Genomic DNA, 144,179 nt, shown 5'->3' on the forward strand with positions numbered 1-144,179 from the left:
CTACTTAAAAGTAACAGCTGAACAGGAAAAATACGTTATCATTAATATTTTTAAATATATTTAGACACATTAAAAAATGTGGGTTTGCATATATATATATCCTCTTTATATACATATATATGTATATATATAAAATGCTGGGCTATACTGAGAATAAAATGAAGCCATGCGTGTCTTCTGATGTTTTTGCAGAAATTGTTGTTTTCTCCAATAGTTAACTTTAATATATACAAAGAAAATATAGCAAGACATTAATTGACTGTTACTTGCCATTTTGTTTAAAAAAACTGGAATGATGATCTAACAATCACCCCACCCCACCCCCCGAGAGACCCCAAATGTTTCAAACAAAGGAAAAATAGCATTGAAAATGAGTATTTGGAAGAAAAATCTACTAATGGGTAACAGTGTTTAGGGCTAGGCTACCGCACTGTTGTTACAGATATATCAGTCAGCACTTACTGAGACAGAGTATCAGGCCAGACAATTAATCTTCTAAACTCCTGCTGTATTGAAACCCAGACCATTATCAAGGTGGTTCTTCACACTGGAACAGTACAACAACACTCCAGACACAGCCCATGGACCGAGGGCCCAGTGTGGCTGCTACTGCTTGGCAGTGCACTGAGCAGTAACCAGACACACTTTGTTCCTTTCTATGAAATAGCTACTGCAAAGTAAAGGTCAATAATGTGTGAGGGGCCGACAGCTCAAGGGTGCATCTCACAGTCTGGTGACAGGCTCCTGCACATGCGCTTATTCTTTAAATGCATGAGGTTAAAATCGATGTCCTGCACTACAGTACTACATACACCACCCCACCAAGCAAACACCAAGATCACCAAACTGCAAGGAGGGAAAAAAATACTGAAGAAACAAACTAAAAAAATCCAAAGTTTACTAAAACAATGCAGGTTAACTGTGAAAAGAGAACAGCTGTAAGTGATTGAATAAAAATGTAAGGGAACTTTTCACTACACTTCTCTTATTCCAGGATTTTACAATCTTTCCTCTTCCTCATCCTCCAAAAAATTACTAAATAAAAAAATTCCATATAGGTATTAACTTAAACCAACTGGACTAGTAATTTAATAGCTGAAGAGGATTCTTCAGTGCACAGAAGATCTGGAGATGTTGGCATCTCAGGAGAAAGCTGTATCACCATTCTAAGCTAACCTGCATGATTTCTGGGTAATCTTTTCTCTATTTCTAAAAGGTTAATTCCAAAATTTGCAAGTTCAGCTTCCTCCAAGAAAACTCATTAACAATCTTTTTGATTGTTTGTTTGCTTCTCCTCAATGTTTTAAACAACTGCACTTTCTGTCACATTGTATCCACAGGATGGCGTGATTTACATTTATTCTTGGTTTCTTTTCATTTTGTCATTGATTTTATACTGTTGTGTTGCTGGATTTTAGCATCTGCACCATCCCAGTCCTTGGAATGATGCTATTAAGAAAACACCAGCACACTTGCTTATATATATACATGTATATATACTATTATGACACATTTGGGCTACAGAGACATACAATATTGACAAAGAACGTGAAGAAGTCTACCTGTGTTCATCTCACGTGACAAGTGGAACGCAGACTCTTTCCTTCTTTCCACGTAGAATAAGAACTGCTAGGCACTTGTAGCACCTACCTAAATGAAAAGCATAGGGTAGGCCTGAAAACTGCAGAATTACACAAAACTTACTTCAGTTTTACAGGTTAAAACCAGATATGCATATTGGAAAATATTAATATGATATTTGATAAGAGACTTTAAATATCAGAGTTCTAGTCAGATTCAGCCTTGCTACATTATTGCCTGTTTAAATGTAAATTCAAATAGTGGGTTGGTTTATTTTTTTTCATAGACATGCTTTTCATGGAACTTGGAAAACAAAGGTTTTATATGTAGGAACCATCTTTCATGAGAGATGAAACCACTATATAGGTTATGCTTACATGAAATCAAACATGAGGCTTCATGTATAAACTCCATGCAAATAAGGTAATAATACATCTGAAAACACTAGGAATGATCAGGCTTATTTTTAAGAAAGCGGACATTTGGAGCACTGAAGATTGGCATTTGGAGAGTTTGAACTCTTAGTCCTCCAGGGAAGGCTTGCCACTCTCAGAATAGAACTGCCCATCTTTTTAGAAGGTGTTGTGTCAAACTGTACAGTACACAGATCCTAACATCTCCAGCTTAAATCTATAAGCAGTTGAATTTGTCAAGAGTAACCATTAAGCTGTGAATAGTCTCATTTTTATGAGTGTAACATATTTAACTTTTGTGGTCTTTAATTAATCCTAGATATAAAAAGCTTCTTAAGTACCTCTTATTTACCATGATGTATCTCACATCTGTTTACTAAGTGAAAAACACTATAAAAATACAAATTCTGCATAAAATGGTTTGTAGTTGAGAAAGTGCATGGCAATAAACTAGTTTGAGAAGCCAAATATATGCAGGTTTAAAACAATTCCTTTTGTATACTGAGAAATACAGGAGAGCTTTCTGTCCAAGTTGCTAATGGAGACAATTTTAAATAGACCTTTCTTGCGGTAACAGCAGTTAAAACTACTTAGCTCTTTTCAATTCCCACGGGATGAATATTGACTGAGTAATTACAGCTATAATCTTTTTCAGTCTCTTTACAAAAGTTTTCTGCAGAATTATGTCATTAAGACAGAGCTTACTGTATGTAACGTGGCTATAATTCAATTGTGCTTAATGGCTCCAACCTACTTAATTTTACCCATTTTCCTTTGTATTTGGAATTTCATGAATGTTTTGTCACAGAAGTTTATGAAATAGATGACAAATAGAACATCAAATTTTCATTTATACATATGAGGATACTGACTTAATGGTAAAACTACGGGAAACATCTAGATGCCTATGAAGAATCAAAAATCTTTTAGAGAAAACCCCCTATTTTTTAATTTAAATTCCACGTCTTAAGCACTGTGACAATGTATATTTTTGAAATCTGTGTAAGTCTGAAGTACGCTTGCCTCTCACTCTGCTCTCCTTCCAAATAAAAGAGACAGTTTTATACATATCTACAGTATTTAATAAAGGTGTCCAAACCAGCAAAAGTTTTTACATAAATGTTTCAGCACTTAAAGAGGAACATTTAATTTGCTCTCAGCTCAGACAGCAAAATTAAATGGAAACATAACAGCCTTCTGCAGAGAGAATGCATTAAGCTATTTCTCTCTGTGGGGAAAGGCAATATCTTAATATGATGATTTAACAAAAACAAATTTAATTCAAGCAGTTACTAATTCTATCCTTATTTAAATACTTAAATGTTTGCCACCTGACTGAAAAATAATCAGCTTCTTTTGGAGTCTGCATTAGTATTTTTTAACAAATCATTGAAAGTTATTCAATAGAGTTTTCTACAAATTGATTGGCTACATACATTAAGGAAGTTAAATACACATGAAAGCTACCAGCTACAAGTACCTCAAAAATAGTACACATTTACAGATTATACAGGGACCAGAGTGCAAATGTCAAGAGAGAATTGTTTTCAAGGACTAAGTTACTTACAACACCCATTTTTACATCCTAAACAGAAGGCTGTAGGCAAAAAAAAATTTGATTCTTGTATTTAGAAATCTCTTTGAAGAGCTTCTTGACCACCTAAAAACATGAACTGTTGCTTCATGTATTAATGTTATCACTTTTAATTATGGCATATAACTTGCAGTGTCTGCCTCCTCTTTTTTTCTTTTGAAGAATATAGAAGTTCAGAAACTGCTCATATAAAGAACAGAAATACTAGTTGTATTCCCATATGGAATTATAATGATTTTAGATTCTTTTATGTCTTTTGAAGATATTTCTGTAAGCAAAATATGAAAGCAGAAATCCATGTCAGTCTTCAGAAAAAGCTTTGGGTTATAGTAATTTTGTGAAAATGCTTAATTTTCTTCTTGCAGCATTTCTTCTATTTCTTTATCCCAGTTTTCATCACGCTTTTCCGATTCTGTCACCACCTCATACTCTTGAAGCTCTTGTTGTAATTCCTTTTCCCAATCAGCAGTTTCTTCTACAAGAGATAAATAATGTGTAAGAATTTAATTGATAACGTATAATGTTGCTTATTATTATAAAAGCAGATGAATTTGCAGTGCACCTCTCTTGTATTTCCTAAACTTTATTGACAATTCTCCTTAAAAACTAAAGAAACTTCAAGATCAGAAATTTCACCTTCTTATTGATCACAAGTAGGAATTAAGTAATATATAAGTCTATATTCCTATGTGCATACTATAATAAAGATCTAAAAAGCAAATACATAGCTAAGTTGTTATAAGCATCCCTTTGCAACATCATTTCCTACAGTCTTTCAGTCTGCTATCAACTGAATCAAGTTTACACTTTTAAATCTCCATAAAATATGAAGTTCATAAATGTGTTTATATGCTGTTATGGAAAAAAATAAGATCAAATGCTGTGCCTAATTTAAAACAAAGAAGCAGGTATTCTCCTCACTGGCATTTGTAGCTAGGCAAGCTCATTTAATCAGGGTTAAAGGTAATCATATTTCATACTTCAGGGCAAAAAATGAGTCAGAAGGCATTACAGTGTTATTAATCTCTGTTTTAATTAGCTCTACCTATCATAGGCAAGAGTGTGGGGGAGGAGATGGGTGTTTGATGTTGGTTAGTACTTCAGCCTAGATACAAAGGTACGCAATTCCATAGTCCAAGTCAGTAAGGTCAGCTGAGATTTCTCTGAACAAATAACAAATTAATAACTTACTGAAACACTTTCATCAAAGAAATAGATGCAAGAATCTGATTTTACTCATAAGAATTCCTCAAACTTGGCTACATATTGGAAAAAAAGAATTCAGAAAACAATGATGCAGAAACATCCAAAGCACATTGTAAAATGAATTCTGAAAATTGTGGTGAATTACCTCTTAAGCATCTACATATACAAGCATCTTCATAGTAAATTGTTCATTGTGTATGGCCAGAGTTCGATCATCACAGACTGTTTTTTATGCTCTTTACACTAATATTAGTTCTTCTGAATTATTTTAAGTATAAGCTCCACCTAATTTCTTCTTATCATTCTCAGAACTATTTGTTAAATTTTAAGTGTTCCAAATGCCTCTAAACCTTTTAGAGCAGAGGCCTCTGCAAGCTCATAGTCTGGTGCAAATACTGCCTTTTTAGCTGGTGCCACAAGAAGAAAACAGAGCCTGACTACCAAATACTGTACTGTACCTACAAGGATGTCAATTCAAAGGAAACAAAAAACTGTACACATAAGAACCAATGAAAGAGAAGGCAGGGAAAGGAGGAGATACACAGGAAAAAATGCCCCATACTCACTTTCATGGAAGAGTGACCTAAAATTTCTTAGGTGCTTTGGATTTAAATCCCTCATAGCTAACATTCTGTGTAAGACGTGGTTTGATTGTGGTGAAAATTATAATTAATTTCTGCAATCCCTCATTGTATACACTTTGAAAAATTTGCTAAATTCTCATTTCATATACTTTGAAAAAACTGTCACAAATCTACTTCTCTAAATTGAATTACAATTTTTTTTTTAAAATCAGCCTTTCTTAGAATTGCTCTACTTAAGACACAGAGGTAATAATAGCTTTACCTTCTACTACTGAAGTCTCTTCTTTCTTTTTGTCGAGCACTAGTTGTTCCATTTCTTTTCTTAGGTCTTCCTGATTCAGATTACAGGTATCAAAAGCATCACTCACAAATTCTGATACTCCTGGACTTGTGGAAATCTCTTCCTCATCCTGCAGCAAGACAGTTTAGTATAAACTTATCCAGACAGGGGAAGAAATGTCACCAACACATATTTCCGTTCATGTGACTGCTTTTAAATAGAGTCAGCAAAAAACAAACCAAATGCGTTTTTCTGACAACTATTTTTCTTTATGGGATACTTTTCTTTAAGAGTATTTTTGTACAGACAAAAACATTAGATAGTTGTACTGAAAATGATCTGCTTTGCATCCTAGGCTGCCTTTTTGTGTTCACTTAACAACTTTAATTCTGTTTTTGTAATCTTCAGAAACAATAATAAATTCATAAGCAGTTTACAACAGGACCTAAGATTAACATTAAAAATTTGACCACAATTCAGTAACAGTTTTCTACACAGGAATAAGATTAAGAGAGGACTGTTCTTTGAAATCTTTGTAGCTTAATTTAGTCCCCTGCATACTATTGGCAAGTGAATGCACAGCTCTGCTTCTGCCAAGAGTGTTCTCTGGCACAGATTTTACAATCCAGAAATGAACAAGGGTCATTACATGCCTGTGGTACAGGTTTCTGCAGTATCAAGTAAAAGTGCAATAAAACAATGTTGCTATTGCAATGCATCATTTAGATTTCCTATACTCCAGCCTGACCACTGCTGAAGAGTTGGAGAGAACATGGCACATAAGTACATTTTTATGAAGGTACTCCTCATGTCTAAATACAATGCTAACCTTCTACTCCAAACATTTTGGAAATGTCACTCTTGGGAGGAAAAACATTATAACGTGCAAGATACTAATGAAAGCATTCTTCAGATAAATTACTGTTTCTTCTAATGAAAATCAGTTTCAAGATTATACGCTAAAAATTATCATCACAGCAAAAGAGCAGCAGGTTAGGACTGTCAGATACTATATTATTATGGTTTCACAGCAAAACTTACTCAAAAGGATGCATAATTACCTACTAAGGAACAGCTTCACATATTAAATACCAGATAAAATATACCAGCATTTTTACCTCTTGAGATTTTATTTGAGGCTTTATTGTAACAGGTGGTGTTTTCGGTCGTACTGTTTCTATCAAGGGGGAGAGAAAAAAGGTAGATTACATTTAAATATGTAAAAATATCATTTAATCTGTATGTCTATTAAATATACAGGGAAATATTCCATTTTAAGATTTGAGGAATCCTGGTGGTTAAAGGCTGAATTCAACCATAGGTGAAGCATTTCAAACACCAAAATGGAAGAGAAGCAATTTACTATTCTTAATTAAGGCAAATTTAGCAAACCATTTCCTCAATATGACTCCAAAGTTAAAAGACAGGAACACCTCTGACACTCAAAAGGATCCAAAAAATCATGCAGATAGGAGCAGTTGGGAATCTGAGAGAATGTCTTCTATAAAACACTTACAGATGGCACCACATGCCACAAGATCTTTCAAATTACAAATAAGTAGACTTGGTCATGAAATTCAGTTAATGTCTACCACAGAAGTTCCCAAACTCACCTGGCTGGGTACTACTACTACTGACATGGCAAAGGAAGTAATTGAAAAACATAAACCATAGAAGCTGGTTCAAATTTCCTAAGAAAATTTGCTGTGCATTCTGTATTTAGTAGCATAGTGCTAGAAGACAACGACTGTTTACAAGCAAGGATACATCTTCTTCCTGGCAGGTAAAGGAACACCCCAACTTTCTTCCTTGTGCAACTATCAGGGTAGAGTTACAAAACAGAGCCAGGTGGCTGCAAGAACAATTAACATACAGGGCAAGTTATGGTAGCAATGGGCTGCTTGCTTAGCAGTTCTGCTTGTTTAAATATGCAAAGCAGCTCTGAGCTCACAGCTCTGCTTCCTGCTGTGTGCCCAGGTGGACCCCTCCTGCTAACTCAGCAATTTCAGAACAGGGAATTTCTTTATGTTTAGTTTTTAAGATTAAGATCAGTTTTAATTAAAATAATTTCCCAATTGGTAGCTATCACTGCTTTTACAGCTCATCTACCCAATGCCCACTGCTCTGTCCCATCCTCTCTCTTACACTACAATGTGGAACATCTTCCATTTGTTTCTTTTTTTTCCTTTCACATCAACCACGCCAATTTAACTTTCTGAAAAGAGCAGCCAAGGAGGAGACAGAGAGACATAAAAATGGAAGGCTAACAATTCTATTTTATAGACAGTCAGCTTTAAGAAGAAACACTGAACATTACGAAGAATTACCAACAGGCAATTACTTCCAGTTTTAGCCTCTGATTAGGGAAACCAACCTTCAAAAAGGTTACTTAAGCCAAAAATAACATGGATGATTCAGAGCTTCCCAAATCTATGCAATTTCTGAATGAAACAAAACATGTATTTACTGCAGACTAGTATATGTATCTTTTCCATTACAGAATGTAGTCATTATGACAGTAAATCTATTTGCATGTCCTACACTGTATGGTGGTCTAAACTGTATGAGAGCCACAACAGGCCAAAAGACAGTGGTTTGGGTTATTTTAAACTGAAGATACGTTTTGGTTTAGTCACAATGGAAATTTTACTAGAATCTAGCAACTTTCACTTTGACTGGCAATTTCTAAGGGTTTGGATGACTCAAACATTACATTTTTGTTGTTCAACAGGGTCAGATGCCATCTCTCCTGTAGAGTTGAGACACTTCAATTAAAACACCCATAGTTTTGGACAGCAGACCACTGTCCTGAATAAAAGAAGTGGGAATTGGTGCCTCTTGGTTTGCAGTAGATGCTGGAATAGCCTGTCTTGTCAGTGCTCTTGGATATTAACTCAGAGAAAACTACTTTTTTCACTCTAGATGGGGACCTTGCCTAGGCTGACACAGGCACACTCCAAACAGAACCTATGAGAAACAGATGAGAAAAACTGACAACAAAGGTGCACACACACACACACAAAAGCTTGAGGAAGCTACTACAGTCCTTTTCAAAAAGGTATCTTCCATGCAATATACAAGACCAGCTCTGAAATTCCATTTGTAACCTCCCCTTCATCCCAAGGTGCAGCTGCCAGTGTCCAAGAAGCCAAGGCCCAGCTGACTAATCCTAGCTCAAACAATGCAGAAAATTAGTAAGCTGTGCAAAAGACCTGTGAGAAAGCCTGTAAAAAAAATAAGGAAGGAGACATTAGAAACTGAGGTAGGAGCAGAAAGATGGGACCATTGGCAGTGCAAGGACTCAAGAGGAAAAATACTACGAAAGCTATTGTATTTGAAAGGGGCAAAAAAGAAGTCAACTTGGCAGTGATCAGCTGGCTGTCAGTCAGGCCAGCATGTCCACATGACAGGACATGAGTATTAATGGATTTCATGGATGACAACAATTTATTCATACTGGGGATATGAGAATCTGTTCCAAGGTGCAGCAAAAGCTTTCTCCTGCCCAATTTCTGCCCAGCCTGCCAAGAATCTTCAAGTGTCTTACCAGAGCTGGTGAGCCCACCTTAACTTAAGCTAAGATTTAATGAACTACTGGTTATCTTTTGCATCTTTGCCACTAACTGCTTTCTACTCTTTAAGCTGCTTATATTCCTGCTCGCAGAACTTGTTTGCATGCAGATAAAGAGGCACAGTGGTTCATAAGAGGGTCAGTAAGAATCATCAGTATAAAATGAGCAATTTAACTAAAGACATCTATGTTGAAGTGGCTTTTTCATCTCAAGACTGAATCCCAGGTAACCTCCTGGTCCCTGTTTTTTCCCATTTCTGTAATACATTGTGGGCCTTTCCACACCCTGCATGTCTCTGCCTCCACCACCACCGAAATTCTACCTCTGTATCGCTCGCTAATTTGTTTGGTCTGAGGGATAAGCAAAAGCCAAGAGCAAACTATATGCCAGCTGGCTGGGTTGGCTAGTTGTCTGACCAAGTGAATCAAGTCAAAAAAAGCACACCTGAGACCACTAGTGGTCATGAGCTGTTATAAGCCAAGTACAGCGTTTCTCCTCTTGAGATTTCCATTCCTCTGACATAGTTAGCTGAAGCTGGAAAACAGCTTGAAAGCACTAGGAGCTTCTTCTTCCCCATGCTACACAAACACACCAAGTACTGTGAGAGAAGCCCTGATTTAATAGGAAATCCAGGATAAAAATTTGATGGCATCTGATGTATTCAGTGAGCATGCATGACAGTAAGTTAATGAGCTTGCTAAAACAAATGTTTCCAGTACCTTTTAGTTCACTATCCTCTTCTCTGCCTTTGCTCTCTTCTTTTCCTACTGCTTGCTGTTGAGCTGCAAGTGCAGTGAGTTGTGCAGACTGTTTAATTAAGGACACCCTGTAGAAATAATTTCTCCAAAACACCTCCTCCTTTACGCTAGAGAGAAGAAATAGATTTTGATTACTGCACTTGGAAATATGGTTCCTTTTACCATCTAGCAATGAAATAAAACAAAATATGCAGAGAGAAGGAGTAGACATAGCTGCTATTTAAGTAAAAACTTAAAAAGGGAATTTGTGATATTAACACATTTTAAGAAATCCATCATTGTAGAATTTCTTGATCCCTTACAAGGCAGTTGCAATGGACTTGAACATATAATAATAATGTTACGACTTTAGAAAAAACTTAACAGCATGCAGCAACACATAGTATGGAAAAATGTTGTGCTATTCCATCTCTCTTGACAAATTATGTAAACTAACCCAACAAGCCAAACAACCCTGTTCTCTTTATTTCCTCTCTAAACTCAACATTCTGTTGTTGTCAAACTATATTCATCTACATCTTCCCTAGACATCAGGTGGAACACCTTTGATAGCAGAACTATTTCACTTAGTTTACGTCTTTCAGTAACCTTTAGTAACTAGAAACTGACATCCCAGAAATGACCAGCTTTGAAAAGTGGGAAACTATCCCATATTTCAGGTAATATTTCCCTCTGAAATCCCTCCAGGAAGAAAGAAAAGATGCAGCTTTAACCCAGAGGCAAGAAAAGGCAGAAATGGTATGACCTGTGGGGAGGAAAGTATGTAGGTTAAGAGAGAAAGAGAGAGAGAAAGAGAGAGAGAAAGAGAGAGAGAAAGAGAGAGAGAAAGAGAGAGAGAAAGAGAGAGAGAAGAAAGGAGGAGAGAGAGAAAGATGAGAGAAGAAGAACCTCGAGAGAAGAAGAGAGAGAAAGAGAGAGAGAAAGAGAGAGAGAAAGAGAGAGAGAAAGAGAGAGAGAAAGAGAGAGAGAAAGAGAGAGAGAAAGAGAGAGAGAAAGAGAGAGAAATGACCACTGAGACTAAGAACAGGGGGAAAAAAACTATTAAACAATGTGGTAGAACAGGCAAGGACAGCATGACCAGAGGCTGGAGACAGAGCATCAGACACAGATCTGATGAACATCTAGAATATGGGCAGATCTTCAGGACTGAAAGCAGGGAAAAAGTAAATAGAAGGCGGAGCTAGGGTGGTTTATAAAAGGTGGAAATTTAAAACAGAAAAGGTCACAAAGAAAGATGTTTTCTGTTTTCATCTGTAGACAAGGAGACTAGTGTTGAGAACTCCCACTTCAAAATAATGTTGACTTTTGAAACGAGCTTTAGGAGCAGAGTCTGGGACTGGACAAGGAAGAATAGTTAGGGAATAAAGCTGTGACCAAGAAGGCCGTAACTGCTCGGACAAAGACCTTTGGATCTTTTAGTTAGGTCCACTAGAAGGAAGGCAGTTCAACGCAGAGCTTTTCCCATTGCCTGTTCGAACCCAGCTTTTCTTGCTTGCACTGCTGCCACTTTGTGACATATTCTTTTACCATTTCTCCAGTGGGGTCTCTGACTATCTGTAACCACCTTTTTGGGGTGTCAATTACACCAACAGATCTGAACATTTTTGTTGTTGCATTTACCTTTGTTTGGGGGAAAAAAATAATTTTAATTTAGCACATCGGACATGGAAAAATTGAAGGCCTTTCCCATACTTAAGTTAACAGGTCCTTACTGGTTCTGAAGGTGTAATAGATGTACTTCTGTTCTTTCCTCCAACTGCTAAACTTCCATGAACATGCAGTATTCCACACATTTGACATTAGCAGATAAAAAACATACATCGGAAGAACACAAAGAATTGCAGGAAGTGAAAAGAACAAAGAGTAATTTACGGGTATTTATGGAAACATTAAAAGTATGATGATACATAGTTACCAGCAGAAATTACTTACTGTTTGGGAACGAGATCAAACCTCATCCTATTGAGAAGTTCATCTTCTTGTAACATCACCAGTGCAACAGGGTACATTTGATCAAAGTCAAAATTAAACTGCACACCTGCTGGGGGATCCCGCAGAAAGTTCCGTTTGTCCTTTGAAGAACATATTTATGGTCATTAACTGATATTGGACAAAGGACACTGTATTTCACATGCAAGATCAGACAAGCAGTGAAACCTTTACAAAAATAAAAATTATACCGAGGATCTGCTGTGGCTCAAGTCGAAACTGATAGAACTATTTACTATTGCACATGATCAGCACAGTCACACACATATATTAGAAGTATATTGAAAATACATAATTTAATGCCAACCAAACTCACTTAAAAAAAAAAAAGAGAAGCTTTAATCTCTCAAAGAGAAGATTTCAAATCTTACAGGAAATTAAATACTTACTGCTGATAAGGCCAATATTTGTTGTTGAATTGTTTCTTCTTCATTGCTGTCTACCCAGGGAGGCACTGCAGCTTCTGTTATTGAGAGGAGGAAGATAATTCCATGAGTATTACTTGAAAAAAAAACCCCAAACAACAAAACAGACCTTACATAAAGTAACATATAGTGTCACAAAAATAAGCAGAGTTATACCATTAGTCCTATTCATAGTTCCTTTTTCTTAAATTAAGTTTATAGCATGAGAGAGAAGCTGTAGAAATGGATCCTTACTTATCAGAGGTAAAAAATAATAATTAAATAGTTGCTGATTTCCGTTGTTGTAAAAATAAAACTGTGGGGATTTCTTTGCACCAGTCAGAACTTGGTGCCTCTTAGTTTAGTTACTGAAGTAGTGCTGTATGACCGGCTAAGCTGTCTGCAAATAGCATTTCTTGATTCACTCTGAATGTGTAAACTTTGTCTAAATTAAGTTTGCAAAATAATTTACACCCAGAAGACACCAATTCTTTAACAATGGAGAAAAAGATTATAAATTTGTTATAGATTACATCATGTTATACACTGAATAAGCCCACTCGAGTTCAGCTGATTTACATATTTAGGTAGATACTTCCAAAATAGTTCTGTATAGGCTGTATAGAGAGGAAAGTAAACTATTGTAGATGTATAGATATTTATTCATCTTTTCACTGTCAATGCAAATTCAGCCTACAGAGACAACAGGATGCACCTGTAACAGTTAACTTATTACTCTTGTGCCCTTAAACTAACAATGTTTCTTTGCCTGTGCACCTGATATCAGCAAGATCTTTCACCCACATGGATTCCCTTCTGATGCTAATGCTTCTTGCAGACAGGTCATCTGTTACTCCTCCTTTGGCCAATCTAACTACCTATTTTCATAAAGCTTGTAGAAATACATTAAGAGATGCCAAAGTTTACTAACAGAGACAAAAAGAATTACAGACAACAAGATCACATAAGCAATCTTGCAAGAAGAAACCAGACTAACATACTAACTATAAACACCAGAAAAAATTTTATCACAATCCATGTAAAACAGCTCATTTTAAAGATTAACAATAGAGTCACTAATTACTGAAACTGTCAGAAATTACCGCAATCAGGTAAGACATTAAAATAGATAAAAGTCAATGATGAAACTCGATGTGAAAAAACAAGTGTGCTTATTTTAAAGGCTTGAATAGATCCACTGATGTTAATAGTATATGGGTGGATAACTTAAAGAATTTAGATCACAGATAATTACAAAGCAAATGATTTATGGGAAAGCAAAAGAGCAATTATGTCTTTAATGTAAGCAGAGTAACTCCTAAAGCAAAACTAATTAAATACTATAGTGCAAACCCTAACCTATGTTTTTAATTTCATTATGAAAATGTGACATTATTGCTAAAGCTCAGAAGAAATCAGCATGCCAGTTTTCAATAAATACACAGGTTTAAGACTCAAAACAGCAGCAACAGATCAGCTCTGCATTAGCACAGTGATCTTTGAGGTAATTTCATAAAGCTGAATTTGGTTAAAAAAGCAAGATAATGTAATACTAACCTCACTTAAAAATATCATCTTCCTATTGCACAATATGCATTAAGTTGTGCCATAACGTGTTTCATTAAACAGAGCTTTGATAGATTAGTTTTAGATGTACCTCAACTACACAGCTTCCACCAGGTTTTCACTTATGTGATGTTAGGCACTAAGAAAAAAAGCATACATTACCTGATTTTTTGGTTTGCTGCTCTTGGACAAATTTTTTCTGTTCCTTCTGAAAATCTCCAATAATTGTCTAAAAAAAAATTAGGGAACCACAATAAAAAAAAATTCACTCCCCTTGTTTCACGTTCACTCAGCAAGTGCTTTCAAATACAGTGCAGAACCATATTCTTATATTTGTGGTAGCCCTTTTTGTAAGGTGAAGGTGTTTCATGTCAGTCATACATTTCCCTTTACCGAAACATTTGATTTTGCATTTAAGAAGTTATAACTATTGTGTATGCTTTCAAAATTATAGTTTTATCAAATTAGGAGGACAAGGAAAAAAGACTAGCTGATAATTTGAACACTGGCATACTATGCATATCCACTTACTACCTTATCATATCAAATATGGACAACACAGACTGCTTAGACTTATTTAAGCATGTTTTAAAGCACTAAACACCTAAAGATACCCTTGGCCTTACAGTAAGTTTCAAGAGTTGCCTAAGAAATACATCCATTGCAGTAAACTGGACTTGCAAAATTGTAAAGCAGAATTTTCAGAATGTCTTCTTAGCTGAAATAACTTCTCCATTTATGTTGTTGACGAATTTTCATTAAAAAAATTACATTCAGAAATATCCTATATTGAATTTAGAATTAAAAATTGGAGAATGGTCTCAGAATATGGCATGCCATAATCTAGAAGTAACAATACAAATGTGCTGTAGTTGAAAGCAGAGGCAAAAAACCATAAAGCTAGAAACGAATATTTAAACCACTCGCAAAATACAAATTTTATGCAGTGAGATCTATGGCTTAAAAAGCTCCCCAAAAGCACACAAGTCTTCAAGCTAAATCCTGATAAATTCCTATAATTCTTTTTCCTTCAGCAACTCAGTATTAAATTAACAGATAACCTTCTTACTTGATTTTTTCTTTATTATGTGGATCAAAAGTACATTAGACTCTAATATACTGTAGACTGTGGTCAACGAAATCTGAAAACAAAATGTGATCATAATGGAAATTCAGAAGTGTCATTTAATGATTTATTTGGAAGACAACATGAACACTAATTACATCAAGAAATTGAATTTCATCGTATTAAAAAAATTAAAAAAAAGGCAACATTGTAATTCCCCTGAAGGGCTGTCAGAGACAGGAGAAGGAAGAGGGATCTGGATGCATCTCCCCTCAGACACTCGTGGAGGCACAGTCCTACTGCAGCTGCATTGGTTTTGGCCAGTTCCCTTTCCCTTCCCCTTTCCAAGCTACCCTCAGTAACAAACACAGAACACTACATAGCACTTATTGCCTTTTTTTTCCCCTTTTGCCAAGTTTGTGACTTAAAGCACTGGAAGAACACTCGCTGGCAGAAGTTAACTGGAGCTGGCAGCCAGGAACACAGAGGGCAAGAGATAAGTGGCAGGGTCAGGGTGGGTAAAAGAACAGGACAACAGCAAGGTGTTTCATGAGCTCACTGGCTCTTCTGAAACTGTACCTGTATAGCTCTCGGGTTTTAGGATTTAATAGCCACTGAGCTAATTCTGACTCTTGCTTCAGAGATGCACTTAAGATGCAAGCTACAGCATTTCTTCTTCCAACTAAATAAACTGGGGGGGGAAAAACTCAGCCCACACATCTCTAGACAGACATTCCCCCAACTGCTTGTCTCAAATTCTTCCAGCCCTTCCTCCTAACGTGTCATGTAGGAATATGCACAGTCAGCATTTCCCATATTTTCTTTTGGTGTGTCTCCAGCGTATGAACATCCTGAAGGAATGGAACACAGGTGCAGTACTGAGTAAAGCAGGGTGACCATTTTTTGGCAGGTCTACCATGACTAAACATTTCAATCACATCATTCATCATGACAGGAGATGCACAGTATCTTTTGAAATACATAATGTCTTAAGACAGCTTAAAGAAAGGTTATCACATGCCAGATTTGCCACATGTTATAACAACAGTAAGCAAACAGATTTTTCAGAAAGGTACCTAGAAATAAAATACCTTATCAATGATACTGTCAATTTTTCCTTCTTCTACAGACTTCTTTATTGTCTGTGCTGTTTCAGCAACGGATTCGGATATCTTTTTTGTAGCAGCAGTGGCAAAATTGAAGAGGTAACCTTTCACAGAGAAAAAAAAGACCTCAGAAAAGATCTCTTTACATCCAGTTCTTTTACTAGATTTATTTTTCCTTCTCTTTAGACATTTGCACACCTACTTAAAAGTTTCTTTCAAAATAACTTAACCCAGCTTCTGGCCTACAAAGAACTCTTAAAATTCTATTTATCCTTTTCTAGTATATATTCTTTAATGATGATGATCAAACTCTATGCTCGATCACAACATTTTGTAAATCAAACTTTCATACGTGAACCTTGTTTACTAAATCAAACATTCCTACTGGTCCTTTAAATACTGTTTTCCAATGAATTTTTTGAAGCAATGGGTCTTTCCCGATTTCATATAAGCATTTCAGAGACATGAAGCAATAAATTAACTTAGCCACAGTATTAAAACAGCACATATTATTGTATATAATAATAATTTTATAATATATAATTTTATATTAATAATTATATATATATTTTAAAAAGAAAACCAAAATGCACAATAAAATCTCATAAAGTGAAGCAGAAAGTCCTTGAAAAATTTCATGCAAGTAACACTTGATATTCCTTCAGAAATCCTAACATACAAGCTTGCTCTTGATGCTTGCTCTTGATGTTTGCCCTTACCTATTTTGCATTGTTTTCCTCTCTTTATCTCTATGGAAAGCACCATGGCCCTATTCACTTATTTTTCTGAATATATTCAGTGTCAAAACAGCAGTGACAAATATTCCCAAAGACTCATATTTTTTGTATTAGCTGAAGTGAAGAGAGGTGGCAGGGAAAGAACTATGTAGTGTGGGCATCTGCACTGTATTATTGGTTTTTAATTAAGGAGAACAAACTTGCAAGCAGCAAGATGTATTTCATAAACCTTCAGAAACAGAAGAACCTTCCTTCTCAAGACCTCTCAAAACATCCAGTTTCCTTATGGGTTAGAAATGTAAGAAATAGTCTTACCATGCAAAAAAAAAAAGTGAGTTCCTTTAACACATGGTTGTTAGTCGCTGGTAGAATGAGTTACTTTGGAACACTGATGTCACCTTTTGGAAAGCTGACTGGTTTTGTGGTGTATAAAATATTGTCTTTGCTATGATATCACCAAATCAATACTGAAATATGCAGAGGTCTAGCCAGCCTTTAAGCAAGCCAGGTTTTTATATGTTACTTCTGTTTATAGGCCACAGAATGGTGGCAACCAAACATCCTTGAAGTACTTGCCAGCATCTTTCATATCTGTTATATGGCTTTACAACTCATCACATGCTTCACATACAAAAAGATGCTTAAGTTCTACACTTTAAATATAAATACATATACTATTCCCCTTACAAGAGTAGAGGAAGCAGCAGCCTACTGGATTGCTTACTCCGTACCAGCTTTTATTGGTTGTTTCATGTATCCCTGGAAACTTTCCCATATAAAATTGTGTTAGGTGCAAAAGGTGCATTTGCTTTCTGGTGACATTCTGATGTTGTTGGACAAAGTAGTTCTGGCCAGTCCTGGAACTGGGCTGAAGAGCAAAATACTTTTTATTTTCATTAAGGGTAAAGATATTTTTGAAGTAAGGTACTTCTAAAACCTCACTATGAGGTGGCACTTAGCCTTAGAAAAATAGAATTCGTGGTGGAAAACAACACTTCCACTTTCAAATGACCAAAAAAGTTACCCTCCATCTTATAAATCTATGCCTGTATTAAGAACATGTATGTAGCAATAATGCTATCATTAGTTCACGCTGGCAAAACTTTCATAACTTTTATAATGGCATGATAATGAGCAAAAAATAACATCTGTAAGGCTTTGGTTTTACCAGTAAAATGCTTTATGTGCCAGGGAAATTCTTTATGTCCCATCTTTTCTACATAGCTACCCTGTTTGTTAGCCGTGCAGATGCTTCTAGAGTCTTAAAACAGCAATGTCCAGATCTTTATAAAAAAGCTTTTCTACCACAACCTACCCTGGTGTCACGGACAAGGAACCCATGGATCACTAAACCAAATTTTCACTTCCAGAGCAAATTATGGGATGGACTTTAATATTGGTAACAGTCAACACTTATTCTTCCCCTGAAATTCAAAGTACTTTTTTCTTCCTGAACAACCAGAGCAATTAGCAGATTCGAATCAATTTACCACAATGAGACAGGACTAGTATTTGATCAATCTCCCCAGGCAAAACTGCTGCAGTTCAGATTGCCCAAGACAAAGCACAGTCAAGAACCATCTCAGATTGACCTCTCAGATTATACTGATCCAGCATTTCAGAGCATCCATTTAAAAAAACCCTTCGGTAACGAGTATAGATTGGTACTTTGGATTAATTTTATCTATGAATCTATAGTAAAGCAGGGATCTTATAGCAAATTACAGCTTTGCCCCATCCCTGGCAGTGTTCAGGGCCAGTCTGGACAGGGCTTTGAGCAACCTGATGTAGTGGATGGGTATCCTTGCCTATGGCAAGGGGCGTGGAATGAGATGATCTTTAAGGTCCCTTCCAACCCAAATCATTCTATGATTCTATGACAGACGAGTTCAACAAAATCATCAAACCTCATTATTTTCTTATGAAAAAAACCCACAACTCCCCACACCAATTCATGAAGTGCATTGATTCTATACAGACAGACTTATTTCTATCTATACAGAGCCCGCTTCCCACAGTGCCAACAGAACAGATACTTAAGGAAACGCAGCTGCCTTAATAACAACTCTGAAAGAAATGGCAACCGAAAGGCACGTTCGCAGCCGTTCACTCTGTTCACATGCCAGAGCAGCACCGGACACTCACTGCCGAGCCCCTTGGCCTGGCTGAGCAGCGCCTCCGAGTCCTCCTGCAGCTCCCGCCTGCTCACTTGCTCCTGCGCGTCCGGGACCGGCATCCTCCTCCTCGTCCTCAGGGACTGCTCCTCTTTCCCGGCGGGCAAGCAGCTGCTGTCCTCCCCGGCCCGCTGCCCCTGCCAGCGGCCCAGGCCGGCGCAAACATCTGCTGGGCTGCGTGGGCGGGGCCGCCGGCTCGGGGTCCCGGCGCTACTCTGCGGAACCGGGCAGGCCGCTCCGCGCTCGCTTCCGCGTTGCGCCACTCCGCCGGGAGCGCAGGCGGCGCAGTGTCAGCGATAGGAAAGCGGGAAAGGGCGGGTAGGCGGCGGGGCGGAGCGGAGCGGCGCGGGCGGGAGCGCGCCGCCACCTGTTCGCGCGTGTCGCGGCTGTTCGCGCGGGGAGCCCCGCGGGAAGGCCCGCGGCTGAAGCGCTGGGACGCTGGCCCGTCCCGCCCCGGCGGCGCTCCGAGGCGCTTCCCTGCGCCTCCCCCGCGGTTCGCCTGCGGTCCGGGGCCCGCGGCGGTTTCCTCAGTCGGTCGGCCCCCGGGGGCCCCGGTCGGAAGCACCCCGCCGTGGCACCCACGTAAGTCGGAGGCTTTCTTCCACCGCTCGGGGCCGCGGAAGCCCGACGCGCTCAGCGCGGGGGGCGGCTCCGTCCGGGATGGCCAGCGCCCCGCCAATCCCGGGCTGGGAGGGGCGGCTCCCGGGGATAAGGCTGGACGGAGTAACTCATGTGCCAGTTCCCGGCGAAATGATCTCTTCCTGTGTACGCTTTCAGCTCGCCCTCCCCTACTTCCCACTCCTTTTACAAGTGACTTCCGAAACCACGCGTAGTTCTCTGTTTCTATTGCGAGTAAACATCGCGTTTCCTGAGGCTGCTGGGAAATCGCGGGTTTTTTTCCTAAAATCACAGCGAGCTTTTAATTTTGGTTCCTGTAAGCAAGGTTTTAGAGTTCTGAGTTGGCACGTACTCAAGATTTATACTTATTATTAAAATTATCCCCACTCTTCCTGAAAAGAGCTTTGAAAATGGCTTAGATGTTCATGAAATGTGACAAGGGCATTAGCTGAGTTGTGAAGGAGTAGTCTAAAAGAAGTAATAGGCTCCAAATCGTAAAATCTGTGCTATTAGAAAAATTACAAATTAAAATTAAATGGCAGGGGAAAGTTAATTCCTGATCATCCTTTTCTCCTGAGTTAAATCCTTTTAATGGTTGTGGTCTTCCTTTTGTCCATATTGAAAAGCAAATAGTAGTTTATTTATTCCTATTACCATAAACGAAAGAGGATTGATAACAAACATTGATACATTTTTGAACTCTGTCTCCTGAAGATCCAGGCCTTATTTATGCTATTTCAGTATGGTAAAAGGAAGAAATACAGTGTTTATTCACTGACTTCTTCTTACTACCATCTGATGAAGAACTGTACTGCTTTGATTTATACTGAGTGCCATTAGGTCCCATGCAGTTTTGTGCTGTTTTGGATGAACTGGGTCCTTAAGTAAGGAAAGATTTTCCTGACCCTAGAGTTTTTGCTCTGTGGTGAGCCATGCTGTCATTGCTCAAAAATTGTTCCAGTGATTAACCTCCACAGCTGCCTGAATGGAATATGAATTCAATTGTGGAAGAGATACACACACCATCCTGTTTCAGGTGGGGTAGAGAAATGTAACTTGCAGACAATGAACATTAGTGTTTTCGTTTGCTAAAAAGTATAAATCGTGAATTGGTAATGGTCTTGTTGGCTTTGAGGATTTGCCACTCAGCACCCCTTTCTGCACAGATCTGGAAATAAATAAAATACAGTGACTCTGCATGTGGATCAACCTCTTGTGCACTGGGTGAAAGAACCTGTTTTGGGACAACATAGATGCTTAGCTTATGTATTGGTGTATAGGCTGGGAGAGGTGAATCCTGCTCCCAGATTCCAAAATGGTCATAGGTCATTTCAACTTTGATTCTTTGTAGACTGAGTCTGTGTTCTTCCCTGACATGAAATTGCATTAATCATAGGTACATCTTTGTTTTAGGTTTCCAGGTCAAAGTGTTTGTGTGTGTGTGCTGATTTTCCGATGAAGTACATCCTGGTGACTGGTGGTGTCATCTCAGGCATTGGCAAAGGGATCATTGCAAGCAGCATTGGCACCATTCTGAAATCATGTGGTCTACGTGTCACTGCAATCAAAATTGATCCTTACATAAACATAGATGCTGGAACCTTTTCGCCATACGAACATGGTATGAAGACTGGTGCTGCTCCCTTTTGCATGAATATATGTATTCACAGTAATGTGTTTTGGTTTTGTTTTTTAAAAGCCAGTAGTATGTAACTTATTAGTCATTTTAGAATTGTTTTGCAAGTTTATTGCTTACTGTATGTTCTGAAGCTCATTGTCTGCTCTAAGTAAAGAGGCAGAAGCCTGTTTGTTGAAGGTACTATTATGAGCAGATGCTTCCTTTCTATAAAATACCACCTTAATGGGAAAATCCTAGCTGAAAGCCTTGTTCAGTTAATGCTATGTTCAGCTCAACTTGATTAAAAAAAAATTAAATAGTGCTATAAAACTTATTTGAAACTTAAGTCCTCAACAGTTAGTTGTGAATTCTGTTCTCTGGATGTCAGTGGCTTCTAGTGTAAGTGCCTTCATAAGAATTAGCCTAAGTTCTCATTTTAGTCAGAGAGGATCTAGTCAAAAACATCAGTGAAGCTTAGAGAGCCAGGTAATGATAGAATTTTCAAGTAGATGCTTAGTTTGGTTGGTTAGCTGTTTAAGCCACCTTGGTTGTATTGACTGTGTTGCTGATGAGCTACAAGACAGTCTGACATGCATTTAAAATGTTGAATGTTCCTTCAGCTGTGTGGCTTTTTACTTGTACATTTATTAAAAGCAATGGTTTTCGAAGTACCTTCAGCCAATAGACATTTCTAATTACTGTTATTTTTGAACTTTATTTGCTTACTTTTAGTCCAGACCAAAATTTTTAAAACTGAAGATAAATGTGTATATCTCCTGAAATGAAAAAAGACCACTTTGCTTTTTAAGTGGAGGAAAAGCACAGCTTGTCAGACCTCTCTCAAAAAGCAAAATTTAACTAATGCAGTAGTTCTGCACTTTCAGGAGCACATCTGGTGTTACTTAGGCAGTTGAGCAGGTGTTAAAACTCCTGCAATGACTTGAGATTGTGAGGATGTATGTATTCCTTCCTTGGATCAGGTACAGAGGAGAGGGGACACTACGGCATATAATTCCTTTCTTCACTTAAGAGTTTCTTACTGCTCATGAAGAAAAACTGGCTTGCTGGGTAGTACATGGAAATTCACACACACCAGAATGGGGATCCTCTTCTGTTAACATTTTGACAGAAATATGATTGAGTCAAAGAACTTCAATTTAGCGATTTCCAGTTATTTAAAGAGTTTTTTTAACAATGTATTTTTTTTATTCTTCCAAGACCTGCATAAGAGAAATGTTGGTTCTGCTCTATATCTGTTGGCTCAAACCACTTGTTGGCTGAAATGATGACTTAATATGGAGGAGATACTAAGTGCCTCACAGAATCAGGCATAAATCTTCCACTCTGTTGTACACATTGGGATGATTTGTTAGGCTGTTCATTGAAGTTTAGTGTTGTACCTTGGTGGAATATATATTTCTGTAGTCCACATTATACCTTCATGGGAACTGAGGGGTTTTGTTGTTGTTTTGGTTTATTTTGGATGGGTGGTTGGTTAGTTGGGGTTTTTTGGGGGGGGCGTGTGTGTGTGCATTAGTCCTGTAACTTCCTTGGCCATTGCTTCATTGGGCAAAATATTTTACAGTTTTTCTGAAGACCTTTCCAGCCTTACCTCAAGATCTAGCACCTTTACTTCCTTCAGAAGTTGACTAGATTTAGAATTTAGAGACTCTTTAGAGGCCTAAGGAAAGTCTGAACCATAAAGATACTTTAGTTTTTTCAGTGTCAGAAATAACTCTCACTGTGGACACAGTGAACCAAATACACAGGATGGAACAACTGAATAAGAAACAGTGATCATGTTTGAAGAAACATATTCATCATAACTTTACTCCTGATCCATGCCTTAATCACTAGAATAGATCCAAAAAACAAGAATTTATGGTGAAACACTTTGAACATGTATAATTCTTGCTTATAAAAACACAGGTTTTGTCTCCTACAAGTAAATTGATATTTTGTTGCTGATTTATGATTCTTGGAGATTGTTTCCTTCTGATGATGGTTTGTAGTGCTATTGAAATGCTGGTTAAATATTTATAAGTCACTTAAATATTTTGACAATACAACTTTTATTTATTTGCAAAACTGTACTTGTCTGAGGGACAGACATTGGATGTAAAACTGATGACTTGGATATTAAGTCACACAGAATGGCAATATAGATTGGGTTGCAGTATGTGCTTTATTGATGTGTTGTTCTGTCATTTAAAAGAAAAATTCTTCTATTTCAAGACATTAGTGGTATTCCTGCTGAGTGTTTAATAATTTCTGATTTTTTTATTGTTTTTCTGTATGTTTTCACTTTCTTTTTTCAGGTGAGGTTTTTGTATTGAATGATGGTGGAGAAGTTGACTTGGATTTGGGAAATTATGAGAGATTTTTGGACATCAATCTCTATAAAGATAACAATATCACCACTGGAAAGATATATCAGCATGTCATTAATAAAGAAAGACATGGTGATTACCTGGGGAAAACCGTTCAAGGTAATATTTTTAATTTTGTTGGATACTAGTGCATTCAATCTTCACAAAAGAAGTGATCAGCTAGAACAGGCTGCTCCTTGCTGCACCACCTTACTTTCTCCCTTCCAAGAGAAATGGGCGTATTCCTGTAACGTTTGGGTTCTGGGGTCAAGGAAGGGAGGAATAGAGAAAGGACCTAGCAGTTTCCTCTTGACTTGCTGTTAATTTTTCCCCCTTTGCATGCAAAAATTAAAGTAACCTACAGTAAGCTAGGCTTACCTTCTTTGATTTTGTCTTGTAGTTGTTCCACACATCACTGATGCAGTTCAGGAATGGGTAATGAATCAGGCAAAAGTTCCGGTGGATGATGACAGACAGGAGCCACAAATTTGTGTAATTGAGGCAAGTATGGAACTTTTTAGGTTATATATCTGCAGTGAACATAAAATACTAGCTTGCTTTCTCTTTGCTCCATATGCTGTAAAGGTCAGACTGAAGTTTTATGGAGAGCAGCAATGTAAAGACACATTTTATATTCTTTGGTTCTGAAAGTGATAGGTGTGGTCTTATCCCTACAACTTTCATTTGGCTAAATCCATTTTAGAATACTGCTGAAACTGAGCTGCTTAAGAGTTTATTAACTTATGGAATTAAAGCAGACAGGTACTGTAATGTGAAGTGCCTATTCCAAGATCCAGGCATTTGACTGAAGCTTTATACTGCTCACAGTATTGAGAAAACTTGTGTATTACTTGAAATCTCCCGTGGTCAATAGGAGTAACATTCTAGCTTTCCGTAAGAATTCACATGTCCATCTTGTTACTTGTGGTCATGTTTAAAGGCATAGATTTAAATAATATGTAAATTGGTTTTCCACTTTCTGGTATTATCTTTAAGACCTTTGGCAGCAACCTTTTTAATCACTTAACCTGCTGATGTTCTGCACAATGGAAACAACAAATTTCCCCCACCCATATTAGGGCATTGAGAGGAGGAAAGACACTAATTGCTAGTATTACTCCTATAGCAGACAATACCAGAAAAGATTATACTTGAGAATTTGACAGAAGAATATGTCATACATTTAATACCAGAAGTGACCACCATAATCAATAATGCAATAAACTTTATGACCTGGGGAGCAGAATTGCTCAGTATTTCTTAGGCAGAAGAATCTGTCTGGATTCAAATATACTCACCAGTATAACTATAGATCTTTTTTATGATGTGCACAGTGAGAGTCAAACATTTAATTTAAAACAAATATGAAAAAGGTAAATACAGAAGTTGCACAAGAACAGAAATGAGTGATGGTCTTATCAACCCTTTAACTTCAGTCTTAATTTTCTGTTTTCTCCATATAAGAGGTTTATTTTTTTTTCTTGTTATACACTTGTACCTCCAGTCTGATAAAAGTATTTTTTGTCAGTACTCTAAGAATAATTTTTCCATGGCAAAATCCTGAAGGAGTTAGACTGAACATGTGTACCATGTACAAATGTAATTATCACAAGTTTTTCTGATACTGGATAAACACAAATGTGCAATTCTGCCAAAAGCCACTTGGTGGCACAGAAAGATCATTCTGAAACACAACTGTTTTGTCAGACTTTTGTGTTAAACTGCGTTATTCAGCGCTTAGTCTGCTATAGCTCTGTCTGTCCTTGAGAGACATCTAATTTCTGTCTTTATAAATAAGTTTTAGCATGGACTTAGTCTTGCATTTTGGTTTGGTAATAAATATTTGGTAAAAAACATTTATTGATGTTGGAAAGCCATGGTGATGGTGGGAAATGTGTGTATCTTGTTGATTACAACTGCTTCTTAATCTGACAGGAAAATAAAGATCTTCTGCACAAAAACCTTCACATGAGCTTAACTGTTGATTAGTGGTTCACCCCTTTCATGGCAGTGTGAAAGCATGTATTATTCAGTAGCACCGAACATCTTCCCATGGGAAGATGATGTATTTGGTGTAAAATGATTATAACAAAACTGGAAAGTTGTTTAATGTTTTCCACAAGAAACAAAATGCGCAGAGTAGATGAGGGTTCTTTTCAGAGTGTGCCTGCAAATTTCAATTGTCAGGTTTTTTTAAGACAAAAATTTCAGAAAACATGTTGAAGTATATGAGAGACTTTTTTTTCTTTTGTTTTTTCTTTCTACCGCTGACATATCTAAGCTTTACTTTTCAGCTGGGTGGAACCATTGGAGATATTGAAGGAATGCCATTTGTTGAAGCATTTAGACAGTTTCAGTTCAAAGCAAAAAGAGAAAACTTTTGTAACATCCATGTTAGCCTAGTACCACAGGTAAGTTATGAGAATTAATAAAATAAATTTCACTCTGTACTGGGCTTTGTATTTGTTTATTTGTCTCATTAACCCTTTTATGCTGGAGCCAAGTCAAGACCACTACAACTCTTTGTACAGGGCTAAAAGTACTTTTTCATTTGAACTCTAAATTTTACTTCACGAGATATAAGTATTCATTGAGGAGATTTTTGTAAACAAAGGTTGGTAATGATGATGTGATTTCACTTGTACAGATAAAAAGGTTCTTATTATTAACTACAGCTATGGATTGATCAGCAGTTGGTAGGATTAATTCTGTGTATTTGAAAACAGAATTATTTGCTACATATGAATATTTTCAAAGACAGTCACTGGAGGTTTTGTGCTGTGTTTGACACTCTCCATTTATTAGCAAAATCCAATTTTTTGAACATTATTATTCTTCTACCCGAGTCAATTATATTGAAACTTTTCTCTGAAAATAGAAAAAGACAAAATAAACCTGACCTGAATTAGGGTCTTCAGAGTATTTGTTAGAAGTGTCACCACTGTTAATATGTTTCTGGCATATTGTGGCTCTGTTTGGATATGTTTATGTCCTGAAAATATTACTTGCAATGCATTTTCTCTTTTAATCTGTAACTGTTTTCTTAGTAGAGGTTGGTTGCTTATTCAAGCTTTCAAAATGTGCCTTTCCAGCCTAACGCCACTGGTGAACAGAAGACAAAACCAACACAGAACAGTGTTCGAGCACTGAGGGGTCTAGGCTTGTCTCCAGATTTGGTGAGTCAGTAAATACAGATTTTTTTTATTGATGGTTCATCTAAAAATGTCCTTGCATAACCTGCGTTCAAAGAATAAGCCTTAGTCTCTGAGGAGAAACAAGAAGTGCAAAATATGTGCTGTATTGCTTCACTAAAGCCACAGGAAATCAAATTACTCAAGTTGACTCAAAGTTAACTTAATTGAACTAACTCCTTGCAATATCTTGGGACTGTAGCTATGTTCTTTTAAAGACATCTTTTTGCAAAAATAATTCTTCACTGCTAAAAATAATCTGAAATCTCAGTTTGCTTTGTGGGAAGAACTAAAATGTTTCTGGCTCCTAACATTCTCACAAATTTCTTTTTATGTGTGATTAAGAAGAAGCAATGTGTATGTCTTCAAAAAGGAAAAATGATTCTTAAAAATATAGTCACACAAATTCTGTGTTGTGCTTCTCTCTGATTTTTGGAGCTCTTGCATTTTACACTTATGAATGACTGTTTTTATAACTACAAAACCAATGGATTTATAAACGGGATATACGACAGATGTGTTTAACTTCCAATTGTTGTGACTTGGTGATTGTAGTTGTCTTGTGGAGGGAAGGACTTTTATTAATGCAATGCAGTATTTGAAGCTTCAGAGCCTAAACTTCAAGATCCCTCTTGAGGTGCTAATTGCATAGGGAAAGTTGCATGTCATTTTTGAAGGCCATTAAGATAATTGCCAGTGCCTGACTTCTCCCTCCCCCTCCCCACCCAGAAAATAAAAATTTTTAAAAAGCCTTTTAAGTGGGTGTGTGTAATAAAAAGAAAAGAGACAAATGTAGTCACTTTCTCACATCTTGAGTTCTTGCCTGGGGCAGTTCTGGCACTGCCAGAAGCACAGTATCTTTTTTTTTTATTTTTTGTGACTGCTGCTATTGACTGCTAAAGCAGCAAGAGATTACAGTCAGAGTGTAGCCTCCTGGTGCCCTTATAAAGTTCCTTGGGTGCTGCTTCAAGACAATGTTTAAATGGTAACTCTCTTGGGCAGAGGCCCAAGGCCGAGACAGCGCACGGGGAAGCTCCTCCAGCAGCAGTCAGGAGGGCTTCCTCCATGAGCTATGCTGCCAGGCTGCCTAATCTGAACTTGGCTGTCCTGTTCTGAATGCCTGCTGCCTCTCTGCCTGCTCCCAGGCTTCTTGAGGTGGCATGCTGGGATGGTCTCAGCTGTGTGTGCAAGAGCCTTTCTGTTCTCTGTGGGGTGTCCGAAGTGCCTAATGAACACGCTACAGCTGCAGGTATCATGTACTCTGCTACAGCACTTTGAAAACTTGAGTATATGCTTGTTCAATTGAATTGTTCTCATCTTCTGTGTGTTATGTTTCTTTGAGATGCATCTCTGCCACTGTTATTATTGTAGTTTCTTTATTTTCATGCTGATTCTGATGTTTTTGATTTCTCTCTCTGCATTAACTTTAAATTTGCCTCAGCAAAATGGTTTATAGTTTTCAAAATTAATTTAGTCATGTGCTCTTACTATCAAGGTTTATGAATTATACCTTCACCTTCAAACTGTACCAAATTTTTAAGTATGAGTTGTGCTTACTTGAATAGAATGTGCAGATTGTTTCCTGGTGCTTTTTTTACTTGAATATGCACTAAGTAGGGGAAGTTAATTAGACTTCATCAATATCAGTGTAGTTAAACTGCATTAGCAAGGTGATCAAAGGTCAGCTACAAGTTTCTGAACAAAGGGGCTTAATGCATTAAGTGGATACATCTGCTAGAAAGATGGGGAAAACAATGAATTAATCTTGTAACAGGATCATTTTACTTTCTGTTACACTTTCAGGTTTCAAAATAACTTAAGGTAGTAGACAAAGTAATCAACAGACACATTGATAGAGCAGTTCTGCATTTTGAGCTAGTTGCCTGGAGTTACATAATGCAAAACCAAGACCCCTTTCAACAAACACCAAACATATAGTAATTTTCTTCATTGTTTAAAAATTATCAATATTTCCTAAAATTACTGAGTTTTGAATGTATCAGCAAAATACTAGCAGAATAATTGCAGCAGTAAAAAACCCCACACAATTTTGAAATAGTTTTCTCATCTTTGGCCTTGTTCTTTTTGTCATGATGTGCAAATTAAAAATTACAAGAAGATGCTAAACTACTGAAATACTAGAAATATGCATGTAAGCTAAGTATTAATGCTCTAAATTTAAATCTGATCTTACTGATAAGATTACAGTATTCCTTTTGATTCATCATATTATTCATCCTTACAGAGCTGCTAGACTTTAGACAGACTATTACAGTAGTAGCTGCAAGAAAGGAGAACATGAGAAAGCAGTATTGCAGAGTGTCAATGAAAGATAAATAAAAATTTGTCACTGTGGGTAGGTGACTGGATTACTTCTGCCTTGCTAGTAGATTATTTGTGAGTTATGATATATTGTAGAACTCTAAAAGAGGGGGAAGAGTATAAAAGGCACATTTGTTTGTGCTCTGCTTCCAAAGGAGATGAATTTTTCTATGAAGTATTGAGGCTCTTCTATTGGTTTGCCTAGTAAATACTTGAAATTTTTCCTTCTGTTATGACAGATAGTCTGCAGAAGTGCAAAACCTATAGAAATGGCGGTGAAGGAAAAGATTTCCATGTTTTGTCATGTGGAGCCTGAGCAGGTCAGTACCTTAATATTTTATTTGTCATTATTTAAACATGTAGGAAAGCATACAAATATTTCTACGTGTTTCTGTTTTCAACTTCAGACTGCTTCATTAACATGTAATTGTTTTTATAATTTTTATCTTGCTGTCCTGTACACTATAGCATTTTAAAAATACTGGAAGTTGGTATGTTAGGTTTTATGTCAAACGGTCCTTAATAATTTAAATGCATGTTATGTAAAAGCTAATCAAAGGAATAGATTTTGAGTGCATGGTTAGTTGCTGTACTGTACTGTGCTGTGCTGTACTGCACAGTTTTCACAACTCTGATTGGTTATTGCCCATAAATGATCTCAGGTGATTGTAGTAATGGATGAACAAAGTGTGGTTAAAGTCAGGTGATTTGCTTATGTCCATAGATGATTGCAACTACATGAACACTTTTACTGTGATCATATGTAATAGGCTATTTATGCTCTTTCAACATGTTTAGAACATGTACTGTGTAGTCATATATCCTTTTATAATTCATGTGTGATTTTTGCCTAATAGTTTGTGATTAATTGATATTCAGATATTAATTTTGAGAAATCAAATGCTCTTTAATATTTTTTACTATAGTAAAAATGCAAAATAGATGCAAATAGTTATGTGGTATTTCAAATATGTGTCAGTGTTGACTTCTATCTCTGCAAATGTGTAAGAAAAAGCTTTTGATAGCAAGATTCCGGATGAGGACTTAGAGAACAGTGAAGCCATTGCTTCATACCCCCACCTCTCATTCCTTCCATCTTACTATCTGTGGAAGACAACACCCTTGATCAAGCTAGCTTCCAGAAAATCCTTCAGTTATGCTTTGTGATTCCTCTTCAGCCAGAGAGAGACAACTGAAAATTCAGTCAGAGAGAAATGGTGTGTGCTCTTCTGGCAGTATCAGGCTGTGTGTAAGCACATACATGCTCAGATCCCAACTGCAGTTATTATGCCAGTCCAAGTGGACCAAGAGCAATGTGCATAACTGAACTTCCCTAAGAGCTCCATGGCAGGGAGAGAGCTGTCTTCATGGCACTGTTCCTTTTTTTCCGAATTTCTACCTTTTAGGGTAGTACCTGAATGGTTGTACCAGTCACAACTTTCATGAGGGCAGAGTGCTGCATTCTTACACTGTTCTGGCTAGCTCAAATGTCATTCCTCAGCACTGAATTGTGTAATATATGTTTGTCTGGTGGTTAGACCCACCCTAACTGAACTGTTAGGTACCACACTGTGTTGCAGCCTTTTTTTTCCCCTCTTTCTTTTGTTCTTTTTTCTTTTCATAACTATATTCATCACAATTCTGCAAAACCATTCTTAAGTCCACTGTGTGTCTTAAAATTAATGAACCACTTTTGGAATTCAGAAGACACTTATGTGCATGTCTTATTTTCCCTAGAATGATCCTGGATTTTTTCTGAAATCAATATGTCTGTGTCTCTCTTGTACTGGGAAGCTCAGAGCTGGACTCAGTACTGCAGGTGTGGCCTCACCAGTGCTGGGTAGAGGGGAAGGATCATATCCCTTGACCTGCTGGCAACACTCCTCCTAGTGCAGCCTAGGGTACCAGGGGTTGGCTAATGTTCAGCTCCACTAGGTTGTTTCTTGTTAAGCTTCTTCCCAGCTGGGTGGTGTCATGTAATGGTGCCTGGGGTTGTTTCTGCCCACATGCAGGGCTTTGCACTTACCCTTGTTGAACTTCATGAGGCCCCTGTCAGCCCATTTCTTCTGCCTCTTGGCAGAGTGGCAGCACAGCCCTCTGCCCTGTCAACCACTTATACCACTTTGGTGTCATCTGAAAACTGGCTGAAGGTGTGCTCTGCCCCATCATACGGAATCAGTAATATAATATAGTATAATATAATACATATTACATAATATATAATTATATAATAATAATATTAATGAGGATGTTAAACAGGACTGGATCCAGTACTGGCCCCTGGGGTACTCTGATAATTACTGGCTTTCAACTAGACTTTGTGCTGCTGATCATCACCCTCTGGGCCCAGCCATTCTGAGTTTCCTCACTGTCTGCTCATCCATACATGAACAGGTTGTCTATGAGGATCTTAGAGGAGATAGTGCTAAAAGCCTTCCTGAAGTCCAGGTAGATGATATCCACTGCCCTCCTCTTATCTGCCAGACCAGTCACTTAATCATGAAAGTTTATCAGATTGGTCAAGTATGACCTTCCTTTGGTGAATCTATGCTGACTACTCCTGATTATTTTCTTGTGTTTTGTGTGCCCGGAACTGGCTTCCAGGACAGTCATAACTAGTCCATGAAGACCATGTGCTGTTTTGTCCACAGTCTTCCTCCAAGTGGATTTTTATTTTATTTATTTCAAGTGAGTCCTCCCTCCTTTCTTGACTCTATGTACTGTCAAGACAAAAGCAGTGTCTTTAACTTGTTTCAGGATTATAACAGTCTCCATAGTCAGCACAGCTGTAACTTAGAGCAGTTAGTGATTCTTTCTTAATGTTATATCCTTAGGATGGTAGCTGCCAAGCTGTCCTGCTCATTCAAAAGAAAAGTATTTAAAAATTAGAATGTATATAGAAAGAAAAAGTACTTGTAGTATCCAAAAAATAGAATGTATGTTTCCTATGAAGAATTTTAGGTAAGTCTTTTTATGTTATGCTTTCTTTTGCTAGGTGATATTTATTCATGATGTTTCTTCTACTTACCGAGTACCAATCCTGTTGGAGGAGCAAGGCATCATTAAATATTTTAAACAGAGGTTAAATTTACCTATTGATGACCAGCCAAGTGATCTTCTAATGAAATGGAAGAAAATGGCTTGCAGGTATTCTACATCCTGCTGCTTTTTTAAGAAGTGTTTTAATTCAAGTTAGGTTTTTAGCTACTGTGAAGTCACCAGACTGGACTGGAGTCCAGGTGCTGATCAACACCTGTGAATGGTCTAAGTTTAAAAACATGGTCAGTTAGGAAATTTTAGAAGCTATTTTGTGGAGTTAAAGAAAAAGCAAACACTTAAAATGTTTTCTTTGTGAAATCTGATGTAGTAACTGAAAAACTTTTTTTTTGTCAGATATGAAAGGTTGCTGAAGGTGTGTTCCATAGCTCTTGTTGGCAAGTACACCAAGCTAAGTGACTGCTATGCATCTGTTTTCAAAGCTCTGGAACACTCTGCGCTGGCAATTAATTACAAACTGGATTTAATGGTGAGGATATTTCTGGCTTTTGCTTTCAGGAATACTTTGAATCTACTGTTGTATAATTCTGTGATACCCTACTAGTTCCCATCATGTGAGGCAGTTTTAATTCATGTGAAAATCAGAAAATGAATCATGCAGATAAATACAGACAGGCCAAGCATCTAATTTTTTAAAAGAAATGTTTACAGATTTAATTTTTTTTTTTTTTTGGAACTAAAGTTATCTGAAGGGAACACTGAAGTTACCCAAAACTGGAGCTGATGAAAAAACAGACTTTACCTGCAAATTTGTATTTACTATCAAAGTTAAATTTCACTTGTTCTCATGAGAAGTGGTTTCATGGTGGACTTGGCAGTGCTAGGTTAGTGGATGGATTAAGGATCCTTTCTAACCTTAGTGTATCTATGATTCTATGACTAGAAAAGGGCAAATGTTGTATCCATGTTAAAAAAAAAAAAGAAAAAGGCAAAAATGGCAGGTGGTCAGCCTCTCTTTGTTCCTTGGGAAGATTATGAGCAAATACTACAAAAGGTTTTTGTGTACATGAAAAACAAGAAAGTGGGAACAGCTAGAATTGATCCCTGGAGATTTTTAGATCCTGGCTTTTGATGATCCTTAGCAACTTGCTCCAGTTTGAATTGGTTTGAGTAGAGGGTTGGGCTGGAGACCTCACAAGGTCCTTTCTGACTTATGTGATTCTGTCACTATAGTGTTACTGGCAGCTGCATGGTGGGAAATTTTTTTGATATGTAAAATAGCTTTGCTTTTAGCAAAAAAGTGAAAGATGCCCTGTCTGCAAACACACAGCTTTGTGTGCAGCTGGTCTTAACTTTGGTGGGGCTTTTGCATTAACAAGCATGAGACTTGATGGTTGCTAAGCTCCAGTGCAGTGCTGAAAGGTTAACAAACAAGGGCTCCTGCTGTACTTACCTGCATGTCCTAACCTCCTTTTAGTGTTTTTGCCCAAAGGCTCTTGATAGAATGCCATGCTCTGAAGGAACTGCTTCATCTGAATGATGAAATGTTGATGCTGCTTGAAGTGATAAATGTGCCTGCTCAATATCTTTGGCAAGGAAAACACAATTAACTTAAACTGTAATTAGTTTCTCTTTCCAATCTCCAAGCATGATAAAATGTCCTTTTAGTAGATCCTGTAGTATTCTAGTATAGAATAACAACATTCAGAAGTAGTTCTAGGAGGCAATCCTGTCTGTCTGGCAAACTGTCAGCAAGCTTCTTGTCAGATTCGTTTCTCTGCACATGGGTGAATTCTGTCAATTTGGATGATCTCATTTTTGTGGAGGAGGGACTCTAGAGCAGGATGTGATTAATTATGTTATTCTGAGGAGAAGACTGACAAAACCCAGAATCCAACTCTGATCTTTTGTGTCCCCAGTGCAGTACATAGCCATCTCACTTCACTCTAGTGGTACCTCAGGAGCTGTGCTGCTTAATAGCACTAGAGACTCTAATGCAGGATTTCTAATAGGGCATAGGTAATGTGTCTCCCTTTCTACACAACACTCCCCAGAAATGCCTTTTTCACAGACAATGCAGGTTTATCCAATCTTATAATAAGATTAGATAAACTGTGGCACCCAAAAGGCAGGGAAGTGAACATCCCGGCTATCAGGATAAGTCAGCACCACTCCTCGGCTGGTTCCTGATTGCCATAGGGAGATAACCTGGGTACACAGTTATGTGAAGCATTCTAGCAAGTCTGATTGCCTGGAGGAAACCAAACAGGACTGTTGGCAGGCAGAACTTCTGAGCTATGTGCAAAAAAAGGGCATGGATTGCTGCAACTGGAGCAAACACTGTGTCCACAAAACAAGTACTGGGTCTTCAGTGAAGTTGTTACAGGTTTATTCGGAAATTCACTTGAAATGCTTAATAATTTTTCTTAATGCTTGATTAGTCTTTCTGTGGAAGAAAAGACCATTTCATTGCCTATTTTTCTTTATTAGTACATAGATTCAACAGAACTTGAACGTTCTACAGAAGCGGAGAACTCAGTGAAATATCACCAGGCATGGCACAAACTGTGCAAAGCAGAGTAAGTGATGTTGGGTATTCTGTGTCCAAAATGCAGACCATGATATTGATTTCATATGCTGAAAAATGTTTCAATAAATCAGATAATTTCTCAATGCATCCAAACTTCTGTTATTTATGTAAAGGGATATAAGCTTCAGACATAGGAAATGAAGTATCAGCCTATAACCTCAAACTCTGCTTTATTCTCTTTAGACAAGTTGCAATTGTTTAGTTGTTGGGTTAGGGTTATTCTTGTTTTGGTTTTTTGGATAGCTGGACTTTCTTTACAGTGTAGGTCAGTGAAAGGTGCTTGTAAATGCTGTTGACACTTTGCAAATGTCTCTGTTAAGAATCATTGCCAGGATTTCAATTTGTATTTGTAAAGGGATATTGTTTGTTGTCAAAATGCATTTAGTTTCTACATTATTGCTTAGAAGATGTAAAGTTTTGGTGTTGGGATCCTAGAGTAGTGAATATGAAGATAGTTTATTTGAGCAATATGTGTTTAAGCAGTTGGAATTTCACTGTGAAGCATGAGGCTGGTCAGAAGAGAATTGGGGTGGGTAGATGAAACAAATCTCCAAATTTAGAGTTAAATTCTTTGTATTTGGAATGTTCATACAAAACATGCCTTTCATGCATTGTGCTTGCTTAGTTGCCTCAAAAGTCTTCAGTTTGTATGGATTTCCTCTACTGGCTTGATTCTACATGTTAATTCTTTTATATATGGCTGTCATTACAGTGGCATTCTGGTCCCAGGAGGGTTTGGAATTAGGGGAACCGAAGGCAAACTCCAAGCTATCTCCTGGGCAAGATCAAAAAAAAAACCTTTTCTTGGTAAGATCATTAGAGTCAGAAATTATTGTGTTTTGCAGACGTATAGCAAGCTAAGTGATTTGATTAAAAAAAATAAAATTAACCCCACACTAGGGAAGGATTCTGTCTTAGGGAAGTCTATATGATGTTGTGGATACTTGCCATGTAAATGATGCCCAGGGTCATAGTTGTGTACTACATCTGTATAAGGAAGGAAATGAAGACTATCCCTATTCCCAAGGTTTTATTGCTATGTTCACATTTTGAGTAGAGTCTTTGCTTCTCATTGTAATTAAATCACTATAATTATATATGTTAAATAGTGTGCAGAAAACATAGGTGTCTTTGTTGGACACATTTGTTGTATTAGATTATTTTTGTTGATTTACTGATATATTTTATTGTGGTAAAGTCATCTGGCCTATAAGCTGAGTGCTGTTTGTGTAAATACCTCTCAAAATTTCATTCCTACTCCGCATTTCTTACGATTTTTTTAAGTTTCTGAGTAGCTGCCAAAGCAAACTTTGAATCTGGATATACCCAGGCTTTCAGGTTCTGTTTGTCTTTGCAGTAATTATTGGTAAAATAGACAGGAGGAAAAAAAATCTTTGAAAGGGCTTAAAGCACGTAGTTCTGTCACAGGTATTTACAGTGTGCCAAGTTTGAAGTGTGAACTTTACATTGAGCGGCAACTTTTGATTTAGCTTTTTGTAAGTCTGTGCATATACACTGAGTACTAAGATTTCAAAGTAGTCAAGTCTGAGACAGAAGAGCAAGTACTTAGTCAGTCCTGCTTTGTCCTGTTAAATTCTGTTGGTTTTTTTTTTTTTTCCCCTAGGAGTTTGCCTGGGAATGCAGTTAGCAGTTGTGGAATTTGCAAGAAACTGTTTGAATTGGAAAGGTGAGCTCAGTATGCTAGTGTGAATATGATTTGCTTAGAAGAAATTTTATTCTCTGTGTGAAATGTGTGTCTATTACTAGAACTATATACAGATCCTGTGATTGTTAGATACTTAGCTCTTGCAGCAAGATCATTTTCAGCTATATATGCTGTGCAACCTCTCTGCAAGGGAGTAGGAATTCTTTATTATGCAGATTGCTTGAAACCTGTTTCTTGATCTATAGCGTAGGAGAAAGTATGCTTACAGTTCACCTCTAGTCTCTTTCTGGAGTGTGCAGGTGGTGAGAAGTAAAAGTGGTTTTCTCATTTGCCTTCCTTAGCCAGAGTAGAGAAACCACAACCACTGCAGTAGTAGTATGAAGAGATTTAGCTCATCAACGAATTTCTACTACTATAAGCTGAGAGGAAAGAGTTTTGGAAAGTAGGAAAGGGAATGTGTGTGTCTGAGGTCATATACCTCCTGTGCTTGCTTCAGACGTGGTGCAGTATGTGTTTCAACATATGATTGTAGCTTAAATGCAGACAAGCCCTGAAATGCTACAGAACTGTTACAGGTTTGTAGTGCATGTAGAACAAATGTACTGTGTTTACTTTGAATTTCTGTTTCAGATGCAAATTCTACAGAATTTGACCCAGACACAAAAAACCCTGTTGTGAGTACAGTTTTTCCTGCATATGTTTTGTGAACATACATTTTTGTTAAAATGTGTTAGTTAAGATCTATATATATTTTTACATGGTAGGACATGAGGTGTTTTCTGCTGTCCCTATTTAATATTGTTTAAAAAGCTATTTTCTTTTGATAGTGTCTTACCATTACCTGCTCACTTTTGTGAATTATCTTAGCTTTACTTTTTTAATCTTTCTAATATTTTCCTGTAAACTGGCTGTAAACTGATCCTAGGAGTAGACAATAATGATTAGTTTGGCTTTAGTAGGGAATAAAATATAAAAGGGAGCTGAAAAGTGTAGCGCAAAGCTTTTATCAAAATATAAATTTATATAGAAAAGATAAGGATTAAATGTAAAGGGTTTGAAAAATTCTTGTGTTTCCTTTATATAAAATGCATAAATAATCACTACACCCCTCCTGCTGACTCATATTACAGTCTTCCTTTTGACAAAAATTTCAGTGCTGCAGATAGAGCAGAGCTTTCTGCAATATGCTGATGGTAGAATTTGAGTGAAGTTCATCCCATCGTCACTGTAGTAAAACTTAAAAATGATCAGTGAACAAGGGGTTTAAAGACAATGAAAAAGAACAGAAAAATGTGAGAAATAAAGCAATATCTTGGTGTAAGATGTAAACATCTGTTCTAGTGACAAATTAAGTGGGTTGCTCATAGTGACCTACTGTTTCTATATGAACTTCCTTCAAAAGTGTTTTGTTGGGATTTGCAAGTGAAACTTCTTTTTTTCATGTCTGCTTAGTCTGAAATGTGCCAGTAGGAGGGTTTTGAAGCATTTGACCTTTTTGACAAGGTTGTTTATTTCCATAGGAAAGATAACCTAGTCTGAATTTTTGAAGGTAAATTAAAGACCTAAAAGTTTTAGTGTAAGACTTGCTGCTAAAACTTCGTGGTGTTTGGAGATGTCCTCAGGTGAGCAAAGGTAAACTTTTGTGGCCTTGCCATCATGTAAGAGATCTCTTCCTTCCTCTTTCTTGAATTTGTGCAAAGACATACTGTTTCACTGGAGAGTTCAATTTCATGATGGCAATATGTTGTAAAATGTGGAAGATGTTGAACACTTACTGTAAATTCTTTTGGTATCAAGAAGGGAGAGTACAGAAGACTGATTCTGGGCTATCTTTGTTTTTAGAGCTTTTGGAGTGCCAGTTTTATGTAATTGTAATTAACTGGGTGATTTGCAGTTTGCATTCAAGGACAAGTAAGGTAGATATGTTAAAGAGAAAGTTATGTGGTCATAAAGTTAAGGAAATATTAGAATGACTGTATGTGTCATAGAAGATTAATACATTGTTTACAAGGGAAGCAGTATGCTTGCAGTATGTATAATGGATATTCTTTTGTTCTGAGCAGCATTAAGGTTTTGAAGTTGGTTATTACCAGTCATATTTCAGCATCTTAATCTAATCTTTGACATTTCAGTTTTGGACAAGAAACAGATATAAATCATTCCAAGGGGGAAATTTGCACTACCAATAATTATAACTGCTAAATAATCTGCCTTAGCAGAGTCCATCTTGTGCTAAAAACTGTTTAGATATTTTATATAATCAATAAAAATGAATGGAAGAGAAGCACATTAGTGAAGCTTTTGAAATATCTGACTGATGTAGATGTTTCATTGTGCAAGAAAGTTAATTGGAATGTATCAGCACCGATAATATCTTGTGATGCCACTGTATGCTAAGGACCAAAGCAGTGTTCTTTTCTTTTGGTTCCTGCTCCTTTGGAAACTGATGGGGGTGAAGAAAGGTACTGGAGAGGCAGTAGTTCCTTTTATTTTTAAGAAAAAGACAAAAGTTGGAATATGTAGCTTGGTGTGAACCCAGGGCCACCATAAAATGTGCAGCTACTTACATCCCTTCTTAATTTGCCAAGCATTCAGGTACTCAGAACTGTACTTAGCAAAGCCAATAGTTTCTTCTAAAATACCTAGAAAATATCTTGGTCTTCTTTGCTTCCCTTTATCTGCATCTATGGAATTTTGAAACTTTTTATTAGAAATAAAAACTGAGATTATCAAGTAATCGTGTACCTCAGAATTATGGAGAATCACAGAACCATTGAGGTTGGAAAAGACTGCCCAGATCATTGAGTCCAACCTTTGACCAGTCACCACCTTGTCAACTAGACCATGGCACTAAGTGCCACGTCCAGTCATTTCTTGAACACCTCCCGGGATGGTGACTCTGCCACCTTCCTGGACAGTCCATTCCAATGCCTGACAAACCTTTCAATGAAGAAATTCTTTCTGTCGTCCAACCTTAACCTCCCTTGGTGCAGCTTGAGGCTGTTTCCTCTTGTCCTGTCACTAGTTGCATGGGAGAAGAGGCCAGTCCCCACCTGACTACAACCTCCTTTCAAGTAGTTGTAGAGAGCAATAACGTCACCCCTGAGCCTCCTTTTCTGCAGGCTAAACAACCCCAGCTCCCTCAGCCACTCCTCACAGGACTTGAGCTCCAGACCCTTCACCAGCTCTGTTTTCCTTCTCTGGGCATGCTCCAGCATCTCAATGTTTTTCTTGTAGTGAGGGCCCAAAACTGGGCACAGAACTCAAGGCACGGCGTCACCAGTGCTGAGTACACGGGGACAATCACTGCCCTGGTCCTGCTGGCCACACTATTGCTGATGGAGGCCAGGATGCCACTGGCCTTCTTGGCCACCTGGGCACACTGCTGGCTTGTGTTCAGCCATTGTCAGCCAACACCACCACGTCACCTGGGCAGCTTTCCAGCCACTCTTCCCCAAGTCTGGAGCAATGCCAGGCATTGTTCAGTAGGGAAGGTGAGGGAGGTATATGAGCTCTGAGCACAGCCCCTCAAGTTCTTGATCTCACCTTGGTTGATTATTTGCAGGTGATGTTCCCATTACGTATTCTTAAGCTTTCTACTTTACTTTATAGCCTTTTTGGAAAATAATGATGAATTGTTAGTGTTCTTTGTAGGAAAGTGGCTGTTCAGAAAAGTAATGCATTTGCTTGAGCGTAGTGCTTGGTATGAATTTTCTCATACCAGTGATAATTTGGTAATTTGGTAAATGCTAATTTCAAAAATAACTTCTTTAAAGGGAAACTGTGTAGTTTGTGAACTGCTAATGAACTGGATTCACTGGATGGACAAAGAGTCATTTGTTTGTTCCATTTCCCTTATCTTCCTCTATTATTAAATTTTTTTTAATGAGCCTTTAAATTATTTTCTTTGTCAGTTTTATTTCAACTGCATCTAATACTTCTATAGAGGAAAAAAAAAAAGACTCTTTCGAGAAATAATTGCAATGCTTTTTTCTTTTTTTTTTCCTTTGAATTAAAAAAGCTAATTTTAATTGTGACTGTTGTTCTTCGTGACCTATTTATTGCACCTTGTATAGGATCATGAAACTGAATTTATTGCAGAGGATAAAATTGCGTTTTCTGTATACTCAAGAAATGCAGAAATACATTTTACCAGTAGGTGACACTCTTAAAACATGTTTGTTTCTTGGTGCCCATGTTTCCTATTCAGGATCTCAGTAACCTTATTGAATTCCAAAATTTCTGAGGTCATCTAAGAGATATAAAGGAACATGTCTCACTCACACAAAAGCACCTCCTAAAGTTCTGCGATGTACTTAGGTGTGTAAAGTAGCTACCACAGCTTAGTAAGCTAATAGGCAGGTGGTGTATTTAGTTTTGAAATCGAAGCATGCTCTTAATTGAGAATTTTTTTTCATAAACCAGAAAAAAGTAATAAATATTATGATTTTCTTCCAAGAAACAATATATTTCAACAACTAAAGGGTTTTTGTAAAAGAATGGCCTTGAGTGCCTGTTAGAACATTCATATCATGTCTACACATAATATTTTTTGAGGCTTCTATTCATACATCACTGGTGTGTAGTACTTTACTCCTCATTTCATGGAGGGAAAATTCAGGGATAGGAACCACAGTCATATGGGGTCTTGAATGCACTTGACAGACTTTGCAATTAATCTGAGTCTTTAAGTCCTTAAGTAACTCTGAGATCTAATTAATTTATCAAGATAATGGAGGGTGCTGGTGCTAAAATTCAGTCCAAAGTTCCAAGTTATCTAGCAGGATTAGCGCCTAATCTACTGATTACTTGCCTTCAAAATTTTCATTCTTCTCATTTCTCTTCTTTGACTAATTTCTTCTTAAGGTAAATAATAATGCCCATAAATTACTTGTGGGAAAACACATCTGTCACAGGAATCATACAATGAAAAGGTTAAATCTTCACCAGAGAAAGGTAATGAATGTTTTAGTTGCAAAAGCAATCCCTCAGTTTATATACATAATTACCTATTACAGGAGTAATAACAAAAAAAAAATAACGTACTTACATAAATAAAATTTAATGTTGCAGTTATCATACTTGGCATTGTTACATTGTTACTGAAAATAAGTACTTCATGTTCTAAAAAACTGAACTGTTTGCCCTATGGCAGTGTTGTCTTATGTAATGATGAAACTGAACTGGGAGGAGTATTGGATGGTATCCACTAGGGAACACTCCTCAAATGGAATGCTACATCTTTCTTTTTGTGTGTTATAGGAACCGTGTGATTTGAATTGCTCTAGAGGTCCAAATAGTAGCTCAGGTAAAGCAGGGTTTGGTAAATGACACCTCAGATGTAGCGTGAAAGAGAAACAGATAGTTCTGAACTAATTGCAAGGCATTTCAGCTGGAAAGTGGGGCTGGTGAGTATGCAGGAAACACAATACAGACACACTTCGTTATCTGTTAAATCTTTATTCCATATGTTTTAAAATAATAACAAATCTGTGGGTTTAGATGTATGAATAACATAAACAAATGCCAGGCTCTTCTTCAGTGCAGTGATATTTGTTCTTGCAGATGCCTTACTGTCCTCTATTAGTTATCCTTTTTATAAGCATCACAAACTCATCAAAGCTGACACTTCCATCATTATTTTTGTCCAACGATTTAATTATGTTATCAAGTGAGAATTGATCCTGTTTTTATAGGACAAGAATTAAGGAAAAAAAAAAGAATGAAATAAGTAGATTGCCATGACTATTTCCCTATTAAGAATGTTGCCAAGAAGTGACACAGTCAGTAATAATCAGTGCTATTTGAAGTAACACTAGTAGTGTTGTATTTACTAGTTTGACTGGTTAAACTAGAAGTACAGCTTGCTATTGTCTGCCAAAAATGTTAACAAAGAGGCAATGACCGTTTGGGAAATACCAAGTATTACTCAGTCTTGTTGGGGTAAATTTGGAATGTATGAAACAGCAGGTGGTATAGCTGCATCATGTACACAGTCACCAATGAAAAATTAACATGCATACCACCTACTCCTTTATTAGATACTAATTTGGACCCTGCATGAACTGTTTGAAAAGGTGTTGCTACTTTCTTTACTCTTTGGGCCAGGATCTGAGAGTCTCGTTCCTTCCCCTTTTCCCCTCTTCGTTAGGGATACTGTATTCACTGTTGAAAAAATTTTGATAGTGTATTAAATCTAGTTTAGATTATTAGCTTCTTTTATATGTTGTGTCTGGTAAGAGTGCATGTAACATCCTGATGCAGTGAGTATTCTGATAACAACCCTGATCAGACTAATTAAATAATATAAACCAAATTTGAAGTTATAATTTAAATTCTTGAAATGTTTTCTTTTTTAATACCTTATATCTATGTGTGCTTTGTAATGGCCTGTTATGTTTTTATGTTGATTTATTATGGTGCCATAATTTTTTTCAAATAGACCAGTTGCTTGAAAATGTCTGATGTTCAGATAGAAAACATCAGTATTGCTTTTTCTGAACAATTCTGTATCTGCATATCTGGCAAAATGGGTATTCTGCTAAATGATCTCTAGCTAATATAAAATGCATTATATTTCTGAATTTACTATCACATTTCTATTAATTTTTGGCAATTAATTTCTAACATGTTTTTTAAGGGGAAAAAAACCATACCAACCTTTGTGTTTTGTTAATAAGCCATTTCATGTTAATTGAAATGACTAAATTGGATTACTGTAATTCTCAAAATACTGGATTTTTCTGTTGGGATGCCACTTATTTCAGACCTTTAGCAAAAATGGGTTCTGTCAGCTATCCAAAACACAGTATTTAGGGGTTTGTTTGTCTAGCAAAAGAATCTAAATTGAGTCCTAATGCAGTTCAGGAAAGGTTTGACAGAGAATATATATGAAATCAGAATCTAGATTTTTTTCCAGCTACAGGAAATGGGTGTTTCTCTAGACTAATGGAATTTCTTTTCTTTATTTGATATCTTTCCAGAATGGCAAACCTTCTTTTATTTTGTGATAGTGGGAACTTAATCTAGATAGAAATTGGCTGAGATCTCTTGCTTCTAAATGTGTCCTACTGTTTCACTTGGTTTATAAATTTTTCTTCTCTGTATTTTCTAGATTCAAGATTAGTTATTTAGACTGAAACAACAAATATTTTATAAGACTCAGATGCAATATTTTAAGTGAAATTTGGCTTACATTAAAAAAAAAAACAAAAACCAAACCAAACCATAAAAAACCCTCCCCAAAACAGCTTCTTAGGGTTTTTGCATTTTGTTTCATAAGTCTTTGTTATATGTTCAGGTATCTTTTTGGAACTACTGTTCGTTAAATGAAGTTTTATAAGGCAAGCCTTATTAAAGAATTATTTATAGAGTCAGTGAAACCGTTTGGGCACAATAATCTGTCTTGAACATCATTGCTTGTATTTCCTTTCTCCTATCCATTTGATAGGAAGCACAGTAAATAAATAAGAGTGTAACTTACCTTCAGGTACTGTGCAAATTGATTCTGAAGTAGGTTTTTCAGCCCCCCAATGGACAGTGCACTGGTGCTGCCCTCCATTAAAGCATACTGGGTAAAATACTTCAGAAGGTTTTCATTGAGTAAATGTTCCATGTTTCTCAGATGTTGTCTTGAAGAATAACTGTAAACAAAGCAGATAATAGTAATCCTCAGAATTCAAAATACATCTGACACGCTCTTCATTGTTTTACTAATCATGTGAAATGATTAATACTTAACCTAGATGAAAGAGCTGAGCTTTTTTCTGTAAAATTAGATCAACTCTGCCAAGAAAAGAAATTATCCAAGTTAGATCCAAGGATTTGAAACACCCAGTATGTGTTTAGGTTATACTTACCTCACTCAGAATCTGGAGCTTTCAAATGTATTCGGCAGAAGTGAGAGTTTCAGATTGGGGTAACCTTTATAGTTGCTTGTGTGCTCCACCCTAATTATGAAACTGGCATTTGTCATTGAGTCAGTGCACTAGTTACTGTGTTTTCAATAGACAAAGGAATAGGATACTTTAGCTGCAGAAATGACTAATTTTTTTTATCTTTGAAATGTCATCATCCTCCACTGCACTTGATGTAGGTTTACTTGGTCTTTGTAGGTGATCCTGTAGAGGTTTTCTCACTTGAATTTTTGTGTTTTACACTTCAAGATGAACCACACTCAAAGAAACCTGAAACAAACTCCTATGGCGATATATATAGCATTTGTTATTATAGTGGCCTTTTTGAAAATGGTAAATATAAATTTGTTTTAAAAAGATCCAGATGAATAACATATTAAGAAGCTACTTGCTCTCTGTGTGAGTAGATAATCACCAATTGCAAGGACACTTCTCCAAATTTTGTGCTGTTTCTTAGCACAGGAAAGTGGTGAATTTCCTCTGGTTGCTACTATTCAGAATCAAAACACTCCATCATGTGAATGACAAAAGACTGAAACATTCTAAATGAGAAAGTTGAATTTAAGGTTCTGAAAAAACTTCTTGGGAACAGTTTCATAACTGAGTATTGTGTTCTACAGGTTCTGAATATTCCATTCTGAATGTTCCAATTTATCATGTTCCACTGATGGTCTGTGGGACATTTTGATATTCAACCTGTGGTTGATGCTTCATGACCCAACACTGCTGATTTTGCAACTGCTGAGTTATTGGCTCTGGCTGTGGTTTCTACGTGTGGTTTCTAATCTGCTTGCTGTCTGTTATGTTTGTTTTTTTGGTGCTTAGTCCCAGGCCCACTAACTAGATTTTTTACCCTATCCATCACTTCTTGAGAATCACTCATCAATGTATCACTTATAAGTGAGCCAAGAGCTTTGTGGGTAGGAGATGGATGGGTTCAGAGGGACGGTTTTGGAACTGCAGGTGTATGGGTGTAGGATTCCATGACAGGTAAGCAGGAGGGAAAACCAGAGAAGACCAGGCAAACTTAGCTAGATAAATCATGTAGATATGCACCTTGCATTTAGCATCCTGTTTGAATTTGCTTGTACTCACTTCCCAAAATGTTAGGGAGAAGAGAAGGTCCTCCAGAGATCACATAATTCATTCTTCCCTTTGCCCTGGAGTGGGATCACCAGTGTTTACGTTGGATATATGCTGAATGTATTCTTAAATGCTTTAAATAGTGGGGACTCCACAACCTTCTTGTCTGGTCTATTCTTTGTGGTTCCTTATCTTACTATTAGACTGTATTACTGTATGTCCACAAGCCTTGTTGCATTGAAGCCCTTTGCTTCTCCTGTCTCCATAGATAGGGAGAAGAGACCTATCATCTTCCTTCTTAAAATGGCCTTTAACATCAGCCAAATGCCCTGTCCTCTTTTTTTTTTTGATACAGAAATCCTTGTTAGTTTAGTATTCCTTTGTGAGTCCTACTTCTTGGATCTGCTCATCTTTTCTTGACTTTCTTCAGTTGGTTCCCATCTTGAGGTGCCATCTCCAAAGTTGTACCACTTGTTGACTGCTCTGGGTGCTCATGGTTTTTCAGATTTAAATAGTTCCTGAGGCATCAGGAACTGCTTTATCCCTTTTGGAAGTGGTGCTGGGAAGCTGGTGTGCCTAATCTATATTGTTGACATTGCAAAATTTAAGTGTTCAAATTACTTGTCTTTGTACCTAAGGCATCTCCCTGAGTTGAAAATGTAGTAGTAAGATACTTAGTAGTATGGAAAAATTGTGTTTCGAGGGATTACAACTTAAGAAATTCAGCACATTAACCTTGTTAATTCGTTAAGGGTTCATTAAAGAACACTATCTAATTGCAAAATAGCATAACTAGTTCTACTGAAACAGCTTCCTGTGAAAGTGAGAGACTGATGTCTGGAAATTTGGGTGATCTGCTGAAGAGTTGTGTGCCAAATCAGGGGAGGAATCCATTCTCCTTAGGTCAGCTTTATTCACAAGGCACTGTAATCTAGAGGCTATCTGAATGTGAGACTGGTGGAGCTGGGATTTGTAGTTTGATCTCCCATCTCTTTGTTCTCTTCACTCTCATTTAAACTGCACTGCCCTGCTCCAATAGTTTGTGTGGCATCTCTGAATTCTGTATTGGAATCAGCCCCAGAACTCAGTTTGACAGGTCCCAGTACGTTGTCTTTGCCAGAAGACCCCTTTGTAGGACATCAGTTCTATCCTGAAATAGGTCCAGCTTATTCAGCACAGCCCAGTAGTGGTAGAACTACAGATGTAATTAATTCTGGTCACTGATTAAGAATTTGAACAAAAGTAGGGGAACATAAGTTACTGTTGCTGCTGTTAGATGATGTGTGACTAGCAGACATCAGCATTTATCTGTGCTATAGAACACCACTTGAAGCTTTCAAGTCTGTGCAAGCTGACTCCCAGTGTAGAAGCTGGAGTCTAGCTTTGGTTACAGTGTTTTGCTGCTCTTTCTTGAATATATGAAAATATATCATTCCTGCAGTTTATGACATAATTGAATTGGGTTTACCCTGAGCTAGAGAAATCATGTTAGTAAGCATAATAGCCTTTTGGAATTGACATTTTTATTGTAGCTTAGGTACAAAGCCATTAGCAAAAAGAGAACTAAGTTGGTGATGTCTTGTAGGACTGTTTAGGGATGCATGTCACGTGTCTCTGTGATGGTTGTGGGTCATTTTCTTTCAGTGATGGTGTGTGCGGATTCAGTATTGACTCAAAATCACCTGTTGGTGAGTATTGCCCCAATAAACTGGTTTGCTGGCATATTTGGAGCAAGCAATTCCAATCATATTGGAGAGTAAGAGAATACAACATGCAGGGATGATTGAAGTTTGGACACCGCTGCTAGTGGTAGGAGGGGTGAAATTTATGGCATCATGGTCATGTGCATTTAATGATGGATGAAGTGGGGTGGTAACTCAACTGCTGTCTCTTTTGCCCTTGTCGCATCCTTCCTGCCAACCATTGATGGTATGGGAATCTGTGCTCCTTGTTTACCTTAACATGCTGGACTATAAATTGGGTTGGTCTACAAGTGGATTTCTGTGCCATTCACTGACACTGTTGGAAGGGACAGGGCACCTTCCACAGGGGTGGGGCTGTCACCCTGAGGGCAGCAACTATCTCAATCATCCTGTTTAATCCTCCAGTGATGGGTTAACACCCTAACCCTCCAGTACTTTTCCAGCTGCTTTGGTGTGTTTTATTGTAGCAACACCACTGTTACTTGTATGTGAGCCCAACTACTTTAAAGGTAGTTGAGGAATCTCTGTGAGGTTTATGTTGCAGCCTGGCTGCAGTATTGATGTCTGCTGTCAAGGTGAAGTTTGCTGCAATTGAGAACATATATTGTGGATGTTGTGCCTTTGAAAAGAAAGAGCAAAAGGTGGCTTTGTCCTTAGCATTCACTTATTTCTGCTTGTATACTGCTTGTACATCATCTCTAGCTTCCATACATCTGTTACTAGCTCAAAGCCCTTTGTTAACTTTGCATACTTTCTGAGGTGGAAGTGGAGAAAGATGATGGGACAATTGAAGTAAATTGGGCTGCATTAGGGACTCTGTGGAATGTACTGTTCCTTATCTGATTTACAAAGAAATCTTGCACAGGTGTCAAATAAGTTTGATTTCTTATTGAGTAAAGAAGTAGAGCAGAACCTGTATAGAAGTAATACTAATACAAAGAATGTGCATATGTCTATGCCTATTTTAAAGTACCAATCCCTATGCTGCATCTGAAGTTAAATGTTGGATACAATGCAAAAATGGTAGTAATATTTCTTTTTAAATAGTTGTACTGTAAATAATTGCAACTGAAGCCGTGGAGATGCAGGTGTCTGCTGCTGCCATGGTGTGTGTTCATTTCAGCTGTAAGAGCTTTGGTGAGTTCTGCAGAGAATCAGTGCTGCAACTGTAGTCAGTCATCTTCGGACATTCTTGACCTGTTTGAAAAAAGGAAAAGGATTTAAAGTTGAGATATTGAGAGTCTAATACATAGGACTTTTTTCAAGTTGTACATTGGCAGATGTTGGGAACTAGCTCTGTAGTGCAAATTGGGGAGTTGTGATAGAACTTTTCAGTGCTGCCAGTTGGGTTCTTACTGTTAGGGTAGGAGGACACAAAGGACTGACGGAGAGAACAGGAACATCCAGTGAATAAACTTTCTGAAAAAAATCAAATAGTTATGGGTGAGAAGTTCAGCAAACTAAACTACAGCAAATGTAGAGAACCTGGCATTGCTTTGAGGGATGGAACTGTTAGATGGAAGTTGGGGATGAGTTGTAAAATCCTTTATGTGTCACAGTTGACGCATTCTTTATATTAAAATTGCCATTGTTTGTAAAACCTCTAGTGGTGACGTGTAAAAGGGTTGTCTCATCTCACAAATTACACTTGAACTATATGGGTTATCCTGACAAGAGTCTCTTGCAGGCCCTCCCTTGTGACATATACCTAATGAGATGTTGAAGGTGTCTCCCTAAACAGGACTGGGTGCGACTGCTGCAGGGATGAATGATTTAATAAGATGCATTGTTTGTAGTCAGCTTTAAATTGGTGATGTGTTATTCATTGTAGCTATATGTGTCAGCTGTTGCTGCCATACGGGCACATCTGGCAGCCAAACTATTATTTTGCTGAAACTCTCTGTGATGTAGATATTCCTTATTGCACAAGATAGTTTTGAGGGAGAATGTGTCTCGATAGAAGGTTTTATCGTTCCGCTTTGTGAACCTTGACTCGTGCAGCAGTGCAATACAGTTGTTACTGCTGTGGCTGAAATTTGCAGCTAAAATCCTAAAACCTTTTGTTCCATACTAAACTTGGATTTGTTTTTTGAAATGCTTAAAGTGATCAAAAATGTGTAAATCTCCATTCTGGAAAAGCATGTATGGATTTATGGAGGAGGGATTTTTGTTGAGTTTCAGGTAGGGCAAAGGAAGTATTAGTAAGGTACACTAGCAAGTTTGTTTTGTCTGTGTTGATATTAAGTCTTCTCTCAGCTGTCCTTTGACCCTGGAGATGCCTGGGCTCTCTAGATGTCACAGCTGTATCTAAGACCCTTTCTTCATCCTATAAACAAAATCTATGAGGAGAGATAGTATCGAGTGTGTAGTTCATTTTCAGAGCATTTTTTCTGCTCTCAATGATGCAACCCGATGGACTGTTCAAAAGAGATCTAGAGGTGCACCTAATAAACCACATGGGTACATGATTCAGGAATTACATGGCACTGAGATGCCTAAATCTCACAGTGTGAATATACCAATAAGAAACTCCTTTATTCAGCTTTTTTTCTTGCCTAGAAATAGCTATAGTCTCTTTTCATGCAAGTTCAGGACTACTGTCTGTCAATGTAATAATTCTAGTAATGAGTCAGGAATGACATACCTCGTTGTCTTGATCTGGAAGGATCTAATCCATTATGTATTCTTATAGTTTACTTAATATGATTTAATGGACAGGGGGCTGATACAGTATGAGTTAGTGATGCTTTCTTTTAAGGGCAGCCTACAGCTTGAGATGGTATGGTGACATGATAGGATAGTCCTGATTCTCTTTGTGAGCATGTGGGAAAGGTAGAGAATCCCGGGTTCTGGCTTCTCTCTCTGAAACAATTTTGCTTTTTAGATTAAACAGCAGGAGCTGATAGAATGAATATTCTGATGTCAGTTAACAATGCTCAAGCCTCTACAAATCAGGCACCGAGGTCTTTTATCAGAGTTGTGCTGCAGTGACCCTTTAGGTTGCTCTGAACCTGCTGCAGCTGTGCTGACCTTGCTGCTGAAGTGGAAGGGAATTATTGAGACAGTGCCAGAATACTGAACTAAAGGTTCTTGTGTTAGATAATGACCACCTGCATTCCTCCAGGAACAGATAAGTTTGGGGAAAACAGCACCAACCATGAGAGGTGCTCTTAGGAAGAAGGAAATGGAGGTCATTTTGCCAGGCTTCTTTGGTAGAAGCCTCTGAATCTCTCTGTTCAATTTTTTTACCGTCAGCATTGTGTAGATGGGTCAAGCCTTGCTGGCCTGGTCAGACTCAGCAGCACAAAATGGGGAGGCAGAGAAATAAATCACGTCGTGGTAAGAACCTTGGAGCTCTCTCTTTGATTCAGAAAAAGATGTGCTTATGTGCATCATTTGAGCTCCAGAAGTCTGAAACTGAGCCATGCCATGTAAAGTCAGATTATTAGTAGTATTCATTATCAGTGTGAAATATAAAAAAAATGATGCTACAGGGTAATGGCTTTACCTTTGGCATAGAAATCACTCATCTGTTAGCATTCTGATGTATCATTATCTAAATATAATAGATGTTTGCTAAATTATTTCCAAAGGAACACTGTCAAAATGACCATGAATAACTTTCAGTTCTCTCTGATATGAGAATTTGGGACAATGGAAGCAAAAGGCTGCTAGAGAAGTCTCCCGTCTTCTCTTTTGACCAAGTCAAGAGTTAATGTGGAACATGAGGGAAAACCAAAGATGAAATCAGAGGGAACTAATGAGGCTTATGAGAGAAGTAGCTGTTGTCTATCTAACAGTATAGAGCAATCTATTTTATAAGTGACTATGGCCTATTGAAAGAAATAAACCTGTTGTTACTTAACAAAAATTGTAGTCCAGAAAGGATATTGCTTGTATACATAGCTTAATTTTAGATTTTCTCATTACCTATTTTGATTACTAAATCAAAACCAAACTATAATAAGTTCAATAAGTAACAGCAGTAGTAGTTTGGAAGTTCTCAGTTTACACAAATGCATCAAATGAGCAATTTATAAACATCTGTAAACCAGAACTTCGAAGAAGTAAATTTGCATTTTGTTGTAAACTGAAATTAACAAATTATCCATGTCAGTCATAACTCACTTCTCAATTGTGCTAGTGAGGAAACCAACTATCAATTAAGTTGAATTCACCTTGGAGCCAGCTTCATCTATTTTAGGTTAGAGACTAGTTTCCCTTCAAAACAAAAAGACTTAGCTTTTTTGTTTTGGTTTTTTTTTTTCCCCTGTAATAGACAGGAGTTCACAGCTAAGTTGTAACAAATTGGACCTTCAGAATCAAGAGTGGAGAGAATTTTATATGAAGGTTGTAAGTATCTCTAGCTTGTCAGGATGTGCACCAAATGCTATGTGAAGCTCAGCCTTAAGGCTAGTATCAGCTTAGAGCAGACCTGTGTAACCCCAAGATACCTGTGTGTGCTGTGCGGCCTTTGGGTGTTAGAACTGTCAGAACATTAAAAGGAGAAACAAGGGTTTTCCTCTGAGACATTACTAAAGTTGATTTTTCTCATCCACTCTGCACAGTCACCTTCTGTTGTCCATCAGATCCTAGTTTTAAAAAGTCTTAATATCTAGCTATGAAGAATCTGGAATTATACATTTGAAAATAATGAAAATATGTGTATGAAAACACTTGGTGATTATTGCATTGCAGATAAAAGATAATTTAGATGTAATTAGTGATGGCTTCCTTTGAGACTATCATTTGACCTTGCTAATTAGAGAGAGCCTGTGCAGGAATCAGAGATATAACTTGCCATGAAACTGTTAACACTGGTCTTCATTGATAAGAAGGAAGCCCAACAGTTGCCCAAGTCTGGGAAAAGTACCAAAGCCTCAGTATTGCTCAATTTGTAAACTGAAAAATTAGTTTTGACAAATCACAGCAGATATGCTGTGTCTGCAAATAACACAGATCAGTGACCAGTGCTTTCTTGCACAGCTTGACTTGGTACAAAACTTTTTTGTCTTGTGGCAAAAAAATATTCTAATCTTTCTCAGAATAATCCATTTTAAGTAGAGATAATCAGAGTACTTGCAAGGTTTGTGTTGTCTTGCTGTTTCTCTTGCTGTGAATGGAGAATTATGAGTGATACTACAGAGAAATTATATGAATTCTCTAATACCAAATAAATTACCATTTTTGAAACTCAGTATCATTAGCACCATTATGTGGTGAATATATTTATATTATCACCTTCTCACCCAAATTAACTCATTTTTACCTGTATTTTCTGAGCTGAAACTTAAGTAAGGAGACATTTAATTGTCTCTGTCTTCTTGGAGAGCATTAGAGCGCCAGTACTTAAGCAAACAACTGGAAAAGTTTCTAATAATTCTTTTGTCAGTGAATTTATTTTCTTCATTCCACCACATCCTTGCAAACTCAACAAAACCTGAAGTTCAAGTGACAAGTAGCACTGATTAACTTTACAATGATAGATTTTTCTCTTTAAATGAAAATGAATGAAAATAATTGTCTCAGTTATTGATGCCTTTTACAAGTTACTTCTCAAATATTTGGGGAGTGGGGGATAACGACTTGATATTTATATATTTAACTTAAAAATATTTGTGTTTCTTTATCTTCAGTTGAACATAGATTTAGTTTTTATGAAGGGTGCCTTCTTGCTGTTAATAACCTGCTACTTTTTTTCTCTCTTAAGGTTTTCTTAGTAAAGAAGGATTTTTCTAAATAGAGTTACATGTTACATTTTCAAAAAGATTTTGACCTTTCCAGTACTTGCATAAGGAATTATGTGTAATTTAATTGTAAATCAAATAAGGATATTTATGCTATGTACAAAACATTTTTCTGGATGAAGTGGATGTTGGTGAGTATCTGTCCATGTCTGGTTTAACAAGCAGAGAACATTTATTTAATAGAGGACTCTATGCCCAAGTCTGCCTTTGTAATACTGCAATATATTTGAATAGTGTGTTACTTCAGAGTGAACTAGGGATGGTCTGGGGTGGTATATGTAGTGTTGGCAAAGAATGGGTGTGAAAGGGATATTAAAAAAACTGTTTTTGTGCAAGCAAAACAACACTTTGTGCAAGAGAACAGCACTCTTATCTCATGGCTTAGATGAACATTTCAAGCTGCCACATGTTTTGGTGTGATTCTCCAGCTGGAATGTATTTGCCTCTGTATGTACTCTTGTCCCTACAGAGAGGAACACTCAACTGATTCCCTTAAATTACCTATCTGAAATTTACCCAGCTGAAGTTATGTGGGGTGATTCCCACACACAGGGACTAATTTGGAAGCACTGTGGTTAACTAGTTCCTCACCATTGTCCTGTTTAGGAAGTTAAAACTGTAATTCTGATTAATGAAACAAAATAAATTTGGAAGGGGGTTGTCCAGATCCCTCAATGCTGTGATTATATCACTGAATATTAGCACCTCCAGAACACCTTCTCCCACCCACCAGCCTCAAAAAAGCACCCACACAAATAAGCTTGCAGAAATTTTGTATTAAAAAAAAGTAATTAAAAATTAGAGCACATAAAATAGATTGCCTGTTCACATATTTCTGCACAATTCTGATTCAACAGATTACTGCAGTTCATATATTGAAAACTACATGAAATCACTTCCAATATTATGAAAGTCGTTTCCATAGAAGTTTCTCCTACCTCTGTAAATGACCCACTTGCATTAAAGCACTGGCCATGTTAGGAGCTCACCAGGGGAATGCATGGTTTCTATATCATTAACTACCTTGTTTCTAAAGTGTAGGAACAAGATTAGATGTCACAAAGTCCTGGTTCTGCTTGGTTAAACAAATTGTATAATCTACCTTATTTTTCTCATATCAAATAGAGGTAATGAAACGTGTTTGTAAAGTGGCTTGATACCTGCAAAGAAGGGTCTGTGCAGAAGCTAAGGACTTCCACCCGTTTCATAACAGCTTTATAGAGACCCAGAAGTGAGCACTGGAATTGAATATGCTCCTAAAAGTGCGTGGGCAAGAAAAAAATGGGGAATTCAAATCAGTTGCATAGTTGTATTGGAGGCTGAGATATATGAGATGTGAGTGGCCTGTTCATTATGTTGTGAAGCATTAATTTTTATTAAAAATAAAGGAAAAACTACTAGCTAAAGTTTTATTTTTAATAAATACTCTGCCCCTCATCAAATTAATGTAATGGAAAAAAATAATGTGAAGAAGAAAAATACAGACCATTCCCCAGCTTTTTTATTGATGAGATTTTCTGTTAAATCTGTATTAATTTGCCTCCCATCCTTGACTTGTATGTGATAATAAGATGTTCCATACTGGGGAGTTAGGCACTGAACAGAGAACTGCATTTACTGTGGATTTGACCATGATTCCCTGTAGACATGTGCTTTTTAGCTAAAAATTATTTCTCGTGCTCTCTGACTTTTCGTTCTGCCATTGCAGACAAACAGTTAGAGGTACAGGTGAGGGATAAAAATGCATTTTGTATAGTCACCACTGATTACTTTTCCTCTGCGAGGTTGTAGCTGCTGTGTGTTGCTCTGTACAAGATGTAGCAGCTGTGCCAGTTGTGTGTTGTGTGCCACTGTGCCGGGTGGTGACACAGCCTAGAATTTTGCTGTGTGGCAATATCTTTTCATTGCTTGGTAAACATTTGTAGCATTTGAGTGGATCACTGCATTATCTGTTGAATTAATCTGTACCCGGCCACCCACACTTTTCACAGCGGGTGTCTCAAATTTTGCTGGGTGTGTCCAGCTGGTGTCATGCTAATTAAATGACTACTTGATCTGTGGTAGTGTAAAGTTGATGATTCTTTAGATGTTACTTTCTTAGAAACGATACTGGTAAAATATTTCCTGTAGGCTTTCACCATTTCTCCTCCATTTCTCCTCTTCTCTGACCTTTTTGCTAATGGTTCTCTGTATGCACACACACATCCTCTCTGCTTCTTTCTTCCTACTTCCTCATGTGTAGCTCTTCCTATTGGTTTATCTTTTAAAAGTGTGTACCGTGTTCATCCCTGAAAATGAGTATGTAGGTTTGCAGCTCTGGTTTTATGATCAGTTAGCAAACAACTGCACAAGTATGTCTGTATTGTCGTGCTAACTCTGGACCTCATACATGAATCCAGGCGTCCTAGTGCTGCTCACTGGTGCCTTGTGGAGGGAGGAAGCGATCAGCATGTGAGCTCTGCTGATGTCGGTAGAATGGGGACAACTGGGCAAGCCAGTTGTCTTTTTAAACGCTGTCTGAACTTGACCCCTGATACCTTATAAAAATAATTAAGGAAAGAAAATTCCAAAGAATTCTTGTAATTTGATGTTGAAGGGGATAGAGTTAATTTGCTGGCGGGGGGGGGTATCTCAAGAAGCGCAGAATTAAATTATGATCTGGACATAATAATGTTTTTGGAGGAGGCAGAACAGACAAAGTGAAACAGAAAGTATCCTGCTCAGAAGTAAAGACAATGTGGTTTCTCTGTGAAATAAAAAAAAAAAAAATTAAAAAAAATTGGATTGTAGGTCATAAGTCTTTTACCAGAATTAAGGTTCTTCCAGGCAAGATGGTCTTTGCCCAACTGAAGCTTCTCTGAGTGGAAGCAGGAAACTATTAATTGTAATGTAGGGCATGTGACTCAAAGTATCCCTGAAATGGCTGGCAGAGGTAATCAAGGTAATTAATCTCTTCTGCAATAATAATATAAATCATTTTGGGTTTCTGAAGCTGATGTGTACTGGATTGGATAGATAGTAATGAAGATGCCAACCTAGTTTTTTGCAAGATAATCTAAGTGGTCAAAGTTGTATGTATCATTGTAATTATCATCCTGTGCTCTCTTTTGTTGTTGTTGTTTGTTCTGATATAGTTTACAATAGAAAACCATAAGATTTAGGAAATCTTAGAATTAGAAATCAGTGCCTCGATTACCCTTATATGATATCTGGCACTTGCTTTAGTTCTTCTAGTTCTCCAGCTGGAATGAGAAATGTTATGATGTATGTGTAGGGAAGGGAGGAGAATACTTCCGTGAGTCATTCTCCACTGCTGCTATTGAATTCATGGGGGAAAGAAAATCCCATTGCTTTTTGCTGGAGAGCTTTCTAGGTGTCCATTCTGTATGCCTATTGAGATATCCAGCATTCAGATTGTTCTTTGTAATTTAGGAAAAGTTGCAGGCATGAAAGATCAGATAGGCCAGGGTACTTTTATTGTCTTAGGCATGCCATGGAAGACAAGAGTAGTAATTAACATTACAGTGATTGTGCCAGAGGCTTTCTGCCTAGAAATTCTCTGTTATAGTATGTCTGTTCTCTTAGTCCATAAGATTAGCATTACTAGAATGTTTCAAATTAGTAAATGAAATGGGGGAACTACTAAGTAATGCAGTGGTCGACTTAATTTCATTTGATAGCCTTGTTAAGGGGAATAAGTAGTAAAGGTGAGGGAACTGGCATGACATTTAATCAGGAGTTTAACCAAACCAAAAGCTTTCAAAGAGGAAGAGAGAAGGAGGACAATACAAAGGTGCATATGAAATATTTCAAGATATCTACATGGTGGATATGAATCTCTATTTAAACAGTAAAGGTGATCCTTGCTTGCCTTCCAAAACCAGGCAAAAATGAGAACAAAGAAAAGAATGAGGTGGAAGTAGGAAGAAGCATGACTATACTGTAAATTAGTATGAAAATTACTCTAGCCTTCATTATCTACCTTTCTTTATTATCCACATCTATTTTCATTTTTACTAAGTTACAGCTTAAATGTAAAAGAAGAGTTGAAAAGAAAATAGACTTGTGCATCAGAACAGATTGCTTCAGTTAAAGGTTACAGTGGTTGGCGTGAGCTGGTTGCTTTTGTGTAGTTTTGCAGAGTGGATTCAGCTGCTTGTTAAAAGAATCAAATTGGCACAAGATTTTGGCACTAGCTATAGAGAAACATTTACTTTCACAACTGCATGCAGTTGTCTACAACTTTAGTGGGATTTTTTTTCAAAGATACACAACCTGCAAAATACCTTGTAGCCATTTAACATGCTTGCTTAGCAGTGTCTTTAAAACATTTAAAGATATTTTCTCACTACTTTGTCTTTCCTTGGGATCTTGGATTGTATTATGTGTTTTTGTTCTTTGAAGTTAAGACTTAAACATTAGGGAATTTTTTTTTAAGTGTATCATTTTTCCTTCTATTCAGCTGCTTTTCATAAAATGTTCACCTATCAGAGATACCAGTGTAGCCCAGCTAATAGAAAATTCTCTTTTTAATGTAGAAATGTCAGATTTTAAATTCTTGTGTTCACTTCAAAAAGTGATCAATCAACCATTAAAGTTTATGGTCTGCCCCTGATCTTTGGGCATAATAGGAAGCATGATATCCTAATTGGATTGACTGGTACTGGGCTGCTTCTTACATATCTGTAGCAGAGAAATCCTTATGGAGATAGAATCCTTTATTTCTGTTTCATTTGTTTACTCCAGATTCTAAACAAGGCATTTTCTTGTGTCAGTATCAACCAATGTGATTGTATAGTTTTGTCCTTAAGTTTAAAACCTCAATTTAATGAAATCTTAATCAGATGTACAGTAACTAAATCTAAAACTAGTTGGTGAAATCATCTCAACTGCTAGAAGTTATTAATCTCAGTCAAGCACGTGTTGTCCGATAATGTTAAAATTATTTATCAGGGTAAATCGAAAAGAGAATAAAGTAATTTCTCTGAAGACAGAGGTTAAACCACAAAAAATATAGATATATTTAGATTTGTATTCTTAAAACTGACATGGATTTCAAGCTCTAGATAGCATTTTCACTTCTTTCTTTCTTCTGTGAATGGAACTCTTACTTGAAAACTTTGTCTCTTTTTCAACTTCAAAGTACCTTACTTTTTTTTCTATTCAAATAGCTATTCTTTTGATGGGATGCCTTTCCATATTCAATAAATAAAATAATTAGTCCATAGTTGTATTTTATTTCCATTGCTGCAACTTTTATGTTTTAGCATGTGTACACACAATTTCAGTAAATTTATGGCAAAAGTGCCTCTACCCCTCTCTTGACAGGTCTGAAAAAGGAGGAGAACTTGCAAAAAATAATTAGAAACCAATGGCTGTGGTTTGCTGATTAGCATGTGAGAGAGGTTACTTAAAAGAAGTCTTTCAGCTGACCTAGGACTTGTCCAGGGATTCCTTCTCAGCTCTGCAGTTAGCTGGAAAGTTTTGCGCTACAACAAAAGTACCTTCTAACTAGAATAAAAATTAAAATAGAGCAATCTATAATTTTCTATTTGCTACCTGCTTTCTTGCTTTCTAAAAGAAATGACTCAGTTTCTGCATCCGTGTTTATCAAGTACCAGATCATCACTGGGCAGATCTGGAAGGTGAACAGAACGTCAGGATGATTGGTGACACCATTCTGTGAGACAGATCTGTGGTTGTAATCCAGGCAGTCTTTCTTACTCACAAGCCTGGTGGTGGTCTGATTACTTTAGGGAAATGGGATGAAAAACTAATTCTCCTCATCCTCCTTTTGAGGATACTGATTTTTATGGCAGATGAACGGATGTTTTGTTGTAGAATAGTGCAGATCATGGTACTGAGCATTGTCAGAAAGCTGATACCAGTAATTCTCAGTGAAGGTCTGGAGTAGTGACCCCTTGAAGTAAGCAGTTTTCCTGCTTACTTTCCTTGAAGGAAACAATTTTCCTTCCGCCTTGCTTGCTGAAGGCGGAGATAACTGATAACAAAGTGATTCGAACTAGCACTGCCACGTTAATGAATGAGAAACGACTGCAACATATGCTTGCTCATGCATAACTCAGGGCAGAGCAAGTACAGAACACTAGAGCATTTTGAGGATGAAACATCTGCGGTGCTTTATCTCTGCTAAGGACAATCTCATGCCTCCTTGGCTACTTTGCAATGCTTATCTAATGGGGCTTGGATGTAATAGTTCTCTGAGTCAGAGACCATCAAGCATACTACTGTTTAAACAGTCTCAGGCCATAAGTGTTTGATTATCCCTGTCCCACCTTTGTGGCTGGGATGTTTGATGAAGTGAGCACCAGGCTCTTTCTCATTCTTTTAGTTCTTCCCTCTGCTTTAGGATGCTCAGAGACACGGACTTGCTTCATGCCTTCCTACTTCTGGAATACCTGATGTGGATTTAAGTGCGTTTGGTAAGGGCAGAATTTCACCTACTAACAATTTCAGTTGGAGATTTCCCCTTCAAAGGTGGTGACAGAGTTCTGATTTTTTAAAAGATCTATGTGGTAGAAAGAAGGATTTCTCCTAGCTACAGATGTGCTGATCTTTCTGAAATTCAGTTACGGTCATTAATTATAATGTGAGCTGGAGCAATCCAAAGCCTGAGAACAGTCTTCCACTTTCTTTTTAGTTAGTCAAGAGTGTGGCAAATCCTGCCCTCCGGGATTATGCCTCCATGGCATAGCATGACTGGCACTCCAGTGTATTTCTGTAGCCAGCACTGTCTTACCCTGTTCCTTTTGCTAACACTGAAACTTTCTACTTGATTAACTCTTCAAGTTGATTCTGGGTCATGTGTTTGGAATAACTAGAATAAGTTCTTAAAATGGTGTTAAGTAATATCTATATGGAGTTTGTGTATCAACATCTCCTTTAACTTCCTCAGTTCACTGCACTGTCATGGCCAGTCTTCACGAACGAAGGTTAGGGAAAGGTCTTTACCCACATTTGTTACAAGCACGCTGGTGATACAGGGCTTTGCAAATGTGGGTAAGGCCTTCGAGCCTGCGCAGTGGATTTTTTAGGTGAGACACAGTGTGTGCTGAACTGAGCCCACCCTTTAATCCTAAGGTTCATCTGCCGGGGCCGAGCGAGCTCGGACGGTGGCAGTGAGGTCCTCAGGACGTAGGTTTGTTTAGAGTGACCTTCTCTTAGATGGATGGCCTTACAGGGCTGACGAGCTCCATCTGCCCGGGTTTAGAGTTGTCCTTCTCTTCTGTGTGTTCCGGGGCTCCCCTCTCAACTCCCACAATGGTACTGTCCACACAGGCGAAGCTCCTATTCTCTCGCTCCTTTCCACGCCCGGGGCCAGGCCCCAGTGCCCGGGGCCGGGCCGTGCCAACGCGACGCACGTGTCCCAGGGCCGGGCCGGGCCCGTGCCCACTGCACTATACTTGTGAGTGAACAAGCACTGTTAGAAAAGGATGTCACACCCTTTATGACTTTTTCTGGAGAAAATGCTGCAAAACATTCTGTACCAGAAATTCTACTTATTCAGGCAAAATCCTTCTTAGAGAACTTTCAGACTTGAATGAAATAAATGCTGTAGGGAAGTTACTTAATTCTAAAATAGGAAACAACAAATCTCTGGAAAAGAGAGTTACCCAAATTGGAAAGTAGTTGACAATGGGATTTTAAGAGTTTAAGAAATTTCAGCTACTGTTTGCTGGAATGTTTATATACTGTGCTATAGTTTAGTGAAGATAGTAGAGGACAGAACTTTTCAAGCTAGTTACTCATATCAGTATATAACTGCATGAATCAGCTACTGATGGTTTCTTTGATCTTATACATGATGGTGGACATCTTTTTAAAAACAAACATTACTTCAGTCAGAGTAATGGAGCTCTGAGTAGTCTGAAATCTGTAAGTGGTTTTGTGACAACTGATTCAGTCCTAGAGGGCTTGAATGCTTTAAGTAGCTGGGCATTGATGGGGTTTGCTTGGTACTAGGATATCTCTGGGGGAAAGGGGAGCAAGGGATTCAGACAGATGTAATCCTTGTACCCTCTTTCAGTAATTGAAAATGTTAAAACCTGTTTTATTAATGAAAAGGGAAAGTGTATCTTTTTGGTTTACTTGCCAAGTTGGAAGTTCTCAGTACAGCTCTTAGTGTTGCATCTGTCAACTTTTTCTTTAAAATATTTGTACTATTGTTTCTAAAATCTTAGTATAAACATCCTATTTGTAAGTGTCTGGGTCTGTTTACTGATAAACTTGTGATTGATTGATCAGATCAAATATAACAAGTACTGACTAATCCTGCAGAGAAATGATGGAAGAGCCCATAACAGGATAAGTTCCTTAAGTTTGGGTCGAGTCCTTGACAGTTTATGTTGCTGGATTTTTTTTTTTCATAGTCATGTTCAGCAGGGGTTGGTATTCATCATTACTTGTCACCGTATTCCCGCTCGCACTGTCAGCTTTCCCTGTGCACATCTCTTATGCGCCAAGTGTCTTAGAGTCTCTTTTCAGTGTTCAGTTAATCTTTAGGGTCTCGGCATCTCCTGATGCTTTGATCAGAACTTACATGTGTAGCAATTTATTTCAGCAGTCACAAATCTTTTGCTCACCAGTCAAGGGCAGAGTAAAAAGACAAAAGAAAAAACCCTCGTAAAACCATGTTTTCAAAGCTGTCTTACCAATGAGTTGTTCAAACCAACTAATGCTCCCCTCCTTCCCCCACTCCCAAAAAAAGAAGCCTGCAAAGAAAACCCAACCAGACACCCCTCACTCTCCACCTTCCTTCTGCCAAAGGGTAGATGTATTTCTCAAAATGGCATTGCAGGACATGAGGCAAAACAAAGATAAAATGTAATGGTCCTGGGATGATTGCTAAAATGATAGGTGTGGGGCTTTCAGGGCCTTGGTTGCTCTATGTTCAATGTCAGGGCTTGAACGGTTTTCTAATTAGCTTTTATATGTTTTCTAACAACAATGAAACAATCCAAGCAGTAGATTTTTGAAAGAAGATCGCTGTTCATGGGTAGTTGAAGTCACTATTAATCAGTAACATGATTTAATACTGATCAGACTGTTTTATTTTTAGAACGTGCTTTGTGTTATGTTACAGTAATTCATTATTTATTTCATGTTGGCTGTCTGGTGTAAGACATGGTCTCTGTAAAGTCCCTGCAGTGTTGGCAGTTTTCAAAGAATAGTAAGAATAATGCATAGTAAGAGCAGATTTATTCTGTGTCAGGAAGCATAAGCTCTTTGAAAAATCTACTCAGTTTCATAGTTGTTCAAGATAACCACAACTTGAAAGTTTATGTTTTTCTGATCAAATAAGTTCTGTAAAATATGTCAAAAAATCTCATTGATATGAGTTGCCTTTCTGATTCTCCTACTGTTCTTGGGCTGTAGAGCAGCAGTGCCACTTTGGTGTCAAAACTTCTTGCGCAGACTTTGTTGCAGTGAAATTTGTGTGATATACAAACACTGAGGGATGTGCTGTAATAGTTGCTGAAGTTCATCGAAGCCACAGAGTGTATCAAAAAGGAAGATCCAGAGTCACAGTAGGTCTGAGGTATTATTTCATAAGTAGCTCCTTTCCTCACCTGACAAATACAAAAATTATTGTTTCAAGCCTTGTCTATTTCTTACTATTGTAAATCTAACAATTTGGGGGAAGATGAAAAGATGAAAACACACACAGTTAGTTGATGTTGAAACTCATCTGAATCTTCCCTGAAAGGCCATTTCTCCAGTGGAATTTTTATAGGGCTTGCAACCTCATGTCAGGTTCTGATCTGAAGGGCGACAAAAGCCCTCAGCAGAGCAGATGCAACTGTGTTTTCATTCCAGACCGTTATCTAGGGCTTTAGTGAGGCTCACATGAATTCAGTCTTTGTTTTTTTGCCCACTAAAAGAAGGAAGAGCTGAGAGTATGGCCATAACCTGTTTAAACTGATATGCTCTACTTAATGAACCATATATATGTTAATTGATGTTTCTGAATGCATTTAAGTGCAGTAAACTGGTGAAATCTGCTAAGGACTGCATAGACAGGTCTACTTCATTTGGAGCCAGTGTTTTGACTGAGGAGTTTAAAGAGCTGAGCAATGTCCTTCAAGAAGTTATTGTCCCATTCACTTTATCGTATCACCATGTTTCCTTCTGTTTATGGCATTACACTTTGAAGTGTTTTGATAGAATATCTTAGTACAGCAAATACTGAAAGGTGAAAATAGTGACTTTCTTTTTCTTTTTTTTTTTTCCTGAGCAAGAGAAGGGGTGAACCCCAGACAGCTGGGTATTACCATTATGCAGTTAGCAAAATTAGACCAAAACATCATGCCTCAAATTTTTAGGAATTAAAATCTAAAACTGATGGTGGAGGACAGCATTCAGCTGTACGAACTTCCTTGGAATGCTTGCATTCCCAGGGAGTGAAGAAATGTCTAATCTTGACATTAGCTTCCAAACTTAAGAAAACTCAAACTAACAAACAAAGAAACCCACCTCACTGCTTTTCTTGTCAACTGCAAATATACATTAAACAGCCCTTAAAGTGAAAATTTTGTAATTGGAAGAGAAGCATATACTTGAAATACTCAATAACTGCTTTTACCACTTCATCTTCTTTTAACAAGAGCTAGTAGCACATCTTTGAGGTTATCTGTAGTATGGGTGTAGGTAAGTAAATAACACCTCAAGGAAAACTTGTGTTTGATTTCAGAGGGTCGGAGTGTTTGACATAGACACACAGTCTGATGTACACATTCTTTTGCGACCACTGCTTCAGGAAAAAAGCAAAAATAAAGGGAAGGAAATAAAATCAGTTGATTAATATTTTTTTAAAGTAAGAAGAACTGAATGAATGCTTTTTTTATTTTTTGAATTCATGGGGTTTTTTTTTTTAGCTGAATGTGCTTCATAGTACTCACCTTTGTGATCTGAGAGGTAATTAGAAGATTTGTAATATCCCACTGGTTTGATCACAACTCATGCTCATTACATTTTATAATGAGTATATAGCTTATAAATAACATTTTGAAGGTATAAGGTTATACAGAGATAATTACACAGCTGAAATGCATTGGCACAAGGCCAAAGGCTAAGCACTTTCTACCATCTCTCCTAAATTGAATAACTTCACTTTGTGAAGTGTATCATCAGAAATTGTTTTCATTAGTCCCAGAGGGCAAATTAAGGTTAATAAAAATCCAATTCCAGATTACCCATATATGTGAATATTTGTATTTGTAGAACCTTTCTTTGTCAATTACATTCCTCCCTGACTGTGTATATGTGAATACAAATACGTAGGTCAAAGCTTCAGCTCACATTTCTGCAATTTTGAACTGTTTTACTGTTCTCTGAGACAGACCTCCTCTAAACTTGATTGTGAGACCCTGCAAGATTTTTCAAACTGAGCAAAACTAAGCGCACTCCTTCTGCTAAGCTGTGGTTTCTCAAATGCCCTGAGTCCCACTGTCCTGAGTTTCACTTGACCCGCACAGCATTCATTCAACCCATCTGCTTTGGTCCTCAAACCCAGTATTTGTATATTCTCTTCTTTAAATGTTGTGTTAAATAGCATATTCTTACTTCATACAAAGTATTTTGTGAATTCTTTAGCAATCTGAGAAACCCTTTAGTAGAGGTGAATTGGGGGGTAGGCTTTTCCATTTCCCTGTGATAAATCAGATACATATGTAATCTGAATTAGCACATACATATTGGAGTCACCTCTTTTCATACTCTGCTTTTACTAAATTATAGTCTTGTTACAAGTGTCTTCACTCTGCTATTGCATGCCCTCCACTTCTTTCCACTTTCCAAAAAAGAGGTCACCTTCTCACTTGATAAGACAACTGTTTTTGGCTCTTAGCATAGGAAAGAACATTGCATATGAAGACTAATACATAAGAAATGGCTGAGTGTACAGAAATATTTACCAACTATAATCTTTCAGCCTCTAACACTGTGTGTTTGAGGGACTTCATTTTTCAGAGATGGTGTCTTTATCACTTGGTGGATATTTTTGGTCTATGAATTTATATAATCCCATAGCACAAAGAATAGCTTTGGGCAGAATTATCCTATTGGTAACATTTTGGTATATTTTTTAAAAGAAAGGTGTTTTTTCCACCTCAAAATTAAATTAAGAGATTAGTAAATTGCTTTTGTTGATCTTAACATTAAATGAAAAAGTCTTTCACCAATTAGTTAATATACTCACTCTATTACAGTGCCATTATTGAAGAACAAAGCATTACGAAAAACAAAGAGAATTAATAATTGGGAATGCTTGGTGGAAAACTATATAAAGTTGCCTTTTACAAATCTATGCAACCTGTTAGGCAATTGTTGTTTGGGGGTTTTTTTATCTGGTGGATGAAACTATGTCTGAACAACTTTTTTCTACAGGTTATTGACATGCCAGAACACAATCCTGGAGATATGGGGGGAACGATGAGACTGGGGAAGAGGAGGACTGTTTTCAAAACAGAAAATTCTGTTTTAAGTAAGTAATTTTTCTGCTGTTATGACTTGCCCTTTGAATTGGAGCTCTGTAACATGGAAAGCAAAAGTGTCAAAGCACATTTTTTTAAAGGACTATAAGCTCAAGCAAGCTGTTGGGTGACAACTTCCCTGAGCTCATTCATTCTGATCCTGTTCCCATATACATTTACTGAGGACTGGAATGTAAAAAAGAAATGGGAGACATCTGTAATTCCCAGTGAAGCTGTCAGTTAGAGTCCGGTGCTTTAAATAAACAATGAGGACAATGTTGAGATAACTGAAATACATTTCATGGTAGTGTAATTCATTATTTTTTTGGGAAAATCAGAGTGCTTTCTTCCTATTTTCTTTATGAGCTGATAAGATGTGTGAGCTGGGGCTTCTTATCCTACCCCTGAAGCTTTTTGGTAGAACTAACCCAAACTCTTGCCCCTTACCCTCTTCCCAGACCTAAATGTCACTTCCCTAGAGTTGCCAGTGCACCTCAGCCTTAAATGTCTTATGGCCTTGCTGCCTTAGTCCTTACCTTGTCTTGACAACGTTCTCTAGTAGCCAGGCCCTCCTTAACACCAGTCTCTGACCCAGCACTGCCCTAGGCCTAGCCCAGCCCTGGAAACAGTCTAATTTTGGAAAATTGAAGTAATACTTGTCTCATATTAATCAACCCATTATACAGGACTAATATAAATGATACTGTAAATGTGAAAAAAGTAGTTTCTTGTTCATTGATTACGTTATGACCATATTTCTTATATTGCCCTGCGCCTGACATTGATCTGAGCTATTACTATATTTAGTTATGTTGAACTTATGGAATGCATCCTTCTGAACTTTTTTAAAATGACACCTACTTCAGCAGGAGACCAAAGTGTAATACATGTGTGCATTTTATGAAAAATCTGCCTTTCTAGAGAATGCTCATGCTGGTGTTCTCGCTGACTTGGGTGATACTTTGCCTAGGTGTGATATAGATATGCAGAAGTTGTTCTACGGCCCAAACACTTAGAAAAGTTAATAAAAATTAACAAATGTTGTAACTCTTGACCAGTATTATGAACTGTTTAGATGACAATATTTATCAAAGAACCATAAAAAACTCTGGTATTTTACTCAGGAAACCTGATTTGACTTTCTAATGCTTTACAACTTGAATGAAAGTAATGGTTTTTAAGAGATGGTTCTTTAAAATTAATGTATGCACCACTTCTTATAAAATTACAATACTATCATTCTACAGTTTTTGGAAATGTTCTTGGCAGTCTAGTTCTTGTACCAACCCCTCAGCAAGGTAGTAATTCTGATGACCTTGGGGTAAATTGAGAGCAAAGTCTCAGCCTTGATTGTAAGTGAGAGATATGATTATAATCTGGTTTACTGCATACTTCTAACTTATTCCTTATTGCTGTGAAATCTGGAGTGTTCCAGATTACACAGAGGACTGCAAGAGTCATTTGGGTAATGAGATCAGGAAAACAGAAAAAAGCAATATTCTCTGTTTGTTCTTTGGAGGTATTACGCCAGCTGCCATGCATAATCTATTAAAATGGAACAGATGCTACTAAAAGCTTTCCTTCCCTGCACGTTTTCTGTACCACTGTTGTAAAACCCTGAGGGGATTTTATATTGCTTTTTCGCTCAAACATTTTTTAATTTTATTTTGAGCTTTACAATTTAAATTAGTTTAAGTGTGTCCTTTAGTCTCTAGTCTGCCTAAGGTATTTCTGGTCAATAGAAATAGGAATCCTGAATAAACTCAGGTAATGCTAAATTAAAAGAATCTAGTCATCACTCAGCAAAGACAGAAAGCTGGAGTGAGATGAATAGTTTCTTGTTATGTTTTACATATGACTTTTTTGAGGTTTAAATTACAAGAAATAGTTGTAACAACTATTAAAGCAACACATTAGCATAAATTTATTTTTTGTTGTATATTCAGGGAAGCTTTATGGTGATGAAGCATTTGTAGAGGAGCGACACAGGCATCGATATGAGGTAAGCACTGCTAATGTACTTTATGCTCAAAAGTTAAAACTTGAGCAAACTGTGTTTCTCTTGGTAGGCAGAAAAAAGCTGATGGGAGTTTTCTTACATAAGCATAAGCCAAAATTTAGTAGTGGTCAGATGGTATAATTTAGATTGGAAGGATCCTTTCGAAGTCTTTTGGTCCAGCTCCCTGTTGGAGTTGAGCCAACTTTAAAATTAGATCATGCCACTCAGGATTTTGTTCCATCTTATTTTGAATCTCTTTCACGAGAGAGTTTCTGCAACATCTTTTGACAATTTGTTCCAACGCCCTTGTATCTAACAGGAGAATTCCTTGAGCAGTTTGTCTTTTTAGTCTCAGTTATGTGCTGTGCATCTCTGAGCAGAGTCTGTCCCATTAGATAGTTGAAGTCAGCCATGAGATCCACTCTTGGCTTTCTCTTTCCTAGGCTGAAATCCAGCTCGTCCAGTCTCTCCTCCCATGTTGCACATGGCCCAGCCTCTAACCATTCTGACTGGACTTCCTATGAGCTCTCAATATTTTTTCAATCTCTTTCTTGTATTGAGGAGCCTGAGTGTAGACACAGTATTGCAGAGGTGTTCTTGGAAGTGTTCAACAGAGGGGAATAATGTCAGGTACTGTTTCTGGGTGTGAGAAGATGCAGTGTCTAGCAAAATGGTTTTGGAGAGCTGTATCAGAGATCACCTGGCTTGGTTTCTTGTGAAACACTTGGAAGGTAAAGGCTTGTAATCCTTAAATGCACTAGCCAGTTTGGCTAAAGGCTTAGATTATGTTTAGGTAGTGCGTATTCTTTCATGGTCTAAATGTAGGCAGACTTCAGACATCTACAACTCAGAGGCCAATTCACATCACTTGCTTCCTACCATCCAGTTGTGTATGTCCCTTGTTATGTGTCCGCTCCTCTGTTTGTGAACATGTGGGAAAAGGTGTCCAAATACTTTCAAAATACTGTCATGAGGACACGGAGTGGACTCCTAGAGTTATTTCTGAGGTAGTTCAGAAGGGGCCTCACTCCATCAGTGTCTCAAGAAGGGCCTGAAGTATGGGATGTGTGCATGCTGTAGCTGATTCAGACAATGTTGTTTCCTTAAAACATGGGGGGAGAATGTAATGGTGGTAAATGTGCTCAAAGTTGGAATGTTAACTGAGTGGTTAGAGCATCATCGAGGGCATGAGACAGCTCACTGCAGAGCTCCTCAGTTTGAAGGAGGAGCTGAACCACAGCTTGTGTCATAACCACTGAAATGCAGTGTTCAAAGGGGAGGTTAGTCTCTACACCTAGTCTAGTGGGCCACTGGAAAAAGGAGGAATGCAAGCTGCTCAGAATCAGGAGGACAGCAAGCAGAAGGTACTCTGGCTTTAGTCTTTTGAATGTTGCATAGTAACTTACTGATTAATCTCTTTATTTAATAAGCATGCACACTTTTACAAATTTATACTGGAGAGTTGTTAAAACAAGAAAGCAAGAGTTCCCAGTCCTTTCCCAATTCTTTTCATTCTTGTATGCATGCTAAATTACTATTAACTACTACTGTTTGTTAAATCCAAGAATAACAATTATTATTATTTTCAATATTTCAGGTGAACCCAGAATTGACTCACTGCTTTGAAGAGAAAGGTTTGAAATTTGTTGGCCATGATACGGAGGGGAACAGAATGGAAATTATTGAACTGGAGAGTGAGTGTCTTGTTTGTAGTACTTTTTGCATGTTAAAACTGTATAAACTATAGGTTGTTAAATGACATGTAGACACGGTATTAAGCTGTCATAACAGCCAAGATCATGTTGGGGGATACTGCTGACTCCATCTCTGTATTACAATGGGTGAAAATTAAGAGTGTGTTAGGAAAAGTCTTAACACTTTGTAAGGGTTGTGCATGTATTTGATTACCAGGGACAATCATGCTCCTTTTCCAAAAGGTCATAATTCTAGCTCAGGGGGATTTGGCTGTGTAGAATCATTCAGTGATTTAGGAGGTCAGCTCTCCAACCCTGTGCTTCCTTCCACACAGGGCTACATTCAAATATAGGTCAGGTTGTCAAGAGTTTTATCAGTCAAGTTTGGGGTATCTCCAAGTATACTACTACTCTTTGAATGCAGCAGTCTGGCCATTTTGTGGTCTACCCATAGTCACAACTTCCAACTTGGATGCTAGGAAACCATATCAAAAGCCTTGTTGAAGTCTGAATTAAGGAAGGCTACTGCTTTCCCTGCATCCAAAGACAGACTGTTCTCTTTAGCTTGTGCTAAACTCTCTTCCTGTCCTTCGTGTGTCTGGAAATGCCTTGGAAGAAGATTTGTTTCATAATCTTGACATAAACTGAGGTTAGACTAACTGTTCTGTGGTTCCTTGGATCCTTCTTTTTATCTTGGAGAAGGGCATGGTAACTGCCTTTTTCTAGTCATCAGGGACCTCTTATGATTGCCTTGGCTTTGTAAAGATAAAAACTAACTTCACAATGACATTGCCCTGCTCCCTAAGGACCCTCAAATATTCTTAGTCAGGTCCCAATAACTAATATGTGTTCAGTTTGTTTGAGTATGTGAAATGTGTATACATACAATATAACCAAAGTATAAACCATTACTAGAGTATGTTACCTAGAGAGGCTGTGAAATCTTCATCCTTGCAATTGAGACCTTCAGAGCTTGACTAGACAAACTGTCAGCAACCTGATTTCCCTTTGAACTTGTCCCTGCTTTGATCAGAAGGTAGGAATAGAGGCCTCCCAAGGTGCCTTCCAGTTACTTTGTGTCTCTTCCAGTTACCCGCTGGTTAGAATCATTGAAAAACAGTGTGAAAATTAACTACAAAGCAAGCTCCTTTCTTACATGGAAGTGATTCAGAGAGATGAGTGACACTTTGGAAGTTTAGTAGATTTGGACTACTTTGTTAATTAAGACGATGTCTTTTCTAAAAGATTCTGAAATAAAAAGGACCTACACTGCATATATTTTTTCACTGGTACACAGAGTAGTTTTTCAAAACCATCCTTTTGATTTTGCATGTATATTTGGTTAACTCCTTGCTCTTAAGTCACTGTTGGCTAGATAAGTATCAGGCACCTGAAGATGCAGGCTACTCTACAAGATTTTTTTTCCTTTTCTGTTCTTATGTGACCCCTAATTGCCATTGGTCAAGATAAACTCCATATATAGAAACAAAAATTCATCATAAGAATACGTTATTAGCCTATGGAGTGCTGTTTGTTGCATGATACACCTGAGAATTCATTTTATATACTCCATGGTATGTTGTAATTTTGAACCAGGTTTGATATATAGACACCTACTTGGAATGTCAAGCAGCTGCACCATAGAGAGTAATCTGAGAGCAAAGGATACATGTGAATTCTTAAACTACTAATAGTCATTGGTGTTCTTGGGTTAGTTTGTTCCTGACAGATTGCCTCTCTTACACATGCTGGTGTTGGGAGGCTACTTTGCCCTGCATCAAACAACTTCTACAGAGAACATCATGAAATAAATCAGGCAGAATCTTTAAATTGCGTGTTACTGTGAAAAGAAGAAAAGCAGCAGTAAAACCTGGAATTATTTCATAATGGGCTGCAAGGAGACTCTGTTTACTAAAGAAAAACAGTCATCATAAGGAATAGGGTAGGTTGGAGCAGAAGCACAGAAATAACAGTATACCAGATAGCTTAAGGCAAAGCTTTTAGGTTTTGGAACTATTTAGTGCTTTGTCATTGAAGTTATGATATAAATCTAGGGTCCATTTGCTCTTTAAGATACAACAGCAGAGAGAAGAACAGTATGCTAGACTATATAGTTTTATCTTCCTAGAAGAAAATCCCTGATTTCTTGTTACCACCTACTCTGTGCTGCAGAGAAATTCCTTGAATGTTTGGGATTATTTTGGAAAATGTAGAACCAGAGGAAGTCTGTAACTAGTTTTGTCCAATGTCCTGGCACTAGAAGTGGTTAAAACAATATTCAGAGAAGGAACAGATGCTCAGCATGGAAGATTACAAAAACATTCTTTTTTACAATTTTGAAGAAGAAAGAAGGGAAGCAAAGGCACTAGTAAAAGGGTGCTCCGAGTGAGAAACCAAGAGTTGAAGATTTAAGAGAAGATGAAGCAGCACATTGTTCTGAATATATATGCATAAATATATATTGGAAACCAAACTATGATGAAAATAACATGGTGATTGTAACTTTGTGACTGTTCCTTTGTGTGCCTCGCCCCCTCCCCCCCACACCCTGTTGGTACAGGTTTATTATTCAGCTTTTTTAAATCACAGGATTTTTCCTTAATTTGCCTTACTAACTTTCTGCCTCTGTTGTCAATAGCTTTTTGTGGAAAAAAAGTTAAGTTTCCTACTGCCTTACCCTTAAATTCACATGTAGTGATCTGGCTTCTGAACACCTGTCTGAAATCCTCAATATACTTTTTTTTCTTGAACTTCTTCTGGTATCTTCTTCCTATATAGTGTAATTTTCTTTGACATCTATCTTGTAGATCACCCATATTTTGTGGGGGTTCAGTTCCACCCAGAATTTTCCTCAAGACCTATGAAACCTTCACCTCCATACCTTGGACTGTTGCTAGCAGCAACTGGGACACTCAATGCATACCTTCAGCGTGGATGTAAATTGTCTCCAAGGTAATCTTTCTTTGTTACTTGCCTGCAGTTTGACAGTCACATTTTTGGAGGGACTATCCCATCTTTCAATTCAGAAGTCCGGAAGAGGAAGAAGAGTTCTTCATGTGTTGATTTACTTGTTTCTGTACATGCCTGTCATAAATTCTGGTCTAAAATAACCTGTAGCAGAAAACACAGCTCCTGACTTTCTCCTTTTCAGGAGCTATTAGGGATGAAGCCATAACCCCACATTATAATCAGAAAGAAGTAAAAAACCTTCAGTAAATTCATGTGAAGCTGGTGGCCTCCTGTGCTAACTTCCATTGACAGTAGATTCCTAGGGAAAGAGGTTTGCTAGAGAATCAAGCAATGAAGTGAAATTCTTACCTAGTTGTAGTTGAATGATGATAGCAACAACAAAGAAAACACTAATTTTATTTTGAAGTAGCCAAATAATAAATACTATCTTGCAGAGACAGGCCTGAAACAAAACAGTTGGGGTATCTTTAGACTTATGGAAGAGTTTGAATCTAGATCAAAACTGGATGGTTCAGCTAAACTAAAACTCTTTGTCCTGATTCTCTTGGACACAAAGGTTTTGGTTTATTGAATGTAGCAGTATTTTTTAGCCAGTGTTAACTAATTCTTGTTTATGTCAGTGATATTAATAACAGTTACAATTTCATTGTAATAGGAATAATAAAGCAGTCAGAAGGAAACTTAGGGCACAATAACAAAAATGAAAACAAATCATAAAATGACTGAATAGTAATGCTGAACTGATGCAACTCTGGCATATTGACTTTTCTTCTAAACATGGCACCAAACTTATTAGTTTTGTGAGTTGGGCTGCTTCCCCCTCCCCCAAGTGTTGTGTTCTATTAAAATGAAGTCATTTTATTGAGAAAGAGAAATTTTATTCAGGTTTGAGTAGTAATGGAAAATAGCCAAGCCAGACCAGACCAATCTGGTTTGGTAGCCTACTCCTTTATGGGTATATCAGTTGACTTTATAAATGCATTTCATCTTTGTTCATCCTGCCCAGTTGTGCAATAATGTACATACAAAGAGAATTATTATTTCTGATCTGCAAAGTACAGCTTGACTGAAATATTCGTATTACCTTAGCCTGTCATTGTAATTAGTGGTCATAATGTTAGCTACCTTTTAAAATCTGTGCTGATGCAATACATAGGTCAGATTTTTGTGATGCTTGGCAAGGGGCAGTCTTTGAGCACAGTGATATTCTGTCTTTCCCTCTTTTTGAGTTCTCTGCCTCACTCTTGATCTTGTTTCCAAGGTCCCAATATCTTTTCTTACACTGCTTCATCCCATAAGTAAAACTATTTATCTCTGAGATAAAGAAAAACTACTTTTTTTTTTGTTGAGTGATCTGTACATGTCCTGCTAATTCAAATCCCTTAGCATTATAGCAACTATGCTATCTAAACTTGACTTTAATTTTTGGCAATTACGGAATATGCCACACTTAGACTTGTTTGAATTAATCATTAAAAAATTATACACAGCTCTTTTTCTTCACGTTCATACAATAAACTCCAACCAAACCTTAAACATTTAGCAAAGACATTCATACCCCAACACTTATATATAAAGTTACAGATTTTACCATTTACAGCAATCAAGCAAAACCCCTGTGTCTTGAGAAAGAGCACTGGAATAGAAAAACATTTAGAGGCTAAAAGAGGAGCATTTTGTAGGGAAGAATGTTCAGAAGGGAATTTCAGTGCTAATTACAGCACACCCACTCATATTAAGATGTCCACCTGCTGAGTGGAAAGGATTTCCAAAGTAAACCTTTAAACCCCAGAATGCTGGTGATTTCACTGAGCTGTAAAGCTAAGGCAGGTCATAGCAAGACTGAAACAAATCTGAGGAGAGGCTGTTCTGCACAACTCATCTAGCACTGTCTGCATGGGCTGTAGTCATGCTGTGGACTAGAGCAAAGATGTAACCTGAAAGAGAATTTGTGGAGATTAGCAAGTTGAACAGATTGCCTAAACCAGGCTATTATAAACACTAAAAGGAGAGGTAATGATGAAGTCCTGAGACAAAAGGAAATATGTATTTCAGCATGAGAGTCTTCACAGGAAACCATTACCCCAAAACATTTAACAGCCCCATAATTAGGGTGCAGTTTTAGAACATCTGACACCTGGACAGAAGCCCTAGCTTCTAAGCAAAGCTAGTAGTAAATTTAAAGATGCATTACAACTCCCAGGAGAGTGCCCTAAATAAATAAAAGTGAATAAACCTTCTCTTAAAATTTTGTGAGGCCTAGTCTGGTAGAGACATAGGCACACATGGGCATGACCATACCTAGTTTGAGACTGGAATGTATCCTCAGGGGTTTTAAACTTAGTTCCCAGAAGCTTTGGTATGTATAGAGACAGTCAAGAACTGAGCAAAGGATCAGAGTAACTCAGTGATGAGCTATTACTTAGTTACCTGAAGTGGTAGTTGGGCACCCAAGTTGCCTTTGTGGTTTCAGCCTCTCATGCTTTATGCCATGAGTGCCCAGTCATCAAACAAAGCCATGCACTTCATTTCCTTGTGAATGGTTTTAAATCATGACCTTTTCCACATCTTTCCATGGAAATACTGAAAGCACCATTTCATATAGAAGTGAGGCACGTGGGAGGCTTCCAGTTTACATGTTTCATTTTCAAGGATAGAGAAAACTAGATCCACATGAGACTCTCAAAGCATACAATACCCACAAATAGACTGCTTTGTAAGAGAAAACAGAAGGGTTTAATAGAAAACCAGTGGATGAAGAGGGGAACTTCACATGTAATGTTGTTGGCTTTTACTGAGTCTTACATAGTTTCATTTGGAAAAAATAATAAAAACTGGCTTATCTTTAGGAACAGCGTAATATGGGTTGCAGAATCACTGATGTACAATAAAGCCATGTTGCTGGTTTGTTTTGGTTTGTTGTTTTTGGGGTTTTTTTCCCCATAGCAAGTTTAGCATCAGCAGGCTTTATTTCTTTGTCCTCAACCTACACCTTTATTAATGGCCTGCAAGAATAAGCCAGAGTGCATTAATTATGTTTGCAAATAATGTCATTTAAATAAGAGCTGAAAGCACTGCTCAGAACAAAGAAATAACATAAAAGTATGTAGGGAATTTAGAAATCTGTGCTGAATATAGTGACATCTTTGGAGGAAGAGGATAAAGAGCTAAAGATAAATAATTTAAACACAAATGTTCCATAGATGGGAGAAAATGTAGGAAGTGAGAGATGTTCCTAGGTGAGAAAGTGTGGGCAGCTATGACTACTGCCAAAAGAAATTTTTGCTGATCATTAGTGAATATACTAATGTGAGGCACCAATCCAGTGCCATCACGGAGTACTCTCTTCATTTTCAGGCAGGTTATTAATAAAAGATGACTTATGAGTTGTGTTCAGAGACAAGGAACAAAAGTGGCCAGAGAAAAGGAGTGGTGCATTAAGAAAACCGCCAGAAACCTCAGAAAATTTGCCCATGTGGAGCTTACTGCAGTAGCATGGTCCAGCTGTCTCCCAGGTCAGCTATGGAGGAAAGTTTGGGTGAGCACCTGTGAACAGAAAAGAACCTGTGTGACATGTTCTGGTGTATGAAAGACAAAAGCAGTATGGGCAGGGCTATCTCTGATGTCCCCTGTACATTGTCCCCAATCAAGAATGCATCTGGCATAGCATCTGCCATTGGCCAAATCCAGGCATATCAGATTAAAGTGAAAGAAATTATGTGATTTGAAGACTGTCAAGAGAGCAGCAAGAGAGGGGCTGCTCCACAAAAGATGACAATCCAGGAGCCGGGGTGGCAGCTGTCCTGGTAGGGAGAGGACTGGCAGGAGTCAGTACTGCAGTCTCCAAAGAAGGCAAGGGGTCTGGCTCCAGTGACAGTCACCAATGGGGAAGGCCCCAGGTGAGGATGGTCCAGGCAGCAAAGACCTCTTGTTACCCTCAGTGCTCTTACAGAAAACTATGGAAGAGTTTTAAAGGAAATCTTCTCTTAACCATAGTGGCACTTACTAATGGTTAGTTAAGTCAGTTACTTTGTCATTTAAGTGTTAGGTGTTTACAGTGAAGACCCTTCTGAGCTAGTCACCTCAAGTCTTTTTCTGTAGTCATTAAATGAAAATGCACTTCAAGGAGCCAAATAGCTCATTATTATTGTTATGTGGGTCACATACACATTATGTGCTGCAAGTGCCTATTTCTCTCCAGTGATTGTTAAGAAGCTGGTGGTAAGTATCTCAGATGAAGATGTTATCCTAGGTCCAGTTATGTGAGTGCAGGTGTCTGGCAGATTGGGACTGGGGACTCAGGTATGTCCTGAGGGATTCCTTAATGAAATGATGTTTTGTTGAAGCATAGGATTGTATAATGATGATCATAATAATAAATGTTATATAATTTTTTTGACCATATAATGATCATAGAAATGTGCACTGCATATGGGTGACTGCAGTTATAACCATTGCACAGTCAAATATGCATTTATTCTAAGTAATGTTTTAATGACTATAATATCTTTAATAATTCAGCTTTTTGGGGAGGAAATAAATGATAATAATTAACAGATTTCCTTTTGCTGTGTTCTTGAAAGCTAAACAATTGTTTGTTTTAAACAACCACAGCCTGTACTAAATCTAATTACATTTATCTTTAATTTGCACTGAGAAAGAAATGCATTTAGCTTGGCTCCTGCCTTTGCAGGGCATAACATTACTGTAACAATTGTTTAAATTGCTTACCTTTCTGGAAAATGAATTTTTTGTCAATTTTACATTAAAAAAAAGAAAAAAAAGATCCTCTGAAACTGTCAAATACTTTGTTTCTAAAGAATGTGGATTTTCCAAGGGAAACAAGTAGAATGTTTGAGGAGTCCCCATTTTACAGTTGCCTGTGTTTCTTAATAAGAACACTGAAAGCAGGCAGTGTGGTGCTTTTGAGCAGCTGTTTGGAACATACAGGTTTAAAATTGATCTTGAGTCTTAATTCAAGTGATTTGGCAGCTGAGGTAATGCATTCCAGCTACATGTCATATGGCCCCAGCAGTCAGCTGCCTTCTATACCATACCAATAGGGAATCTTCTCATCTTGCTTCCTTCCATGCTTTAGACTGATGAATAGCAGGGAGATGATGATACTTCTCTCAGTAGAAAAGCAAGATCTGCAAGGGGAATTAATTTGATAATAATGCACAAGCAGGGGAAAGCTCTTTTTATTGTTTACGTCTTGAGAAGACAGAGATCTGAGGATGAGTGAACTTCAAAACAAAACCCTGTAAGGTAATTTCTCAACAAAGGATGTTTTCTTTGCTCAGGTCCGGAAATACGTTGCAGTTCACTGCAAAGTGAAATGCCAGCTAGGTTCTAAGAAGTGTTCTGTGTTAACTTAAGGAGTTTCACATTAGTTAACAGCAAAGGGAAATACCAGCTAGGTACTGGTTAATATTTCACTGTGCAGTGAATGTATTTCCATTAACTACAGCTAGATTAGATTAGATGTAAGAATCAAAGTGACCAAAATTTTTCATCTTAAAGACTAAAGTGACTGACTGACTAGGTGCAGTGACACTACACACTCTTTGAGTTTTGTTTTTTTTTTTTCCTTGGCCACTTCTTTATACTGCAAATCTCACAAAAAAAAAAAGGAATACAGCTGCTGGGGTTAGATCTTATATCTAGTGGTCTTAGATCTTCTCAGTAGCTGCTTTTTGTTGGACTCCACTGTTATAAGAATTGTTACAAACAAGATGAAGGGGGTGTCAGGTTACTGCCCAAGGTAATTACTAATTAGTTCTGCAAACTGGGAGCAGGCTTGAGAAGTTGGGGAAATGATGGAAGCATCTGGTGCTGTGTGACTGCTTCTATGGGCATATGCCTCTAAAACCTGTGACCTTGGGTGGCAGAGGACCTAGGAGGAGAGTGCTGGCTGGGAATCAGCACCTACCTGCCTTCAAGTGATGAAGCTGGGCAGTTCTCCACTCACTTCACTCACTCCCTGAGCATTTTTCCTTAAGCATCTGACTCCTATACTGTGTTGTATACAGAGCTCTGGCATGTTTTAGAGCTGTGACTGTCACTGGGCAGCAGAGCTGATTTAAAAAAAATTCTCTGAAGACTTCAGTCTTAAATCAGGGCAATCATAAGATTACACAACTCTCTACAATCACAGTTTTACTCTGTTCTGTGGATGGTATTTGCTGTTTTGCTGTGATGTGAAAATACGGAACTGTTTAATAATACTGAATTTTTGTTCCATGTTTCCATGGGTACTTTCAGAAAAAAGTAAGTACAGCGTCGGTGATGTTGTGTTTGTCTGTGTGCATCTGGCATGCTTGATCATACTGTTAACAACACTTTCCTCACTTGAACTGTGTAATTGATTGCCAGCTGGTGAAATGATCAAATTGAGCATTTCATGCTAGGCTGATATGACACGCTCTTTGTAAGAACCACATCAGCAGCATGTGTGTCATGCAAAGAAAGGGCAAAATGCTGTAGGCAAAATCTTAATGTTAGGACAGCCAAAATAGATATGCTGTCTTATACAAAACTTGGTACAGTGACTTGCTGTAACTGTGGGAGGCTTTCTTAACAGTCAGAGATAGAAATTAAATGAGATGATTGCTGGTGCCGCTCTGCCTGTCCCACGCTATTAAAAGGCTGATCTTTTACTTGTTCTTTCTTGGTTTTTCTTTTCACTCAAAGAAGAGACAATGAAATTCAGGCAACAAAGCAGTGCTCAATAACAAGCACTAGTATAGCTGAGTGCAGTTTGTTCACTGTTCCCACATTGCAGTCTTAATCAAAGATCTCTAGCTATGAAGCTACATAGTTCCCCTTGAAACATTACCCAGCAGGCAGTCACTGGAGATCCATGGATAAGGCTGTGTCTAGGTGAGTCATGGGCTGCTTACCTTCTTGGTGTCTCAGAAGGAGATCTGCCCCTTGGTGGGGAGCATGACCTGACTGAGGTCCTGTTGGCTGGAGGATGAAGGTGTATGTGGTAAAAACGAGATGTGACAAGACAGGTGTGCAGAGGCTGGCGTAGAGTTGGTACCCAAAGCTGTGTGAGGTCTGAGATCCCCACCTGTACTGTATTAACCATAACCTATGCTCTGAATTGTCATGGGACTGACCAGAATTACTGTTGCTCAAATGTACTTTTGAGTTCCCTGGGCTCCCTTTGCTGGCTTCTGATCTTGGGGAATTCAAATATATGGAAAGCAGAATGCAGAAATGAAGTATGGTAGGGGTAAGTGCACTTCAAGTTAAGATAAACCTGGAGACCCAACAGACTTCACAGCTGACTGAAAATGTGGTTGGTGGGCACTTATTTCTCTCAGTTGCTGTGATGATTCCTGTTCTTCACTGTTTCCCTGTTCTGGCCACTTATAAAATAATCACTTGCATGGCTGTTTGTTCTGTGAAAACCAATCTGCTTCTCTCAGGAGACAGCAGAAGGGGATAAAACCCTAGGAAAAACTGTCAGGATATTGATTGGTGCAATGAAAATTATTTATGTTCTGACTGGCAGAACAAAAACTGTAATTTAAGTGTTAGTTGAAGAATTCTGAGTAGATAAAGTTATCTTAACTTTTTCTTGGGTCAAAACATTGATTATCGTAAAGGAGAAATTCCTTTTATGCTTACTCTGAATACCTGTTATTCTCCATGTTGTTAATCATGATTGTAGCCACACAGCACTAGCAAACTGTAGAATGAATGTACAGGAGCCAAGCAAAAAGAAATTGAGCATACTGTTTATTAGGTAGAATATTTTTTCTTGTCAGGTCTTAAACTCCAAACTTAAGCCCATTCCTTTAGAGAAAGATGTTCTTAAGTTTTCTGGAAATGGGTTGCATTTGAGGAAAGTGTTGATCATATGCATCATGGGTTGGAGGGTTTGAAATAAAATATTTGGTTTAGATCCTTCTGAATGCTTATTGCTTCTAACAGCGACAGCTACAGTGACCTAAGCGATGACAGTTCTCCAGAAAAAGAGTTTCCTAATCCTGGCACAAGCTGAAACGACTGTATGAGATTACAGAAATGGATGATGCTATTGAGGTAAACTGAATCATTTTGATACTACTTTATGGTACTTATTTCTTCTAGACTTAAAACAGGAGACAAAGTTAACTTAATTCTCCCTTTTGTTTCAAATCCCGTCTGAGAGCTTATGTCTTCTTTCTTGCCTGTAGCACTTGTTTTTCTCTTCTGCTGCTTAACTCTGTAATTGTGATATTAAAGTCTGCTAAGTGTTTTGAGTACATCTTATATGTAGGATGCTATACAAAATCAAGTTGTGTTACCGTTTGAAGATATATTGAAAATACATTTTTAAATTATGTCTTATTTTTTTGTTACTTCAGTTTTCAAGTTGGAATCACTTAAATTATGTCTTATTTTTTTTGTTACTTCAATTTGCAAGTTGGAATCACTTTGAGTATACTACATAGACATGGCTTTTTATTTTGCATTAATATTCACCTTTATTTGCATTTGATGCATTGATACCACAAAGACATCCCAACATAAGTACTTGGATTTAATCTGCAGAGTGATAGAGATACAAACAAATTTTATAAAATCATAGCTTTGTTTGCCATAGGCTTTGCCAGACTGGTGTTGGATCATTTATTTATTAACCTGTAAACATGGTAGTCATAAATTTAATTTCAGTATGACACACCTGATCTCTGCAGGATCTGGGTTTGAAACTTAGCCTTACTCTATTTTCACTGTGCAGATTCATGAGAGTTGTGGCTGGTATGGCACTCTGATTCGTGTTTTTCTGAGCACTTCTGTAAGCACGACACAACTTTCCCCTCTGATTTTATTCCTCTCACGTGGTGTAGTCATTAAACAGCTGTGCCAAACAGACAATTAAGGCTACACATGAATGATGCATTTCTGCCTGATGATCTCCTGATTGAAGTACAGGCATGAGATGCTAGAAATTGGAGTTCAGTCCTTGGCTGCAGCCTGAGTTTCTTCTGGGATTTTCAGTTTATTTCTTTTTCCATCTCATGTACCACATGTTAAAAATAATAATCCATCCCAAAATCATGAGAACAGAGAACAGAATGTTAAATGATTTCATGACCTGGTACATATCGATACAGTACTGATGCATGTTGTAAAATGACCAAAAAATAAGTAAGCAAAATGTTCCTTTTCACTCTTGCCTGGATCCTTCCCACCTCCAAACGTCACAATGGTTATGTTTCTTGAGACCAGCACAAAGTATGGGACAGCCCCTTTAGCTTTGTCCTTACTTTGCTTTATGAATGGTAGTTCTCTGTTTACTGTTGCAGCTCTGGCTTGTTCAGTGTGTGGATGAATGTACTTTTGTGATGCTTTTAAGGGGTTATCAGTAGTCAGGTTGATTTTGTTTGAACGTGTCACTGGTGGATACCAGTTGTATTCAACAAAATTACTCTAGAAAGTACTAAAAAACTAAATCTGGATATAAAAGAAGGATGGAAGCATTGGTTCATTTATTTTTATCTTGTAGTTAATTCTACCCATTAATCAGAGCTGGGTACACATGTAGACTATATTTAGCTTTGTGGGTTTGTTTTGTGCTGTTTGAAGCAGATGAAATGAATCTACTTTAGTATTTACCATAGGACTACTTTGGAGTCAGTCAGCAGATTTGAGTGAAAATTACATAAGCATGAAATAAACTGAGTTAGAGAGAAAATGTTTTTAATCATTGATTTTTTTACATTTATTTTTTCTTCCCCTCCATCTTTTTATGTTACAGAAACTTGGGAACAAAACAATATTGAAGAAAGTAGAAGACTAAGCTGCTTTCAGTTCTCATACTGTCTCCTCCTCTATGGCTTTCAGTAATTCTCATTACAGGTGACAGTTTAACTGTCCTGTAGCAAAAACAGTTCTGTGTAAATGCTGTTTCTCTTTAAAAGTTACAAAACAGGTGTGCACCTTAGCTGTTAATCATTATTGATCTTGTTCTCTATTTCAGAGTGATCTTAGGTGAATATGTATTAATTCACTAGTTCACAGCTGTTCTTGATTTGAAGAAAGATTTGACTGGTTTCAATTTGCCTTACAACAGGAAGACAAAACGCATTAGTTCTTGGGAGTGAGAGGGAATGCAGTAAAACATTTAAGGGAAAATTGTCTTATTCTTGAGCAGTAGAAAACTGTTTCAGATTTGTTTCCCTGTTAAGCTTGTATATATTTTTTTTTTAACTTTTTTTGCTGTTCAATATGTACAAATGAAAAATTGTTGCTATATTTCAGTTCTTTGTGATTGTAATAATTAATGTTGGATACACATTTTTTCACTTTGCTCTTATAAGTGATTTGATTCCACATAAGTTCATTTGCTCTATTTCTCCTGGAAGTCTGGTAATACTGACCTACAAAATTACAGAAGTGATATTAGAAGCTGGTTTTGTATTTATATTTTGTAAGAGAGAAAGTAAATGCAATCATATTGAACACTTGTGTGAAAGTTGTAGAAGAACCAGTCACAAACCTGGAGTGTTTTCTAGGATGTTTTTCTGCATCCAGTGACCACTCCATTGTCACAGCACTTAATCCCCAGTAGAATACAATGATGTGTTTCAATTTAAAAATCACAAGTTCTTCCACTGCATGCAAGCAACTGCAAGCAGCCCTCCAAAGCCAGGACTGGAGCCTGAATCACTGAGACAGGAGAGGAAGGTGAGAGGTGCTGTACTGGATGTAAGGCTGGATCCCATTAGCAGTGGGGCATCATCAAACCTGTCACAGAAGCTGGACCTGAGCTATGTAACTGATGGGCTCCAGATGCCTGAAACACACTTTCCTATAAAGAAAAATTCGGAATTCTGAGTGTCGTGTTTCATTTTGGTTTTGGGCAAAATGACTTTTTAAAAATTCATCAAAAATTAAATATCTGCACAAAATTAAAAGGCACCATGTCCCTTATTACAGCTTTGTAAAACATCAAGTTTGAAGCTTTGCATTGCTCTAGGAAATCTCAGGTTACACAGCCAGTTTATCTGTTTAGTAAAAGAAGCTTTAATGATAGTGAAATATAAAATGTATTCCTATGGCATTACTTTTCTAAAGCAGTTTGCAAATGTGTGCCTTAGAAATAGTTATTGACAGAATTGATGTCACTGTGTGTCTTCCCCACTGAGAGGCACTGGCCACTGGTTTGTGAAAAGTGAAGAATTTCCTAAGATTGTCTATAATGTGCAAATGTATTTTCAAAATATTTTCAATAAATGGTATTATTCAGAAGTGTTTGGATACCTAGTAAAGAATCATTGTGCCAGTTGTGAACTGCGGTGTCAAGGAGGGAATTGTTCATTTAGTTATGTCCCAGTTGTATCGTCTGTGAGAAACTGTCTTTTATCAGAAAAAAAGAGTATCTCCTTTGAGCCTGTAGATTTTACTAGCCTAAAGATAGCTAGTACTAGCTAAACTACTCCCTTTGGGAAAACCTCACTGTAGATCAGTTGGGTGTGTTGGAGGATGACATTTAAAATCTGTGCCTGCCTTACCCAGAAAGTGGTCCTGTGCTGATTCACCAGCTACATTCATATTTTCCCTCACAGCAAGTTTGGTAGCTTGGTTGAGTTGGACCAGAAGCTCTGCTTGTTTTTAAACAAGGGGAGCAGTATCTGAGTTTGGATGTGACTGCGCAGTAGGTATTGCACTAACTGATATTGTGGAGAGCCATATCTTACTGAGTATTTCTGGTAAAGTACTGCATCTCAGCAGCACAGGTACCTGTTTCACTGTAAGCTTTACAAGTGAGGTCCTTCAGCACCTGCCTTAACATATTTTAACATGTACTCGAAACCTCGAAGCTGAGGTTTCTTTTGCTTATTTAGCAGTTCAGAGAGATAACCTTCATGTGCTAGTGTAATGCCTGCAGAAGTTGAATCTAATGGATCTAACTGATACATATATCCAAGTTTTCCTGAGACACTGAGGAGGATTTGCTCAGCCAAACAGACTATTCCTCATGAGGGAGTACTTGTGGAAGGGTGGGCCAGATCCTGCATTAGCTTACTGTTTTTCTGAAGCCACTAAAGTGTTGTCATATTAATATCCCACAAAAATGGGACTTTGTTGATTTAGAATGGTACAGAAGAGGGCTTACTGCCACCTAGGATTCATGGGACTCAGGCATACTTCTGAATTCCTCTGCAGACATCTAAGCCCTAGTTTGCCAGGAGAAAACTAGAAGTTTTGAGCAATAGCTTAAAAGTAGAGGTTGAGTTCTCTGCAAGATTCTGTGTAAGCAGGAATTGTAGCCCCAAGCTAAAGGAAGTTTTCAGGAAAGAAAAGGCAGATTGACAACAATCACAAGGGCAGGGGCTTGCTGCCCAGAAGGATATGGAGGAGGTTAAGGGAGGGTCAAGTATAAGAGTGTGATTTTCTGGTCTGAGCTAACCTCCTCACCGGAGCTATGTTACTGCTACCACAGCAAGTGAAAGGTTCTCCCTAAACTCTGTGTGTATCAGTGACAGTAGGAAGTGTGATTACAGCATACAGGACTTCTGAGCCAGGTTGGCTACAGCTAGCAGCAAAGCCAGATCGGCATGGAAGTGAACAGGAGCTGTGGAAACCTATGTGGGACTGGCCGAAGCTCATTTCCTGCAGCTTCACTGCTTGTGTATGTGACATGACTAAATCTGCTGAGAAAGGGATTAGGGTGGAGCAAGGAGGTGATCAGACTAATGTTTCTCTTGGGAGAGCACGTGGCCTCCTCCAGCATCCTGCGGAAACTCACGCACTGCAACATGACAGGGGAAGTAAACATGTTATAATTGTTTCTGTACCTAGGACTAAATAACACCTCATCCTTGCATGCAAGAAAGAGAAGGCTTCTTCACTGGGAAATGGACGTGAAAGTTGTGGTATATTTCTGTGCTTCAGCATTTTAGCCCACATGGTGCTTAGCTTTTCCCTGCTAGCATAGTGAATCAGTGACTGTTAGCTCTGTGATAACTTCCAGGCAAACTCTTCCCCTTACCACTTCACCCTGTCCCCACTGTTGACATGGTCAGCACTTCGTTCAAGCATATCACACATTTTCCCAGTTAGCAGCCTTTATATTTTTGATGGTTATGAACTTAGTATCTCGGATATTTCTCAATTAGTCAGGTTCGCAGTACTGTCTACGTTTTTCAGGTGTTCAGCTGTACCTGAATTGGTAACTACCATGTGATAACAGGATGAAATGAAGTAAGGACTCATCTAAAATAATAATATGAAAAGGATCTACATATGTTCTACTGTATAGGAAGTTCATATTTGTGTAATTCCCCTAAAATGACTCACAATATTTACATAAGCATCTATTATATGTCCAAAGAAAATGTCTGTGTTGCCTCAACTGGAAATTCACTCTGAGTAGCAATTCCAGAAATGTTGATTTTGCAATCTTTGGCTGATTCTCTTGATTTTATCTGTAAGCTTTTTTTTTAACACTTTTTTTATAAAATGTGAATTAACTTTTCATGGATCACAGAAGTAGACTGGTTCTGTTGGTCTTTATTCCTATACAAGTGAGTCATCTTCAGTTCTATCTGATTCCTTTCTCCTTAAAATATACCTCATGGATTGTAGGATTTAACATCCTGCTCTGACCTAGCTGACCTGCTGCTAGAGTAATGTCTATTAAACTGTCTTTCATCTTGTAAAAACTGTGTACTTTAATCTTTACGCTTTGATGGTTTGTTTGTACATGGAATATTTTCTCTGCTTGTAGCATCCTACTTCATGTGAGGAAATTGGTTGTCTTACTGGACTTCTGGTAACATGCTCTCACAGATTTGGATCAGAGCCTAGAAAACCAGCTTTGCCTGAAGTGTGGACATTCTGTGTTTCAGAAATGCTCTTGGGAAGGCAAATCTGTCTTTTCTACCTCTGTGGGCTCTCTGTTAATAATTTAAGAGACTTAAAAGTTGGAAGCTGCTAGTGAAGTTAACAGTAGCCTAGTTTGGATAGCCTAAGAATTGACCCAAGTCTTTGAATAAAGCATAGTCCAAAACTCCATATATTTAAAGGAATATTTAGGACAGTCTGCTCTAAGCTTCCACATGACATAAGCTCACCCAGTAACAGCTTCAATAACCCATGATTTCACAGAGTCAATCTGAGAAATAAAAATATTACCTCAGTTGTCTTTTAGCTTGAATATTGCTTTTGCTATATTTAGAACATGCTCCTCATTGTCTTAATAATAGACAACGTAGTTTTGGAGCAAACTCTCTCCATTCACTATGTGTGATTGGTTTCCCACAGCAGCTGTTGTGCACCAGACCTCAGATCCTTTTGGAGGAAATAAAACTGAAGATCCATTCCAAAAGCTGGTGTGATTCAGTTCTGAAACCACCTGGAGAAGCACACTGCTATGGATGCCTCCAACATTGTGTGTTTGCCAGTAGAAAGCTGTCAAACCATCAAGTGTTCTGTGACACCCAAAACCAGTTCCTATTCTGTATGGATATTGTATTCACTGTCCTATCAGCAGTTTTTGTTTTTTTTTATACCGAATGCTTCCTCAAGCTTCAACACAAGACACCATGCTCTGAGTTGCTGGGAACATATTTCCATGTAAGACCAGAAACCAGGCAGCACAGTCCTCGAGTCACCTTGGATGGGCCTGATCTGGGTCCTCTTTGAGCTTGTTAAGTGCTCTACTTGAGTGGTGGGACATTATGCAAAACGCAGCATCACAGATAATCCTTGTTTTAAAACAGGTGGACCATGCTTATATAATCACCTGCGTAGTATCACCTGAGTTAAACACTGATGCCTATATGTGAGCGACTCACCGCAGGCTCCTTTTGTACTCAGCAGAAGGACCAGGTGCTTTTCAATCATCCTTAGTAGATCAGATGAATAATGCTTCTTTCTTGACACGAACCTGAAAGAAGAGCCTGGCCCAAACAGCTCAGATACCAGTGTTTGGTCAGATGATTCTGTTCATCATGTGTAGGTGCTGAAGTGGGGATTAGTCATTACCATCAGCTCATCATTACTAATCAGCTAGATGTAGCTGGCTCCATGTTTTGGGAGGGCTCTGATAAGCAGGCTCACCCCTGGACAGCTGAAGTTTCCCCAGAGTACAACATTCACAGTTCCCTAGGGCCTCAAACCCATCTTCGTGTTAGTTGAAGCCTTAAATTTAGCAAGCTTTTCTTGCCAAAGCCCAGAAGGACCCTGTCCCAGTGTCTCCCCAGCACCTCTGACTGCTGTTAACTGGGACCAGTTCCATGCAGCAGCAGCAGCAGTAGAATCTGCTGTCATGTGGTATCATGGAGTGTGCCTCACTCCCTCTCCTGTGGAATAGTAGTCTGTTTCCCAGAGCACTCCCCCAGGATGTAGGATACATGACCAATTTCCTCCTGAGTTTCAGAGGCAGCCGGGCCCCCTCTCCATCAGGGGCTGCCCACTCTGCAAGGGTAAAGCCAGTTCTCAGTGCCAGTGTTCCTTGCTGTCATAACATTAGGAAAATCTGCAAAAACACCCACTAGTTCTATGTTGGAGAAACAGCAAGGATATGATTCTGTAGGTGAGGCAACAGGAGGTTCCTTGGGAGGGAGGAAGGGAGAGCACTTGAGCCCATGTCTTTAGACTGTATATGAATTTAAGAATAAAAGACAGAAACAGTCATTGCCAAAGAAGCCAGAGCACAGGACTCCCATTTGTTAAGCCAGTGCCATGGCAAATAGGCTTTCTCTTTTTGGCCAAATAAGTCTTGAACCCTCTTCTCTGGGGTGGCACAGACTGAACAGGAAAGAGTGACAGCACCTCACCTCTTTTTTCTCTCCTATGGCTGGAACTTGCTGCATCATTGCTTTGTCCATCCGCTTATTGTCCCTGCTGGCCCATAAGAGCCTGTGCCAGCTTTTTCTTATGCCAGCCTCAGGCAATAGCTTATTATGTTTTCCTGTGCTGGATGTGCTACTCATTCATCTGTCCTACCCAGGATTTTAATTGAGTTTATTCCAAAAAGGGATAGAAAGAAGCTTGTACACATAAAAGAAAAACTGTTCTGAGCATAGTTCCAATGCCTGGAAGATCTTGAACTCTTGTTAACATACCTGCCTAATAATATGCCTTGGTTGAGTCTCAAGGTTTGAGAAGTTGAAAAGGCATACAGAATTTTGAACAGTGAAAACATTAACTTCTAAGGCTTGTGGCTGGCTAATGTACTTTCCCTGTGTTTAGTCTTGGGATCATAATGTGGCATCATTTACAATGCTTGGTCAGTACTAGTTTATAGTACGGAGCAGGTTCCTAATTTAGAGTTGTATCTGTGTATTCTATTTTACTGCTAACATCATTATTATTGCCAGACTTGTGTATACAGACTTACAGGGGTACCACTCTTGGGAGCATCTCCTTTCGGTTTTACACAGACTTTAAGAAAGAAAGGTTTTGACCAGCAAACATTTCTCTCCAGCCTATTGAAGATGCAAAGCACTCCTGGCTATGTGAAGTTAGACAGCAGCCCAATATTGTGAGCAGGAGAGAATCAGACCTCCTGGGGGGCATGAATTCGCACGTAACTAAGTGAATTAGGGATGAGATTATACATTTAATGATCTGCTTTTTACTTAGAGTAAAGCAGCTCTGAGTTCACTGGGGAAGAAAGACATGATTGCTTGTTAATTTGAGAAGTGTGTAGAAGAACTCTTGGGATTGCTTTAGTTGAGACTTTTGACAGAAAGCTTACTACGGCAGGTCAGAGGAATCATACAAAGTTCATGCTTATGTACTTTTCATATTTAATGTTTCAGTGATGCAAATTTAAAAGTTTAATTAAGAGCATAGGTTAAAATACGACTGTGTAAAGTGAAAATCTAGGTACAAAATAAAATGTGCCATTGACACTTCTCTGAAACTGCTTATTCCAAGATAATGTTCAACATCAGTTGGTTGTCTTGTTGTGTGAGGCAAAGGAATATGTGAGTGTAAAAAAGGTAAAAGACAACTACCCAACCTGCTTGCTTTGTTCTTTAACAGTAAGGAACCTTAATTTACAAGGCTGCTAATTTTTGTCATTTTTGTTTCTACTGTGCAGACTGGTAATATTTGCTGTAGTGTTCAGGAACATGAATCTGATAAAAGAACAAGTGTCTGCTTCTATTTGAATTAATACCCTCTGCTTTGCTGACTCTTTGACACGAGTTAACACTTTAGCTGTGAAGTTAGGAAAAGGAAACTTGAAGGTGGATGTAACAGTTTTCATGAAATGAAAATACTTACTTAGAAGGGTTCTGACAAGCTTTAGGGTCATCTGACAGAGAGCTTATTTACCTGAAATGTAGTTTGTTTTTCCAAGCAATATCTCTCAATCTAACAAAAACAGTATTCCCCACAAATCCTGCCTCACTTTACCCTTGGTCCATCATTGCTCTGACAACATTCCAGTAATAATTTAGCAGCATTTTTCCTCTGTCTCTTTCTTCTCCAGGGTGTGATGCTCTGTTACCTGGGTTTTATCCTTTAAAGTAGTATTCAGGTTTTTAAAGGCTTTTAGGTACGGAAGTATATAAAAAAGCATAAATATATCTATCATCAGTTTCTCATTTGTTTGTATTGGGTTTATGGGGAAAGGTTTTGATACAGGATGGCTACAGGGGTGGCTTCTGTGAGAAGTTGGCAGATGCTTCTCCCATGTCTGATAGAGCCAGTGCCAACTGGTTCCAACTCTGCAGACACCAAGGTCAGTGAAGGGGGGAAGAGGAGGGGCCCCAGGTGCTGGAGTAGCTCCATTGCCCTTTTCTGGACTTGCTCCAGCACCTTGATGTCTGTCTTACAGCCAGGGACCCAAAACTGGACACAGGACTCGAAGTGCAGCCTCACCAGTGCCAAGTACATGGGGACAATCACTGCCCTGGTCCTGCTGACCATGCTATTTCTGATACTGGCCAGGATGCCATTGGCCTTCTTGGCCACCTGAGCACATTTGTAGTCCTCTAGATGCCCAAAGGCAACATTTGGTGCCCTCTTTTCAGGTAAGCTGAAAATGGTAGGGGAAATTTATGCTAGAGTGCATTAAGAACTTAATTGCTTTGTAGCTAAATTACCACAAATGATCTTCTACTGCCAACTTACAAGTAAAGATTTGTGTATTATGGTGATGAAAGCCCAGCTTTGGAGAAAGACCTATGTATTTATTCTATCTATTTAATAATACAGGACTGAGGTGCTACCACAGGATAACCATTTTAGTTGCCTGAATTAATAATTATTTAATAATGCATTCGTTTATTAAGAATCCAATTCCAGAACATAATCCAGAATTTCCCCTCCCCGCATAAAGTGAAATATCGCTATTTCTTTCCTAGTTTTAATTTATCCTATTAAATAAAAAAATTTTATTACAAGTAAGCTTTTTAAAAAAAGATGCATGCCACTCATATTCTTTGTAGGGCAATTCCTTATTAGGGGGAACCTGCAACATTCTTGCTTTCACACAGTCTGCTTCTCCTTACTACCAACAGGGTTTTTTGCTATTTATTTGTAGGAGAATCCAATCTGAAAGTAAAATATTTGCTTCTGTTCTTTTATATACTGTTGTATTTAGTCATCTAGAGATGGGCAATATCGTAATGACACATTCTTCTGAATATCCCTTTGATTTCAGTTGCTGCCTCTAAGCAATATATTTTGGTTTTGGTTTACTTCCCACAGCCATAGAGACTAGAATCTCATTCTGACTTAATTGAAATAAACAAAGCTAGTATTTTATACCCAGGGAATGCCCTTTCACAGTTTCTGTGGCATTTTAAGTCCAAATACTGGATAAACCTACTCCACAGTTGCCTTGGTCTACTTCTAGTCTAATCTTCATCAATCACAGTGTCCTTACTGAGTGTCTTTAACATGCAACTGGTGGGGAATCTACTATAGTAAAGATCCCCCTGTCCTCTCTATTTTAACCTTAGAAAGCTGAGAGATATCTATCTCAAAACAGACACATTTTGTGTATTAGGATCTGATGGTTGGCCACAGGTACTACCCTTGGACAACGCTTGACCTTTTTTAGAGGGTCACTTGAAAAGCAGGTCCTTATAAGCTAGTATAGCTTATTGATGCAATGCAGTGTTATCAGATATTTATATGGAAGAATAAAGCAAAAATAGAAGTTGCATATATATAATTTGTCTTGCAGTAAGTACCAGGGAAAGCAAAGGAGGAGCAGGAAGGTAAAACCTGGGAAAATATCTCCATGGTATATTTTCTTCTTCTGCTTAAGCAGATCATGTCTAATAAACATTGCAGCAGCTGATGTGCTGTTCTTCCTTGTCCCAAGTGTTACAGACAGCTGTAGAAGATGTGTATTTTGGAGCTTGGTGTGCCCTGTTTGAGCATTCTCATTACCATCAGAGATGAGGGGTGAGCCCCAGATCAGTTGCCCGTGACTTCAGGCCAGAAGTGCTCCTGCCAAGGCTTGCCTTGGTAGCAGTGCAGGTCATCCCAGCCTGCCCCTAGCTGATGCACTTGTCTGACTCCTTGGTGCCTTTTGGCAGTAATAACTGCATTTTACCCTGGTATTTCTGCCTATTTCCACAATGTCTGGGGAAACTTAACATTTCTGACACCCAGTGGTTCTTTGTTATGAGAATTTCTTGAAAGTTACGAGAACTGACAGACTGAGGAAGAGATTGGGAAAAATGCTGCAGTCACTGAAGTAATTTTTTTCTTATGAAACAGGACAAAAATCATTACTATGCTTGTATTTTTTAACATCCCAAATCTCTTATTATGATCACAACCTTATGGCATGTCAGTGTGACAGAGCTCTCATAATAAAGACCTTATAATCTTTTTTAACAAGATAGACAGTAGAGATCAGCAATTTTGAAGTGTTTAATATATCACTTTAGAAACAATTATGTTTTCAGAATTGGAGTCCAGAAGCAGCCTGCTGTCGTATATGCTCATAGTCATTTCCATTTAGTGCAGATTTGAAAATCCAAATATTGAATTTGGTTATGTGTAATGCATTTTGGGGAAAAGAATATTAAAAAAAATGCAAGTGCTAGTCTACCCTATGTAAAACTATACCCCAAAGGCCAAATTACGCTATAATGTTACTTAACAATGCAATGAGCTGTAAAATAGACAATTTTTATGCAGCTGAGCCCTCAAGCTTATTTTTCCTTCTAGGGAACTGCTTTCCTACTGTGGAAACAAACAAGTGACTAATATACATTGCTTTTTTTAATGTTCATAATGCTGCTATCATTTTTGACCAGGGAGGACAATGAGATAATCTAAATGATATAGATCACTTGTTTTCTTCCCTAATAGGAAAGAAAATGAATGGCTTTGTTTTGATGGCTTTATTGCCTGCAAGATAATGAAATATCCCAGCATGGATTTCATTAGACTTTCTTTAGTCTCATTATGATACACACATTAAAAGGCCATATCTCCTCTTCAATGTGAATGGTACTAGATATTTCAAAGATTTTAGCACACTGTGAAAATCTGGGCATGGGTGTCACAGAAACAATTGCTGTGTCTTTAAATCAAGGCTGGCTTTGGCCATGAGAGACATAGAAGCACTAATGCAGTTTATCAAAGTGAAATAGCTCATGATGCCATAGGTATGAGGCTATGAGAGCATTGGTGTTCAAACTTTATCATTATTCACAGGATTCAGGGTTAAAGAGCATGTGCTGCTTACATATCCAGGTCTTTGCACTGGTTTTGTTCACTGGCTTCCAGGGGATGGGGAAGAGCACAGGTCTGTCCTGCCACCAGCAAATCCTGCGCATCAAGACAGCTGCAAGGAAGGACTTCTTAAGACATTAACTGGGAAGCAGTTTAGCAACCTGGGATTTGAAAAGATAAGGTTGTAGTGTCCTTCAAGCAGCCATATTGTCTGTATTCTCATCCCAAGGATGAAAGGAAGAGACTAGGACTAGAGGGAACAGAGACTTATGAGCCCCATGGGACTTTTTTCTGCTAAAGCATCATGTTCTTATTATGAACAGCTGCATGTTCTATTTCTACAATGATGACAACAAATGCACATTGGAATAAGACCAGGAAGACACATTGTATAAAACAAGAATAGTCTCTGTTTGATGCTTACATGAATTAGAGATATTTGGAGCTGGAAGTATGATAAACCAGAGGGTAATGTGACTTTAAAAAGTTGGCAATTCCTTGTAAATATCTTTTTTTTTTGGCTATTGTTCATTGGGAAAAAGCCTGAGACAGTTATGAGGTTTAATAAATGCCTTTCAGATGCAAGGGATCAGAAATCATAGAAGGCCACAGAGGAGTGAGTTGCAGTAAGTAAAATAAAAAGAAATTAGGGCTGACGAGAATTTGAGCACCAGAAGGCATCAAGGTAGTGGGCTGTACCATGGCCAATGTTTTATCATTTCTTCCTTTTCTTGTGATCTCTAGATCAATTATCTAGATAATTACTAGCTCCCATCAGTGATTATTTTCTTGTATCAAAGTGTTATAACAATGTCCCAAATAAAATACCTGGCAGCAAATCTCTAATGAACTAGTGTTATTAACGCTTCCTGCTGAGGTCTCCTTAGGGTGGCCCCTACACTCTCTAAATCCAGGCATGCCTGCCAAGGGGTGACGATCACAGGTGTGATGCCTGCCTGGGCTTTTGCCTCCTGAGTTTCTTTCTTTGCCATGGAACAACGTATGTGAGGGGCTTCCAGCCAGGCTTGACCACTGCTGGCATCATTAAATGTTGTGACTTGAGATGAAGAGAGGAAGGTGGGTTTGTGTTCTCTCCCTCTCCTTATACTTGCCTGAAATGGGATTAGTCCTTTGCCATGTCTGGAACCACAGAGACAGCTTTCTAAAGGTGTCTGGGGAATGGTCCTTGCATCATGGCTTTCCCACAAGATGTGAGTCAGTTCAAAAGCTGCCCTGAAAAACCTGAAAAAAAATCAGGTTGTCTGATAGCTAGCATAGATTGAAACAAATTTTCAGTTTTGGAACAGGTTTTGTGAAGAAAGGATTGGAATACTTAGAGTTAAGAGTGTTTCCAGTTATTTCATAGCTCCTTTCCCACCAGTGTGGATAGGGAAACTGAAGGGAGATCATGCAATACTTACAATGCCTGTCTCCATGACTGCTATAGACAGGTAGCAGACACATCAGTGGCTCTATCTGATGAATTAAAATAGCAGAAATGCCAGGTTGGACTGATGGTTGATCTTGTCAGTCACAGCTCTGCATGTCTGATTCAGTATTGTACAATGACACCTGCTTTTTAAGAATACTGAAGCTGAATTATTTTGAGATGAAACTCAGAGAGAGAGTTCCTGTCCATGTGCCACATTCTGATGCTTTCCCTGTGTCTGACCTTTTTTGTTCAAGCAAATTTATGTTACTTTTTTTTCAAAGCGTGACTTAATTCATGTTTGAATTGCCTTTGTTTGGTTTTTTTCATTCATTTTCAGAATACCGATTCACAGGAGAGGAGACAAAGGGAATAGGCTGGCCTTCTCCCATAACAGACAGACACTATAGGGAACCCTAATATGAATGAAGAGTGGAGATTACTTTGTTCATCTATTGGTCTCCAACCCGAATGTTTGACAGCTACTGAAATACAGCAGCACCTGTGTTTTCCTCCTTTTTCTTTTTTTTCAGCATTACATGGACTAAATTTTGACAGCAAAGAGATGCTGTGGAACATAATCTTTGTGCTCAGCACTTGCACTATGTAAGTTTAGGCTGGAGACAGATGACTCCTACTGGAATACCTGTGATGATTTCAGAAGTGATTGCTCCCCCAGGTGGATGAAATATGAGGCCTTTTTGTCCACCTCTCAGCAGAGTAAGCCAGGGCAGCTTACACTTCAGATTCACAGAATATTCTGAGTTGGAAGGGACCCACAAGGATCACTGAGTCCAACTCTAAAGTGAATGGCCCATATGGGGATCAAACCCACAACCTTTGGTGTTATTAGCACCACACTCTAACCAACTGAGCTAATCTCAGGGTCAGACTGTGTTCTAGTGAGTATTAAACCAACCTAGCATCTAGCACAAGACTGACTAAGAAGAACTCCAACCAATTCTCCTAATTTCAACCAGGAAGTATTCCTCTCCAGCAGAAAGGTGATAACGAATGGTTTGACAGTCATTTCTGCAGAGTATGTGTGACCATGGCCAGATTTACTTTGAAGTCCCCACCCAAGAAAGTGAGGAGAAAGGTTTTGAAGACAGTCCTTGGATGGTTGAATTTCTCAGATAAGAAATGAAAAAAACCAAGCCCAAACACACAGCAAGTCAGATAATAAAATGTTCAGTTTTATTTCTTCCACAGTGGCCTGAAAAGATCATTAGAGCGGATCATCAAGGTCTGCTCTGACAGCTACTCCTAAGCTCACTGGGACTTAAATGGGTTAGGAGAGAATTCCCTTAGGCATCTTGGTGACAGAGTTATTGATGGCTCTGTTGCATGGTTGGATAAAGCTTGGTTACCTCTTCTGTTATGGGCCAGGAATAGTAAGCACACATGCCAGAGGAGAAGAGGATTAATAACAATTTAGGTGCTTATTCTGCCTTATTGTCTTTTTAGTATGTATTGATTAGAACTTTGCTTTTATAAGAAATATTCATCATTTTTTTTCTGTCACTCACAGAAGTATTCTCTCCTGCCTACTTATGTGCCATATTGTTTACTTCCTTCCAGTCCTCCTTCCTCCCCTCCTTCTGGCTTTCCTCATTACACTGAGTCAGCACATCTTGGACTGCATTGAAGTTGCTGTCTGGCTTGCACCCAGGGAACTTTCTCCACATGGAGACCACCTTGGAGAGGACACTGATATGTCTGGTAGCCTCCACAAAATATGGACTTGGGCCACCACCTGGGTGCTTGTCTCAACATAAAATCATAAAATAGTTTGAGTTAGAAGAGACCTTTAAAGATCATCTAGATCAAAGCCCTCTACAGTGAGCAGGGATATCTTCAACTAGATTGGGTTACTCAGAGCCCTGTTCAGCCTGACCTTGTATGTTACCAGGGATGGGGCATCCACCATCTCTGGGCAACCTGTTCCAGTGCCTCACCACCTTCACAGTCAGGAATTTCTTCCTAATATCTAATCTAAACCTACCTTCATTCACTTTAAAGCCATTACCCCTAGTCCTATCACTACCTGTCCTTGAAAAAAGTCTCTCTCCAGCTCTCTTGTAGCCCACTTTAGATACTGGAAGGTGCTATAAGGTCTCTCCAGAGCATTCTCTTCTCCAGGCTGAACAACCCCAACTTTCTCAGCTTCTCTTCATAGGAGAGGTGCTCCAGCCCTGTGATCATCTTTGTGGTCCTCCTCTGGACTCACTGAAGCAAGTCCATGTCCTTCCTATGTCAGGAACCCCAGAGCTGGATACAACACTCCAGGTGGGGTCTCACGAGAGTAGAGCTGAGTGGCAGAATCCCCTCCCTCGACCTGCTGGTGACACTGCTTTTCATGCAGCCCAAGATAAAATTGGTTTTCTGGGCTGTGAGCTCACATGGCTGGGTCACGTCCAGCTTTTTTTTTGACACCAGGGGTTGCCCTGACCCAGGTGCAACACCTTGCACTTGGCCCTTTTGAACCTCATGAAGTTCCCATGGACCCAGTTCTTGAGGTTCTGATCCTTTTGCTCCTCTGCCACAGCTTTCTCTTCTTCCTGCCCCAGGCTTAGGACTGTATCTACTGTACCTGGCAAGTCTTTTATTTTCTTGTTATTTTGATTTGCATCCCTTATTCATAAAGAACTCGTGCCTCCCTTGGATTGCTTGAGTGCTACCTAAGGTACAAATTCTTGGTTTATCCAGGTAGGTCCAGAATGACTCAAAGCAGCTCTTCAAGGGAGTTTCCCAGTGCTCCTGCACATTGAGCTATTTTCTGGGTTGTGTCAATGAGGGACATGGGTGCATTGCCCTCAGGGAGAGCTGGACCTCTGGGCATGGCAGCTATGGAAGACTCTAGAATGTCTGTGGAGTGTCTGAGGATGGTGAAGCTTAGCTGAGTTTGGCTAGACCCTATGGGGAACACAATTCCAGCTCCAGTAAGTAGAAATGCACTTTCCAGGTCCAGCAGTAGAAATGCACTTTCTACTGCATTTCAAATTCTTTCTCCAAAGCAAAGGGTAAGAAGGTGAAAAGAAAGGTCCTGGAAAGTTACATGGCCAAGCAGCATCCTGTTCACTGCTTTCATTCTTGGAAATGGTTATCCTCTTCTTGCTACAATACTCTGGAAGAATCAGTCAAAATTAGATAACACATATGGACGATTTCAGTTCAGACAGATGAAATTTTGCAAAGGATAATTAGCACAAAAGCAGATCTTTCAATAGGAAATGTCCAGCCACCTTCCTAACAGGCAGCACTACTACATTTGCTGTGACTAATCTTTGGTATTGATTTTGTTGGCTGGTTGTAGAAAGACAGTTGGTCTGACTCCCGTAATTAAGTTTAGTTAATTAGAATAAATGGCTATGCTATTTGCCAGGATCACTGCTTACTTGTTTGTTTTCTTGTTTTGTGCACAGCTTCACTTATGCTGCTCCAAGGACCATTAGACCATGGAATAAAGTTTCCACAAGCTGGTGCTTTCTTTTTGTATCTGAATGTTGTCTCTTTACAGTAGCTAATCCAAGTGTTTAAGTAACCATGTTGCATGACTTTCAACACTTCCAGGGGTAACCACTTGCAAAGATATATTTATTGTCTTGCAGGCATACACTGCCCCTATCCAATTAGCATATTTTTGCCATAGTGCTACTAGTGCTGAGAATCACACAGTACTAGACCCTCATTTTAAGAAGACAGTGGGTGTTTGCAGCTACTTAGTGAGTCCAAGACTATGGAGATAAACTTTAGAACAAAAGAGATTGAAAAGCCTAGGTTTTGTAACCTTGTCACACTACATCTTAAGTCATTCAGTGCCTGGACATGCCTCTGTTCTGATGCTGGGTTTGAGAGCTGTCAGTTAAAGGTCATTTTAAAGCAGCAACAGCATAGATTTCATGCTATTCTTGATTGCCCTGTTTTTCATTTCTGGAGGCAGTTTCTGATTAGTGTCAATAATGCTGCACTAAGGGGCTCAGTGTAGGGGCAGAGGTGGAAGAAGGTCTTTCTCTCTGTGTGCCTCTACAGGGAGGAGACTCAATCAAGGCATCATTTTGATGTATCTAGAAAATGGGAAACTTCCTGTGTTGCTCACAAAGGGTGATGCTGATTAGGAGAGAATTGGTACATTGAGTGCTCAGCTGGAACAGGAACAAAGGAGAGGTGATGAGCCTGGGATGTGTCTCCACAGTGAACATTGCTATTCAAGGTCATACAATAAGTTCTCTTCTCCTGCCCCAGCTCTTCACTACAACATAAACTTCTACCTCATCTCCTCCTCCAGGGATTTAGAGACCCTCCTCTACGCCCACTGGAACCCTGCTCCGCAATAAGGCAGGGCTGGGAGCCAGGAGAGCTGCCTTTAGGGGCAGGTGGGGAAAGAGCAGTTTGCCTTCTGCCCTTTTGCTCTGCTGCTGAGTGTTAGGAGTTACTTATGGAATCAGGAATTCAGAGGCTCTGGGGTGGGTTGCGCAAAAGGCAGCTGGGCTATGATGCAAGGCAGGGCGTAATGCCTCTGTTCTGAATGCTCTACATTTCATTTCTATGAACATGCCCAAACAACGCTGGGGCTGTTGGTATTGGGTTTGTGTAACACCACAATACAGTCACAATGGCAAAGTGGCTGTTAGCAGGCCAAACCCGTTCCTGCCCCTATTCTGTGTGAGTCCTTCAAAGCCTAAGATATGCTGGAAAGTGCACTAAGTGTTCACACAAAAACCCAGGTAAGATGTGCTCAAGTAATGTTAATCCTTTGCCGGGGTGCATTTTATTAATGAAAATATAGTGCATGAGATCATTGTGGTCTCAACTTTACTTATGGGTCTAACAGGTCTTTTGGTTCTATCCATATGGGCCTCTGAGAAACCACATCTCCAGCTTTCCTTAATGAAGATTTTTTTAAAAAAAATTTTGATGCCAAAAACAACCTGTCCTCTCAGCCTTCTGCATCAAGCAATGGGACAATTAGTTACTGGCCATGAAAAACAAAACAAAGTTTAGAACTGGCAGCATGACTGGAGGAAAGGGATTCTTTTCAGGGCACTGAGAAACTGAGGTTAGTTTCTAACACCATGTTAGACTCTGTAGCAAGCAGGATTCCGAGAGCTACTTGAATATTTCTGAAGTGAAATATAGTTTCACATACTGCTGGTTTCTCCTGTGTCCCATAGATTCCCAGGAAAGCTCAGAGGGAGCAACTGGTCAAGAGAAGCACTTTCCCAGGCAGAAGAAAATTCTCCACTGGCTTGCAAAACTATGTACTGTGTATGCTACCATAATCCTTCTTGCTCAAAGGATAGTCCAACAGAAGACCTTCAGCCAGGCTGTGCCTGGTTGCACTGATTCTCAACCTGAGATCTGTCTAGAAGGACCAAAGAGTGTGAGTAAGGCGCATTCTCATCACAACCTCCACAAGATTTGCACTTTCTTTGCACAGAAATGCCAGTCCTCCTGCCTTTGGAGTTTGGATTTGGTTTGCCTTCTCCAATGAAGCTCTATCCCACAGCGTCTGAGCAGGAGTGGGTTGGTGGCAGTGGCAGATCCACCAGCAGTCCCAGAGGAGGCAAGGTAGTGAGTCAAGTCCAGAATCCATCTGGCAGCAGCAGAGACAGTGCTGCAATGTGAGTTTGAGGTTCACACAGGAGGCAGGGCTGGGCAGGACTGGGGACATGACAATGACCATGATGCCCAGTGGTAACAAATGCCACAGGGGACAGGGACTTGTGACATTAGCCCAGGTGGGGCCAGGAAATCTCCTGGTTTGTGTGTTTCAAAGTTTAACATTTGTCTTTCTCTAAAGGGGTTTTACAGTGTGCTGTTTCATAACAAATAGTTTGTTTTGATTGGATGCTGATAAGGCGAAATATGAATCAATATACACTTAAAAAGTAGGTTTGCTTTTCTGGAACTCTTCAGCAGCATTATGAAGTCCAGTATAAAATATGAAGATTCTGGTATTCTGGAAATAGTACCAAAACATCTTGACATGTAATTTAATTCAGTTAAATTCCTCCAAACAAGGTCACCTTGTTTTTGGTTTGGTTGTTTGTTTTTTTTTTTTTTTGACATAGAATATTTGGTTTAATAAGGAATAAAGAATGGAATGAGCCAAAAGCAGTGTTGAAAACAGCATCTTGTATTTCCTATCATCTATAAATGACATTCTCAAGATCTGGTGTATGCATTTATTTCAGTGTGTGGGCCCAGGAAACAGCCCTGGGATAGTTTAAGTGTGGTGGAGAGGATTGCAAGAGCAAATTCCTGTAACCCTGGCAACATTCTGCCTTGAAAATCTCCAGCTTCTTCCTTTGTATGTCTTGTTTCTCTTAAACCTTGCAACTAGGACAAATTCTCTGGTTCTCTTACATGTGAAGTTAAATGCATCAGGTGATTATAGAGTTACTAGTAAGAATTGCAATGAGAAAGGCTTTTTCTGCTAGTTTTAACAAAACAAATTTACTAGTACTGTGTGATTCACAATTATTTCACACACATATTTCATTTTTTTTTGATCCAGTGTTTATATCTATACTTGCTTGTGTGGGTGCGTTTGAGTAGGTTATTTTTCAAGTACTTCTCCAAATCAAAAACATTTTAAGAATTGCAATATGAATGAGGAAAATACCTTCTCAGGTGTAGAATGAAGAACCATGGAAATAACAGTGCATCAAAATTTTCCTGGATTTTCGCTGTATAGAGAAACAAGAATTTTTTAGACTGATCAGATAAAAATGAAAGTATAGATCAACAGCAATAACAAAAAAGACAGTTTGAAAATCAAGAAGTTTATTACTGCAGAAAAATAGCACAAATAAGAAAAGTTTCTTCAGCAGGATAGATGCCCAAACAGACCTATTACATAACAGAAAGATAGCTTTACAAGTAATTAAACATGGCTGTGTTTTCAGCTGAACACAGTAATTTTCAACTTGATGACCAAATTTGAATTAAATTGCTGAATGCAGTCAAACTAGACACTTAAGCAATATTCATACCTGAATTCTAAAAGAATGGAACTAGATGGGGAATAGTATAAAACACAACATAGATTTGCCATCTCCTGACAGTAGATTGTGTCAGTCTAACCTAATACTTATCTCTCGTGATTCAGTTAATTTTTGATAAAAGGGAAGTGAAATAGCTCCAATCTGTCTGGACTTAAGTAAAACATTTCCTCACTGAAAATGATTAGTTGGGCTGAAGTTTCATGTGTTAGCATATGATAGCTAAGGAAATCCTGAGAAGCAGATTGCAAGTGGAGGAAAACTAATCAATAGGAAGAAAAAGACGAACTGAATTCCTTGGGGACTGGATGTGGGACTCGGAAAAATCTTAGAATTTCGCAGAAAAAACAGAAACATGCTGATAAGCTCTTAGTGGTAACAGCTGGGAAGTAGGAACAGTACAGGAACAAAAGGATGACCTTAAATCTGGACATAATAAAGAAATAATGACATTGTAGAAGTCAAAATTACAAGGTTGCTAAGTAGCTACAATTTGTGCTGTAAGCTGGAGTCCATCAACTGGAAACAAGGAAGGGAACAAGACCCTGTCATACTAAGCAGCTGCAGGGTGAGCAGGTTGAGACACAACCGTGGGAAGGCCAACGAGGGGCCTGTGGCTGGATCAGACAGTACTTTCAGCAGAAACTGGAAAAGTCTTATTCACCCTCTGTGAACCACTGGTAAGTTCCCATCCAAAACACTGCACACAGTTGCAGATGATCTGTCCTTTCTGAAGAGGAGTAAAAATGAGGGCAAGAGGAAGAAGAGAATCAGAAGAAAGGAAAACCCATGTTCTGGCAGCTAACCAAAGGACCTCACTGCATTTAACTGACCTAAAAGCTGATTAAAGAACAACTGGAAATAAACAAGGACAAGAATAATTTCAAAGTTGGAATGAACCCAGTGTTCCTAACCAATAGCTGATTAGTGATACGAGTGAAAAATAAACTTATGTACTTGTCTCTGTGGAAAAATGTGTGTGACATTGCTAATAGAGATAGGAGAAAACTAGATCTGATGATCCTAGAAGATCCTTCCTCTCATGGTCTTATTCTCAAGAAAAAGAGGAGACTTAGGGCAAAAATCCACCAAGTTCTCTTGTCTTTCACATGGGCATGAAATGGGAATAGGGGACATAGTATCTGAATATTGATCTAATCAGATATCCAGTAGGGTGCTTTAAAGGAAAAACTTTTCTATTAGAATAAACCAGAACAGTTGTTCAAAATACAGTTTCTCAGTACCAAGTAGTAAGTAATAAAGAAATTTTCTTACTTATTTAATCACCATTATTAATATATTTACTAATACTCATCTAAAAATTTAATTTGTAAAACATGGAAGGGGCTATACAGAAGTGTGTTATAATGTACAGACATGTACAGAGATACTTAGTGCAATTGCAGAATAGGAATAGGTTGTATAAGAATGCAGCAATTATTTAGATAATTTTATCTATAAGTACTAGATAAAGGGAGAGTCTATACATGTTTGTTTACTTGTTGACTCCCTTCTTAGACATCTTGTATTCTATATCAAACACAGGATATCCAATATGGAGTATACAGGGTTGACAGGGCCAAATCATAAGATGGATGATGATGCTAACAGAAATGTTTGCCTACTGTAAAGGATCTGCTGAAAAAGGAGAGGTTCTGAAGGAGAGGAATATCAGGTCTGGATTTGGCAAAATTATCCCTGAATTATAGCTTGTTTATGAATCTGCTACTTATGTTTAAAAGGTTTCTCATGAACAGGTGTATAGTTTGCAAAATGAGATATTGGTATGATGAAAAGAAAGGATATTTCATTTATTGAGATTTACAAGTAGCACAAATTTCATTGCCTGCTGCTGCAGTTTTCAGAGACTCAGCTGCATATTTTAGGTATTTTTTTCCAAAACAAAAACTGCTTTATGTAACTGTACATAGGAACTTAAATAACTGTCCTTTTGTATTTATTTCTTACTCTTTTAAGTAGAAAATGTTGCTAGATCATTGATGTTATTATTTTATTCCCTTGTATCTATGTAATGGCTTCCCCTTGACTAGCAGGGGGGTCATTATGGTAAAGACTTTTCTTTTACAAGAAACAACAAAAGTATTGATGTTACTTCTGGGAATGATGATAAAAGTGTTCACTTGGGGGGTGTCATTTGTGCTGGTAATTACTTTTATATTTAGAATCGGAAATGACAATCTGAAATCAGAATGTCTCATTAGTGGTAATGTATTTTAATTTCTGACAAGTGAAGTATTCCCAAGGAAATGACAGATGTTGTTAGAACTACAGTGAATTACATATGGCTCAAGATACTTCAAAAAGTGGGAAAACATTATAATAATTCCTTAATTGCCTGGAGTAACAGTGTGAATCAGTTTTTGCTAATATCCCAAATTTTTACTAAGTGAAAAAATTTAAAGGCTCTGAGAGAGAGCTAGAGAAACTCAGTTTCAGCATATTTTGATCCTTTCTTACCTGACAGCAGCTATGAACAGACCTTTTGTTCATTGTTTTTAAATTAAAGAACAATAAAATATGTTTTAGATTCAAGATATTAGTGATCATTTCAGTTCATATCAAGGCAGATACAGTGACACAGGTCTGTATCCAAACAGGCATTTTTCTTATTGGAAAGTTCAAAACCAACTTTAGAAATAGCTTACATGTAACTTAGATTGGTCTGAAGTCCATACTCAGGACAAAAGCAAAGCTTGGCTTAATCTGAAACTGCAATTATTTTTGAAACAAAGCTGAGCTGGAAACAGATCTAAGATATTACAATGAATGCATCTTCCAGGCCATTATCTGTGTATGAACGTGAAGGAATATTGCATTACCTATTCTAGGTGACTGAAATGAAATTAACTGGAGTGGCAAGAGGGAAGCTGATGTCCAGACAAAGGTTGGACAAGAAAAACTTTGTTTCATGGCACCTACAGTCATGTTTTCTTTGAAGCCCTTTGAACCTGTCAGGTTATCCCCTGAAACTTTTCTCAGGCTCTTTGCTTTGATTCCAGACAATGTGGAGCAAGGAGTAAACAGTTTTCAGGACAAAAATTCCCCACAAAATTGACTGCCAAAGTATCTGGTCAACAGAAAGGTGATGTTTGATGCCCAGGGCAATGATGTTGCCCGTATTCTGGAGATCCTTTCACTGACCACACTTATGGGTGGCAGGATGGCTGTTCCATCTGGTTCTCTCACTTCCTCATCCATGTTGCATTTTACCCCATTTCTCCTTCCGTTCAGGGAGTTTGGACTGTTATATCCCTACACAAGGAATTTTGAGTACTTTTCCTCAAGAATTAAGAGGCATATGTTATAGCTTGCCATGCTAGTAACCACCAATGGTCTTCTGGGAAACAGGTTGTGGATGCCAACTCCAAATTTGAGCAAGAAGTGTCTCTGAGGGCCTCAGCAGTGAGGACTGCCGAACCCCTCTTTCCATCAGCAAGACCATGGCATGTAGCACCAAAGAATTTCCTACTTGAAATTCAGTAAAAAATTTAAAGGCTACAATCATACCCCACCTTCCCTGTCAGCCTTTTTCACTCAGACATCTGATTTTCTAGATCAACAGTCAGTTAGGAAATATAGCTCTTTTTAAAATAAGATTCAGTCTCTAAGTATGACCAATGACAGAAACACACAGGATGAAAAAGCCATTCCCTATCACTGCTCCCTGAATGCTACTAGTACTTGGAAAGCTACTGGTAGTGGTACACAAGTGTTTTCTCCAGTAAGAGAAGACAATCTCAAATCACAAAAAAATTGTCAAATACAGCAAGCTGACAGATCTGGAGGTATGGGGGGGTGGGTGTGCGCCTGTGTGTAGGCAAAAAGCAATCAGTGCACAAGGGAAAAAGACAGTACCTTAACCTTGTGGCGACATTCTGAGGGCTGGAGAGAACCTGGTATTTAATTATGCTTTGCCTGTGCAAATACTTCATCCCCATATAATCAAATAAACCATTTAATTTTTTCTTAAGATGTCTAGCCACTCTGCAGTGCCATTTATCATCAAATATACTGTTTGCAGACGGAGTAGAAACTATTTTTGAAAAGCAGATCACAGTCAATCGTGAGATCATTTTCTGGCCGTGTGCCCCACCCTCTTATCTTCCTGACCTGCAGACCACCTTCCTTCTCCTCCTTGCTTTTATTTGCTCTCTAAAAGCTAGAGCAACTCCCTATTTGGAAAGCAGTTTATTGTTTATTTTAACATGGTTTGGCATGTTAGCAGGGTTGGTGCCACACACGCTGACTGCTCTGAATGGAAGATTGACAGCTGTCATTGGGTTAGTCTCTGATCAGCTAGTCTGCAGTAATACTCAGTTTAATGCACACTGTCCATCTCTTGTGCAGTAAACCAAATACTTCCACCTCTTGGGCATGGACAGGTTCTACCACAAGTGCAGGTGGGCAAGGTTGTGGAAAGCTGTCTGATGAGCCTGCTTGTCACTAGATCTTGTGCTGGCACTTCATCCATTCCCAAGGTACTGTGCCCTGACTTCTGTCCCTCAGAGATGTAACTTAGACATCCACCTTCTGTAAACCTACACTCTAACAGGCCCCTCTCCCTCCCTGTTCACAACAAGAAAATACAAAGAATACTGTGGAAAAAAGTAAAATAATAAAAAGAAAAAATCCACTCCCCCACTGCTGCAGGCAACAGCATCACACAGTCCTTCCCAGAAACACACCACTCTCCAGCTTAAGGGTGACTTATTTTGTTGTCCCCACAACTCTAACAAGAGGGTTGTTTTAAAATCTCATTACTTTGATTTCTAGAAGCCATTATCAGACACTGATTACAGAGTTACATGCCATCAAGGATGTGTTGATCTATATATATCCTGTGGTCAATTCATTCTTGACTGTATACTCTGAAAATCTTATCATTCTGTGATTGCCCCCAGCTCAGGCTTCTTCTGTCATCCATTATTTGAGCTGTAAGCTTGTTAGAGAACAGACTATTGTTGCATTTGTTGAAAGTGCTATATCTCAAGAATTGAGTTGATAATGTGTTGCACTGGTAAAGGCTAAATATGTACTTGGAAAGGCCAAGCAAAGTAAAATAAAATTATTAAGTAGCACAACTGGTGAATAAAAATGAAGCAAATTAGTTAGTAAAGCTTAGTAAAAACATGGGTATTTATGTAAATATTATGATCTGTATTTATGCAAGAAACACCTCAACAGAAGAGAAAGAAAATAAGTCATATCAGATAGGGAGACTAACAGTTTAAATTGTCACAAAAGGACTTTTGAAAAAGAGTAAACATAAAAATGATTGTGTCAGACTTTCCTTGGCTGGCTGCCAGGTGCCCACCAATCCCCTCCATCAACAGGACAAGGGGAGAAAATGTGAAGAAAACTCATGAGTCAAGTAAAAGGGCAGGGAGATCACTTATCAGTTGATGTCATGAGCAAAACAGACTCTACTTGGGGAAAGTAAGTTAATTTACTGACAATTAATTGTAACAGACTAGGATAGTGAGAAATAAAATAAGGGAAAAAGACCCACTTACTCTCCTCCACCTCCATTTCTTCCCAGGCTCAACTTCACTCCTCACTCTTCCACCCTCTTGGTGGCTCAGGGTGACTGGGAATGGGAATTGTGGCAGAGACAATGTGTGATAAACTGGTACTCTCCCCTGGTTCCAGTGGGGGGCTTCTCCCACTGCATACAGGCCTTCACAAACTTCTCCAACATGGGTCATTTCCACGGGGTGCAGCCTGCTCCAGCATGGGTAACCTGTGGCTGCCACAGGCTCACAGGTCCTGTCAGGAAACGGGCTCCTGCATGGGCTCCTCACCATTGCCTTCATCACAGGCTGCAGGGGAATCTCTGCTCTGGTGCCTGGAATGCCTCCTCCTCCTCCTTCTTTAGTGACCTTTGTGTCTGCAGAGCTGTTTTTCTCACATTTTCCCACTCTTCTCTCCCAGATACTCTGCAATGCTTTTTTACCCCTTCTTAACTGTTATCACAGAGGTACTACTACTACACAGAGGCAATGTCACTGATGGCCTCAGCTTTGGCCCATGGCAGGTCCATCTTGGAGTCCTCTGAAACAGGCTCTATCCAACATCTATCCCCACCTATGGGGGCAACTTCTGGTGTCTTCTCACAGGAGCCATCCCTGCAGTCCACTGGCTACCAAGACCTTACGATGTAAACCCAATACAAAGAAACAAGAGAATAATTTGAAACAGCTAGTAATAAAGGCACTGGCTGATATTTATTCCACTTAGGGATTTTATTTAGAAAACACTATTTTTTACAGTCACTAGGAATTCCTACCTTATATACAGTCTGTATATACTCAGTATTTCTAAATGTCATATTAAGTGGGTTTGAAAGCGATGACCTGACTCTGCAGATGTGTTGGCTACAATAAGCAATACACTTCTCACAGTGCAATAGAAAGGAGAGCTGGTCCAGGGATTCCCTAGTGTTCAACCTTCTCACTGGTACTTTTATAAATACCACATACTCATGCCAATTGCTTTATCTAAACCATTTTTTTTCCAGATTTTATTTTAATACTTGTTTTTAAGCCTTTATTAACTATTTGCTGTATTAAGATTCTTTAGTACAGTCATATTTATTGAAGTGTTTGGTAAAACATATCACAGGAACGCAGTTTATAAAAGGAATGAATGGAAGGTCAGAAGGAAATGAAATAGTGACATTGTATAGCTGCATCCTGTGGCTACAAGAGATGGAAAGCATGGCACACACGAATACGAAAGCATTCAAGACTTTCAGTTATAAGAACCAGACCAGATAAAAGCTGGAACATAGCTGGGAGTGAGGGAAAGTTATGAAATAACTGATTCTTGTGATTCTTTGGGAACTTTCCTCACCAGAAGTTACAAGGTTAAGTAAAGTAAAATTAACCAAGGATTTGAAAAAAATAAAATAAATCTGAAACACAGTGATAACTAACTGAAGTTGCAAACTTGAGAATTGGCAGTTGAATGTCTATGATTCTGTATGTGTAGTGGAGCAGTAACGGTGTATTATCCCAATTAGTTGCTTCCGTTACTGCATCCAGTAGTATATAGAATAAAATTATATGCATTAGAAACACCTAACGATCAATGTAAGTTTATATAGGAGGCTCTACAATAAACATTCTCCTCCTTCCAAATGCAAACCAAGGGAAACCCTTTTTAGGACTTCACAAAGAGAAATAAGGGACAAAATGTCACTCAACCCTTGGATTTGTGGAGTATGTATTAGCAGTTAGTCATCTAGCCAATATTTTGCAAAAGGAATCAAAATACCTTAGAATGTTTTCTCAGTCTTTGAAGAAGCGTCTTCATAGTCTTTGAAAAGTGGGAATGAAGACTGAAAAAACATATTTGGAAATAATCATGTTTTGAAAAGCGCTGAGGGTCTTTGATTTTAACGTCACTGGAGCAATAGTTGTTTGCTCCATATCCATGCACAAGGAGAAAGGAGTCTCTGCAACCTCCTGCTACCAGGCTGCACTGTGAACACTGGCCACATATAGAGATCTATGTTTAGATTCACTCTTTCAGCAATTCACTCTTTCAGCAAATCTATCTCTAACAATGTACCTGCCAAGAACAACCCGCCAGTGTCTTTTCCTGATGTCAGTTCCTCCTTTTACCCATTGATTTGGAGCAGTTTTCCATGGGAAAAGTTATATGATACTTGATTTTAGAGAGTAGAAAGCTGCTTCTCTTGTGTTTGCCTGTTACAGAGAAACACCTATATTAAAGGCATGGACCTCCAAAGACAGAGATTTTGAGAGGAACGTGTGTAGTTTTACCTAGAGGTCAAATCCATATGGTGACACTGTTATCAGCTAGCCCTGGGAACCATAAAGGTGACAATAATGAAAACATATTCTTTATTATCCTGATTTCCAAAGAAACTAAGCCCAATCTCTATTGCTGCAGAGATATGTCCACCATCAGCTCTCTTTTCAATAACTTTCAAACTTGCTGTTCAGTTTTGACCAGATGTGACAGACTCCTGAAGGTCTTGAAGACACTGCATTTTCACTCATTTTCTTATTCCAACTTGAGCTCAAATTGTATCAGTTGCCAGAGGATCCATAAGACCCAAGGGATGCTCTGTCTGTCTTCAAGGCCTCCAGTGAGTTGTGTTTCATGGCTGACCTTCAGCTGCACAATGCACAGGGTCAAGTGGAAAATCCTCTTCTCTATCAAAGGTTGTCTCCTAAGGAGATTGTCTGGCATTAACTACTACTAATAAAAAACCCCAACTGGCTAATAGCAATTTTTCTCAAAATTAATATTATTTCTACCTCCTCAGAGTGTTCTCATGTCTACTGACATAGTGAGTTCATGCTGCAACCTTCATGCAATTCATCTGGCCACAGGACAAAAATCCATTGGGAACTAGGCTCAACCACTTCTGGAACTATTTCTTGAATTTTTTTTTGGTCAAATTAATACTTCCTCTACAGCTATTAGCAAGCTATTAGTGTGTACTAGACATCACAGCTCTTGTTTTCAACACCACTGTTTTATCTGGTGGGCAATTTGTCCACTGCAACCAGCAGAATTTTCTTTTACTTTTCTACAGAACAATTTGCTTTTGAAAGGGAAAAACAAACAAACAAAAACCCCCAAACCCAAACGTGACAGCAGAATTCATTGCTATCATTTAGGGAGATTGCGACAAAATTAATGAGGTGCCATTACCAAGGGAACATGGGCTTTTTTCTGTATAATTACTACTATTTGTATAACCATCAGATCCAATGTGTTATTTTCACACGCTCGAAGCAAGAACTGGGCTCCTTTGAGCTGGTGTGCATGCATAATACATTTTGGTGTCCAAGCACACCAATACATTTTGGTGTCCAAGCAGTAGGAAATGAATAGGGACCAGTTCAAAGTCATAGTGCAGCTGCCTGTTGGTTTTATCGAGAGTGAGGCACGAAAATAAACCAGGATGTGAATTAATAGGCTGTTCATTTTATTATAATATCCCATTGTTATTAATTGACAACAGCTGTATGACAAGTTGTGTGACACCCACTGCTGGAATGAAATAGCTCCAAGTGAATTGAATGTATAGAATCCTTAAAAGAGGCAGATATGACATAGAAAGAAAATTCACATCCCTGTCTGCCCCTACAAGGGGAGTTAGTTTCTTGCTTCACTGTTTACAGCATCAGTGCCTGTTCTTGTGTAATGCCAGTACAGTTCTGTGTCGCTGTCCGAAGAGCTCACCAAGACACTTTCAATCATGTATCAGCACTCCTGGCTAAGTGGGGAGGTGCCAGTTGCCTGGAGGATGGCAAATGTGACACCCGTCTACAAGAAGGGCCACAAGGAGGATCCAGGTAACTACAGGCCTTTCAGCCTGACCTCAGTGCTGGGGAAGGTCATGGAGCAGATCATCTTGAGTCCCATCACATGGCAACCAGAGGATCAGGCTCAGCCAGCAGGGGTTTAGGAAAGGCAGGTCCTGCTAGTCCAACCTGATCTCCTTCCTTCCTCCAACCTTAGTGATTCTACAATTCTAGGATTCTAATGTATTTTAACTTTTCAGAATAAATCTTGCTACAGATGCAAAAGAAAACATCTGTTGTCACTGTTACAATCATCAGCCCCCTCAAATCAAAGCCAAGTCATTGGAGTTTGTTCCTATGCTTTTGAAAAAATGTTTTCACATTTTTCACACTACTCAGAGTGCAAACAACTCCCAGATGTTTTATTCTGCCAGTGAGAAGGAGAGAAATGCAGTATCATGAAGATGGGCAATGACAGGAGGCTTTCTACTGACTTTGGCTGTTAGGAGTCAGGGTGAGAACAAACACTGCTTGGAAAGGATTGAGTAAGTGGAGACCACTGAAGCTTAATGAACATGGATCTGATTCATGACACAGTGAAATCACCAGTTTCCTGTGACCTTAATATAGAGCAATTGCTTTAAACAACACTAGTCAGTCCGGACTGAGCCAACATGGGTAAGACAGAGCTTTTTCTTCCCCTTGATGTCCTCTTTGCCTGACTCAGGAGAAGTGGCCAACTCTTAAGTGGCGTGGGGCATCTTACATGATTTTCCCTCACCCCATTTTATTCAACTTGAATCTCTTTTTCTATGAAAGAAATCATGTGGCCTGTGTCATGCCCTGCTCCTGGAAAAGAAAATGTGTCTTTTTCCTGTATGACTACCAAAAATAGTGCCTAAGTATAAATAAATAAAAAACCTAATTTGTGAGGGAGAGTCTCTGTGTTGCCCTACACTAGCTGAATTTCAGTCTCCATAGGAGACAAACTGGCAGAGGAATTGAAAAGGGGGTTGCTGATGTTACGAAAATATTTCTAATGTACTATCTAAAGGTCTTTTCAGTAAAACTTGAATCCACAGTCATGGCCTTGATTTCCACAAAAGATGTCTTGCAGTACACATAGAAACTTCTATTTTCCCTTCTAGGCCATTCTTCTATGCCATATTACTTAATAACAAATGCATAAGGACTTGCCAGTAGGAAAATACTTTCTTTTACTGTTTTGGCCAGTGATGTTGTAAATGTCTCAGGAGGGTAAGTTCTCTCTTACTACTCCCAGAAATAAGAAGGATGGAGAATTTTTGACTGCCACCACTGCTAGACAAGTCCCTGAACTCCTCTGCCCATGTGAAGCCAAGCATGCTGGCAACTCTGAGCATCCCTACCCTGTTCTGCTGCCTCAGGGCCAGTGTTGACAGGTGATAGCTCATCACACGCTTTTGTGACATTTCACTAAAAACCACTTCAATCAGGCTGGTCCAGCTGTTTGACTCCAAGACATCTGCAATACTGAGCTCATGAATTATATATCAAGGTATTATCTAACTCCATTTCCTTTGGTTCCTTCTAAATTAATTTGTATGAGGTAGTAGGAGCTGATGCTAATGAATGATATTTTGAAGATATAGAAAATACGTAAACTTCTATATTTATTTAGAACAAATTATGTGTATTAAGATGTTTACTTTTTATTTGCCAAAAGGAATGAATAAAAAAGCATTTGATAAAGAAAATAACTTCATTCCCTCCTATGGATTGTTTGACTTGGAAAACCTTCATAATGTGAATTATTACATAAGGATTCACACACATAAAATATCCATCTCTGGTGTTTATGTAATTGAAATTTCTGTCCGTGATAATTTTCCAGGTGGTTCCCCAATAATCGTCATGGAAAATTAGCATCTGTAAAAACAATTTTTGAAACAATTTTTCTCTTTGAAAGAAAGACAAACTGCAACTGTGGAATTCTGGGGGATAAGATTTAAAAATTCAGGGAAAATAAAAGTCAACAAAACCTACAATAAAGCATGCAGAATTTAATAGTCTGTAAAAAAGCCTTCTCTAGGTTCCATTTAGCTTCCTTCCTGTGAAAGGCCTTCAGACTTTTCTAGAGCATGGCTATGTGTGTGATTGCAGTGGGTTGACCCTGACTGGATGCCAGGTACCTGCTAAAACCACTCTCCCACTCTCCCTCTGCAACTGGACAGAGGAGAGGAAAAAAAAAAAACCAGCTAAGAATTCATGAGTTGAGATAACAGCGAGGAGAGGTCAATTACTGATTACCTTCATGGGCAAAACAGACTCAAAGTGGGGATAGTACTTAATTTATTACTAACAGGATAAGAGCCAAAGAGTGAGAAATAAAACAGTCTTAAAAACAAGTTCCCCCCACCCCTCCTTCCTTCCACGTTCTCCCTCTTCCCCCCCAGTGGTGCAGGGGGACAGGGAATGGGGGTTACGGTCAGTTGTTGTTTCTGCCACTGCTCAGAGAAAGGAGTCCTTCCCCTGCTCCCGTGGGGTCCGTCCCATGGGACAGTCCTTGATGGACCTCTCCAGCGTGAGTCCATCCCTCAGGCAGCAGCTCTTCCCAAACTGCTGTCCCGTGGGTCACTCCTCCATGGGGTGCAGTCCTTCACGAATGAGCTGTACCAGCATGGGTCCCCCAGGGGCCACAAGTCCTACCCAGGAAAAACCTGCTCCATCTTGGGCCTCCCATGGGGTCACAGCCTCCTTCATGCATCCACCTGCTCCAGCATGGGCTCCTCCATGGGCTGCAGGTGGGTCTCTGCACCCTGATGGTCCTCCATGGGCTGCAGGGGCACAGCTGCCCCACCATGGTCTGCACCACGGGCTGCAGGGGCCACAGCTCCAGTGCCTGGAGCCCCTCAGCTCCTCCCTCTCCTTCTGCACTGACCTTGGTGTCTACATAGTTATTCCCACGTTCTCACTCTGCTCTTCCCTGGCTTAAATTTCTTCTGTGCCATAACCTTCTGTTCTTAAATATGTTATCACAGAGGAGTTACTATTACTCCTAATTGGCTTGGCCTTGGCCAGCATCAGGAAGTCCATCCTGGAGCCTGCTGGCATTGGCTCCAAGGGACAGGGGAAGCTTCTAGCAGCTTCTAACAGAAGCCACCCCTGTAGCCCCCACCCCCGCTACCAAAACCCAGCCACAGAAACACACTACAGTGATCAAGATGATACCTGTTATCATTGTGATTTTTCATATCTAGAAGATATGTCAGCAAACTCATTTGCTCTCAGATGTTCTTGTTCCTGCAGTTCTCCCCTCCCCTGGGGCACAGTACTCTGCCAATTCTTCCTCCACACCCCAGTGCTGTGAACAGTCCTTTCCCACAGACTGTTCCTCTTTCTCCCCACAGGTTTGGCATGTTTAAAGTAATGCTCCCTCTCCTCTGGCCAAGTCTTTATAAAACAGCCAGATGGTTTTTCTGACCCAGATTCCTCAAGTGGGTATTCCTAGTCATCCTTGCTGACGCAGCAAAACATTTCAGAGAGGCTGCCCCAAGTCCATCTCTCCCTTCATCACCAGCTCAGGAGCTGCTCCTCCACCGTCTGGAGGCCCTAGCTCTGCTTCTCATATAGCATTCAGAAATTGGTTTTATGTATCTGTTTTTATTGATTGCAATGATTTGAAATCAGAAAAGCATGTGACCAGCAACTAGCATGTAAGCAACCAGCAGACACTCCAGGGATTGATTGCCTCTGGACCTCTGCATAAGAGCAAGGGGTTGTCTTTGCCAGCTCATCCCACCATTGCCTGGGAAAATGAGTTGTTTCAGGAGAACAGAGACTGAGGCATGACAAATGGGAAGTTTAGCCTGAAGTAGGGAGCTTGAAGGAGAAAACCTGGAAACCTGCATCACTTTTGGCTCGAAGCTACAAGAAGTGCAACTTCCCCTTGCTCCTCTGATGGAGGATCTGTGCCTGAAGGGCTCAGGGAAGCAGGTCATGAACCACCAGATTATGCTCACTTGGTGGGAATAGCTATGGGGATAGCTACAGCTTGATGAAGGCACTGTTACTTCTACACTGAACTCATCTGGGAAAATACCTTAGTCCCTCAATAGTAGTCTTGGCAGGGAAGCAGCCCCCAGCACATACTGTGCCCATGGTCCAGGTAGCTAATGGTAGTTGCAAACTGGGAAAAACTGTTCTGGTTCAGAAGGGAAATAGCACTGGGACAACCTATACTGTTGTGGAGGTAAGGGCTCAGCTGTGCTGGTAACTTCACTGCCCAGCGTGTCTCAACCTCAGAGGCTGGTCCCATATCACAACAGTTCTACTCAAAATGCCTGGGTGCCCACAGCAGCCCTCCTTGGGATGACTCACCTTTGCAGTCCTGCACAGCACATAGAATCATAGAATTGTTGGTTGGAAAAGACCTCTAAGATCATCTAGTCCAACCATTAACCCAGCGCTGCCACCTCCACCACTGAACCATGTCCCTAAGCACCACATCCACATGTCTTTTAAATATCTCCAGGCATGGTGACTCAACCATTTCCCTGGGCAGCCTGTTCCAATTTTGAAAGAAGTCCAGTGATTTTATATTAAGACTCATCTGCAGATTTCAAAACTAATATGGGAATGATTCCACATATTTCCTTCCTGGTTACATGCTGCTTTGTTTGTCAGCACTTCTCTCATCAGCTTCTCTAGAAGAAGTTTCAAGGCTTCGAGAGGAAGCTAGATGAAACATAGCAGAGCACTTGGTTAACTTCACCCAGAAAGAAAGGAAACCCCACATGTCCAGCATGAGCGAACTTCCTTTGTCCAGCATCTATTTTCCATCTTTAAAAAATTATTTCACTGTACAGCTATGGTAGATGAACAGGCAAACATGCAACAAGGCCAGCTCTTCCTAGAGTTTTGTTTAGGAATGTCTTTACAGTAGGTGCCCAGAAAACCCCCTTGCCTTCCTTTTCATGATATATGTGTTCAAATCCATAAATATACAGGACTTCTTAGAGTTAAAAAAGTAGGGAAGAACCAGTAAGTAGGGCTAACAAAGTAAGCAGAGTTTATTTTTGGCGTGTATTTAGACTTTGGAAGAGTATGAGAGACAGAGTATTCTGCTGATAAAACTTGGAACACTGAACTAAAAATAAGGTTATTTATATCTGTTAAAAAGGATTTAGAAAACTATGTATAATGAATTGCTTGAACATAGGATTCATATACCTGGAAAAAAACCCTGAACATGTTTCAATCCATAGGCATTCAAACCTTGTCTTTCATAGACATGCTGTATGAATTCAAACCTGTAAACAGCAAAACTCCTCTTCTGAACTGTACACCAAATATTAATTCATTCAGCATTGTGAGGGCTTAGCATATCTGCTGTGGGAGACCAAGTTTCAGTGTTGAAAATAATGAAGTAGATCACAGAGAACTTCACTTTTTGAACATTAGCACAGTTACTGTGTTGCTATATAGAGCAGAAAACATTTCTAGCAAAAACACTGCTCAGTCCTTATTTCCAAATCAAGATGAAGTTATGATAAACTGTTTGAGGAACAAACTAATTTCTCGATATTAAGGTTCTGTTTTGACAGCTCATGAGGAGTTTGTGGAGCTCTGATCAGACAGCAGACCACAGCCAGCAGTGCTGCTGGATGCACTCTGGGGAGGACTGTGCTGCCACAGAGAAGGCAATTTGTTTTTAGCCACAGTTCTGTGACTCTCCAGAGGCAGGTGAATACCTAGGAGGTCCTGACAGCCTCTGACTCTGTTGAGCAGATGTACAGGCTCAGTTTAGCTGCAAAGCTAATGCAGATTTTTTTTCCTTTCTTTTTGGAATTTCTTAAATTAAGGTGCATTCTTCCAGTACAATAGCTTTTAACTGACTAATTATTAGTGTCTGCAAACTCCACTGGGATTGAGCTCAACTGAATTAGGTGCTGTGCACCCTCAGGGTCACAGAGACCTGTGCCAGTAAGGTTTGTATTTTCTTTTTGAGGTTCAGGAAGCAGGAACATCACCTATGGAGAAATAAATGTGGTTTGAGCTCTGAAGGTTTTCCCAGAAGAGTGCTTAATGAACAGACAGTCTGATGGGGTTTGATAACAGTTCATAAGATGACTGTTTTTATGGCTTCTAGTAAGTAGCGGAACTAGTTTGCTATATTTGTGTTACTATCAGTAGCAACAGTGAGCAGCATTCCAACATTAAAGAATCCTCAGTAGTAATTACTCTGTTCATTTTCTTGATGATTTTCTAGGAGAAAGTGCCTTTGCGTTTTCTTGTTTTGTTTGCATCATGTTCTGTATGTACATTATTGTACATATATGAGAAATTCAGAAAAATGATTCTGCAGTCAATGGGGTTAGAGAAGAAATTATGGGGTTTGTGCCCTCACAAAATCCCATTTCCATGTATTTTGTGGTAGTCCCAACATAGTGCCAAAATAGGGGCTTGCCTATAAAGAGAGATGAAAGTAAACTGGATTCCCAACTAGAAATGAGAAGTAAGGAGAATAGAAATCACCTCATGCCTTAAGTATATTGATCTAGTATATTATTTAATATTACAGTCTTTTCCCTCTGAAAGACACTTGCCTTGCATTGTTTTGATTTTGAATCTACATCAGCCTACAGATTAAGAGCTTTATTTAATTTTCTCTTGCTTGCCAGTCCTGCTTTAGAAAGGACTTTTGTAGTGCTCTCATTAGCCTTCTGGTCTGTGGAGTGCATGAGGTGCTGGTCCTGGCAGATGAGTGCAGCCAGGCACAGCTGCTTCAGGAAAGCACTGCAGTCATGAGAAGCAGGAGCAACTTTAGCACTGCTGCGCTGCCCTGAATTTGCTTTAAAGACATTTTTACATTAAAGAGCAATTGCTCAGGTTTGTTGCAGATAACAAATGCTGGTTACTTCAGCTGACACATCTACACTTCCAGATGTCAAGATAATTAGACGGGAAACGACTTTGCCAGGATTCGGCTGATAAGTCTTTATCCCTCCTACCCTATTTACTAGGCTAAAAAAACTTCGTACCTGTTCCATATCACTTATAAAATCAATTCTAGACTCACTGTCTTTTGCCTCGTTTTGCACAGTCCACTTGTATAACGTGGACTTTCTTTTGGTTTGAGAGCCTCCACTCCCATTCTGTTCAATTTGCTAATGTTCATAGCATCTGTTGCCATAGCACTTAAAACCAGAGATATAGGGAAGATGCCCTAATTAGAGAAACACATACTCCCTGCAGAAAGGGTTGGCTTTTGAGATACTTTGTTTTGCTGGTTGGTAATGGGTTTTGTTTTCACACTGTGAACTGGTGAGAATGGAAGGGCATCCTGTGCTACCACATGACCAGGCTGCACGAGCATCTCTGAAGGGTTGCTAAATCAGAATGACAGTGTTTTTACCTTGGGCATGGAGGGGCAACACGACTTCCCACTGTCCCACTGAGTGCTCAAGGCCAAGACTTCACACAGGACACCAGGAAGTGGGGATTAGCATCTCCTCATTTCAGGTGTGGATTTTGCAGGGGGCCTTTTGGGGACTGCGGAGTGCAAGTATCCCTGGCAGTGAATGTGAATGCATGCAGCTGAGCCCTGGGTTTTTTTTTCTGCTCTTGTTTCCACTGCTCTGATCCTTTTCAGCCTCACCCCAAGCAAAGTGCTTACCCAGAGCAGGTTGCACCCAGCCCAAGGCAACAAGCCCATAGCTCTTGCCTCCACTCTGCTTTCTGTCCCTCTTACAGAGTGTGTTGGGGTGTTGTTGTCTGATTGGTGGGAAACCTGTTGAACTAGATGTTAGTGAAGTGCTACTAATCTTAAGGAACAGTAAAGATATAATGTCTGAAGTTTTGCAATAAATCACAGGACTGGCTGAACTGGCAGTGGAAATGTGTAGCAGAAATGTAAAATGTCAGTAAATCGACCTGCTTCTCTGCCTTTGCCTCAGTGGTTAAATATCATCTGGGACCCAACTAGGTGCTCTGGGCAGCAGGTACAGCACTAGTGACACACAAAACTGGCCTTGAGGGACCTGTCCGCACTGACTGGTGGGACAGAGAAAAGAAATGAAGCTGAAATATGATGCAGACTCTGACATTAAGGGGAATACTGAAGAAATGGATCAAATTTTGAAGGTTCATAAATATTTAGAGATTTTTCCTTTTAATAAAGCATATAAACAGGGAACTGTGAGTAGAGGAAGAGACAGGATGTCCAAGATAACACTCTGACGGGTATTTGCTTGTGAGAATTTATCCATAGCAGCAATATCTGCAAACAACTTCTGACAGAGCAGATGAGGACAGAGAAATACTTCAGGTGGCTTTTATAATTGGTTTTTCTTTTCTTCTCTTTTTTTTTAAAAAAAAAACTTTTTTTCCAAGTTCCATAAATAAAGTACATTACTCCTGTCTCCTGTGACAATAAATATTTTTGCTTTTTCCATTAAAGTAGGTCTAGCACTAGATGGGGTTACAAGGTGAACTGATGCTGGCGGATCTTGTGCCTACCAGAATAGCAAATCTGGTTAAAGGCTGGGCTGCAGTACTAGGGAAGGGTGGGATGGTCATGGATCACACCATCGTGGGGGGGGCATGTTCTTCGTGCCTCAGCCAGGGGACCTGTGATGTATCAACACCACGTCAATCTTCTGACACACTGTCTTGCCTGGGGTTTGCTCCAGGGTAAACCAAAATGCAAATGTCCCATGCTATGCTCAGACCTGCAGTTAAGTTGTGATTTTACACAGGCACATTGACTTCAAGACCTGAGGCAAACTCTGGTCCCTGTTTAACTCACCAGGAATATTACAACTGACTTCGCTGAGATGACTTCTTGTGTGCCGTGCTCCCCCCACTGTGTGTGTGTGTGTATGTATGTATGAAAGCGATGATATGAAGGCAGTGAGCAGAGATGCATTAGGCTTTTTGCAGTTAGCAGCTCTGCATGTGAATTCTCATCACATTAACAGGGTGGCTTGTGGTTTTCTTAACTTTCTGAGTCATGCTGGAGGGTTTTGTCCCTGCTGTTATTTTTGTATTCTGCAGATAATGTAGAAAGGCAAATCATATAAAGAAAGAGAGCTCATTTTTTTCATATGTAAGCATAAGCAGTGAGCTTGAAAGTCTGTATGTCTGAGTGCAACTGAGAAGAGCCTGTACTCAGTACTGTCTCAGTTGCAGTAATCGTTAACTATATTTGTTCCCTACTTATTTACTGAAGTGGCTTGCTAATGGGTGTATGCTTTATATGTATAAAAACATTAGTAAATAACAGGGGCTCAACACTGCCAGTATCAAAAAACATATTTCCCTTCTCAACAACATACTTGTATCAGTGCCAGTTTCCAATTAAAGGCTGTAATTTTATACATTGCAATTTCTGCATGTTAATAAGTTTAGCTCTGTGGCTCCCAACAAAATAAGGACATGGACCTGTTGGAGTGAGTCCAGAGGTGGGCCACGAAGATGGTCAGAGAGCTGGAGCACCTCTGCTATGAAGACAGGTTGAGAGAGCAGGGATTGTTAAGCTTGGAGAAGGAAAGGCTCCAGGGAGACCTTACAGCAGCCTTCCAGTACCTAAAGGGAGAGAGTTGGAGAGGGACTTTTTAGAAGGGTATGTAGTGAAAGGACAAGGGGGAATGGCCTTAAGCTGAAAGAAATTATGTTCAGATTAGATGTTAGGGAGAAATTTGTGACTGTGGGGGTGGTGTGGCACTGGAACAGGTTGCCCAGAGAAGCTGTGGATGCCCCATTCCTGGAAGTCTTCAAGGCCAGGCTGGATGGGGCTCTGAGCAACCTGGTCTAGTGGAAGGTGTCCCTGCCAATGGCAGGGGACTTGAAACAAGATGAACTTTAATGTCCCTTTCAACCCAAGCCATTCTTAGATTCTATGATTTTTCATGATACAGATTATCAGAAACATTTGAGAGTTTCTGCTGAGATAAATTATATGTTTTTCTTTCAGTATGAAAGAACATGTAACTACTAAGGAACACTGAGAGAAATTATCCTTCCATTTCCCCCTTACAACTTACATTGAGGTTTCTCAATAGGTTAGTCACTGAGACTTCCTACAGTATGTATAATGAGCATTTCCTCACCCTTGTCCTGCCTGCAGGAATTCCCTGTGAGTGTATAATGAGGATAGGAGCAGGAAAAAAGCCATCCATGTGGTCTGTAACTTTCCTTTAACCCCTTTGAATGGATCCACAAATCTGAGATCCAGTCACTATTACCCAGCAATACACAGCTTTCAATTGCCTTTTTTTTTGGGTACACAGTGCTACCTAAAACAAACACTTTATTGTCCTAAGCTGTCTCTATCAGGGAAGATGATAACCTTTCAGTTATGAGGCTGGGAAAGGGATTTCCCTGGCTGTATGTAAAAGATACAGGTCCTGAAGCGGAATACCTGTTTAAGAGAGCTGTTCTGCTGTCATCTGGACTGGGCATGGGGGAAATACTAGAATGAATTAGTCGAAGCAATCAAAAATGTATCAGGGCATAAGGAAAGTTATAGTTGTTCAAAGTTGCAGTGTGTAAACTTCCTTCCTGGTCCTCTGCATTTTTCTGCATTGACAATTCCAGAGTCTGGACGGTCTATCCTTTTTGTTAACTCCAGAAGGAGGTTAGGAGGGCCCTACATGCATCCATACATAGCTACACAGATCATGAGAAGCTGGAAGAAGCATAACTGGAAGAACAGATAATCAATCAAATGAAGAGCAAAGTCTCAGTTTTGCACTCAGTTCCTTTAGTAAAACTTTCATTGAAGTCTGTTTTGGGGTTGGATATCACTCTTTGACACAATTAACTGTATTTTGAACTTCTGGAATGAGTCATACAACAAAAAGGTATTTAGGCAGAGAGTAACTCACATGTGAATCTACAGGTTAAGTTAATAGTGAACTCATTTATTATTGGACAAGAACAGGAAATCACACTTCTTGCACCCACAGATGCTCAGGAAGCATAAAGCTGCATTACACGAGACAGTAGATATCTGTCTGGCCTGCAAAAGCACAAGGATTTCTAAAATGAACGAAGTAAATGGATGCTGACATATCTTGGAAGATTACAATTTTTTGTCCAGGTCTGTAACCAGACATAGAGAGATTGATTCAGTTACCTGAATATGGTGTTACTTTTGCTGCTTTTGATGGCTGAGATGTCTGTGTGGGACTGGGGAATAAACAGCCATGGGAGGGCTGTACCCTTGTGGAGCAGCATCTGTCAGCTGGGGAGATCACAGAATCACAGAATAATCTGGGTTACAAGGATCATCAAGGTTCTGTATGATGGTTCAAAATGACAGTAGATGCCTCTGTGCTGGTGACTAAACTGTGCCAACTGTCTTAAAGGGGATCCTTTTTGAAAAAAAAAAATCAATAATCAAACAGTAAGCTTCTGTTCCATTCTGGTGTTTAATCTTTTCCCACCTGGACCTTTCAGTCTTCATGAAAGGTGCAGGTGAACCCAGGCTTGCCAAAAGCTGGAAGGCAGCATTAATAAGATGGACAACTCGAAGGTGTCACCTCTGAGGGATATGTTGTAAGAACTGCCTTTGTTTAGTCTTAGGCAGAGAGGATAGAGCTGGGGAACATCATAACAGATTTCTAATAAGTCTTTTCAAAGGTAACATAAAAAACCACAACAATTAATTGTTTTCCATGTCCAATGGTTTTCCACAACTGGCAAGAAGTCTTCAGTTTAATTGCAGAAAAGAAGGTGTAAATCTGACTCTGGGAAAAAAAAACCAGAACAACTCTATACATACACAGTGACAGAGACATGGGAGGCTTTGGAATATCCGGCGTCAGAAAATTTCAAGAAGTGACTGGACACTGATCTGACAATGCTGTCTCTCCATCAGTGTGGAGCAGGGACCAGACGGCCTCTTGAATTTCTCTTTTGCAGGTGATTTTCTCCCCAGTATTCACGAGTGGTTTCCCAAGAGAGCAGCCCCATCCACTACAACAGCAAAGCAAAGTTGGGAAAACAAATTGAAGACAATGGTGCTGTGAGGAAAAAGTGAACAAGGTCTTAACTCTAGAGCTGTAAACAGACCCTGTGCAATCTTCAGCAGCTTTCACTTGTTCTGCTAAAAAGTTTAATAAGCAATTTTAAATGCTGTCCTTCACATCATATCAAAGGAGAGATAAGGGACTGCACACAGAAAGCTGTGCATGTGCTGCTGTGCTCAATGCCTTAGAAAATGTTCTAATTCTCTTTGATGCAATACTAAGTTTTGAAAGTGTTGTTATGTCATTTTAACTTTTGAAGAGGATGATTTTCTTGCTAGCTTTTCATGTGGAGGTGAATTGCCTCATTATAGCATGGGCTATGAATTTCTGTGCAGAGACTGTTGAAAAATTTTATACCAATTATTAGGAGTGGGAGAATCTCATCAATTTAGGTTGACATCTGCGTCTAAAGAAAAATGCTCATCTTACATAAGCACAGTTCAATAGTGAGACAGAGTTCCAAGAATGCCAATATAACACTCTACCTGAACATAAATTGGGATCTGATATTTATTAGGTAATAAAGCCTGAAAATGGATTTGGAATGGGAAAAAAAATATAATAGGGTAAAGGAATTTTTTGTATTTGAATGGACAGCTTATTCTTCATACAACACTAGCTTCCAAAGGTCAGATTTGTTGCTGTAGGGGAAAAGGAGTTGCTGATTCTAATATATTATTTTAATGTATATATATGTTGAAATTCCTTTGGTAAGTAATTTTCATGCTCTTGGTATGTTTGGGAGACCAGGTATAGACTAGAACTACAGCAGAATGAAGATAATAACATTTTCCTACTGCCAATAAAAATTAACCACCCAAGGAGAAGGGAATCAAACATTACCAATTGCTTAGTGACAGAGAAAGCTTGAAGGGACATGAAATTAATTCCTTTTCTCTAACACCATACTGTAAATGAAGGAGATGTAATGGAATGTGAGTTGAATGTGCTTGAGGCTGTTTCTATTGCAGTGAGGAGAATATTTTCTGATAAATTCATTGGTATTTTCTGTTCAGCCTACATGAATCCTTTGCACTGCCCAGAAAAAATATTTTCTGAATAATAATAAAAACAAAAAGGTGAAGCCACATAGGCTGATTTCTGAGTGCATTTGTCAGTGCTTCCTAAAGGAAAGAAAAACAAGAGCAATTTTAAGAATGAGATTATTATATTATTTGTAAGAATTATAACTGTGTAATGTTGTGACCAGTGAAAATACTGTTCAAAATACTGTTTATGGAACATAAAGTTTTATTAGTGAACCTTGAAATACATAATGAATATTAAAGGGACTGGAGGACTGCATAATAAACAAAGTAATAATTACTCGTTTTACAAAAAATGATGGGTTCTGTAGTCACCTTTTGCTTGTTGACTATGGCTTTTCGAACTACATTTATTTTGTTATTATTTTGTCATGAGTGAAAAATATGCCAGACACTACTTACTCCTAATCTTTTTAGACTTTGTAACTTTGGCCTGGTGTTAGAACTACATCTTCTCAGAGAAAGCTGGATTGTAGCAGGATTACAGAGCTCTAACTAGTCTGAATCTGATGCCAGCTTAGTCAATCCATGCTACAAGCCATGGGCAGCATCCTTCTGTGCTTCTGAAACTCTCCATCTGGATTGGCTGCTGCAGTGAAGGAATTCTCAGAAAGCCTGGACTATGCTCAGAGGAGCTGCTGGTGCACATCTGAGAGGCTGCTGTAGGTGTGTGGCAGCTGCCCTTGACTCCTGTGGGGTACATGAGACTGTCAAGTCTCTCACGTGGACAGTTCCTGTTGTCCAAGATAAGGTGACATTGCCCATGGTGGACATCCTAATTTGGTCACCTCAACGAAGTACCTGAAGATAATCAGATGGATTGACCTATTGATCCCAAGATTATGTCAATAGCTTTAGACTTTGTCTCTTTTTTAAAAAACAGAGGTATTGTAATTGAAGCCTTTTGTTTCTCTCCAGCACTTCTTCCAGGAGCACTGGAACTGGTTTGCTATTTCTGACTTTCAAACCCCTTCTGGATTGGCCACTGCAGTGAGGGAAGAGTCCTTGCTCTCTCTGTGTCACCTCAGCTTGGTCAGCATTCTCAGAAAGCCTGGGCTATGCCCAGAGGAGGTGCAAGGTATCCCTTTTAACTGTCTGACCACTTTGCATCCAGATTTGCAATGGCATTATCTCCAAAGTTTGCATGGGACAAGGGCAGTGTTTCTAACTCAGTTCCTAACCTGAGCTTCTTAAAGTAGCTTCTGCCATCTTACCTGTCTGAATGCAGGTAGCATTATGATTTGCCTTGCCTCAAACAGGTTGTTACTGTGGCACTTCTCTGGCACGTAGCTTTACCTGACTACCATCTTCATGAGCTGCTGTGACTACAACACACGTAGGACCCCTGAGACCAACATATTATCACAGAGTATGGACATGCTGAACAGCTTGAAACAACACTAAATCATGCTGAGACTCACTAAATGCTTAGTTATTAAAGAATGTCCATAGTACAGAATACAATTTTTGGTCTGTGGACATGCTTATGAAGTAGGATGATGCACAGGAGGAGCTACATATTCCCCTTTCTCACTCCTCCCCTTTCTCATCCCCTTACCTTGTCCTTGATCATGGATATCTTGGAGACTCCAGGAGAGATTTTGCAAGGCACACTAAACAGCAGAATGAGGGGATGTCTAACTCTCACTGTGTGTTTAAAATGCTGTTCAAAGCTTCTATTTTTTACTGGCAGTAGAGGCTGGTGGAGAGCTCTTATTGGAACACAGAGGTAAAAACCCTGGCTTTTTAAATGAACAATTGTCTTCTGCTCTATTAGATGCTGCTCAGATTTTGTTCTCATGATGCAAAAACTCACAAAAACAACTGACCTACCAAACTTCTTCCCTTTCCAAACTCCCACATCGAAGAAAAATATAGATGAAGACACTTAAAAGAAAGGGTTTATTTTTTTCCAATTGCTGATAGCTTCATGGTTTACATAGGGAGAACATCTACATAGAAACTTGTCCAAGATATATTGACAAATTCAGGTTTTTTTGTTTCAAATGCTGCTACCTCTAGGTAAAAAAAATTATTATCTACATAATTTGGGCTTAACGTTATTTCTCAGATTTTAGATTAAATTGCTCACTGACACTCAAGTGTGTCTGTGCTTTGATCTCAGGGATTTACCTGATGCAGCAGGTAGCAGGCTGAATTTTCAAGGCTGGAGAAGGCTGAAGTAGAAAGAGGACAACATGATAAAGATTTGCTTCTGCTTTGCCATATGACACCTCAATGAAGAGGTCCTGCAGACTAGAGTTATCTCTGGAATACAATAACATCACTTAACTTGTCTCTTCCACATCTATATTCCCAGGGGAAGAAAGCCACTAACTGAGGGCAGCATGAGGAATCCCAGGAGTGACTATCAAGGCTGGGCAGAAGATGAAAGAAAGATAACATGAGTCATCTCTTTGTGCTGTGCTGGATGACACACAAGCTGAAAACTGAAATTGTCTGCAGCTGGTGAGGTGAAGCTTTTCATGCTGCCAGAAAAAAAGCTGTCATTATTCAGAGGCTAAATACTTTGTAAGACCAGCAAGACATCATCCTACAGACTGCTATCTGTATTCCAAAAGTTAGTCATATTGACTGGAAGACAGTAGTGAAAGCATGATTGTTCTGTTCATCAGGGTGCATGCTCATGTATGGCATCTCTCATGAGCCCCTTTTTATTCACAAAATCCAAGTCCAGGAGGGCACCCTGGGAAACAGAAGGGCAAGGGAAAGGTCAGCAAAACGCTATGGGAAGGATGGTTAGATGGGATTTCATGCAGCACAATTTAAAGTATATTATTAATTAGATTTTCCTGTAATGATTATATAATTTGAACAATAAGTATCATCAGAACTGGACTAGTAATGACTCTTTGATTAGACTTTAATTAATATGGCTTTGCATATAAGGTGAATTGCTTTAGCCCACTGAAGTTGCATAGGGTATTTTGTCTTGAGTCTTAGTGTCAATTTGGATGCACTGCATCTGTATCTTCTACGTTCTACGGCCAATATTTGATGTCTAAATTGGGCACTCTGCTTGTGTAGGATATGCATTAGCATCTGGTGCACATCAATATTCAGTAACTCTTTCATAGTAGTTTCTATGAAACAGTTGTTTCTAGCTAGCAGAAATTTTCTGTCACGTCTCAGATTTCACATTAACACATCAGATGTGGTGCTCTGGAAAAAGGGGCACCTTTTCCTCCTGGGAGAAGTAACGTGTTGCTGTTCCTTTACCCCCTGCAGGCTGCTCGTCACATCGCTAATGAAAATATATTCCCTGGTGATGTGAATCTGTTGGGGTGAATTATTTTTCTCATAGTGTTGTATTTTTTCTGCTTCCCCATATTTGTTATCAATCCATCTGCCTTCTAGTGGAAGATCAATGTGAAAAATGCCCTTCTGTGTTTTGTTTAAAGGCCACACAGATTCCTGTAAATGAAAAAAAAAAAGGCATTTGGGCTTTGCAAACTTTCAGAAAAGTAAAACAATTTAATCCAGAGGAGACTGCTTTTCTCTCAAAAGATTGCAAGGCTTATGCATATAAGGCAAATTCCTACTCTATCTGTTCAGAGGATATGAAAGATGTAGACTGGAAGAAAAGACATGAAAGAGCCTCTATAAATAGCAGTTCAAAATCTTATCAGCACACTGCCAAGAGCCAGGTGATATTACAATAGGAAGGATACTGCCATTTCCATCTGTGGGAGGAAGAGCACTGGGTGAAATCCTTGTCTGGCCTGCAGACAGCAGTGGAACAAATGGAAGTGGGAGCTGCAGGTCTGCATCTGAGGCTTTTGCTTGGGCTCAGCACCTGCCAAGACAAAATATGATGGTCTGGCTTCTCTTGCCAGTCACTGCACATCTTACAAATTACTCATGCAGTTTACAATGATTCCAGAGGGAGCCCGTAAAATCTGCCCCAAGAGAAATGCTGGGAGTTTGCACCATGCTCCTTTTTAATTAATTAAAACTTGGAATTGTGCATTGTCCTTTGGAAGAAAAATAATCTGTAGCATTTCACCAAAGCTTTTTAATCTTTGTGTAATAAAAGCTATGCACTATTATGAGAAAATAAAACAGAAAATGACAAAACAATATTTCTCTTCAAATCAATGTGCTTCCACTGGATCTTTTGCTCCTTCAGATCTTCTTCAAGAAAACTCATTCTGTGAGAAAAATATCGACAACCTCATTCATGATAAAGGCGGCAGAAAGTTGAACTGTGTTCTGTAAGTCATCTGAATTCAAATTTGTCTAGGTTTCCTCCAACTTAGCACAGTTAAAGAATTCTGACAAGGTTTTGTGTTCACACCATATAAATTACAAGGTTGTGTTTTCTTTCCCCCTGCCACTCACATGCACATGAAAGTGCCTGGAATCTGGATCTTAATGACTATTTCATAGGAAAAAACTGAAAAGAGAAAAGGAGCATAGCTTTATGTAAGAACAGGGGGGGAAATTGTCAACAAGGTTCTTTATTATTGCTCTCCAATAATCAAGATAAGAATCTTCACTCCATCTGCAAGTGGTGATGACAATTATTAGATTTTAATCTTTGTGTTGGCAAACTAGTAAAGGTAGGAAAATGTCTTTTTCATGTGTCTCTAAAAACTTCAGCCTTGAGAAAATGTTTAAAGGGAGCTTTCTGGCCTATTGAGCTGTGGTTCCTTTTCTGTGGCTCCACTCCTTGGCGGTAAATTGAAGAAACAGAGCTGGGAAATAGTATCTTCATCCTGTTGATTTGCTGTTGCACAATAGGATGGCACAAGCATGAGGCAATCCAATCTTCAGTTGAATTGTTGATGTACAAGTATTTTGTTATTTGATCTCTGCAGATTAAAAGACTTCTCTTGCTGAGAAATGTATTCAATTTGCTGTTACTTATGTTAAATCTCAGGCCTTATGGAGCTTGGATGAGAGGCAAAGTGGATAATGAAGGGCAAGTTTTCCAAATAAATGAAAATGTCAGCACTGTCTGAAAGTTTAGATAGCATCAGCAGTAAATTAATTGACAGCAGTCTACCAAAAAGAGGGCAAAGGCTTTTATCTTAGACAGTATAAAACAGAGATAAATTTGAGTACTCAACATGTCATTGACTGTTCTCAGATCCCCACAGAGCTTTTGACGGGCTGTTGGCACCACAGATGATAGGGATGTGCAGAGATGCCCTCGCAGGGCTGAGCTCCTCGTTTTCGAAGGCAACGGCACTGCTCACTCACACGCAGTGTACCCCAGGCTCACAGCTTAATCCCCTAGTCTAATGATCAGTTAAAAGATCTGACAAACAGGATGAAAGCTGTTCAGATAAGTGCAGTTTCTAAATTCCTGCACTCAGAAGTATTTTTTGGAGTGTGATCAGAAACTGCATGAGCACTTAGCACATTAGTGCAGACAATAGATTTAACGAGTCATCTTTCTGCTAGTTAGTGGAAAATGGAGAGTCTGGACATGTGTGAACTTGGTTTTGGTCAGAAAAGATGCCATAAATTCAAGCAGTCAGAGGTAGACTGTACAATAGGGGTTGAATAGAAGTACCAAATTCCTTTCTCCTTAGTAAATTATATTATTGCAATGACTGATTCAATTTTGCAACAGGTTATTCACAACATGCATGGGGAATTTGCAGCTTGAGGCTTGCTGGTGCTTCAACAAATTCTTAAAATCTCTCAGCTACAACAAGTAGCTCTATGCAAGTTTAGATGATGTGGTGGCTCAGACACCCACAGGTGACCCATGACTCTCTAAGGAGCGGAATAACTGCTCTTGGACAAACTACAGTGTTCCTGGAGTGATTCAGATACCATTTATACAAACATAAAGTTGGGCATCACTAGAGGTTTTCTCTTGTGCTTGCCACAAAGGTGCAGTAGAGAGGGCCTGTGACCACAGGATCTGGGAGGCTTGGATTCTGCTTCTTGTGGGCACAAGGACAGAGGAGTCACCCTTTTCCTCTTGATCAGAGAAAGCTGTAGGAGATGTCTACTGGGAACTGTATTCTCTCACCTGGGCATATCTTGTAGAAAACAGCAGATCCTCACTCTGAGAGATGTGAGATCTTTTCTTGCTGGTGGTAACAACAAGGTTTTCAAACTTTAACATCATCTTGCAGTTAATTTCTCTCTGTACCCCATGGCTGCTATCACTGAAGTTTCCTTATTTCCACTTAAATAAAATCTATTTCTTCAGATGTAAGATGTCAAAGCCATCGTTTATGTCTTTCTCTGTTTCACATGCTATGGTAAGAGAGGAGTTCTGTCTTTGGATGGTGGTATCTGCCAGTGCTGGTGCAGGCTAAAGCAGAAGATCCACAGGCTGAGGGCTCCTGCCCTGACAGACTTACAGGGATGACCATCAGCAAACTGGCAGTGCCTTGCTTTGGGGAAAGGCTTGGGTTCCCACATTCCCTGGGAATTTGGAAGGATACCATCACCCTGAAACACAGGCTACAGTGTTATGTTCAGTAGAAACTGGCCACACAATGAGCTGCTCCGCTGTCTTCCACTTCCAAAGGTGACTGCACCTCCTCCCTGTGACTTCTGCCTTGGGAATTGTTGTTATAGGTGAGCTAAACACTTTATTGATTCACATTAGAGGAAAATAAAACCCCACAACCTCCTTTAGATGATAAAGCTATTGGTTGAAAGCAATGCAGCATTTAGGGAATTTCTAATTTTCAAGACAAGCACATCTATATGTATGTCTTCTTCGGTTCTCTAGATCCTATTTTTAAAGATATTTTAGTTTTTCAGAGAAATATTTTTTAATACTTCTCTGTGCTCTGTAGCTCTCAGAAATACTTTTTGAAATCAAACATCAGTTCTTCTAATGGAAAACTTAAATGGTTAATTTGTCTTTGATATAGTATCTATATTATTTCTCATTGATTTTCCCATATGTCCTGAAGTATAAACATTAGTTTTTAAAATGTAGAATGATCATTACAAATACAGATCTCTTCCCCTTTTCACTCCCACTTGTCTCACCAGCAGTGATATTTTCTGCCATGCTTTTTTCAGAAACACAGATATTTTTCTCAAGCTGTAAATGAAACATTTCTCATCCTGCAAAACCTTTTTTCATATGTTTATCCAATCTCTCATATAATCAAATTGTTCTTGTGCCTCAGGGAAAAGAATGGATACTCTGATTTTTAGATTGCTATACTTCTAGTTTCGCAGAACTTGCAGTTTCTTGGTGTCTGTAGTGTTTATTCCCACTTTCTATTCCTTCTTTGGCTTCCTTGGTGTTCAGGGACAAAACTCTACCTCTTTTTTCAATTTTTTAAAAATTTTTTTTCTTTGTCTATTTTCTCAGGCTTTTATTTCTTCCTCTGTAACTCTCAGATGTTCTCTTTTATAGACTAGTTAGCAAATAACAAGGCTCCTCTTTCTGTCTTACCACTGTCTACCATTCCATTGACCTTGGCACTGTCATTCAGTTTCTTAGCTCACAAGCATAATTCACTCTTTTGTTGCTATTTCAAAATATGCCTTTCTTTTGACAGTTCCATTTTTTTGGAGGGTTGTCTTCATCTAGCTATTTTATTCTATGATTGTTTAAATGTCCTCCAAGAACATTCTTATTTATGTCTTGTCTTTGCCTTTTCTTACAGGTCCAATATGTTATTTTCACTTGTAACCTCCAGACATTGACTATTATTATTTTTAATGGAATAAATGTGTCCATTTCTACCATCTGTGAGGCTCTTGGATCTGAGGTGCTTCAGAGGTGATTGGTACTACTCCAGTTAAACACAGTTGCCAAAATTGTGGTTCAGATAATAGAGGTTTTTTTATAAGAACACACACATGTAGGAACTACTGTGTAATGCTCTTGGAGAGTGGGATTTTCTTTACATATTTCTATTAGTAAATCATCTAACAAAACATGATCCTGATCCACTTCTGGGGTTGTATGCAGTATAAATACACATGGGGAAAGGGATAATAATGCCGGTTACCTCCTTTTGTTACACCACTGGCAAATCAGAGCTCAAATCAGTCCAACATTTTAATTACCTAGATAACCTCATCTCCTCGGATGGTAAGATTGACGGGGAGATAGACAACAGGTTGGCAAAGGCCATATAAGTGCCTTAGGAAAACTCCATAAAAGAGTTTGGTGAAATAAACACCTGAAGAAAAGTGCAAAGATCAGTGTCTACAGATCCATTGAGCTGTCTACTCTTTTATATGGATCTACCGCCACCACCTGTGACTCCTAGAACGCTTCCATCAACGCTGCCTCCGAACAATCCTAAACATCCACTGGTCAGATTATGTGACCAATACATCTGTTCTAGAACAAGCAGCAATCACAAGTATTGAGGCCATGTTACTGAGAACACAGCTGCACTGGGCAGGGCACGTCTCCAGGATGAAGGACCACCGCCTCCCTAAGATCCTGCTTTATGGTGAACTTGCCACCGGCTGCCACAAGAGAAGAGCCCCGAAGAGGAGATACAAGGACTCCCTGAAACAACATCTCAGCCTTGGCCATATTGATCACCATAACTGGTCTACTGTGGCTTGCAATCGGGAGGTCTGGAGACACACCATCTGTAACGTTGCTGATGCCTTTGAGAACGCACGCAGGATCACTCTCAAGGAGAAAAGACAATGCAGAAAGAATCGTGCCTTGCAGAATATACCACCTAAGGAGTCTTTCTGCTGTGCCTTTTGCAACTGATCTTGTCTGTCTTGCATTGGCCTCTTTAGCCACCAACGTGCTTGTAGCAAATGCGGGTAAAGCCCTTCCCAAATCTTCGTCCACGAAACCCAGTCATGATGATGATGATTAATAATTAGTTATGATGTTTTCTGTCATCCCTATCCATCTAGTTGGTTAGCTATGTCCATATGCTTTGGATAACAGATACTACAAGCCATAAAAACAACAGCAGTGCCATTGCCCATGTACTTTGGTGCAATAGGCATCTTATTGGTGTGCTCTGCCAATTTTATTGGTCCCAGCTTAAGACTAGGAGTGTGTAAAAGTTAAAATGCTTCCTGTCACTGTCCTAGAAGTGATCTTTTTAACAACTGCCAAAGCAATGCTCTTATAAAAAGAATACTTATCTTAGTGGGGTTGTACTATAACCTTAGGCCCCACATGAAGTGCTAAAGAGAAATGCAGTCTTCATCAAGGAAAGAATTTGTGAAACTTAATATAAATCATGGTAGTTCACATTATTATACCCAAAATAAAGTGATATTTAGTCTCTTGGACATTACTGGAATGACATTTCTGGAAAACAAATTATGCACCAAACAGAAAGAGCAGCCAAAGCTGGTACATGAACAGCTCTGACACCACACATACAGCAAGAGAAGTGGGAGGAAAGCACAGCATACTGGCCACACGAGCCACAGTTGGACCAGACGTAGTACGATGCTAGCAGTAAAATCATCACCGACTCTAAGAATTGTCCGAACTCCTGTAAGGGCCTCCCTGTGTCCGAGAACTGTCCTCACCTGCACTTTCAGCCCCACCACATCCCAGGGCCAACCCAGCCTGTTTGGTAGGGCCATGAAGAAGGGCCATCTTTAAGGGTAGATGACTGTTTCTTACACTGTATTCTTAAGTGTCTCTCAGGAAGAGACTGTTAGACTAAAACACCCTTGCTCTGCATCTGGGTATGTTGATATTCTTAAGAGCCTGCTTAGAAGTTGCCTGCACTGCAGTGGTGTATCTCAAATCCCAAGTTTATGGCTCCCTTGAGCCACGGATTTGGAGCAAAGGATGTCTAGGAACTGTCCCATGGGTGATTTGTGAAAACTTCACTCATGCACAGGATTCTCCAGGCCTATAAGTGTGTAGGAAGACAGCTCTGTGTGGAGCCCTGGGGCAGAGCCATGGGGAGGTAATGCAGAGCCTCATGAGAGATGATGCCTGAAGATGAGAAAGGCAATGAGCAACCAGGCAGGACAGATTTGGAAACCTTCACAACAGATATAGCTGACATGAGGCAGTCAGCAGTGGCTGACCTCTCCCAGAGGCAGGCTGCTATTTCTGGAGTGGGGGAGCTGCAATTTGGGTCACATCACACTGCAACCATGAGATGAATGGCAGTGTTGCCCTGTGGGGAAACATAGCTCTGTGGAGAATCACAAAAGGCTTCTACAAGCCAGCAGTGCACTGTACAGCATAGAAAGGAGAGGGCTCTGCAAGTGTAGATGTGCATTTTTTCCTGTTCAGAGCCTGCCTTCTCCAGGCAGCTACAGGGGATTTCTTAGTTTTGTAAAACACTCCAAACAAGGATAATTCCTGGGAGTGACAAAAGAAAATTTTTGCAGCAGAGCTCCTTCTGAAACCAGTCCTAAATTCCTTACCTAGCAGAGCTGCCTCTTGACAGGAATGCATAGACACCCATGCCAGGTAGTTAATAAAATGGATGTAATTTGTGCAGGATCAATTACATCAAACCTGCTCATGATGGACTCAAAGCTGATTCTGTTTCACAGCCTATCTGCCAGTTGCCTATTGTGAGGGTGGGATACACTGTGGTTAAAATGGCTAATGAGAATGGCTAGCTAATTTTCTTATCTGACATGTTTCACTAAAGTGAAAAGAAACACCATCATTATGCAAGGTTTAATCAGGAAATACATTCTTAATTCATGCTAATTTAGAGGGAAATCGCTTTAATTTTGGGAGAAGGCAGCATAATAGAAGCAGTTAATGATTAGCTCACCTGCCTTACAGTTGTTCAATAATATGCTGTTTTCCTGCTCTATAAACTACATTTTAATTGCTGCCTAATGAAAGAACTTGAATTTTTCTTACCTCCTGCAATGAGGATGTGCTTTTGCTCCATGCATCTCAATTTCATGCCTCCCTTACACCGAATATTTTGCTGTATTTTGTTTTGAACTATACCAAACTGGTATGGAATACATTAAAAGTCATTAGCAAGGGATGTCATTGCATCAGTTGTGACATCACGTAAATTGTACTCATCAGTTATACAGGGTTCAGTTATGTTGTCAGTGCTCAGTCCTGAGTCAGAGGTGGAGAAAATCTTCCCCCAGCTCTGAGAAATGTAAAGGTATCATTTGCTAAAGTGCCACCAACACCCTGACCACTGTGTTGTCTCTAGATTAGGTGCCTTGGTTATTTACATCCCTTCTCCTTCATATGAGGCAGAGCAGATGTGGCTGGGCTTGCTGTTCACAAGCTGGTGCTGCTCCCCAGGAGCATGTGCCAAAAGTGATGGTGATGGGAAATGACTCATTTGAACTTGCTAGATCCCAGTTTCCCTACTGGTGGAAAGGCATGGACAGATTACTCACAGATCAATTTGATTGGCAAAATGTCGGCTTTATTAGAAGAAAGACACTTTATATACTGCCTATTACACTCAGACACATGATTCTTCTTCACACAGCATTGGATACATAAGGAAAACATACTTTGTTGTCCACTGCTAATTGGACCACAACAGGTGTCTATATGAGCTGAGGACACACATTCACCCTCCTGAAACTCCACCTTAACTTTGGCAGGGAGCCTCCTTTGTTCTGACTTCGAGGCCTGTAGCCATGTTTAGCTATGCAGTTCTTTTACTGTCTGCACCCAGCCATGCCAAGGCAAGGCTCACAGAAATGCAGTAGAAATTTTTCACACAACCTCTATTCTCCCAACATTTCCCCTCTCTGGATCTTTCTGTGTGGGGAGAACAGTTCAGACCCATGGCAGTCACTCTACTCCAACTGTCTCTGGCCCGTCTAGAGCCATACTGATGACGTACATCAAAAGCTTTACAGGTCTTGTGTGGCCCAGAATTCTCTGTCCCTCCCTGCAGCCACTGTCAGGTAAAACGAAAAGCACTCAGGCAGAGAGTGGGCACACAGAGTAAGTTTAAATTTGTGCTGCCCCAGTAAGCTCTTTCATCCACAGCCTGCTATTAGGGGCTTCTTCAGCCAGAAGACATGGGTTTATATTATAAACCCTTTTTCTTCTACGAATTTGTCTAATTGTTTTTACATTTTACTTCCATACTTTTATGCAGTAATTATCTCAATAATTTAATTATATTGGATAATTTGACCTTGTGAACTATTTCAAATCTGCCTGCTATGTGATACTTTCATTGGAGGGCTCTCAGTTCTCAGTTGCTCCATTACCACCCATTTCTCCCATTTCTATTTTAATTTCTCTATGCTAAAATTTGCCTACTTGAAGGTTTTTGGTCTCTTTCCATCTGGTATTGTTGTCTTTCCAAAGCAATCATCATCCGTTCTGCTCCTATCTGCATCTTTCCTAATTCTTCAGTGGCTTTTTGGGATGTTCTGATTTTCATAAGTAGTGATAAAGAAGAATGTGATGCCAACTATGTGCCATGCTGTGGTTCTTCAGAAGAGCTACACAGCCACTGACCACAGAAAACTGTTTGTCTATGAAATGTGACAAAGAAGAGAAAACAAAGACTTCACTGAAACATCTGTTTCACAGTGGTGACATCTATCAATAAAGTTTTGTCATACACATTCCCATGTCACTTACTTTCTATTTGCTTCTGTTTCTTACCTTATTACTCTTTAAAACTCATACAGTCTCCAGGTGGAAAAGGTCGTGAAACAACGTCTTTCTTGAGGACAAACAAAGGAACAGGAATTGGCTACTGAGCTCCTTGCTGAGGGCTCCTGCTTCTGTGGGACTGGGCAGACTCCCTAAGAGGAGATCTGATCAGCACGGTGCTCGTCAGCCTGGATAATGCTCCAGTCCTTCAGCAGCTCCTGAATGTGCTCTGAGTGGGACAGAATGCGACTCCAGTGGGAAAGCATCTCCTCCTGTTCTCACTGACTCTCACAAGAGCTGCATGCCAGATCTAACCTGGCATGCCCTGTTTGGAAGTCTGATCAGAGAGGTCAGAAAGTGAATAGATGTGAATGGTGGGGATGGCTGCCAGACGGGACCAGGCACCAGTGGCATCTGAGCTGCTGCGGAGGAATATGGTCCTGCTGCAGGCCAATGTGCCAGCAGGGCAGAGCAGGACCCACATCAGAGGTGCCTATGGACAGGGCAAAGCATCAGATGGCATCACCCAGGGCAGAATTGCTTGCTCAGTGTCATCCCAGTGCTGACAGCTCTGGGACAGGGTTTGCCAGCTCCCTGCTGCGGGCAGGAGCCAAAACACAGGTAGAATGGGTTCCTTTCTGTCCCTCCTAAGATGAGACAGGTTTAGAAGCAGAAATACATTTCTCAATACATTTTGGGCCGTAACTGCAGCTTCTGGGAAGTAAACAACTTCCCAAGAAGGCTTCAAATGACTTAAAAGTCTTAATTGCAGAAGCACAATGAGGCCATCACCATGTGTTGTCTATGGGAACCTGCTCTGGTCACTGGACATCTGCTCTGCACCTGAGCCCTGCCACTGGAGGGGGTGGGTGCTCCATGTGCAGAGAGGAGTGGACTGTACAATGGTGGTTTACAGAATCCTCTCCAATACCTGAATGTTAAATTATACCAGTACCTCACTGCCATTAAGAACTGAATTACCTCTCATTACTGAATCACATTCAGTACATTTGGTTAATACTATTTGAGACATATGGTCCTTGGCATTTATCTTTTATTGTTACTGTAAAGGCTAAACGTATCTATTATCATCCTGTTCATTTTAATGGTTCTCTCAGCTCAGTGATGGTAATGAAAGAGATTTTAATTATGTCAGGTTTCAAGACAATAACTGCCTTAAAACTCTGTCTGTGCCCAGCCTTTTCTGAACTGATAGAGGCAGAAGGCACAGGTGGAGGAAAAAGAACAGACACACAGAAAAGTACTTGACCATGGAGTACCTCTCTCTCTCATCTGCTCTCCCAGCAGAAACAAAGACAACTCATTTTACTCCAAAAGAGGTGGCTGGAAGCATAAATTAGGGTGCAAATACAGTGATGCTGTAAGTTCAGCAGTGGCAGGAGCCTCCAGCAGACACTTGGCTTCTCTGCTGCTTTGGAAGGCACAGTTCAGACACTTTCCAGCAGCTACGTAGGGTGGACAAGTTAGAAAAAGGTACTCTAGGATCACAGAGGTGGCTGGAGGAATAGAATGGTTGAACTGAACAGAGGAGATCGATTTGTGAATTTAAAAAAAAGCAACAGACAGAATCAATAATGTATACATCTTTGGCCTACTAATGCACAACCCCTCTCCCTCACTGGCTGTCTGAGAGCAGATCCAAGAAAAGAGATGTCTATATTCCTGGGAGCTGCATGGCTGCCTGTGGGATCTGGGACCTCTCCTGTGTGCTTTCCCAGGCATCTGGCTCTGCAGATATAACCACAATGTTGCACTGGGACTTATTGCTTTGTAAAAGTGACACAGCATATCCTCACCTTCTGTTATACCTAAACCTGCAGCACTTTAAATGCACTGTCCCAAAGAAATACTTCAAAGCACTCCTGACATTAAGATGATAGTTTTTTTTAGCTCAAACACTTGAAAAAAATCAAGCCTTTGAGAAGGCAAACATAAATTTAACATTTCAAAAGAGAAGTGACTGCCTGAAAGGTCATTTCTGTAGCAACAGTGCTTTTGAAAGGCTGCAATTTGATAAAATGTGGTGAAATTTGATCTCACACACCTCTTGTTAAATTTCTTGTGTGTTCACTTTCATCAGCTGATCACTCCCATACTTATGGATAATTAATCTGCTGCATTTTGATTTCTCTAAAGAAAAGCTTCTTGGTGTTGTTCTAACCTTTGTGACCTAGAAATACAAATGGTTGATATGGTTCTCCTCCCTGAAAGTTGCTCAAAATACCCCCCAAAAGGTCTTTGCATACTGCAAGGCCTCTTTTCTACCTGTGCCTCCTGATCATCCTTCTTGGGTCTGTCTCTTTAAACAGCCCTTACATTGCTCTTAGCTTTTTGTCCTTTCCCTTGAGAAAAAACCTGAATATTCATATAAAACTGTCTGAGAAATGAAAAATGAAAGCAAAAAAAGTGACCTTGTCAAGAGAAAGAAAAAAACTCGCATTGCAAAATAAAATGAGGTTAATAGGTGGGGATGTGAAGACTTAAGAGTGGCTTCTGGAAATGTGCACATAGAAGAGCAGCCTGTATTAGGCTTTAAGCAAAAATACAACAGTGTGATGCATATGAAATAGATCATACACATGACACTTCTGAGGCAAACAAAGACAAACTTATATTTGGATTTTCTTTTTTGTAGGCTCTTTTCTTTCTTAGAAAGTGTGAGAGTAAAATAAGTAGATATTATAATTTGCTCCTATCCTATTGATTTAACTTTGTTAACTTATTGATTTAAGTTTGTTATGTTCCTCCATTCTATTGGCATTATATGAGGTACCTGTCCAGTGTTTTCCTGGATTGCTCAGTCATGTGCATGATTGCCCTGACAAATTAAATATGATTGCCATTTATTTTGTACTTTGGTTCTAAAATACTTACTTTTAGGTTTCCCTTCTTTTCATTAGCCTAATTTGTTCCTTCAAATGACCTCAATTTTTTTTTTGTTTGAGAAACTAGGAGCCTATTAGGTTAAGTTGGTGTCTATTGATGTAAGAATCAAATTCTGAAGAAAAGCCTGTGGCAGAAGTGAAATGAGAAAACTCTTTCAGTGGCCCTGTGAAATAACCTCCCTTCTTTCCTCTGAAGGTGTGTGGTCATGACTAACACTTGCCTGACACACAATCCAACCAGTGTGAGCTTAAAAGTGTTATCTTTGTGCTTAAATGCTTCTTCCAGGTCTACAAAGGAATACAATTGATTGCATTAGTGTGTAGATTGAAAACCAAGCCTTTCCCTGCATTTTCCTTCCACAATTACTTAGGAATGAGCCTCCAAGCACAGTTGAACTGGAAGACATCCTAAAAGACATCCTAAAAGTGCTAATGGAAGAACACAGACCTGCTCTAGAAAAGGGTTAAACTCCTCTTTCTTCTATTTCTACTGAGCAAAGGGGTAAGTAAAGAGAAGTCAACCCTCTGGCAACCACACAAAATCCATGACCAAAAAGCATGGGGACCATCTTGGAATACCATAAAGGTGGCATTGGTATAGTATGTGGTGGTGATCTTGTAGAAAGCCTTGTATCCCTGCACATGGCAGTGAGGTTAGAAATAGATGATCTTTAAGGTCTTTTCCAACACAAACCATTCTATTGTTCTATAGTTCCATGATTCTGTGATCATCACTTACTGCCAAGGGAAAATGCTTTTAAAGTATACTTCATGTAGCCACTTAGTAATTTGTGCTTTCCTACCTAAGTCATCCCCCAAACAAATATATTTAGGCAAATTAATTATTCTAAGTATGAAAAATTAACCTTAACACTGTGTAATTCTAACTCTGGAATGAATCGGTAAAAGGAATTAAATTATTCTTGCACACAATTGCATGAATTCAATGCAATTACATAGTAAAGTTGACAGTTTTCACTTCATTTATTGTCTGTTAAAATGAGTGTGTGTGTTTCTCTAATTCTTTGGAGGGCATGAAGAAGAGAAATATTTGGAAATAGAGACTAGTTGGCAACATGTTTTTGGAAGAAGTTGAAATAACAGGCACTGCTGGCAAAGCTGCTCTGGCTAGCTGATGACATGTGGGGCACCCTTTAATCACATTTTGCATATTAAACAAACTGATTGTATTGGCAAAAGGAAAAAAATAGTTCTCCAAATGCCAAAAAGCTTTGTGTAATTTTTCCAGGTTCCTGGGTAGAACCTTTGCAGCGTTTCAGTGGCAGGTCCTTTACATTGGGTACCAGTCCTTACTGCTGCTGTTCATTCCCAGAGAGATATCAACACTTGGGACTGACTCTTTGAACTTTATTCTCATGCCTGCTGTGGGGCTGGCACCAAAAGAAGCTGACATCTGCCCTGAAAATAACTCACTCTAGCACCTTTCACCTTTCCTGCTTGGCCTCTACTCAAGCTGCAGTTTTTCACTCCATCTTCAGTGCCAGTAAAATGGTTTGTGAAGCTATATTGTAATCCCAATCACAGGAGTGATAGTAGGAATCTGCTGGACCCTTAACCCTGCAAATGCCTGCACAAGAAGAACCTGGAGATTTAGCTTGTAACTTTTGTGGAATATGTTCCTCAATGTTGTCCAGACATTAAAAGAACTAACCCAAGCCTTAGGAAAAGAAACTGAAAATTGACATAAACAAAATCAGTGCAGTGAAATAACAGGATATTACCCACCGTCTAGATAAAATGCAAGTAAGAAAGGAAATATCCAAACCTCAGGAAAAAATCTACATCTCCAAAATAACAAAATTAAGTATATCCTGCCAGGGCTGTACCACAAAAATATGCAACCATATTGAATGAAGCAAACTAACTGCTGTTTTCTGTTCTGTTCAAATGCCTGGAAAAACTTTCACTGGTCTCACTGTATCAAAGCAAGTAGGTTTAGGTGCCCAGGAAGTAGTTAAGGACAAACTCACCCCTGAGAAAAAGTCTCTGAAGCCAATGATCTAATTTGGTGATTTGTCTTTAATGCACAGCCATAGTGAAAAGCCTGTTTATGACTTTAATATCAGGCTCAGAGTTTTAAAGATCTCAGCCAAATTTTCTAGTTCTCTAGCCATTAAAATAATTATTTTAACATTTTCCTTCTGTTATTTCTCTTGCCCTTGGTGCTCCAGTGAGAATGGCAGGGAACTGAAGAATGGGGAAAGCGGGCAGACACAATGTCTTGTGCAATATAATAGCACAAGGAAGACAGTTCTTGTTCCTGTGCTATCTGAATGTACAAAGGGTTGAAAAGACATAGCGTGACTGCTATTTCAGCATCCTTTAAAATGCACATGGCATTATTTGGATGATATCTCTGTGTAAGAAACACTCTTTCACTGGAAATCAGAGATAAGAAGGATTTAGTGGATTTACAAGCAGTTCAGAAAGACAGTTCTTGCTTATAATATGCTATAGTTTATAGTACTTAGACATTTTTTAATCTTTTAACTTAGCCTAGATTTGGATTAACTTCTACTAGTATAATGTTTATTCTAATGAAGAATTTAAATGCTAAGTGAGATAAGTCTATTGGATGTTTTACTGAACTTTACTGAATTAATCAATTCACTGTTTTTCTACAGTACTATGGCTTGCAATTTGGCAGTTTTGACTGCCTAGGTAAGCTTAATGGATGTTTCTGCCCTATGATAGTGGTGAAATGGCAATAAATGTTATGTTTCAATGGGAAACACTGTTCTGTAGTCCCATAATTTGAGAGAAACCTTTCCAAAGATGCTTGGCAAAATTGCACAAGCAAGGACTAACTGTGTTTCATTCCTAATACATGGTGTATTAAATAGATAATACATCTTAGTGGAATGGAAAGACAGGTGTGTTTTAAATGTGTCTGTTTACTGGCAGCATTTGTTTAACCCATGTGCATTAGTGCTAATATGCTTTTTTTCTGGTACTCAGTTCAGTTAATTATCACTTCAATATCTACTTCATCCAAAGGGAAAATACACTCAAAATACCTTGTGGGGGGATGAGATGGCTTTGATTTTGATTTGATTTAGGAAGTAATTTATTCATTCCCTGTACTGAATCAGAAATACTTTTTTTTTCTTTAATATGTAGGATTTTACTTTTAACATTAGATAAAGCTCTCTATACTACTGACAGTCTTCAGTACCCAACTATAAAAGACACAGTGGGGCTGCACGCTTAGGTGAAGTCAAAATAGCACATAGGTGTGAGGATGCCCTTTAGTTTGATTTGGACTGCTACCTGCCAGAAAAAATAATCAAAGGAAATCTTTCCAACGTCTAAAGAACTAATTTTTAAATCCTTTCCATAAAATTATAGTAGCACATCACATTTGATAGTCACAGCTCTAACAGGCACTGCCAATGCAAAGAGAGTATCCTAAGCACCTAGCTACTAAATTCAGTGTACTTTTCCTACTGGTTAAAATGGGTAAAAATCCCAAAGCATAATAGAAATTCCCAACCTCCAAAACATCTTTACTTGGCATTGAAATGGAGTTGAAGAGATGACAGAGGTTTGGCAAGTAGTTGAGGATAAGGAATCATTCTAGATATCCTAGCCTGGATTCAGAAGAGTACAAGACTCTCTTGTACAATGTATGGCTTAAAAGACTGGGGGAAAGGCAGGTGTTTCTAGGTCTTCATATGTCTAAAGACTTGGGATAGTCAACCAATGCTTTAAATTCTAATTAATCCCTGCAAAAATGTAGGCAGCCAGTCCCCTTTTCAGAGGTCCACACCTACTTCCAGTTTGTGCCAATGGAACTCACTTTCTACGCATCTCTGAAATTCATTCGGATGATTCTCAGCCTCTTTAAGCACTAATATTCTTAAGAAAATGCACATCTGAATACTTAATTGGAGATGCTTAAAAGTGACCTATTCAGGAGTCACTGTTTTGCTGGTTGTTCCTGTAACATGACAGATCTACTTTAGTGCATTTCTGCTTTGGAAATTTAGCTTACCACTGTTTCTTTCTGTATCATTAAACCGCCTCTCCTCTCTAGTCTTCAAATAGAGCACGAAGTGGCAAATCAAACTCAGCAGCAAAGGAGCTCAATCACCATGAGAGCACTTGCTTTCTGCAGGTGTAGATTATCCATCTCTGTCCCACGGAGACCAGTGACCTTAAAGCTTGCTCTTTTGCTCACATCTAGCTCTGTTCCACTGGGATAACTACTTTTTTCCTCTCAAACTGTTGAATGGGTTAATATTATCATGTGAAACTCTAGCAATTGCTCTTCACTCAGACTGAGGTTTAGATTTCATATGTTGCAAAAAAATCCAATCCCAAAACAAACAAACCCCAAAACCTCAAGCAAGATTTCTAGGCATATCAGCTGTTCAAAAGTGCAGCAGTTAAACAAAAAAAGGTGTTGCAGCCCCTACTACACTTGCTTTTCTTGTATCTTTACACCTTTGTGAAAGCAGCAAATACCAAGTCTTGCGTTACATGCTATATACTTATTGACTCAAATTCCCTGTTCTGAGCTCAGTTCCACTTAGGCTTTTGATTTGTTATAAACATGGAAAACTTATTACTAGATTTGTTAAGAGTACGTCTTGAGTTTTTTACAGGAGCATGTCTTTCCTTTTATCTTGTGCATACTTACTACATTTTAGCATTTTCCAGTTCTCGTGGCAGATTTTAGCCATTCACACCATTATGCTCTTTGAGAAAGGGTATTTTCTCATTATTTTTCTGGTCTTTCTATCATCCACAGATATCTCACCTTTCCATCTTTCAAAAACTGTTTTCCAGACTCTGGGCTTGTCATATGCATTATGCACACAGTCACTGATTTTCGGGTTTTGGTACTTTTCTGGTACTATTTAGCCATATCACAGTGGGGTTCACTGTTTCCTGACCATCATCCTGAACTGATGCAAGTCCTGAGATTGTCTCTGTGCACCTTCTATATGAGAAATTTGAGTGTCACACACAATTTAAAGAAACAGATGAGACAAAGAGTACAGAAGGAAGGCTTGCACTTAGTGATTTGGCAGTGATTTTTCAGAGCACTGCAAATGACTATCTGAACTGTGCTGCTGATTATAATGATCACATTCTAAGATCAACTCAGTAAAAAAAAAGGTTAATATTGTATAAAATTTTATCAGCAGAATAAGGTAAAGATTTGACCTCTCATTTCTGGGAACTTGAGTTCCTGATAAGACCCTAAAGCAGGATTTACTTTCTGACTGTGCTGCAGTGGCCCCTGCACCCATCT

The 144,179-nt window shown here is 38.9% G+C and overlaps 2 protein-coding genes across 3 annotated transcripts; one reads left to right on the forward strand and one right to left on the reverse strand.

Moving 5' to 3' along the window:
- Positions 1 to 3,053: 3,053 nt before the first annotated feature.
- On the reverse strand, positions 3,054 to 20,495 carry SYAP1 (synapse associated protein 1). Its single transcript, XM_018084289.2, has 11 exons — positions 20,438 to 20,495; positions 19,398 to 19,930; positions 19,002 to 19,245; positions 16,105 to 16,223; positions 14,110 to 14,176; positions 12,367 to 12,440; positions 11,921 to 12,060; positions 9,950 to 10,095; positions 6,777 to 6,835; positions 5,641 to 5,788; positions 3,054 to 4,063 (listed from the first exon to the last, which is right to left on the reverse strand). The coding sequence occupies exons 1-11, from the start codon at positions 20,493 to 20,495 to the stop codon at positions 3,936 to 3,938; spliced, it is 1,716 nt and encodes a 571-aa protein (XP_017939778.2). The 3' UTR covers positions 3,054 to 3,935.
- Positions 20,496 to 21,067: 572 nt separating this feature from the next.
- CTPS2 (CTP synthase 2) lies at positions 21,068 to 83,254 on the forward strand. 2 transcript variants are annotated; one of them, XM_018084258.3, is made up of 19 exons: positions 21,068 to 21,269; positions 23,585 to 23,755; positions 24,036 to 24,136; positions 25,930 to 26,046; positions 26,728 to 26,811; positions 29,388 to 29,468; positions 32,144 to 32,295; positions 32,542 to 32,674; positions 34,636 to 34,724; positions 35,448 to 35,542; positions 36,360 to 36,422; positions 37,032 to 37,075; positions 65,256 to 65,352; positions 67,288 to 67,343; positions 68,938 to 69,034; positions 71,842 to 71,986; positions 78,269 to 78,274; positions 79,949 to 80,059; positions 81,762 to 83,254. In XM_018084258.3, exons 1-18 carry the CDS (start codon positions 21,104 to 21,106, stop codon positions 80,016 to 80,018), a joined length of 1,767 nt encoding a protein of 588 aa, XP_017939747.1. In that variant the 5' UTR covers positions 21,068 to 21,103; the 3' UTR covers positions 80,019 to 80,059; positions 81,762 to 83,254. The 2 variants fall into 2 exon arrangements, with proteins under 2 accessions (XP_017939747.1, XP_017939748.1); XM_018084259.3 differs by lacking the exon at positions 78,269 to 78,274.
- The last annotated feature ends 60,925 nt before the right edge of the window (positions 83,255 to 144,179 follow it).

The sequence above is a fragment of the Manacus vitellinus genome, unplaced genomic scaffold (assembly GCF_001715985.3).
Source record: "Manacus vitellinus isolate BGI_N305 unplaced genomic scaffold, ASM171598v3 scaffold_7_pilon, whole genome shotgun sequence".
Classification (NCBI taxonomy): domain Eukaryota; kingdom Metazoa; phylum Chordata; class Aves; order Passeriformes; family Pipridae; genus Manacus; species Manacus vitellinus.

What these genes read in the sequence shown, in the direction of transcription:
- CTPS2 (XM_018084258.3), top strand. Translation starts at nt 21,104, where the DNA reads ATGAAGTACATCCTGGTGACTGGTGGTGTCATCTCAGGCATTGGCAAA. An exon ending in TAGGCTTGTCTCCAGATTTG is followed by an intron (nt 26,812 to 29,387) that starts GTGAGTCAGTAA and finishes CTGTTATGACAG; the next exon opens with ATAGTCTGCAGAAGTGCAAA. An exon ending in CAGACACAAAAAACCCTGTT is followed by an intron (nt 37,076 to 65,255) that starts GTGAGTACAGTT and finishes TTTTTTCTACAG; the next exon opens with GTTATTGACATGCCAGAACA.
- SYAP1 (XM_018084289.2), bottom strand. Translation starts at nt 20,495, where the DNA reads ATGGGACCTAATGGCACTCAGTATAAATCAAAGCAGTACAGTTCTTCA. An exon ending in GCAGCAAACCAAAAAATCAG is followed by an intron (nt 12,441 to 14,109) that starts GTAATGTATGCT and finishes TCTCAATAACAG; the next exon opens with AAGCTGCAGTGCCTCCCTGG. An exon ending in AAATATTGGCCTTATCAGCA is followed by an intron (nt 12,061 to 12,366) that starts GTAAGTATTTAA and finishes TGTTCTTCAAAG; the next exon opens with GACAAACGGAACTTTCTGCG.